Below are 144,179 nucleotides of genomic sequence, written 5' to 3' on the forward strand. Positions count from 1 at the left end.
AATCATGCCCACTGTTGTGTGTTTGTTGTGTCCAGTTTTATTATTTTAACTAATGCTTCAGAGGTTATCTTATTCATAAAATTCTTACTCTGTTTAGTATTATTTCCCTACTACAACAGCACAGAAATGAAATTATTGGGTCAAAGAGTATGAACATATTTAAAGCCCTTAATATTTATCACTATATTGCTTTTCAAAGAGATAGCAATTTAGATGACCACTACCAATATATAAATGTTATATTGCATACTTATTAATATTATCTTTCTAGGTTTCTTGTGATCCTCCCTTACCAAAAGAAGAAAGTAAAAGTGGCCAAAACCGGGTACCTGAAGAGGAGCCAACCACAGTCTCTGAATATTTCTTTAGTGATATCTTTATCGAAGTAGATGAAACAGAATAAAAGTCTTTTTTTTTTAATTTTTTTTTAAGTCTAGGATTTCCAGAGTCAAATATCAACTAAGCAGTATTTAGAAAAAAGCATCACAGGCTATTTTTCTTTAGATTGATTTTGAATATCTAATGAGCTTGATTTGAAGTTCTTATAATCAGTGGAAAACATTGCTGAGGTTCCTTTCATTCTGATTGATTCAGCATTTTGGAAAATACAAAGCAATTAAGACTGCTTCTGAGACAGAAATAGCTTCTCTTGTTTACATTTTGACTCTCCTGTGCTGAACACACCATGGACATTTTGGAATGTTGTGGATAAATGTCTCTGCATAAATCACAATGCTGACATATTTGGAGGTGGATTGTATTTAGCATTTAGCGAACTTCTTTCGTAAAGGTTTTTTTCTGGGTTTTTTTGGGTTTTGTTTTTTGTTTTTTATTTGTTTTGCTGAAGGCCTTTACAGTTGCCTCTAAGTATATGAAAGCATATTGTGAAACTCCACTTTAGTATGGTAAATGTTAAAACCTTTTCTATTATGAGCTATTTGACTGGAAAATATGTATTTTTCTAATTTCATGTTGATGTTAACATTAGTCCTAATTGAACAAGTAGTATTTAAACTTATTTATAAAGATGAAACATCAAAAAGTTTATTTATTTTTTAATTTTTTATTTAAAAGAATATTCAGTTTTAATTATTTTCACCACTCAGATTATGGGTAAAGAAGACATTGACAAATTTATGTTTGTCCCGTTTCCCTCTTTAATTTTAAAGATATTTAAAGTTATATCACTAAAAGTATTTGGATAGTAGATATGTTTTGAATACATTTTTTTCTCATAGTTTAGTATATTGAATTTGTACTGTGAAGTTTTTGTTTTTATTTTTTGGATAATCTCAGGATTTGTATGGGAAAAAAACCCCTAATTTATGAGGGAGATTTACATTCAAAACTTAGTCCCTTTTACACACACACACACACTCCTTTTTTTAAAAACTAATTTCTTGATAGTTTTTGCCCCCCATTAAATTTTGCTTAAGGGACACTTAGGCCTTTAAGCACAGAACATAATTGTGATGTTAAAACAGGAAATAAGATAATAAGACTTTATTTAGTCAGTGATTATCATCAGTATTAATTTAAGGGTTTTTAATTTTGAAATTTTGTTATTTACATATGTAATTCCATTATCCACCCACACAGATCTTTGGTGGTTCAAATCAAACTTCTCAAAAACAGATTTATTCTTTTATTTGAAAAGCCTCAGAGCAGGAGTCAGAAACATTTTCTGCAAAATATCCTTCAATTTGCGGGCCACATGGCCTCTGTGGCAACTGTTCAATTCTGCTGGTTCAGTGCTGCTGAAAACAGCCACAAACAATACTGAAGGGATTGACATGGCTGGAATGGACTTTTAGTTTGACCCCTACATTAGACAGTCATTTTCTTACCTTCAGGTGCTGACGTTTTATCTACGACATACATATATGTCATTCAAGTTATAAGTTGTGCATCACAATTAAAACTGTTGATTGCATTACAAAATGATCAGTATTTCAACTGGGAAGATATTTTAATGTCTAGATAATTGTTTATATATTGAAAAAAACAGTGGCCAAATTTCAAGTTCATTAGTAAAATAGGATATGGCTCAGCAAGTGTAACAATAATCCTAAAATTGCTATTAGAGCATTTCTTATTCATTGCTTTATAGTGAAATTTACAATTTAACTTTTTTGTCATAAAGGAGGATCTATAAATCTGAGTGAAAATTCTCAATAGGTATGCATTAATTTATTTCATGGCATTAATATGTAACAGAAACCATGGTAGTAAATCACATTGCTATTTTAATGCCCTGTTTTTATAAAATTTTTAAAGTCTCACATTCTGAAACAGTTTTTTTCATTTAATGTTAGTTTGGATGTTAGTGCCACAGTTAAACTATTATTTTATCCCTTGTGTAATATTTTTTAACTTTGTTAACATCTGTCTTTTGTTCATCTATAATGAATTCATTTTATGGAAGATGTAACTTCTTACTATATAAGAAATAATTTTATCCTTGGGCATTCATTGTGTAAGAGAATCAAGTCAGCCAAGCTAAATTATCCTACTATTATATCCTTAAAACTAATCTGGGAAAATAAGAAACTTAATCATTGTATTTACCTTACAAGGTGGAAAGAATTAGTCACACCCTTTGTTTATAATCATGTAAAGATGATGTTGTGAAGAATTATTTTGTAAATCTTAAAGGTGGTATGAATAATGGTCTTTGTTTTCTTGACTTTTCCTCCTGAATACTTATGTCTTAGCAAGTGGTCAACATGATGGTTTTAAAAGCCTAATTGTTAGTAAATGATTGAGGCACAGTTAAAAATATGAATATCCACTGTTTACCACCATGTTATTCGAAATAGAAGTGACCATGTATACTCTCTTGCTTGAAGGAGTTTTTGACAAAAAAGCAATATCTGTCATTTGTAAATTTTCTTGTTCTAAAGAAAGCAGTTATGTTCTATAGATATAAATTATGTAAATAAAAGTTATTTTATACTATTTCTGTTGTTTTTTTCTTTTCAAATGACTTAAAGATATTATTAACCAAAACTTGTCAGTTTTTCACCTACAGTGTATACTTCCTTCCTTCTATAAAAATATAACTGGAAGAATTAATCTTTTGTCATATGCATGCTGTGAAGGATATTTTTTTGATCTTGTAAGAATAAAGAATAGACTTCCCCCTCCCTCCCATTCAGGACATGTGAAGAGTTGCTTTCTTGTTCATTTATTCCTGATAAAATGAATTTTTAGATATAAGAACTCAATCTCTTACTCTTTTTTCTTCCTACTTTGTTTTCTCTGTAGAGAAAGACAAATGGGAAACTTTAGTCCTGTGCATAATATAATCCTGGACTTCTGAAGTCCAGGATAGAATTTTTATCTTGAATTTGGTCATATCATCAAAGAGCTATATATATGAGCTGCCTACATTGTTTGTCTGCTTGTGGTTAGAGACATTATCTGAAATAGAATGAAAGCCTAAAGAAATTGATATTTTTACTGTAATGATATTACAGAGTTTTAAGAAATCATATCACCCAATATTCTATCTATGAGAATCCTACCTATGAGAATTTCTCCTTTGGCTTCAGTGCCAGGAATAATTGGGCTTCTGTTCAACTGGTCTGATTTTTTTTTTTTTTTTTAATATGGGCTGTGTGAATCCTTGTAATATTTTCTTTTTCAATGCAAAGCTAAATTTAGGATCAACCTATAGCAAGATAAAATACTTCACATCACATGAGTTATGTACTAAACTCATTCTATTTTTTTACCCTCATTTCTACTCCCCCTTCCCCGATTTGTAAAAACTCTCACTTTTTTGAAACAATAGGCTACTATTTCTTATGCTAGACACAGTACTAACCTTTTAGTATGCATTATTTCATATTTTTAAAAATTATACATGGCTTAAAAAGTCAAGTAGTGCTATATTTCAGACAAGCTGTTTCTTCTGTTACTACCTATTTCTAAATATGGTTATTCTGTTATTTACAGAATTTACAATGTTAGACATTGTTAATTGACTTTCTGTCATGGTACTTAAGAATTTTAGCTTTCTTGGGGTACCTGAGTGGTTGAGTCAGTTAAGCATTTGCCTTGGGCTCAGGTCATGATCCCAGGGTCCTGGGATCAAGCCCCTCTTTGGGCTTCCCGCTCAGTGAGGAGCCTGCCTCTCCTCCCTCTGCCTGCTGCTCCCCCTACTTGTCTCTCTCTCTCTGTCAGGTAAATAAATAAAATCTTAAAAAAAAAAAAAATTTAGCTTTCTTAACACTCCCTCCTTGCTTCCCTCTTAATACGTTAATCATAAGGTTTAGTCCATATTTAGTATTGTTATTGCATTAATTGTAATCAGTGCTGTACCACTTTATGTACTAAGGTGACATGGTAGAAGCTTTTGTTTTTCTTGGAGTTAATTGCTTCACTTTTTCATTTGCTTTGGGTTTTAACTTTCCACACCCTCCAGCAAGTGTGTAAAATACCTCTGCATATAATTTTCCACATGGCCAGACCATCAGATAAAGTGTTTTCTTCTTTTTTCTCATGGAAAACTTTCTGTAGCTCTTTCTTCCTGTTGTAAACTGGACTAGGGCCTTTACAGATCTCTACGTGCAGTACAGCTGTCCACATGAGACTTCCCTTGGCCATTACTCTGTGACTTCCTACCTCTCTTTCCTGGTTTAGATTCTGTTTCTTGAGCCCATGCCATTGTCTTTCTTGGTTTGTTTTGGAAGCCACATCTTCCACTGTTTACTGCAAAAGGGTACATGGGTGATAACATTATTTAAAACTTTGTGTCTGAAATTTCTTTATTCTACTCTCAGTTGGGCTATGAATAGAATTCCTCAATAATCTGGAAAATAATTTTTACATCATTTTGAAGGCATGCTCCATTGTCTTCCAGTTTTCAGTGTTTTTAAGTTTGGTGCCATTCTGATTCCCTATCCTCTGAATGTGGCTTGCCTATTTACAGTTTTTTGACCTGGTATTCTGTACAATAATGAGCTTTGGTGTAAGCCTGCCCTCCTTTCCTGCCCCTACATTCATGCTGCTGGACACTTAATGGACCTTTTTAATAGGGAAATTCATTTATGAGTTTCACAACCCCAAGATCAAGAGTTGCATTGCTCTATCACCTGAGCCACCAAGGCTCCCTAGTACTTGGTGTTCTTTGATACCATTATAAATGGATTTTAAAATGTTTTTTTCTAATTGTTTATTGCTGAAAGATTCAAAAACAATTGATTTTTGTATTACAATTAAGATTTTAACAATGGCATTTTCTATAACAACCATTCGTAGTCTAGTCTTTTTTTTTTTTTAAGACTTTATTTGAGACAGCATGGGAGAGAGCATGAGCAGGGGGGAGGGGTAGAGGGAGAGGGAGAAGCAGACTCCCCACTGAGCAGGGAGCCCGACACAGGATCCGAGGACCCTGAGATCATGACCTGAGCAGAAGGCAGATGCCCAACTGACTGAGCCACCCAAGCGCCCCAAGTTTGAACTTAAATTTAATGCCAACCAGGAAACAATTGCTAACCTCTCATTTATCTAATAAATTTAACGGCTAGCAGAGTATCTAGTCTCCTTATAACATCTGTTTTCCCATCCTAATAATTTCTCATTCAATGGCTACAAAGTTTATAATCTCTAGCTTTGATTACATTTTCTAGCCAAGGTTTAAATTGGAAATGCTTAAAATTTTATTTCCACATTTCCTTCCCTTCTACAAATTTTTAAGATTCTTGATCTCATATTTTTATTTCCAAAATCTTAAAAAAATTTTTTCATAATCCTGTTCTTGTTTCATGAATGCAATGTTTTTTCATTTCTCTAAGGAAGTTACAGTTTCTTCTGTTCCTTGTACTACTGGTTTCTTCTGAGGTTTTCTTGGTTGCGGTGGGGGTCTTTTTGTCATTTTGAAAACTTTCCTCAAATGCCTGTTGATCCTTGGCTATCCGTGCATCTGTTAGAGAAAGTTTCTAAAAAGTTGATTGGGAACTTTTACAAGCTTACTAAAGTGTAGATAGGATATGTCAATTTGTAGGTTACACCGTAGGTGCATTATTTTCCAAGGAGCTCTTCCATTGGGAAACCTCAAATACCACTCTACCCTTTCTGTGAAGTGGTAAGGTCTCTCTAGATTCCTTCCTATAATAAACCTGGTAGCCAGCATTTTAGAACTTGGAGGAAAAAGGGAGTTGGGGAACGGAATTTCTTGAATTGGCCTCCAGACTTTGTTAATCTTGTTGGTTTCAATCTGGCACTTCACTCTTGCCTAGTGTCCCTATATTTGGAACATCTGTGATTCAGTTTCTTCAGATAATATATGTCTCCTATCTCCTGGGCAAAGTGGGAGTGGAAACCTAGGGTTCTAACTACTGCTTATACAGATTTTCAAGTAGTTGCACTGTCTCTTGGTCTCTACCACCTCTCCCCACACCTATCCACACCTTCCTCTGTTCTCAGTACCACCAATTCCTGAGCCTTCCAGGGATTTCTGGGAGGCAAATCGACTTACTTGTTTTTCTCTTTCACTGCAAACACTTAGATTTCAGCTTCCTTTTTTCCTGCTAAATTATTCCTATTTTTGCCTACTGTCTTCATGTCTCTTACTTTATTTTGGTTTTTAGAGAGGCAGAGTGCACATGCAATGGGAGGGGTGCAAGGAGAGAAGGAGGGAGAATCCCAAGCAGGCTCCACATCCAGTGCAGAGCCTGACGTGGGACTCGATCTTACCACCCTGAGGTCGTGACTCGAGCTGAAATCTAGAGTCGGTTGGTGGCTTAACTGACTGAGCCATCCAGGTGCCCCATATCTCCTACTTTAATTGAAGGTGGGATATGAATTCTTTTTTGGTGTTCCTTTGTTGCCATGGGATCATTTATGAGAGAAAGAAGTAAAAACATCTTTATTTCCATCATGAAAGTTGAAATATTGTATTCCCTAAAGTAAAAAGTAAACTGAACACTATGAACAAATGTACATCAACAAACTGGATAACTAGATGAAATGGACAAATACCTACCAAGACTACATCACAAAGAAACAGAAAACTTGAATAGATCTATAGTGAGAAGATTGAATCAGTAATTAAAAAAAACAAACAAAAAACCCAAACTAAAACAAAACAAAAACCTCCAGACAAAGAAAAGCACTGGACTTCATGGCTTCACTGGTAAATTCTACCAAACATTTAAAGAACTAAATCTCAAACTTTTACAAAAAATTGATAACACTTCCTGACCCGTTCTGAGGCCATCATAATCCTGATACCAAAGCCAGACAAAGATATAAGAACCTTATAGACCAATATCCCTAATGCATGTTGATGCAAAAATCCTCAATAAAATACTGGTGAAATGAATTCAGCAGCATATTAAATGCTGAATGATAACTGAAATATACCACATTAACAGAATAAAGAGGAAAAAAGGCACACATGATCGTCTCAATTGATGCAGAAAAAGCATTTGACAAAATCCAACACTCTTTCGTGATAAAAATACCAACTAGAGAAGAAAACTACCTTAGCATCATAAAGGCCACATATGAAAAATGCACAGCAAACATCATACTCAGTGGTGAAAGACTGAAAGCCTTCCCTTTGAAGATCAGGAACAAGGAAAGAATGTTCACTTTTGTCACTGCTAGTCAACATAGTACTGGAAGTCCTAGCCAGAGAAATTCGGCAAGAAATTAGGGAAGTCCTAGCCAGAGAAATAAAAGGCATTCAAACTGGAAGGAAAGAAGTAAAATTATATTTTGCAGATAATGAATATGTAGAAAACCCTAAAGATCCCCCCCACACACATGAAAAAATTGTTAGAATAAATGAATTCAACAAAGTAACAGGATACAAAGTCAACACACAAAAGTCAGGTGCACTTTTAATACACTAACAATGAACAAGTTGAAAAGGAAGTTACAAAGACAATTCCATTTATAATAGTATTAAAAAGAATAAAATACAAAAAGAATAAAATAGGAATTAAGGTGTAAGACTTGCACAATGAAGGGCGCCTGGGTGGCTCAGTCGGTTGGGCGACTGCCTTCTGCTCAGGTCATTGTCCTGGAGTCTCAGGATAGAGTCCCACATTGGGCTCCCTGCTCCTTCTGCTTCTCCCTCTGACCCTCCCCCCTCGCATGCTCTCTAGGTCTCTCTCATTCTTTCTCTCAAATAAATAAATAAAATCTTAAAAAAAAAAGACTTGCACAATGAAAACTACAAAACATTGCCAAAAGAAATTAAGGAAGACACAAATACATGGGAACACATCCATGTCCATGGATTGTAAAACTTAATACTGTTAAAATGTCAACACTATGGAAAGGTGAGCAACAGATTCAATATAATTCCTACCAAAACCCCAATGACATTTTTTTTTTTTTTGCAGAAACAGAAAAACCCATACTAAAAATAATACAGAATCTCAAGAAACTGGCCCTAAATAGCCAAAAACAAAAATAAAACGAAACGAGAAAACATGAAAAAGAAGACAAAGTTGGAAGACTCATGAAGTTGTAAGACCCAGCGCCAGAAAAGCAATGGACGCAGGAGACACCGAAGAAATATTTGTTGAATGAATAAATATGTATCTCTAAAGAGTTTTGTTTCTTAGGGCAGCTTAATGCCTGTTCAGTTTCCAGCTCTCATATAAGGATACGATTTTTCATGTCCCAGTCCCGTTCTATTAACAGGGGAAGAAGAAAACAGCACGTAAAAAGTGAACTGAGACGGATGCCAGAGAAACCGAACCTTACCGGGCCAGCTCAGCCCCGAGAGGGGAGGTGTGGTATCCCAGGTAGCTCCGCCTCCGGACCGCGGAGTTCCCGAGCTCGCGAGGTGACAGGACCTCGCGGGGCTGCGCCTCTGCCCTGATTGGCTGAGTTCAGGGGGCGTGGTGCGCAGCGACGACCGGTTATGGCCGGCGCGCGCGGACACGTGCCTCGGCCGGCCTGAGAATCTGGGAGTTTCGGGCGGTTTTGGGGCTGCGAGGAGAGCGGAGCGGTAGCCCGAATCCGGGCATCCGGAGGGGAAAGAACCGACTCTCAGCGTGCCCGGGACCCTTTCTGGAGCTGGTCCCTCGCTCCCTGCCGGCTGTCATGTGGGCTGCCCTGAAGTCAGCCCTGCGGCCCTGCGCCCGCGTCTTTGTCCTCGGGTCGCGCGCTTATCACGGGGACTTGGTGGCCACGCTGGGCACCCAGCCAGACTCGGGCTCTGCCATCTACCAGGTAGGCTGGGTGAGCGCCCCGGCAGCCCGGGCCTGGAATCCCCTGAGTGAGCCTCTGAGTCCTCTTCCACCTGTCCGCCAGTGCCGGCCCGACTAGGAAGCAGGTGGAGGGTGGGCACACTTTAACAGCTCTTTTGTTTTCTCTGGAACCCCCAGTCCTGATTCTGGGACGCAGCGTAGGTCGTGAAGTTTGCAAAAGAAGATAATTCCAAATCAAATACATCTTAGTTCACTTTTAGCCCTGGCACTGTGCATTGTATCTTTGAAATCAGTGGTTCTCAAAACCTGACAATGCTGAGCATTGTCAGCTGAGGAACTTGTTCGGTGTACAGCTGCTTTAAGCCCCACGCTGGACCTTTGGGGTCTGTGGGGTGGGGTCTTGGTGTTTGCATTCCTAATGAAATCCTCAGGACTTGGCGGCGGCCAGCTTTGGGAACCACTGGCCTAGCACAGATAACCCTGGGTTGTGCTTCAAAGACTTTAGTTGAATAGTTGTTAATAGAACGTACTTATCGCACACTATCTTGAATGGCCTTTTTTGGAATCGGGAGGTATAGCAAGGTCAAAGAAACAGCTTGTGAAGTATCAGGGCTGGAGAATTTCACCCTGTTCCATGGTTTCTGAGCTTATACAGATAACGTTTAAATTGTACAGATAACTTTCAGAAAAGACATTTTAAACAGTTTCTTGAAATTGAAAGAAAATAAGCAGGCTGAGTCAGAAACAATAGCCAATTAGAGTCTTCCAAGAGTCTAGATTTTTCTGGGGTCAGGAAAGAATGTTTAAATCAGTAATATTAAGTGGCTTCTGTGGTCTAGGTAGAATTTTAGGTATTTGGTATAGGTGTGTAGGAATGGAATCATAATTTTGTGGGGAAGATGGACAAGAAAGCGTGTAACTGTAGTGCATTATGATAAGTGGTGTCTAAAGCTTGAAAAGGTAGTTACAGAAAGCTGCAGATAGGAAGCGATGAGTGAGTTGGATCTTGATCTTTGGGTGAGAGCTGGCCAGGTTCAGGGCTGAGGAGGAAAGGCAAGACTATACAAACTAAGGGAGTTATGAGAACATAGATAAGCAAGTTACGAAAGAGTATAGTGGGTATGAGGACTTCGAAGTCATGACTAGGGTATGGAATTCATGGAGTAGATGAGAATAGTGGAGGGCCTTGCATGCAGAAGTCACATTCACGTTTCATTTTGCAGGCTGTCTGCTAAGAAACTTAACGTGGAGAAGCCGCAAAATCCTATGGACGTGGTAGAATCATCAGTGCGGTGGCAGTACGGAGGATAGATTTCCTCCCATTTGGAATATGGCTTCTTGGCTGGGTGTTGTGGTTGCTGTAGGCCTTTGACTATTTTCTGGAGCTTCTAAAAGGTTATTTTAGCCAGTTTTGGGTCATTTTGGGGTGTGTCTGTGGAGAATGAAGGCCTGGAGCTTCCTGGTCTACTATCTTTTTCGGCTTTAGGTTCAGTCTGTTTTTGATGGTGGCTGTTAGCTAGGGGTTAGGGAGTGTGGGCCTGAGCATATAACTCCTTTCTCTGTGTCAGGTATTTAATGTTCTGGTCTCGGCTGTGCACTAGTAATTAGGGAGGTAGTTGTGGTAGGATGCAAAAGGCACTGGTCCAGTCTTTCATGTGTGTTAAAAACTAACAACATATTTCCACGGAGAAAAAAAACCCCTGAAGGGAAATAGGCGAAAGTGTTAACAGGAGTCCTTATGAGTGGGCATATACAGTGTAACATATTGGTGTAAGAGCAAGGGTCTGGAGCTAGTGTGCCTTGGTTTAAATTCCAGCTCTACTACTTGTTAGCTGAGTGATTTGGGGCTACTTAACCTCTGTGTGCCTCAGTTACCTCAGGTGTACGGTAGCATTAATAATTGCATATGTCATAGAGTCATCAGGACAGTTAGTGACACTTACAACATGGTCTGGGATATAATAAGCCCTCAAGAAATATCAGCTCTTGCAACTTTTTCTTCTTTCCACATCGTCATCTCAGGATCTGTTTAGCCAGCTTTATGCTGAATAGCAGACAGTCCCAAGATCTCTGTGTCCAAAAGAACAAATATTTACCTTTTGCTCTGGGATCTATGGGTTCGTTGTGGCAGTTCTTGCCTGGGCAGTGCGTCCGATGCAGGTCTGCTCTATTTGTTTTTGATTCCAGAACCCAGGCAGAAGGGACAGTGGCTGCTGAGAGATGCTCCTCTCCTAATGGAAGGCCGGGGCACAGGAGGAGAGTATGGAAACACTGTCCCTCTTAGAGCCTCTGCTTGCAGTTGATACACTTCACTTTTGCCCACATTCCACTGGTCCAAGCAGGTAAAATGGACAGATTCATGGAGTGTGGGTGGGGAACTATAATCTCACACTGAACCTTGCTATTATTAACAGATTATTGATATTCAGTAATGGTCCAGAGGGACAGAAGAATTTTGGACACGTAGTACAATCTGCCTTATGCTCTAGAGGTGGCTGCTTAAGTGCCACCTATTATGTATGAGTTCAGGTAAAGGAGGAGGAAGGGTGAGTAGGCAAAAGGACACCCTCACCTGCCTGTTCTCTTTTTAAGAGGCCTTTCTAGAAGTCATGCCTAACAACTTCTTGCCTATATTTCCTTGGTTAGAATTAAGTCCCATGGCCACACCTGTCTACAAAAGGAGGCTAGGGTGTTAGTTTCTCAGCGGGGGCATGTTGTCACCTTGAATAAAAGTGGGATTTCATCATCAAGAAAGATGGGAAGAATGGATATGGCTAAGCAGTTCTCAGTGCCTGCCGCAGATAATAAGTAGTATGGAGAGATTGGATGTGTTCTTCATATGTTGGATGTTAAAAGATTTCACTTAGGTGTACCCTTGTCTTCTGGGACCTCTCCCTACAAGTGGTAAACTTTTTTTTTTTTAAGATTTTATTTATTCATTTGAGACAGAGAGGTACAGAGAGAGAGAGAGCCCGAGCAGGGGGAGAGGCAGAGGCAGAGGCAGAAGCAGGCTTCCCGCTGAGCCAGGAGCCTGATGTGGGGCTCGATCCTAGGACCCTGGGTTTATTACCTGAGCCGAAGGCAGACGCTTAACCATCTGAGCCACCTAGCCACCCCTACAAGTAGTAAACTTTGATGCAAACAACCCACAAGAGGGAAATGAAAGATAGAGCCATGCCTTGGATGGGAGATGGCACATGGGAGCCCTGGCCATGGTTCGGTTTCTCTGCACAGTTTTCTTAGTAGCTAGGAATATGTACTGTTCACTGTCACTTCTTATGGCCATGTGCTTCAGAAAGCCTTGGCAATTAGAGACAGTTTCCTTTATTTCTTAACTGGGAGGCTGGCTTAGCTAGGGTAAAGAGCCCTCATATAACTAGCTTTAGTTTTGATTGACTTTGTTCTAAATTGGGTGATGTCAGAGCCTGTAGTGATTGTACCTTGGGTTTAAGTACACTTTAGTAGAGAGTTACTTGTTTTCTCTGTGCACGTGGGAACTATTTTTCATCACTTCTAAACTTTGATGCTTGTGTTTTGCAAAGTTGACAGGAGACTGGGAGGTAGAGTGCAGGTGGAGGGAGGTCAGCTAATTCTTGATGAGCTGGGTGGGGGAAGAAACTAAGGGCGCAGCAGAATTCCATCAGCCTCTCAATCTTCAAGGGAATGAGAACTTGTTAAGGGACACTGGGAGGATACACTTAGCATTGCGGGGAAAAGTCTATGGGACAAACAGAACATATCAAGACAAAAAAAAAAGATGGGAGAACTTAAATTTCAGAAAAGACTTAAGAAACATCAGCCAATTGTGGCTATACAGACCTTCCATAGAGTCCTATTTAAATAAGCAAACTTTAAAAAACATCTATTTGCCAGTTGAGGAAATGTCTTCACTAATTGGTATTTGCTGTTTTTTTTAAAAGATTTTATTTATTTATTTGACAGAGAGAGAGAAAAGAATCATAGGAAGGCAGAGTGGCAGGCAGAGGGAGAGGGAAAAGCAGGCTTCCCGCTGAGCAGGGAGCCCGATGCGGGGCTCGATCCCAGGACCCTGGGACCATGACCTGAGCTGAAGGCAGACACTTAACCGACTGAGCCACCCAGGCGCCCCTGGGTATTTGCTGTTTTTAACAGATTATTGATACTCAGTAATGGTCCTCATCTTTTGGAGATTTGGAAACACTGGCTACAAAAGGAGTGCTATGTCTAGGATTTTCTTCAAAATAATTCAGGGTGGGAGTGCGGGGCAAGAAGGAAACAACTTTGGCCACATATGGATAATTAATTGTTGAAGGACATTGGCTACATTTCATTATGCTAGTCTTCTTGTTTTTGTATGTGTTTGAAAATTTCCATGGAAGAAAGTTAACTTTCTTTTTCTATTTATTTATTTGAGAGAGAGAGAGCTCGCAAGCATGAGTGGGAGTTCGGGGTGGGGGAGGGGCAGAGGGAGAAGCAGATGCCTCAGTAAGCAGGGAGCCTGATTCGGGACTCGATCCCAGGACCCTGAGATCATGACCTGAGCTGAAGGCAGATGCTTAACCGACTGAGCCATCCAGGTGCCCCAGCTTTCTTCCATTAACAACAATGACAAACCCCATTTAAGGGGAGCTGAAAATGTTGCTGAAACCCCTACCTTTTCACTTTGTCATGCTCTAACCTGTCTGTTCGTATCCTAGTGCTGTTGAGCTAAGCAAGACTGAGCAGAAGATAGTATGTCATAATGAGTGGATGGACTTGCTTGAGAATTAGCCCCATATAATGTCACTGGAAAAAAACATTTTTTCTTCATCTTATCAATTTTATTTCTTTATTTATTTTTAAAGATTTTATTTATTTATTTGTGAGAGAGAGGGAGAGAGCTCAAGCAGGGGGAGCGGCAGGCAGAGGGAGAAGCTTACTCCCCGCTGAGCAGGGAGCCCGATGTGGGACTCCATCCCAGGACCCTGGGATCATGACCTGAGCTGAAGGCAGAGACTTAACCGACTGAACCACCCAGGCATCCCATCATTTTATCAATTTTAAACTAACAAAATAGGATTATTCCTAGGTAAATGTATTAACCTTTCACATACCTTGCTGCGATAATAGGTATTCAGGTTTTTTCTGCATTGGCACTAAATTCCTTTCCTTCCTTCCTTCCTTCCTTCCTTCCTTCATTTACTTATTTATGTTAGAGAGAGAGAGTGAATGCAGGGGGGTGGGAGAGGGAGAGAGAGAATCTTTTTTAAAATTTATATTTTTAAAATTTAAAATCAGTTATTAAGATATAGTATATTATTAGTTTCAGTGGTAGAGTTTAGTGAATCATCAGTTGCATATAACACCCAGTGCTCATTACATCAAGTGCCCTCCTTATTGCCCATCACCCAGTTACCCCATCTCTCCACTCCCTCCCCTCCAGCAACCCTCAGGTTGTTCCCTATAGTTAAGAGTCTCTTATGGTTTGTCTCCCTCTCTGATTTCACCTTATTTTATTTTTCCCTCCCTTCCCCTAGGTTCATCTGTTTTCTTTCTTAAATGGAGAGAGAGAATCTTAAGCAGGCTCCATGCCCAGCATGCCCAATGCGGGGCTTAATCTTACAATCCTGAGATCATGACCGGAGCAGAAATTGAGTTGGATGCTTAACCGACTGAGCCACCCAGGCGCCTCATTAAATTCCTTTTATTGACCTTGGAGTCACATGTGGAACAATATACATGGCCTCTCTTTTCCTACAGTGCATTTTTCAGATTATCTTTTAATGATTACTAAAAAGTGAAGAGATACAAGGGTTAACAGGATGAGGTTCCTTTCGAGAAATGCCATAAACTCAAAATGAGCAAGTCTTTTGTTAAAAACCACAGAATCAGTCAGTTTGTGAATTGGAGAAATTGCTGAGCTGTGAGTGGCAGAGATTGGAAGTGGAATTCCAAATAGTGGCGCATTTGGGAAGGCTGCCTGCCCTGATGAAGGCACTTCGCCATCCACGGGGATTCTTAAGATCAGGGTTTCTGAGGTGTGCCCTGCTGGCTCAGTCAGTACAGCACGCGACTCTTGCTCTCTGGGGTCCTGAGTTTGAGCCCCACGTTAGGCCTAGAGCTTACTTAAAAAAAGGGGGGGGGGAAGGTCTCTGAAACACTAAGCCACCTATGTGGTGGATTTTTAACCTTAGAATAAAGGTAGCAGTTGACAAGATAGACCTGAAGCAGAAAACAAGCAAAAAATAATAACTTTGCCTGTGCAGTGAAATAATCTGCTTTCCTTTCTATTTAGCAACATAGTAATCCAATCCTTTCCTCACCCTGTGGGGTGAGCAGCAGGTAGAGGGACCCCAGGGCCTGAGGCCAGAATAGCACCCATCTCTGAGCCCCAGGGTGGCAGCTGCAGCCCAGGGTCAGATGAGAGAGCCTCACAGAGAAGATGGCCTTTGGCTCCAGATGGGAGTTGGCCACCAACTCCGTCTCCCAGAGCTCTTCTCTGCCTCCCGGTTTTGTTTATCCAAGGAGGCCTTTTCCTTACAAACTCCCTCTGCTGGATCTCTCGCAGATGACGAAGGAGTTCAGGACACAGCCCCTGCTTACTAGGACTCGTTCTCAGCCCAGGAGGCTCTTGGGACAGAGGTAGCTCCCTTTATGCTTGGGATGTTGGGTTTTGAAAGGCTGCTGAAAATCTCTTCATGCCCTTCAAGTGGCGTTATACACGTTGCTGCAGTACCACCCCTGGGTGACGGGCGGGACAGACGTGCCCTGGTGCAGAGCTCTGTTTCAGTCTGAGGCAGTTCATAAAGTTAGGAGTTTCTGAATTGGCTAAATGTGAGTAAACAGGATCTGTAACCTAGGCTTAAGAGCAAAAGTCTTGGCTTTCACTGCCTCATGCTATTAATATCAACAAACACTATGGAAATCTGAAAAAGTTCTGTTGATTAAAGAACTGTGCCTTTTACTAAATCCCCTTTTTTGGTAGGTTTCCAGTTTGCCTGGAGCAGAGCTCAGAAATGGAGACTGTGGACCAGCGTTGCTCTGCTTTTGGTTGGACATTTGAATCCTTGGGGAACTTAAAGTGATTAATGCCCAGGCCATACCTGCAACCAATGACATCAGAATCTCTGGGGTTTATTTTTGTTTTTATTTTTCAAAGCTTCCCAGTGATTCCAGTGTCCAGCCCAGGTTGGGAAACAATGTTCTAGGCAGATTCTGGAGTTCGTTGTTGGCAGGTTGTCTGCCCTTGGACAGACAGGACTTGGTGGGCCTTGAAGGGAGGTAGTCACAGGGCTAGTAGACTGTGATTGGGACCTCCCTACTCCAGGGCAAAGGTTCTTTCCCTAACAGTAGCTTGCTTCTCTCTTTTTTGTCTTCTGGATCTTGCAGAGCAAGAGAATGTAGCAGAAACCTTGACCTTGGGAGCTCTTAGAGCTGTAGAAAATAAGAAATACTAGAGTTCTATAAAGACTGTAAATTCATCTAATTTTGAACAGCTGGAAAGCTGTGTAGTACTGTGTCATGGAAAAGGAATTAAATCAGAGATGTTAAAGACATTGTGGGGAGCAAAATGTGTTAGTGGTTCAACTTGGAATTTTCAAAAATAACTTGCGACTTATTGGTCTAAAGTAATGAGCTGATCAGACAAAATTTACAGAACAGCAAAAAGTTAGGCCCTCTACCCTTTATCCACCTCTCACAGTGTATATTCTCCTGTATATTCTCTACAGAATTTCTAAAGACGTGCAAACATAGAGTTTTGTTCCCTTTTAAAACAAAATAGGACCTGTTTTTTTCCCCTGGGCTCTGCTTTTAAGAGTAATTTATCAGTAAGCAAGTATTTCTGCATTGGTTAGAAACTCCTTGGGGCAGGTATTGAAGGGACATGAAAAGTAAGATGGCATTCTAACTCTCAAAGGGCTTATGTTCCTTAAAATAGGGAAACAAATAGAAATCAATGAAGTTCAGTTGATGCTTATGGAAGAAAGATGCTAAAATGAGTAGAAATGACCAGAAATGGGGTTAGAGAGGAGAGGCAACATGATCTATGCTTTAAAGAAGGGTAAGATTTGGATACGTGGACCAGAGAGGGATGGCGGGAAGAGGAGCTTGGACAAAGATGGACAGGCAGGAATTCATCTTTTCCATCCAATGGAGTGACACAACACAGAGGCCACATGGGTGGGGGGTGGCCCTGTGTGAAGCCACATGAGGTTGGCATGTGGTGTTCTCATCAACTTACTGTGGCTAAAAAGAAAAAAATAATAATAATTGCTTTCTAATATTACTCTTCCTTTCTTTTTTTCTGTTTTAGGAAAACTATGAACAGATGAAAGCACTAGTAAATCAACTCCGTGAACGAGCGGAGGAAATAAGATTAGGTAAACATTCATTTATTCTTCATTTTATGCTGTTAATGAAGATGATCCTTGATAGTTATTGTTCTAGGAAAAACTAGTAGCAGCGAGCTTTGACTCTTTAAGACTGTGTATTTGTTGGTGTGCTGACATTTTATTTTTTCCTCTTACTTGGCCAGTTTTTCTGCTCCTATAGCACTGCCAACTGTCTGGGCAACAGTTAAATTTCAGATTCATCAATTTTAAAGCATTGCTTATGGTTTATTTTAGCCACGGCATCCACTGAAATTTTTGTTTTGCCTGAAGCAACTGAAACATTTTCTGTTCGTTACATTCATCCTAGGTACTTATTTTGCATAATTATGCATTTTGTTATATAACTTGGAAGTAATTTCTGTGTGGGTTTATTGCTAATTAAGTGAGATTTCCTAAGAAATTTGCAGATTGTCATTATTTTCTGTTAAGTTGTGGACATAATAGACATCCTTTTGCTTGGAAGAAATTGCATCATGTGGGGAATGTAAAATATTAATGTATAAACAAATACCACGTTGAATTTGACTGTGCCATTATTGGTCAGTGTCACAGTTTACTTTAGAAGGCTATGTGACTTGAAACTGAAAGCCATTTCCAAAATAAGATTCTTTTTTTTTTTTTTTAAGATTTTATTTATTTATTTGACAGAGAGAGAGCGCGCGCAAGCGGGAGAGCGGCAGGCAGAGGGAGAAGCGGGGAGCCCAATGCAGGGCTTGATCCCAAAACCCTGGGACCATGACCTGAGCCGAAGGCAGATGCTTACCCGCCTGAGCCACCCAGGCGCCCCTTGATGCACATAGTTCGAGCAATGCATGTAGTACAGTTGAAGTGACATTTGTGCTGTGCAGGCACTGGTGGACAGATGTGTTGTGATGTCCCCAGCTGACAGCGATTAAAAGATCCTGTAAACTGTAAAATGCTTCCTGATTTCAGGAATGTTAAAATGTGAACAAAATGTGTATATTAGAATCAGTGCCATATGGTATACGAGACTGAAGGAAACAGGCTTTTTTATCCCAGAGTTTGTGGAAACGGAGATAGCACAGAATCTTTAAGAATAATCTTCGGAAAACTGATGTGCGGTGTCACATTGTTTCTGTGGCTATCTACATATCCTAGGCTAGCTTATTTATTTTTTTATGTTTAAAAATTTTTATTTATTTATTTGTCAGAGAGTGAGACAGAGAGAGCACAAGTGGGGGGACGGCCAGCAGGCAGAGGGGGAGGGAGAAGCAGACTCCCCGCCAAGCAAGGAGCCCAATGTGGGACTTGATCCCAGGACCCTGAGATCATGACCTGAGCCAAAGGCAGACACTTAACCCACCGAGCCATCCAGATGTCCTGTCACAGGCTAGTTTAAATGCCCGAGGAGCTTAATTCTGTGATCTGAGAATCTGCATCAAGGATAGCCCTGTTTCTGGGTTTTCCTAACAAAACCAGAATTCAGTAGCTGTTCCACATTGCAAATTCAGACTCTAGGCAGAATTAAGAAAGAGCAGTTTTGTCTTAAGTCCTTGTGAAAGAATATGCGTATATCTTACCACCTCTGTGACATTCCAGACCCTCTGGCCACCCCTTTGCAGGCACTTATGTCCCCTGACTCTCTAAAGACCCTCAGCAAGGCCTGGCTTTTCTTTCAGTGCCTTAGGCTCATTTTTCTTTTAGTATTTATTTTTAAACACTATTATTAAGGTATAATTGACATACAATAAACTGCATTATTTAAAATGTACAATTTGAGTTTTGACATATGGACATACCTGTGAAATGATCACCACAATAAAGATAATGTGCCTCTTCCAGAAGTTTCCTCTGTCCCTTGGTAACCTGTATCTCCCCTCCTTTCATATATCCTCACCTCCTACACCCAAACCCACCTCAGTAGAGGAGCTCATTTCCTCTGAGTGGTTGGGAGAAAGAGAACAGTGATTTGACCTAATTACACTGTTTTGGAACTAAATCTTTGCCTCCCAGAATTATTTTCATTTTAAAAGAAGGTTAGATATGTGATAAAATTTTCTTGGTAAGCTTAAGGCAGATATAATCTTAGAGATATGCCATCCGTCCCTTCAGAAAAAAAAAAATCCCCTTAGAGTAAAGAGGCCTGGTTTGAAAAATAATACTTGGAAGCTTGAAGTAGATAAGAACTTGTTTTCTCACCTAAAAAAAAAAACAAAAAACAAACCCAAAGAAATAGCTTTCTTAAATAGCTGAACACTTCATTAGCTTGAGAGCAAATTAAGATGAAATTCGTGGGCAGCAGTGAAACTAAACATTAAGGTACTGTGTGATCCTTCTGTTTCTGATCTGATACCTTGACTTTCTGAGAAGTGGCTTGTCGATATTCCTAAGACACTGAGCCCGGCCGCTGTCAGTCTGGGGGAGGTTTGGTGTGCTGTGCACCTCAAGCAGCCTCATCTGGTGACCTCATGGACTCTTCAACAACTGTAATTTTCTTGGTCTAGAACAACATCAGGAAACATCGAAGACAATCTCTGAAGATGCTAACAAAACTGGACTTTTTAACTGATGTATTTGGTGTGCAACTCTCTCCTCTTTGGAGACAGTGTAAAAAGTTAGGGGTCACTTACCTTTAGGTAAGTCCTGCTGTGCTCATCATGGAGGTCATTTCTAAAATAGTGCTTTTTACCTGGAACAAATGAAGGTAGGAATTTTTCAAATTTCATATAGTATGTAGCAGAGTGCTAGGTATTTGTGGCAGGTATTTAATAAATGTGGTGTAGGTGAGGCAGTATTTATAGTGTATGAGTTGCAGAGAAGATACTAGGTTATTTAAGTAATTACCATCGAATTCAGAAAATGTATGATATGCTATGAAATCAGGGATCAATTTTTTTTTTTTAATTCTAGTTTATTTACTTCAGAAACTAAAGCTTGTAAGTTGAGTGAATGATCTGAAAATTAGCTGTTTCTCAGAAGATATATTGAACTTTTAAAAGCACTATATTTTGCACTGTTTTATGTTTTTCTAGCCTTAAATTAATTGGAGACCTTACATGATGTCAGTCTGATCTAATCATGTTTTTATCTTAGGAGGTAATGAGAAAGCCCGAGAACTCCACAAATCAAGAGGAAAACTTTTAGCCAGAGAAAGAGTGGACAGTCTTATAGACCCAGGGTTCGTATATCCCAAGTGCTAACTCAGTGTTCTCTAGTCTGTGGTACTCTCTTAGACAGTTTTATAAATAAATGATTTTAAATTCTGGTTCTTACCCTAAGATTCAACAACAAATTTTTTTTTTACATATACATATTTTATTATATACAAAGAACAAAGTTTCATCAGGTAAGCAAAAGGATATAAATTATAGTCATAATTAGTTTCAAAAAGCCCTTAAATCACTGGGACCTTCTGTACAACATATAGGCCACATAGCCATTAATCAGAAATCTTGGTAGTTCTCCCATAAGAGTAATCTATAGTCTAGAGAAGTTGGCTTTTTACGAACTCTGTCGGGGCTAATGTGTTAGGCCTTGTAAAGGAATGCTGTTACAACTGGGGGAAACTAAAAATATTGAAGGGAGGACTACTTCTAGGATTATGTTTATTGTTGACAGTAATTTTAGAACCACAGAAAGTGTTAAAGACTTCTAGGTAAAATTCACACTATCTCATAATAAGAATGGGTACCATTTTATAGTTCTATAAATGTTTTGGTCACAAATGAAAAAGGAGAAAGTGAGCTGAGAATGCAGAATGGAAAAGTCTAGAGAAGGAGGCAAGCAGATACAGACATAATTCAATCATAGCAAGAAAAGTACAGAGATGGTCCTTCCCAAGACTGAGTTGGCAATATTTACCTACATAAGTTAAAGCCTAGAAGAACAGTGCAACTTCTGTATATTCAACAGCAAATCTTTATTGAGAGGCTACTGTCGGGCACTGTCCTAGGAGATAGTGATACATCAGTGAACAAAACAGACAAAGATCCTTACTCAACTGGAGTTTACATTGTAGGAGCATGAGATGGAAAATAAATGATAAATGTGCTAAGTTATATAGTATATTAGAAGGTGATAAATGTTATGGGAAAAAAGGAATTAGATCAGAGTAAGGGAGAAGATGAGGGTCAAGTTGTAGTTTTAAATAAGGTGGTTAGGGTAGGCCTCTTTGAGAAGGTGATATCTTAGCGAAGATTTGAAGGAGTGAAGAGAGAGAGCCCTGAAGATACTGGTGAAAGAGTGTTACAGACAGAAGGAATGGCCAGTGCAAAGGCCCTGAGGTGGGAATGTGCGGGATGTATTGATATGCCCAAGAACCCCAGATGCTAGTGTGTTAGGGGTAAGAAGGCATGAAGGGGAGAGTAGTAGAGATGGGGTTCAACTCCATAAGACCTTGTAGATCAGTGTAAGAATTTTGGCTTTTATCTGGGTGAAGTGAGGGGACTTTGTAGGGTTTTGAACAGGAGACTTATGATCTATCTGACTTAGATTTGAAAAGAGTCATTCTAGCTGCTGTTTTGTGAGTAGCCTGGGGGCAGCAAGGGTAGAAGCACAAGAGGAGTTAGAGGAATGTGGCAGTGATTCAAGGGAGGTATGGTGGTGACTTGGACTAGGAGAGTGTAGTGGAGGTGATGAGGATGTCAGGTTCTAGGCATGTTGTCAAGACAGCTAACCCATCAGGATTTCCTGAAGGATTGGCACGGGAGGCCGGGAGTGCATGTGGAGAGAAGGGAACGAGGACTCCAAAAGTATTTCTTATGACATGCACCTGTACCTCCAACCTGGAGACAAACACTGTTAACACCAAGTGTATATCCTTCTGGAATGTTCTTGTGCATATGCATATTAGACACATTTTTTTTAAAGATTTATATATTGAGGGAGCAAGCATGAGCAGGGGGAGGGGCAGAGGTAGAGGGAGAGAGAGGGTAGGCAGCAGACTCCCTGCTGAGTGGGGAGCCTGCCTTGGGGCTCGACCTCATGCTTATGACCCTGAGATCATGACCTGAGCCGAAACCAAGAGTTGGATGCTTAACTGACTGAGCCACCCAGGTGCCCCTTAGCCACTGTTTTTTTTTTTTTACAAGAGAAACGGAATCATACTAAATGTGTTTTTTTTTTTTTAAGATTATTTATTTATTTATTTGACAGAGACAGTGAGAGAGGGAACACAAGCAGGGGGAGTGGGAGAGGGAGAAGCAGGCTTCCCGCTGAGCTGGGAGCCTGATGCGGGGCTCGATCCCAGGACCCTGGGATCATGACCTGAGCCGAAGGCAGATGCCTAATGACTGAGCCACCCAGGCGCCCTAAATGTGGTGTTTTATTCCACCCTTTCCCCACCACTTACTGGATCCTGAACGTTTAAGTAAGTGAAAGGTAGAGTAATAAATACAGTGGTGAAGAGCCTGGTCCCTGGGATTAGTTTGCTTATTAAAACCCAGCTCTGCCCCTTACTAGTTGTGTGACCTTAAACACGTGACCTAATTTCTGTGTTTTAGTTTCATCATCAGTCAATGGGGATCATAATAGGATCCACCTCAGGAGGTGGTTCTGAGGAACAAATGAGTTAGGTTTCTGGAGCTCCTAAAAGAGAGCCTGGTGCAGGGTGGGGGCTTACATTAGTGTTAGGTGCTAGTCTCTTTCTCTACTAATAAACGTATTTGTACAACATCTCTTAAAATAGGTACCTAGTATTCTATTGTATGGCTATAATGTGTAATTCCTCAAAATATCCACCCCAGATTTTGGTTAAATATTTTTTTTTTAGTAGGTTTTATATATATATATATATATATATATATATATATATATATATATATACAGCATGCATACTTGAAACATTGGCTCATTAATCTTTTCCATATTTAACTTTTTAAATATGCTTTTTTTAAAAAAAATGACTATAATTCAAGCGATATCCTTTCTTCCCTTCAGGTCTCCATTTCTGGAATTATCTCAGTTTGCAGGTTACCAGTTATATATGAATGAGGAGGTCCCGGCCGGTGGCATTATTACAGGCATTGGAAGAGTATCAGGGTGAGTATTCTAGTTACACTCGATAATATGGGTCAGGAAGAAGACTGACAGGCACGGGCCATCACCCACTGCTTTGCGGGGCGAATGTGCAAGTTTTATGCTATTTGCATTATTTAGGACTGAGGCTTCCTACCCCGACATGTATTAGATTTATCTGTGGAGCTTTAGAGACAAAAATCAAAGGGGGGGAAGGGGAAACCATAGCACAAATCCTGGGGCTTGAATCCAAACATTCCTGCTTAATCAGACTCTGCGGGTGTGGGCTTGGCTTATGTCATTTTCCAAGGCTCTATAGGTGGGCTCTTGCACATATAGGGTGAAGACCAGTGTCCTAGAGGAGTCGTTCTCCAAGTGCTCCCCAGGTAGCCTCAGCATCACCTGAGAACTTGTTAGAAACATAGATCACTAGATCTTCCTACAAAGTAACCAAATCAGGGGCACCTGGGTGGCACAGTTGGTTAAGCGCCCTACTCTTGATCTCAGTTCAGGTCTTGATCTCAGGGTCTTGAGTTCAAGCCCCACATTGAGCTCCATGCTGGGCATGGAGCTTGCTTAAAAAAAAAAAAAAAAGTAACTAAATCAAATTTTGAGGGTGGGGCCCAGCAGTCAGTGTTTTTTTAAAAAGCCCTTCAAGATTCTCGAATGCTAACATTTGAGAACCACTCCGGACTTAGGAAATCCTAGATTGGTAGAAGTTAAATTTACTTGTGTATATTTATGTATGGCCTCACATTTGCCATGTCAGGTTAGCTTGCCAGGCATTGTAGTAAACGCTTCCCACTGATTAGTTGTTTTAATCGTCACCACAGCTCTGTGAGAATGGGTATTATTGTCATCATCACCATTAAGGCTTTGGTAAATTACTTAATAAATTAAGTTATTTACCTGCTTAGCCAGGTAAATAACTCGCCTAAGATCAAGCCACTGGCAAAGCTGTGCTTGGACCTTAGGTGGTTGGACTCTGAGCCTGATACAATTGCATTTGACTCACATAATGGTTTATGGTGTGTTTTCCTCCACCTTCTCCCCATGATTCGTGCCTTCGGTGCACCTATAGCCATTAGCCATTGTTGCTTCTTCCCTCCTGTACCCCCAGCACTTCTCCACAGCTCTTTGCCAGCTATGATTTGCTTAATATTCACCCAGTGTGAAGACATTTTTTTCTTGGAGTCTTAGGGGACGCTTAAAAATAAACCTTTAAAAAAATGAGAAACTTCATGCAGAGCTAAACTGAATTCATAATCACGAAATAACCTAATTAAGTAGGACGGTTACTATTAACTCTATCTCCAGTGATAATGATGGTCACCACGTTGGAGCATTCCTTTCCACCTTTCCTGTGCATATACTAATATTTTATTCTTATTTATGCTTTTGTATTTTTCGTTTTCATTTTCTTTATTTGTTCCTTGTTCTTAGTTTATAAAGTTCTCAGCTTGGAAGGAAATTGAATTGCACGTAGGAATTGTATGGGTTCAGTTGTCAGCCTCAATTAGAATCCTGACTTCAGCATTTTATAGCTGTTTGACCTTTAGCAAATTGCTTGACCACTCAGTACCTTGGTTTTTTTAATCGGGAAAATACAATTCATGATCAAATGGAATAATCCTAGTAGCTACCAGAGAGGGGTGTCATGAAACAAGAGGAAGAAACAAGAAAAGGAAGAGAAATACTCCCTTCCTTAAGAGTTACACAATACAATTGATACTCTTGCCACTGAGAGTAGCAGTTGTGGGTGGCAGAGTTGAAGGTCTGGAATCTTCTCAGAGCCACGGTCATTCGCGAAGTCATTAAAAGCTTTTATACCTTTATTACTTTTGTATATTTTTGAGTAGTGCTGGGTATATTGAGAGAGGCTCCATGGTAAGTTCGGGATAGACCCCAAGAAATTTCGTGAGAAAACTTTTTGTATTGAATTTATAAACCAGCTTAGAATCAAGGGCTCTTTGTCTGAAATAGTAACTGGCTGAAGAATGACTGAGCTGCAGTCTTTCTCTCTGGCAAATTTGCGGTTTTTTTTAATCATGTCCTATATGGGATGGTCCCTGCCTGCTCTCCTCACCTTACCTTTGTACTTAACACTTTAGCCATCCTGGTCTTGCTGTTCTGTGAACGCACTAAACTCATTTTTGCTTTAGGGCCTATACTTGAGCCGTTTGCTCTGCATCAAGTGTTCTTCACCTGGTTTCTTTGAATGGCTGGCTCCTTCTCATCTTTCAGGTCTCCAATCATAACTTCCCCCGGTGCAGTGTTTAGGAGCATGCACTCAAGAGCCAGGCTGCCTAGACTCAAATGTTGGCTTTACCACTTGTTGGTTGGTATTCTTGGGCTAGTTACTTAACTTTACTGTGCCTGTTTTCCCATCTGTAAAATGGGATACCTCATTATCTAAAGCCTTATAATGACACCTAGTGCATTGTAAGTGCCATGTTAGGATGGGCTGTTACTGTTATTTTTATCATCCCTTGACCATTGTATCTTAACATAGGACCATCACAATTACTTTTTTTTAATTATATATTTTACCTTGTCTTAGTAACTAATAATACATAATAAATATATATTGTATTACTATAACACTGTGATTTGTAAGATAGTTGTATTTGGTCATTCAGATGACCAAAATTTATTCCTCATAGATTTTTGGTCTTGGTCCACAGTTTCTGGCTCACAGCTCCCCAAACCCTTGGAAGTGTTGAGCATGGTCACGGTGTCTTTTGTTATATCAACGAAGGTGGCTTTTGGTCCCCAACCAAGGCCAGGGGCTGGTTGTCAGGAGAACTGACCATGTTATTAGAGGGTTGGAACTTTTCTATCCTGCTGACTTCCCCAGTCCCCACCTTTGGGGAGGGGAGAGGGGTTGGCGGGTGAATCAGCCCGTGAATTCGTTAGTCGTGGCTGTGCAGTGAAGCCTACATAAAACCCAAGAGGACTGGGTTCTGAGAGCTTCCTAGTTGGTGGACACATGGGGATGTGGGCGGAGTAGTACACCTAGAGAGGGCATGGAGCTCCTATGGGGTGTTAGGCTTGGGGTCCAAGCCCATTACTGAGCCACGGTATGGACTCCAGGTAGAAAGTCCTGCTTCCTGTTGTACACCTTTGAAGATAGGTTTTGGGGGTCAGTCCCACTTAAACCACATGGATTAGTAAGAGGCATTTTCTGAAAGAAAGTTGAATTCCATTGCCAAAATAATAGATTCTGGGTAGGCAGAACCAGTAGATGTACAATGCAGTCTTTTTGTGGACTAATTTTATTTTTCATTCTGTATCATGTCTCTGACCTTTTATTTATTTATTTTAAAAAAAATTTTTAATTTTTTTAAATTTTTTTTAAGATTTTATTTATTTATTTGACAGAGAGACACAGTGAGAGCAGGAACACAAGCAGGGGGAGTGGGAGAGGGAGAAGCAGGCTTCCCGCGGAGCAGGGATCCCGATGTGGGACTCGATCCCAGGACTCTGGGATCATGACCTGAGCTGAAGGCAGACGCTTAACGACTGAGCCATCCAGGTGCCCATGTCTCTGCCTTTTTTTTTTTTTTTTAAGATTTTGTTTATTTTTATTTTATTTGAGAGAGAGAGAATGAGAGAGATAGAGAGCATGAGAGGCAAGAGGGTCAGAGGGATAAGCAGACTCTGCTGAGCAGGGAGCCCGATGCGGGACTCGATCCCGGGACTCCAGGATCATGACCTGAGCTGAAGGCAGTTGCTTAACCAACTGAGCCACCCAGGCGCCCCCATGTCTCTGACCTTTTAAAAGGCAAGTGGCTCTGTCTCTTGTGGAAGGTCTAGCAAGTGGCAGAGCCAGAATTTCACCATAGCTTGTCTGACTCCATAGCCCCTTTCCTGTATTGGAGCTTCTTCAGCTTTTCTAGGGCAGCACCCCCAGGGCAGGGGAGGATGAATAGACTCTGGGGGTGTGAGATCATAGCCCCACCATCCTGCCAGAAGCTGAAATTCCCTTTGAAGTCTGGTTTATTTACTAAAGTCATGAAGAATTGGCATCCCACTTTAAAATGCTAACTGTAATATGGAAAAGTGCTTTCTAGCAGTAAGATCGATGCTCTAAGGAGACGAGCCCTTTTATCTTGTGAGCACTGCTGGTCACATCCCTTAATGTGAGCAGCACAGCACTACCTGAGGCCACTGATCCGGGGCTATTCCCTACTTTATTTTCAACAGGGACTCAGTGACTTACTTTTTAGAATTATAAGGAATATAAAGTGCGCGTTTTTTTTTAAAGATTTTTTTATTTATTTTTTGACAGAGAGAGATGCTTAACGAACTGAGCCACTCAGGTGCCCACAGGACTGATGACTAAAAATTAAGAATGAGTTTGTAAAGTTGTTCATAGTGATCATTATATAAGTATGTGAACTGTGATTAAAGCTTGTTTTTGTATCATGAGATTGTCTGCTAATGACTGTCAGTGGTGAAATGTACTAGAAGTCGAAGGTTGCTTTGGAGTGTCTTGTAATGAGATGTAATTGGCCTTTTAACTTTGAAGAAGTCTCTCAAATTCTCTTTGTAATGAAATCTCTCCCTTTCAGAGTGGAATGCATTATTGTTGCCAATGATGCCACCATCAAAGGAGGTTCCTACTACCCAGTGACTGTGAAGAAACACTTACGGGCGCAAGAAATTGCAATGCAAAACAGACTCCCCTGCATCTACTTGGGCAAGTCACAAGAGTCATAAAATGAACTATTTTTAGCTGGTAAAATACAGTACTGTTTAGAAGGCTATATATGACATTATCAATGGGTATTTTTAAAAACTGTTGGTTTTTCCTATAATTACAAAATAAATGCGTGTTCTTTGCTAAAAACTCTGGAAGAAAAAGTAAATAAGAACTACCTATAATAACATCACTGAGGAATAACCTCTGACAGTATTTTCATGTATGCCAGTTTTTTTCCTCTGCATGTGTGTGGATTTTTTCCTTCTGTGTATTTTCTTTTTGTCTTAACCTTAATGATCGTTGTTCAAACTATGAAAAAATAATAGCTGATATTTATGGATCTCTTGAGTGCTAGGTACTTTGTTAAATGCTTGTGAATAATTTCAGCAAATGCAATTTTAAGAAATTGAATTCTTAAAGTAAATTTATATTTGAAATTAAAATACGTTTAAATCTAAGGATATTTCAAAAGAAACATGAAAGCAAGGCAGTTTAAAATTGGCACTGCCTGGATTTTGGTTTAGTTTGGTGAAGTGCCAGCATATGTATATTGTTTATTTATGTGGGTATTTGAACAGGTACTAATGTAGAGATTTTTTTTTTTTCCTGCAAAAGTGAACTTACCTGTTTGACTCACAGTATGAACTTTTTTTGCATATATAGAAAACAGCAAATGAGGCCTAAATGCTTCCAGGTGCTATGCCAAACACCATAGGGGTTGGAGTGAAGAGTATTATGTTGTCCCTGTCTTGGGCAAGCTTGAATGAATTGGAGACAGGATGTCATGTATTAAAGAACAATGAAGGAACCTAGTGTAACACTGCTATATGCACTCACACTGTGCTGAACTAATACCTTACCTACCTTTTATACCTTATTTCATGTCATCCCAGGAACAGCTCCTTAGGAGAGCTACTGTTGTCCCCTTCATTTCATAGGTGTGGAGAGCGAGACATAGAATGGCTAGGAAACACACCAGGAATCACACAATCTGAAGTCATCAAACTCTGTTCCAAATTCAGTGGACATTCTTAGCCCCCACTCTGCTCTGCAGTAAAAACAGTCCCCCAAGCAGTCTGTGATGAATTGTCACATGAATTCTCTAGATGGTTTTGTATTGGTTTAAAAGAGGGAAAGACACTTTTTTTTTTTTTAGCTGAACTGGTTAAGAATTTACAGTGTTTCTGGGGCTTTAGCTTGTCCTCAAAGGAGAGAATGTCCTAAACGTTTCAAGTGGAATTTTGCACAGGGAGGAGATCCTAATGGATTTGAGGAAAACAGTGAATTTTTTTGGCTATGTTGGGGGACTGGAGAAAGATGCTGTAGAATAGTTGAGAACGGTAGGGCAAGTTTTTTGTGAATGTGATTAAGAACTGTTGTTGTCATTGATACAAGTCTCTCTGTGTGCAGGGTATTTTGTTCATTCAAATGTACTTACTTCTGTTATTTCCCTTGTCTTCAGTTGATTCAGGAGGGGCAAACTTACCTCGACAAGCAGACATATTTCCAGATCGAGATCACTTTGGCCGTATATTCTATAACCAGGCAATTATGTCTTCTCAAAATATTGCACAGGTAATTTCTCATTAATGAAATGTACTCCTCTTTGCTCCAAATGCCATTGCCAACTAGGTATTCTGAGATGACTTAAAACGCAACTTAATACAGAATTTAGGTTTTTCCCCACAGAAAGTGCCTTAAGGTTATCTCCATTCAGATTATTCTCTTAATTATCGGCATAGTTTTATACTGTCATAAAGGCTGTTCACCAAAGGAAAAGAGTTTTTGAAAAGAAAGGGCACTGAGTAATTGCGTTTTTAGGACTATGTTCTGAGGCACTTTGGTGTCTAAATGAGGAGACAGGTGCGAGGAAGATTGTTGTAGCATCAACACAGCAAAAGTTAACAAACAACCTAAGTGACCATTACTGGGAGATGAGTAATATGATTTTTAGCTGTTCAGATGAATGAACTAGAATTGCATGCATCAACGTAAGTTAAGTCTCAGGAAATAAGTTGAGTAAAAATAGTAGAATAAATGCATAGTCACTTGCTTTGTTTGTAAATGTTAAATACATGAAACAATCTGTTACTTAGGTCTTAAACATGTACATGGAAATAATACACTCAGCTTTAGAACAGTGGTTACCTTCGAGGTGGGAGGCAGGAGGAAGGGGTCAGGCAGAAGGCTTCACCCCTACCTGAAATATTATATTTCTTTAAAAAAAGAAAAACTGAAGTGGGGACGCCTGGGTGGCTCAGTCGGTTGAGCGGCTGCCTTCAGCTCGCTCAGTCATGATCCCAGGGTCCTTGGATCAAGTCCCACATTGGGCTCCTTGCTCGGTGGGGAGCCTGCTTCTCCCTCTGTCTGCCGTTCCCCCTGCTTGTGCTCTCTCTGTCTCTCTGACAAATAAATAAAATCTTTAAAAAAAAAAAAAAGCTGAAGTGAATTTGGCCAAAGGTCAAGATTGTTAAGACTGGATGTTAGGTTAAAGGATATTTATTTTGTTATTCTGTAATCTTTTTTTGGCATGTTTGAAATATTTCATAATACTAATGCTTCTCCTTTGTTTATGTTTTGTTACTGGATTTCTTAAGTTTGTAGTGTTTTTGGTAATAGTCTAATGAATTAGCCTTCACTTGCAATTATTGTATCTTATCTTTATTTTCTATCAATATAGTTGTTATTATTTATTTTGTATCTTATTGTTATGTAGTGACTTTGCCCATCTGTGCTTTATTTATCTAAATAGAAACTTCAGCTTTGCTCACTTTTGCACACAGAGTCCTTCTATTACCTAATTCTTACTATGATCTTTTTTTTAAAGATTTTATTTATTTGAGAGAGAGAGAGCACATGAGAGGGGGGAGGGTCGGAGGGAGAACCAGACTCCCTGCTGAAGAGGGAGCCTGATGCGGGACTCAGTCCTCGGACTCCAGAATCATAACCTGAGCCGAAGGTTAAGGTTAACCAACTGAGCTAGCCAGGCACTCTATGATCTTTTGTTTTATAGGGGAAGCCAGCCCATTTAATCTGGTATTATAATTTGTATAGTTGTACTAACCTTGTATTAGTTGTATTAGTTTCCTAGGGCTACTGTAACAAATTACCACAAACTGAGGGGCTAAAAATAACAGAAATTTATTCTCTCAAGTTCTGGAGGCTAGAAGTCTGAAATCGAGGTAGCAACTGCGCCAGGTTCTCTCAAAAGGCTTTAAGGCAGACTCTGTTCCTTGCCTCTGCAAGCTTCTCATGGCTCCAGGTGCTCATTTGGTTTGTGGTTCTGTGACTCTGATCTCTGCCTTGTCAGCCTTCTCCCCTGTGTGTCTGTGTCTTTTCTTCTCTCTCTCACAAGGACACTTGTCATTGGATTTCGGGCCTGCCCATATAATCCAGAATGATCTTATCTGAAGATCCTTACTTTCATTACATCTGCAGAGACTTTTTTTCCAAATAATGTCATAATCAAAGGTTCTAGGGATTCAGGTGTGGGCATATTTTGGGGCGGGCCTTCATTCAACCCACTATAGACCTGTCACCTTGCATGCTTATTTTGTTGTTGTTGTTGTTAAATTTTTTTTTTTAAGATTTTTTTATTTATTTGATAGAGACACAGCGAGAGAGGGAACACAAGCAGGGAGAGTAGGAGAGGAAGAAGCAGGCTTCCCACTGAGTGGGGAGCCTGATGCAGGGCTCGATCCCAGGACCCTGGGATCATGACCTGAGCCGAAGGCAGATGCTTAACGACTGAGCCACCCAGGCGCCCCTGTTGTTGTTAAACTTTATTTATTTTTTATTTTTTAAAGATTTTATTTATTTATTTGACAGAGAGAGACACAGCGAGAGAGGGAACACAAGCAGGGGGAGTGGGAGAGGGAGAAACAGGCTTCCCACCGAGCAGGGAGCCCGATGCGGGGCTAGATCCCAGGACCCTGGGATCATGACCTGAGCTGAAGGCAGACGCTTAACAGCTGAGCTACCCAGGCACCCCTTGCATGCTTATTCTTTGCCCTTTCTTTCTGTTTGTGTAGCTTTTAACAATCAACATGTAACAAATATTTATGGAGGACCTACTGTAAACCAAGCACTGTATTGGTAAATAAAACGAGGTAGGGTCTCTGCTCCGGTGGAACCTAAAGCTTAAAGTGCTTTAAAAAACAGGTCTTTTTAAAATTAAAAGTGTCCATATTTTTGAATAAGTACCTGCCTGTGATTAAAAAAAAAATCTCAAATGTCTGAAGGGCATTTGAATGCTTTCCCTTTTCTTATTTTATTTTGTTCTTAAAAGTTTTAACATCAATATTTCTTTAACTTAGCCACTTCTTTTAGCATATCTGTTTTCCATTTCACTCCAGTAGGAAGTTTAGGGGAAAGGTTAACCTTCCTCTATTCTTATGAATCTCTTGGAATTGGAGAAAAATTTCTAACTGCTTTTGTGTACCAGTCTCCATAGGGCCTATTCTGATCTTTTCCCCAGTAAGTGAACTCTAAACCCCACATCTGCACTGAAGCTGTTGCTTCATACTTCACTGAAGAAATCAGGCTGTTTGTGAGCACTGTTGTACTAAACACACTGCGACTTCGCCTTCTTTTATCCCAGAAACAACTGTCCCTCTTCCTCTCCAAAGCTAAACTTGCCATTTATAATCCTCACGCCAACCCCTCCTTTGTGCCTCATCATCTATCCCTTTTCTGTCTCTTACTTTAATATTTTCTCATCTACTTTTTTTTTTTCTCACAGCCAATAACCATGTTGACTTCTGTTTTTAAAGGAAAAAGAAAAAGCACCAAAAGCAATGGCAAAAGAAAAGGACCTTTTCTAGCTTCTCCTGTTCCCTGAAGCTTCTCTCCTTCCCCTGATCAGACTCCTTAAGAACTGGCTCAGGACCTTCGTTCCCGACTGCTCACTCTCCATTAAACCCCCTGCACTCGGAGGTCCCGCTAGCCTCTGAGAGACCAGATTCTCACTCTCTACGACCCCTTGGTCTTATCATTTGTTCCCTTCCCTGAAATCCTCTTTAGGCTTCTTGCCTCTGGGTTTTCCTTGTTCCCCCACTCCCTCCATGTAATCCTCCCAACCCCACCCAGGAACTTGTCTTTAATGGTTTCATAAACGCTCATAACATACCTTTCATATCCATGATCTTTCCTGACCTCCCGCTGCACCTCTGCTTACCCTTTGGTGTTCCGCCGTCTGCGTGGATTTCCCATTAGTACTTACAGGCTCAAATTGGACATCTTTCCTAGGAAGACTTCCCAGAATCCCTTCCTGGAAGTAACCTTTTCCTCCCGACTCCCATAATTTTTTTTATTATTTTTTAAAGATTTTATTTATTTATTTGACAGAGAGAGACACAGAGAGAGGGAACACAAGCAGGGGGAGTGGGAGAGGGAGAAGCAGGCTTCCCGCTGAGCCAGGAGCCCGATGCGGGGCTCAATCCCAGGACCTTGGGATCATGACCTGAGCCGAAGGCAGACACTTAACCACTGAGCCACCCAGGCCCCCCAATTCCCATAATTTTTGAGCTATACCTTAGTAATGGTGTTTATTCCTTTTATCTAGGTATATCCTGACTAATTTCCCTCACTAGACTTTAAGCCACTTGAGATTAGAGACAATATCAGATTAATGTTTATATCCTCATACATTTCCCTGAGAAGGTACTTACCTCAATATTTATTAAAAAAGTGAAATTCTTTGTAACTATTTAAGTGATATCTGACATACTGAGTACTGGTTCTTAAATTTTAATGTATGCTTTATTATTTACTTAAAACTTTGGCTTAGATGGACTGATGAAAACAAGTTTTTATACTTTATTTTCATTTTTTAAGTTTTTGTTTATATACTTTATTATTATAAAGCAATCACTTGTAACTCTGTTATGTGTGCATTTTGGGTTTTTTTGTTTTTTTGTTTGTTTGTTTTGGAAAAGCACTTGTTAGCATTTAATGACCCGCCCTCCATTTGGCTTCAAGCTACTAGGACACACACCCTTAATCTTCTCCTCAGCTCTTCTACTGAAGAATTTGGCCTTCATGATGACAGTCTGGAAGAAATGCTTTTCCTAAAACTCTGCAGTAGCCTGATCGCACCACATCAGTGATAGGAGCAGCTCCATTCTTGTATTTGGCGGCATTTCCCTGTGTCTGCTCACTGATAAAGGCCCACAGCTTATCAAGGTTGACAGTTGGGCAGAAGCTCTGGTTCCTCTTTAAGTGGTAATGTCTCATACCAACTGCTCTGGAGTAACCTGGGTGATATGTGTCTCAGTTGTTCCTGTGGTGACACGTGCCACCAGCATGACCCCGGCCTCCTGAATGTTTGCCAGTGTAGCTGTGGCCCACAGCTCACATGTCCCCGAAGTCTCTGGGTCTTCCTCAGTCCCGAGGGCATGTCAGCAGCCCAGACAAAAGAGGGAGGCCCGTTATGTGTACATTTTGATAGGGAGCACTAGCTTCCTTACTCCTTCAGTTCCTGCTTTCTTCCCTAAGGTTGTTCTTTAGTTAATGTTATTAACCTTGCACACTGTAAATCCACTTATCCACTTTTTTCTAAGATACATGTCTCTTGACAGTCATATCTCTGTTGTTTCCTATGTCTTTGCAGTGGTAAAAATGTGGACAGCTTCCTACAGACCTAGAAGGTTTAAAATTTTGTTTTTGCTCTTAAGGAGAAAAGACAGTTACATGAGGTACCTGCCTCTGTACTCTCTTCTGTTTTATCTTTCCTTCCTTTCTGGTATGCTTTAGGACCTGTGTTTTGTTTATGACTTTTAAAGACTAGGCATACTGGTGTCCAGTGGTCTTGCTTAGTTTCATGTCCTGAGGATACCTTTCTTGGGCTTTCTGCAAATCCATGCCTGATGTCTTGATGATCTTGGGAACACGCTTCTTTTATTTTCTGGATTGTGGCTCCATGTTGCTGGTTTTTGAAATGGGAGACTTCTAATTCTCTTCAGAGGTGGGACCTTTGTCTTCTTTAGGTCTCCCATCACCATTAATTTTTAAAATTAGTGGTGGCCTGACCAGGGAAATCCAGATCAAAACCTCAATGAGATACCACCTCACACCCGTCAGAATGGCTAAAATTAACATGTCAGGAAATGAGGGATGTTGGCGGGGATGCGGAGAAAGGCGAACCCTCCTACACTGTTGGTGGGAATGCAAGCTGGTGCAACCACTCTGGAAAACGGTATGGGGGTTCCTCAAAAAGTTGAAAATAGAGCTACCCTATGACCCAGCAATTGCACTAGTGGGTAAATGCCCCAAAGATACAAATGTAGTGATCCGAAGGGGTACATGCACCCCGACGTTTATAGCAGAAGTGTCCACAACAGTCAAACTATGGAAAGAGCCAGGATGTCCATCGACAGATGAATGGATAAAGAAGATGTGGTGTGTACACACACACACACAGGAATATTATGCAGCCATCAAAAGGAATGAAATCTTGCCATTTGCAACGACGTGGATGGAACTGGAGGGTATTATGCTGAGCGAAATAAGTCAATCAGAGAAAGACATATATCATATGGCCTCACTGATATGAGGAATTCTTAATCTCAGGAAACAAACTGAGGGTTGCTGGAGTGGTGGGGGGTGGGAGGGAGGGGTGGCTGGGTGATAGACATTGGGGAGGGTATGTGCTATGGTGAGCGCTGTGAATTGTGCAAGACTGTTGAATCACAGATCTGTACCTCTGAAACAAATAATACATTATACGTTAAAAAAAAGAAAAGAAGAAGAAGAAGATAGCAGGAGGGAAAAATGAAGGGGGGGAAGCCAGAGAGGGAGACGAACCATGAGAGACTGGACTCTGAGAAACAAACTGAGGGGAGGGGGGGTGGGGGGATGGGTTAGCCTGGTGATGGGTATTAAAGAGGGCACATTCTGCGTGGAGCACTGGGTGTTATGCACAAACAATGAGTCATGGAACACTACATCCAAAACTAATGATGTAATGTATGGTGATTAACATAACATAATAAAATTATAAAAATAAAATTAGTGGTGGCCTGGTCTAGATGGATCTTTGCTCTGCTGCATCACCTCTTGTCCTGTTTGACGGTAATCCTTTAGTGCACCAGGAAGAGTGTTTCCGCTGTGACTAACAGTGCATTTCCTTTGAAATAGGCATTATTCATCCAGCTGTGTGGAGGTTCAGCGCCTTGGGCCTCTCCTTTGAGTTTTCTTTGCATCTCTGCCTGTTTGTTCTTCTTTTTGGTGAGGTACTTAAAATTATTTCAGGTGTCCTTGCTTTCTTCTTTCCTTCTCTCCCCTCACTCCCCCCCTCTTGGTTTAGCTCATTATTTTTGAAATTTATTTTCTTTGCTTCAGATCATGTTAATTGTTTTGAGGGGCTTAGTTAGGACAGGTACTGCATATCACTTTTTTTTTTTTTGAAGACTTAATTATTTTAGAGTGAGCGTGCAGGGGCAAGGGGCAGAGGGAGAGAGAGAGAGAGAGAGAAACTCAAGCAGACTCTGCTGAGTATGGAGCTCGAAATGGGGCTCAATCTCACCACCCTGAGATTATACCTAAGCTGAGATCGCGAGTTGGATGCTCAACTGACTGTGCCACCCAGGCACCCCTATTTTTTTTGGTGTGTTTGTGTGCAAAAAAAGTGGTTTTATTAAAGCATGGGGACAGGACCCGTGGGCAGAAAGAGCTGCTCATTATTTTTAAATACACTTCAACCTGTCTATGAAGTCAGATAAGGCCTGGGGGAGATGAAAACACTCTGATGGCTTTGAGGCTGATAAAGATTGAGGAAGAAACAGGGCATTCTGGGTAAGGTGAATGTTTTGTTTTCTCTGCACATTTCAGCCAATTTAGCACAGATAAGCATGAGTACTCCAGAATCAGTGGTGTGATGAGTCAGTATAATTGATAATGTTCTTAAATTTTGGACAGCTATTGAATTGATGTGTGTATTTTGTGGCTTTTATTTTTTAATGGAGGCTCTATAGGTAGAGGAAGGAAACAGTGATACAGACAGTATTTGCTTTCCACATTTACTTTTTTTAAAAAAAGATTTTATTTATTAGAGAGAGCAGGAGTGGGGGAGGGGAAGAGGGAGAGGGAGAAGCAGACTCCCCATTGAGCACAGCGCCTGATGTGGGGCTCAATCCCAGGACCCTGGGATTATGATCAGAGCCAAAGGTAAGACGCTCAACCAACTGAGCCACCCAGGCGCCCCCTACTTTTTTTTAAGATTTATTTATTTATTTTAGAGAGAGAGGGAGAGAGAGTGGGGGGAGGGGCAGAGGGGAAGAGAGAGAAAGGGACTCAATCAGACTCCCCACTGAGTGCCAAGCCCAGTGCGGGGCTCCATCTCACGCATGACCTGAGGTGAAATCAAGAGTTGATGCTTAACCAACTGAGCCACCCAGGTGCCCCTAAAAACATACTATACAAATTTTTTTTTAAAGATTTTATTTATTTTTTTGACAGAGCACAAGCAGGGGGAGTGCAGGGGAGAGGGAGAAGCAGGCTCCCTGCCGGGTGTGGGGCTCCATCCCAGGACCCTGAGATCATGACGTGAGCTGGAGGCAGATGCTTAACCGACTGAGCCACTCAGGCGCCCATGCTATATAAATTTTTTAAAAAGATTTTATTTATTTACTTGAGACAGGGCAAGCAAGTGAGAGAGAGCAAGGGGTGGGGGGCAGAGGGAGAGGGAGAAGCAGACTCTCTGCTGAGCAGGGAGCCTGGTATGGGGCTCGATCCCAGGACCCCATTATCCTGACCTTAGTTGAAAGGCAGACACTTAACCCACTGAGCCACCTAGGTGCCCCAAAACATACTATATTTTTAATGGCTTTTCCATCAGGCAACTGAAACTTTGCCCACCCTCCAAGTTATATTACATTTATCACAGTGTGCCTTTGAACTGGATAGTCTAGTGCAATTTTTCAGTGGAAGGATGGAGGTCAAGAGTTCATACAGCTTTTCAGAATTAGGTATAAAACCTCTTGACTCTCTCTCAGAGACCCTTTCTGTAGGGCAGGCTGCTGACCTACAATACGTAATTTGGTTTTGGTGCAATGAGAGTCAGTCTCTGTTCAGGCAGGACCTAGAGGGTAATGAAATTTTGTCTAAAGTTTTCACAGACTCTTAACTCTGTTTTGTAGCATCTCATTTTCTTTTACTCAAAATTTCTGCTTGTGCCTTCTGTGGCAGTGATGGCAAGCAGTGTAATGGTCAGTTACACATTATTCTTTGCCGTCTTGCTGCTTTTTTGGTTATGATTCAAGTCTTGAATCACCATGGACCTCCTCACCCTGATGGAATTTGGAAGTTTTTGGGTTCGTCAGCCAAGAAAGAATTCTGGAGACTTTTTGGTATAAAAAGGTGATTTTTAAAAATTTTTTAAATTATTTTTATTTTTTTATTAATTTTATTTTATTATGTTCTGTTAATCACCATACATTACATCATTAGTTTTGGATGTAGTGTTCCATGATTCATTGTTTGTGCATAACACCCAGTGCTCCACGCAGAATGTGCCCTCCTTAATACCCATCACCAGGCTAGCCCATCCCCCCACCCCCTCCCCTCTAGAACCCTCAGTTTGTTTCTCAAGAGTCCACAGTCTCTCATGGTTCGTCTCCCCCTCTGATTTCCACCCCCTTCATTTTTCCCCTCCTGCTATCTTCTTCTTCTTCTTTTTTTTTTTTAATATATAATGTATTATTTGTTTCGGAGGTACAGATCTGTGATTCATCAGTCTTACACAATTCACAGCACTCACCATAGCACATACCCTCCCCAATGTCTGTCACCCAGCCACCCCAACCCGCCCACCCCCCACCACTCCAGCAACACTCAGTTTGTTTCCTGAGATTAAGAGTCTCTTATGGTTTGTCTCCCTCTCTGGCTTTGTCTTGTTTCATTAAAAAGGTGGTTTTATGAAAGCACGGGACAGGACCCATGGGCAAAAAGAGCTGCACTGGGATTGGGAGGACTGATTGATTATATACTTTTTAATTAGTAGGGTTTAAGGATAGTGTGAGTCTCTAAGGAATTGGGAAGCAAGGCTTTCAGCACCTTGAGGGCTAGCTGCTACTAAGATAAGGTTCCTTGTAGTCTTTAATAAACACAAACATTAAGGCACTGAGGCGGCCACAGAGTTCCTTGAGGAAGGTCACACTCTGCATGTCTCACGTATCTCTCAGTGGGCTGCAAGCTGTAAGGAGATAAGCTACGTTTCTCTTGCTGTTTCCCTCATCAACCCTGTAAGTGGGATCTCTTGGTTTGTCGGTGTCACAGGAAGCCCTCCTCATGGATGACGGGGTGGACTCTAGCCTCTCAGTGGAGTTCTTGGGAGTTCTTCGTTCTGATGCCGATGAGAGTCACTGTCCCGTCTCCCCTGATTTGGTGCCCTTGTTGGGCCTCAGTGCAGGCCAAATCTGTACCCTGAGTGCGTGCAGAACAGTTCATGCTCCTGCATCTTACTTATGTCCTTTTAGTGTCCTCTTAGTAGAGAAAGCAGAATTTTCTCTCTGGGGTTCCATATCACTTGTCTAGCGTGGCCCAATGTAAGATCTTTGTTGTACCATAGACGAATGCTTGGAGACATGGAAGGTCGTTGGAGGTGTTTGGCCCAGGGGTTCCTGTGCTTTGTGATAAGAAGGAGCAGACACAGTGGCAGGGCTCTTGTTGGTGCATATTCACCTTGTTTTGTGAGTGAATGCATGGCTTAGAAGTAAATGATGAGAAAACAAACTGAGGGTTGCTGGAGTGGTGGGGGGTGGGAGGGATGGGGTGGCTGGGTGATAGACATTGGGGAGGGTATGTGTTATGGTGAGCGCTGTGAATTGTGTAAGACTCATGAATCACAGACCTGTACCTCTGAAACAAATAATAAATTATATGTTAAAAAAGAAGAAGAAGATAGCAGGAAGAGACGAATGAAGGGGGGAAATCAGAGGGGGAAACGAACCACGAGAGACTGTGGACTCTGAGAAACAAACTGAGGGTTCTAGAGGGGAGGGGGTGGGGGGATGGGTTAGCCTGGTGATGGGTATTAAAGAGGGCACGTTCTGCGTGGAGCACTGGGTGTTATGCACAAACAATGAATCATGGAACACTACATCAAAAACTAATGATGTAATGTATGGTGATTAACATAATAATGAAAAAAGAAAAAAAAGAAGTAAATGATGAGAAGAGATTTTGTGACAGTAGTGACTCCACTAATCTCTGTTCTTTTATTTCATTTTTCTATTCGTTTTCTATTTTATTTCATTTTTCTATTCTATTTCTATTCTATTATCAGAATTTGCTTTAGAGATATTGTTTAGTGTCTGTGAGGTACTTGTGACTAGAATAGCCTGTTTCTTCTTGATGAAAAGCTGAGAAGTTTGAATCTTATATACTTAATAATTCCAGCTCTTGTTTCTTAAATTTTATAACAGCCTTATTAAGATACAATTCACATACCATACAGTGTACCCATTTGATATGTACAGTTCAGTGGTTTTTAGGATGTTCACAGAGTTTAGTCAGTCTTAGAACATTTTCATCGCTCCAAAAGGAAATGCCATATCCATTGACATTTACTCTCCGTTTCTATCCAATCTCTCCAGCCCCTGGCAACCACTCATCTACTTTCTATCTCTATGGATTTGCCTATGACACATTTCATTTGAAAGGGATCATATAATAAGTGGTTTCTTTCATTTAGCATGATGGTTTCAAGGTTTACCCGTGTCTTTTGGTTTTTCATTACTGTCTGGGATGGTACAGAATTCTCTTTATGGTCTATCTCCCACCTCTGGAATAGAAGAATGGTTTATAGACAGATAGGTTGCAGACCAGCAACAACAGAGTACTCCAAAACATAGGTTGTCCCAAGGCTTCAGATGTGCCTCCATTGCAGTTACTTAAGGTAGATGGTTTTTGATCTCTGTATTAGTTATTAGCTGCAGAAGAAATTCACCCCAAACTTGGTAGTTTAAAGCACCATTTATTACCCCGCAGTGTCTGTGGGTCAGGACTCAGATCCAGCTGAGCTGGATCCCCCAGTGCTGAGGGGGTGGCTACAGTCCTCTCTAGGCTGGACTGCAAAGGATCTGCCCCAGCTTGCTCATGTGGTCGTGGCATGATTCAGTTCTCTGCAGGCCTCACTTACTTCCTTGGGAGCTGTTGGCAGGAAGCATCTGTAGGTTCCTTCCCAAGTGGGCAGCTGTAGAGAGGAAGTCTCCACATGTTAGCTGGCTGCATCAGAGCGAACAAGCAAATGGGCAAGAGAGGGGGCTGGCGGGGGTGGGGGGAGGGGAAGACATGGTCTCTCAGAACTGGATCACAAGAGTGACACTTGGTGTTAGAAGCATGTTACCAGATCCACCACACAATAAGGGGATGGGATTATACAGGACGTGAATCACAAGAGTCCGGAGTCATCGGGGGCCACTCAGTTCATGTGAGAGAAATGGATTGTCGATTACCTTGGTTTTGGAAGTACTGTGGGGAAAAAAAAACACACACACATCTGAAGTGCCGTTAGGAATATGGTAAAATTCCCTGGTGTAGATGCACTAATAATTTGTTCGCTATTCACTTGTAAAACTTTTCTACTAAATTGGTAAGTGTTTTCTCCCCCTGAGATGGCATGATGGCATTCAGCTTCATTACCCTCATTTTTGTCTTCCTGCCTTTCGATTCCGGAATTCTTCTTTCTTTGTCCCCCGCTCACCTCACCTCCCATCCTTGGTCTCTAAATATTTGCTGTTTTTTTTCTTTTTCTTTCAATTCGCTGTCATGGAACCCTGCTATGCCTGTTTAGTTCTATAGGTCTTTTGAAATTTGTGCCTTTTTAGATTTTTATTTCACTGTGACTCTTCTCTACTTCCTTGCCAATTTTTTTTTTTTTTTTTTTTTGGTACTGAACTAGTTTGAGCTGTATCTGCTGTTCTTGTACACAGAACAGGTTGGTAAGTTGAAATCATGTCCTTTATTCCTAAAGCCTTAAAGAAAATGCCCATAAAATATTTCAAACATGCAGAAAGTACAGAGAATAGTGCAGTAACAATGGAACACTCATGGACCCTCCACTTGGATTTATAAAGTCTTAGCATTTCATTTGTTTCTTTCCCTCAGATTTTTAAAGAGCTTATTTATTCACAATTCATTTATCCATTCAAAATGCGATGTTGATGGATATTTTGATTATTTGCATATCTTCACTATTGTGAACACTGTTACAATGAATGTTTCCTGTCCTCCTTCCCTTGTACAAGAGTTTTTCTAGCCATAGATATTTTGAAAATAAACTTCTGGGTGATTGATAAGCAAAAACAATACGTGATAAACACTTTTGTAAGATGTTGACAGTGAAATGTTGCAGCCATTTTTAATAACACGTGAAATAGGGAAAAATGCTTTTTGTGACGGCCATTTAGATGGGAAAATGTTAACTCACGCTGCCTTGCATCTTTGGATGAATACTAGTATAGCATTTTTATTTCAGAATGGAAATTTGTATGACTCTAAGGAAACTGATGGGATATTGGAATTAGTAGCAAAAAGTGCCTTTGTGTGGTAACTTAAGAAAATGTCCATTACATGTTTTTCTTGTTTTACTCTGATATTATTTATTCCTACCTAGGGGTAATCAGCCAGACCCATATTTATTATTCTTTATGTCTTACTAATCTCTAGGCGGGAGTTTTTTTTTTTTTTTTTAAAGTAGGGAAAATAGCACTGTGGACTCTAAACGTATGCATCACCCCGGTTCCACACAGTTGACTTGCTTTTGAACACGATTTTCAACTGCGATGCTAACATTAGTTTTATATTTAGAACATACCATATTCAGGGTAACAGAGTATTAACACTCATTTGGAGAATTATTTCAGCATTCCCATGAGGTAAGTGGCAGTTGTTGACCTGTGGGTGGATTGTGGAGTTTCTTCTCCATTAGTCGATCAGGCTAATGTTTTAAATGGCCAGTCTTCTCTCCAACAGGGAGAATGTCCATAAATTTTGTAAAAATGTGACCTAAGCCCTTCAAAAGGCTTTGATAGATGTAGTTAAGGAACAATTCCAAACACTTAGAGGACCTTTTTTTTTTTTTAATATTTTTTTATTTATTTGACAGCGAGAGAGGGAACACAAGCAGGGGTAGCGGGAGAGGGAGAAGTAGGCTTCCTGCAGAGCAGGGAGCCCGATGTGGGACTCAATCCCAGGACCCTAAGCCAAAGGCAGACACTTAACGACTGAGCCACCCAGGCACCCTAGAGGACTGTTTTTAAAAGGAAGTTTAGGGACCAGCTAGTAATATCTTCTGGTACTGCGACATTGATGGGTCTATAGGTCCAGAGACTATGACTAACTATTTGAACCTCACGTCATGGGTTTCTTATATGCTTGGATTCCAGATTGCGGTGGTCATGGGCTCTTGTACGGCAGGTGGTGCTTATGTGCCTGCAATGGCTGATGAAAACATCATTGTACGCAAGCAGGGTACCATTTTCTTGGCAGGACCCCCATTGGTAAGAACATAGTCTTGATTGATCCATTGATTGATTGAAGTAAAATATACATAATATAAAATTTATCATTCTAACCATTTTTTTCAAAGATTTATTTATTTATTTTAGAGAGCACGAGCAGGGGGAGAGGCAGAGGGAGAGAATCCTCAAGCGGACTCCAGCTGAGTGCAGAGCCTGATGTGGGGCTTGGTCTCACCACCCTGAGATCATGACTTGAGCCGAAACCAAGAGTCAGATGCTTGAGCCACCCAGGCGCTCCCATTCTAACCATTTTTAAGTGTATAGTTCTGTGGCATTAAATATATTCACATTATTGTGCAACCGTCACCACCAACCATCTCCAGGACTTTCTCATCTGCTCCAACTGAAAATCTGTACCCATTAAACATTAACTTCCTATTCTCCCTGACCTCCACTGCTCCTGGCTACCATGATTCTCCTTTTTCTATGAAGTTGACTACTGTAGGTGCGTTGTATAAGTGGAATCATACAGTATCTATCCTTTTGTGATTGGCATATTTCACTTAGGATGATGTCCTCAAGATTCACCATGTTGTTGGCGTATGTCAGAACTTCTTTTAAAGGCTGAATAATATTCCATTGCATGTTCGTATCACATTTTGTTTATTAACTCATCCATCAATGGACGTTTGAGTTGCTTCTAGTTTGGGGCTATTATGAATGATGCTGCTGTTAATATGAGTGTATGGATATATCTGTTTGAGTCCCTGCTTTCATTTCTTTTGGGCATATGGTCGGACATAGAATTGCTGGATCATGTGATAATTATGTGTTCAATTTTTTGAGAAACCACTTTATTTCTTTTTATTGCTGAATAATATTTCATTGTATGGATAGGCAGCATTTTGTTTATCCATTTATCAGCTCATAGTCATTTGGGTTGTTTCCAGTGTTTGGATATTACGAATAATGCTGCTATGTGCCTTCATATCCAAGTTTTTATATAAACCTTTACAAGGCTTATATGTAGGTTTATATATATATATATAGTAAACCATATTATATAAACCTTTATAAGGTTTATAGACCTGTGAGTACAATTGCTGGGTCACATGGCAATGCTAAGTTTCACATTTTGAGGACCTGCCAAACTGCCCACAGCATATTTTACATTCCTGCCAGCTATGTGTGAGGGTTCTGATTTTCCTATTTCCTTGCTGACAGTTGTTATTGAGCATCTGTATGATGATATCCATCCTAGTGGATGGTACCTCATTCAGGTTTTGACTCGCATTTCCCTAATGGCTGATGATGCTGAGCATCTTCCATGTGCTGGTTGGTCATTTGTGTATCTTCTTTGAAGAGATCTCTATTCAGATCCTTTTGCCCACTTTTTAAATTGGGCTTTTTGTCTTTATTGAGTTGTGAGACTTCTTTATATGTTCTGGATACAAATATTTTCTTTCTATGGATTGTCGTCACTTTCTTGGTGGTATCTTCCTCTGAAGCATGGAAATGTTTGATTTTGATAAAGGTCCGTTTATGCATATTTTTCTCTCTTTGCTGTGCTTTTGGTGTCATATCTGTGAAGGCTTTGCCTGTTGCAGGATCATGAAGATTTAATACTTGGGTTTCTTCTAAGTTTTGTAGTTTGAGCTCTTACTTATAGGTTCGTAATCCATTTTGAGTTAGTTTGGGTAGGATTTATTTATTTTTTTTTTAAACTTATTTATTTATTTATTCATGAGAGATGGAGAGAGAGAGAGAGAGGCAGAGGGAGAAGCAGGCTCCCAAGGAGCAGGGAGCCCGATGCGGGACTCGATCCCAGGACCCCGGGATCATGACCTGAGCGGAAGGCAGACGCTTTAACCATCTGAGCCACCCAGGTGCCCAGTTTGGGTAGGATTTAAAGAAGGAATCCCACATCGTTTTGTATGTGATATGTAGTTGGCCCAGCATCATTTGTTGAATGGCTGATGAAATAAACTTCTACTTATTTTTTCTTCTACCTCAGTTGCATTCTTGTTTGTCTCAGGGTCACTAGAAGTTGATAAACAAGGTGCTTGCACATAATATGTCAACTTTTGTGTAAAACAGGGCAAATTATACATTTGTAAGCTTGTATATGCATAAAGAAACTCTGGGAAAGGTACAGTAAACAGAGTTTTAATGCAGAGGAGATGAAACAGGGCAAGAGAGAGACCTTTGACTTGTGTGTGTGTGTGCTGAACATAAACGTTTTGAGACCTTTGACTTTGTGAGTCTTGTGAAAACATTACCTTTTCAAAAAGGTTAAGTTAAAAAAAAAAGGAACCAAGTTAGAATAGAATATTTATGAGAGGTGCTCTAAATTTCTAATCCTAGCATCGTTATGAATCACTGGTAGGGCCAGCTACATAATTGCAAACCCCAGTGCAAACTGAAGATACGAGACCCCTCGTTCAAAAAGGAGGAACAAGTACTATTAAAGGTACTAAAATATAAAACCTTTTCCTTCTGTGGTACCTTAAACTGTCTTAGTGTTTTTTATTTGCTAAATATTTAAGGGTATGTTCCTTCAAGCATCGAATACTCCCCTTCTCAGGCATCTGTGCTTCCAGTGGGCCCACTCTTCAACTCCTGGTGGACATAATGACCCTCTAGGGGTATGCAGCCTCCATGCCAGGATGTGCTTGGTATCCGGATGGGTGAGGGGCGAAAAGCAATCCTTTAGCCCCCACCTCCACTGCGTCATCTGCTGGTGAATACATCTTAGCACCGCCAGCCCATGATAGTGATGGTGCTGCTGTGCTCCACCCTGAGACACCAGGGGGTGCATGCCTGAGCCCTGATCTTCCCTTTGCCCATGTCAGGCCCCCAGTGGGGACAGGTGTGATAGTCCCTAGGCAGGAGTGGGGAGGAGCAGATAGGGCAGAGCCCAGGGCCTATGTACCAGTTAGCAGGGAAGTAGGGAGCCAAGAACCCTTTCCAGAAAGATGGTGGGAGGCAGACCAGCTAAGAACTGAGGCTCTGGACCCTGACACACATGCCCCATTGTCCCATCAGACTTCATTTACAGAACACATATTCAAAGATAAAATTAGAATTTCAGTAGGGTAACCACTGAGCATCAAACTCCAAGCACAGGGCCCTTCTGAGAGTGGGACCCTGGGCACCCTCACTGGTGAGTTGCCTGTGTTGCAGGACTGAGGAGTGGATTATGTAATCCAGGCTCTTCCCATCTCTTTGCTCAGCTCCATTCCAGTGATATTCAGTAGTGCAGCCTTCACTCTGCTATGCGTGTGTCACAGTCTGGGCCCAGGCTTCAAAAGGATAAAGAGAGCGTAGGGGAAGACACAGGTAATGACTACATCTTACAACAAAATATCCCATTATTTAAGTGAAATCTGAGAATATTATCTAGGTAAGGAGAATGTCAACAATACTATAAAACTGTAATATACATCCAGTGGAATATGATTCAGCCATAAAAAAGAATGAAGTTCTGACACGTGCTACAACACGGATGGAACCTGAAAACATTATGTCACAAAAGGAAAAATACTGTATAATTCTGCTTTTATGAAATATTTAGAATAAACAAATTCCTAGAGGCAGCAAGTAGATTAGTGGTTGCCAGGGACCAAGAGGAAGGTAGAATGGGGAATGACTGTAATGAGTATGGGCTTCCTTTTGGGAATGATGAAACTTCTGGAATTAGGTGGTGTTGATCGTTCCACAACTGTGTGAATATACTGAAACACACTGAATTGTATTCTTTAAATGTGAATTTTATGGTACGTGAATTCTATCTCAAAACGTAAGGTTATTGCTTCCAAAGTCTGTCAAAAAAATCATCTTTGGTTTTGGAATAATAACACGAATTTATTAAAAAGACTACGTTAAAAAGAGCTTATTCTTGCTTTGATGTGAAATATGTGTATTTTGCAAATGATTGTGTTTATTTTTAATAAATTTTATTGAAGATCAGGTAAGCCTGAAGAGCCTGCACTTGAAATGCGATAAAAGTCTGAAGGCATTATTCAAAAGGCTTGTGTTGTCAATTATTCTTTGGCACTTATTTCTAGCTATAAGTGATACTTATCATTGGTAAATGAGAGGAGAATTCATTTAGAATTTATCTCTGTCAAGTGAAGGGTACAAACTTTCAGTAGTTTGTAGGTGTTTTTCCTTAAAGAGTGAGTGAAGATAGGACTAAAATTTGAAAACACCTTTTTGGAACTGTAGGCAGAATCATAATACTGACATAACACTAGCTGTTTCCAAGAGACGAGTTTGTCTGAAGGGTGCAGTTGCAAAATGTCCAGTCGTTGGTGTGGATTTACCTTGTACCTCAGCAAGGAGCAATTTAGCAGCTGAAGTCGACAGTGCTGTTAGAGAACTGAACTTTGCTCTGTTGTCTACCACTGAAAGACCATATTTACAGGTTAAAAAAAAAAAGGAAGCAGCAGCAGTCTCATCTGCTTGAGGGTTCTAAATTTTGACCCTTGTTTTACTGAAAATTGAAAAAAGGTTCCATGTATAATGTGCAGTTGAGTTGCTATAGCTTTCAGTTGCTTAAAGTGGTTGGAAAAATGCCTAATAGTAAGACAGGTTTTTGAAGGAGCTTTTTGTTCTTCTGTCTTCTGAACTTGATATTTGGTAGAATGAGCTGTTTTTAATTTTTATCATCCTTGCACCTGTCACAGTATCAACCATGTTGTGGGTGTTCAGTAAATATTAACCAATGATGAATCCTTATTTTATCAGTTGGTATTTGTCAGATCCCTGGAAATAAATACAGAGGATATCGGTTGTTTATTCCTTTTTACAACTTTAAATATCCAGACACCTCTTATAATTAGTTTTTGTCTGGACTGAATGCTATTTTACACTGAATATTTTGGGAAGAAGAGAACTAAGAATTTAATTCTGTGGGTGGAAAAATTGGAAGTGAAAATTTTAATTACTTTTCTCTGTGCAGTAATATTTTGTTTAAGACAGAACTTTTGATGTAGTGAATAATAAGTTCTTTCTATGCTGCAATTTAGATAAATGTTCATTGCTCTAATTTTTTCCTATTTGAAGAAAAAGAAATCAGTCAACCCAAAGAAGTAGGAATCAGTAAGCAATTCCTAAGGGGTCAGGTTGGCATTTGGCACTAAATGATTTTTCTATTTTCTTATTAGAATTTCTCAGGCAATAGTTAAGTCATTCTTAATTTATTACTTGAGGTTTCTTTCTTTTTGGTCATATTTGGCTGAATCTTAGATGTGGGTAATCTTAGAGATTTTTTTGGCCTCTTGAAGGTATTGCACTTTTAAGAGTTTGTGATAGTTACTGCAGTTTTTTGGGATAGGCCACAAAAGGCATTAATTCATTAAATTTACTGAGCGTTAAAAGATGAATACATCACAGTTGCTGCCATCAAGGCACTCCCAGTATAGAGACAAGAGAGACACATGCAGATCACTGACATGTGCAGTCTGGCAGGTGCCCTGTTGGAGGTATACAAGGACTATTCTTGGACCACAGATGAGCAGGTGTTGTTCTAGTATTGCTCTGGAGTGTCATTAATGATGAAAAGGCCTGCGCAGGTCAGGGCAAACCACATAGAGCAGATGGGGCCTAAAGGATGAGGAGGGATTCCCCAGGTGGGTGACAGAGAGCAGGGAGCCCAGGCAGTGGGAACAGCATGTACAGAGACAAATGCTTTACTATGCAGAAGGTAGGAGAAGGAGAGCGGGCTCGCAGGCTGGAAATACCTCAGTTCAACTCAGGTTCCGTTACTTGCTCAGGGGCTGTGGGGAAATTCCTTTAGTGGCTCTGGGTTCAGATTTTTCATCTGTAGACCAGAGACAGTTTTTTCTAGGTTTGCTGGATGGGTGGAATAAGAAAAAATCTTGGGACAATTGGGTGTCTCAGTTGGTTAAGTGTCCGACTCTTGATCTCAGCTCAGGTCTTGATCTCGGGGTCTTGAGTTTGAGCCCTGCATTGGGCTCCATGCTGGGTGTGAGGTCTACTTAAAAAATGAAAAAAAAAAACAAAAAACAAAAATCTTTAGCTGTGTGGAAGAAAGAGTGGTAGGGATAGTCGGGTTAGAAGACGGGCATGTTAGGTAAGCGTTTTTATTTCTCTGACGGGCAGAACTCACCATTGACTTTCCTCCTTGCTGTAGGTGAAAGCCGCCACTGGAGAGGAAGTGTTGGCTGAAGATCTTGGCGGTGCTGATCTGCACTGCAGGTGAGACAGAAGCACTTGTTGCTTTCCAGGATTCATTGTCGTCTGTCTCTCTGTTGAAGAAAAAGTTTAATTATTTTTTCTAAGAGTTAGATCCAACCACAGTTGATCTGTTCTTGAGCTGCTGTTTCAGGGTTCAGTTCTTTGAACTGTAGGGTTGCATTCCTGAGCTAGAACGTCAGCTTGTTTGTTATTGCCTAGATAGACTGGAGAACAGGTTTCTCATTTCTTTAACAAACATCCATCCAGCACCTGTTGTGTGGCAGACACTGTTATAGGTATTGAAGATTATGAGATAGACATTGTCTTTGACCTCAGGGAGTGTAACATTCTAGTCAGGGAGGTGGGTGATAAGTTATTACCAAAAAATGATTTAATGTGTATGTGTGATAAGGCCTGTAAAGAAGTATAGGGAGAGCATATAGAAGGTTGATCCAACCCACTGATGTGCAGGTGTTATGACTTTGTGGGTTTTTTTTTTTTTAAGATTTTATTTTATTTTTAGAGAGAGAGAGCACGAGTGGGGAGGGGCAGAGAGAGAGAGAGAGAATCCCAAGCAGCCTGCATGCTCAGCACGGAGCCTGACTCAGGGCTCGATCTCACAACCCTGAGATCATGACCTGAGCCGAAATCAAGAAGTCAGATGTTTTACCGACTGAGCCATCCAGGCGCCCCATGACATTGTTAAATTAATATTTGTTAAGTGGAGCACAGAGCGGTGGATGGCGAGCTATGGTTCAACAACAGACCACAGGAGAAATTGAAATGGACAAGTTTATTACTCACAGAACCTGGAGGAAGTACATGGTATGCCTCGAGGGGCCATGCTGGGAGCTCAAGGCAGAGTGCAGATAGAGGCAGAGCCTGAGCACATTTTTTTCTTAGGGTCCATGATTGGAGCACTTGAGGGTTCCTAGGCTAAGGCTAGTTTAGTCAGTTCAAACCAAAAGATTGGCGTTTTGTTCAGTTCCACACTGAGTCTTACGCACGTGGGTCTTGTGCACGCGAGGCATACAGGAAGGAGCTGGGAGGCAGAGGAGACGTTGATCACAAGGCTTGTTGGGGAAGTCCCATCAGGACTTAGGATGTGCTTGTGAGTCTGTGGCTGCTCTCTGGCGCCTGTGCTTGCCCAAGCGGGCTGGAGGCGGTTTCAGGTTCCTGCAGCCCACTCAGCCACACAAAGTTGATGCTGAGGCAGCCAGACCATGGAGTTGAGGCTTAGCTCAACGCTCAAGAGCAGCTGGTTCTCTGGGGAGGGGAAAAGTCCGGCTTTGTGGCATCTGCCAATGCCTCTGGTGTAAAGTATCCCACTGAGGCTGATGACGGTCCCAGCAGGACACCAGGGAATGTGGAATCAGGAAGAGGTGTACACACTTGGCTCTTGTGAGTCAGTCCTGAGCTGGCTCCATCACGTCAATGGTCCAGTCATTTCAGGTTAGAGTTCAGGGGTAAGAAGACTGCCTACCTCCTAGAGTTTTGTGAGAATTAAATGAGAGGATACGTGTAAATTGCTTGAAACAGTACCTGCTTTAAATAAGTACCTGTAAATATTAACTGCCATTATTGTTATTGTTGTTGTTCATCATAACTGGTCATTAAAGAGTGGACTTTTTTTTTTTTAAGAGCAATTAGGAAACCATTGAAGAGTTTTAAGGAGAGAGATGCTGTTATCAAATATTTCGCTAGAAAAAGTCACTCTGGCTGCTAAACAGAACATTTAGGGGTTTGGCCTGAGTCTGCCTGAGGGTCCAGTCAGGGGGTTTTATCAGGAACAGCAGGTGAGAGATGCTGGTGGCTTAGATGGTTCTGGTGGTAGTGCAGGTAGGGGGAGTGCCCAGGTTCAAGCTCTGCTGTAGAGACAGGTTTGAAGGACTTGCTTTTGGATTTCATCCAAGGGGTTTAGAAAAGCGGGGTGACAAAGATGATGAGTGGAAAAGGTATGACTTCCTGAGACTGGGAAGATGGGAGGAGGAGGAGATCTGGGGATGGGGCAGGGGGATTAGGTGTTCCTTTTGGACCCGATAAGTTAGAGGTGCTTGAGACATCCAAGTAGTTATGCTGGCTGAGTAGGCAGGTAATTGATAAGAGTCTGCAGCCCAGATCAATGTTGGGGAATCACCAGCATAGAACTAGAATTTAAACCGATGGGAATAGATGAGCTAGCTCAACTCGAGGTGAGTGTAGATAAAGAGGAGGGCCCTGGACCATACCCAAGGAAGCCAGGCATAGATGGCAAGTCGATCTACTCTTTGAGCTCTGTGGCCTGGCAGGTGCATAAACCTCTCTTTGTGCTGCCAGACCTCACACCCAGGGTGGGTAGGTGGCTATGGGAGCAGTCTAGTAGGTAGGAAAGGAGAGACAGGTGTAACATTTCTACTTTCCTGTCAAACACTGCTGCGCCTTTAGAAAACTTATATGAGGGACCCACATTTGCCTCAATTTTCCCTTCATTCCTTTCTCTCTGAGTGCTTACTGTGGGTAGATTGATGGCGCTAAGTGTTGTAACACAGAACAATTTCAGGCCTGGTTCCTGCCCTCAAGGATTAATAATTTCATTATGTAGGGACACCTGGGTGGCTCAGTTGGTTGAGCGACTGCCTTTGGCTCGGGTCATGATCCTGGAGTCCCGGGATCGAGTCCCGCGTCGGGCTCCCTGCTTGGCAGGGAGTCTGCTTCTCCCTCTGACCCTCCCCTCTCTCATGTGAGCTCTCTCTCACTCATTCTCTCTCAGATAAATAAAATCTTAAAAAAAAAATTTCATTATGTAAAAAGAGAAATAAAAAGAACTAAAAACAATTACAAAATGAATATGCCAGCATGCTTCCAATTTCCAACTAGAGGTGAAGGGAGGAGTGGTTAAGGGAGTGGTGTTGAGGTTGGCGGAGAAAAGCTTAGCATGAGCCTGAGTTTCTGTGTGTGTGGAACAGAACACTTGTTTATTTACGGTGAGCACAAGCGTGTGAGTGGCCATGATCGCATTGATCGTGGCAGGGAGACCGTGGTGTGGCATGTCAGCCTGGAGAGAGGCGGATGCAGGTAGAATAAGGTGAGTGGGGTACAGGACAAAGTGGGCTGCCACTGTTTGTGGATGATTAACAAGGAGATGAAGATAGTATCTGAGGAGCATTAATTAAAAAAATTTTTTTGCCTATTTAAAAAAAGTTATCTGATGCCCATAAAAGCTGTAGGCAGTATATACCAAGTTAGGGGTATAGGTTCTAGAATTCATCTTCTTTTTGCCTTACGTACTACCCTTGTGACTGGACAAACTAGGTAACTTCATTGAGCCTCTTGTCTTCACATGTAAAGTGGAGATAAGAATAGTTCCCACCTCATAGCACAGTGTCTGGTACTTGGTAAGTGCCCTATTACTATGAGTTATGATTATTCATAATAACCTGTTTAAAATCATGGGACAGTGATTAGGTGGTGATGGCTTTTTTTTGAACAGTGTGATAAAATTTACTAGACACAAATTGCTTTGGGTTTCTTCGGTCTTTGTAAATATATATTTTAAACCTCTCTGATTAGCCATCCTGAGGAATTACTTTGATACAAAGTCTTCCATAATATAGTGTCTCATCAAAGGTTTCCCTTTCCTGCTGTTTTGGTAAATATTAGGCAGTTTTTAAAAGAAAGCATTTTATTTTAAGTATTTACTGATTTAGAAGTAGTTCCTTCTGCTTCTCTTTGCTTTCTGAATTACTGCAGTGTAGCTAGAAGTCAGCAGTTATAGCTGGTATGATGTATGAAGCATTTAAAAGATATGGTTAGTTATAAAATGTCATATTAAGTTAAAAAAACTGAAGGGTCTACCATTTGCGAAGTGTTGCGGGGCTATAGCAAGGAGTAAACACGGTCTCTATTCTCATTTAGAAATAGCCAATCCAGAGGTGGAGAGTGCCCTGAAACCACCCTGAGAACCCAGTTCTAAGAAACACCTGTTAAAGGTTTGGCACTTTCCCTAGACAAGACATCACAATTTAGATTGCAGCAGATTAGTCCTTACTCATAAAATGAATGAAAATTCTATTTTCTTCAGGTACATATTTTTGTCTGTCTTTATAGTTATTTTATTTATTTATTTTTTAAAAATCATTTATTTATTTATTTTTACTTTTTTAAAGATTTTATTTATTTATTTGACAGAGAGACACAGCGAGAGCAGGAATACAAGCAGGGGGAATGGTAGAGGGAGAAGCAGGCCTCCCGCGGAGCGGGGAGCCCGATGCGGGGCTCAATCCCAGGACCCTGGGATTATGACCTGAGCTGAAGGCAGACGCTTAACGACTGAGCCACCCAGGCGCCCCTAAAAAATTTTTATTTTTAAGCAATCTTTACACCCATCGTGGGGCTAGAACTTACAACCCTGAGATTAAGAGTTCCACGCTCCACCGACTGAGATAGTCAAGCACCCCTACAGTTATTGATTGATTGATTTTAGAGAGAGAGAGAGAGAGAGTGTGCATGCATGCGCATGCGTGCACAAAGGGGGAAGGGGCAGAGGGAGAGAGAGTCCTAAACAGACTCTGCTGAGCGTGGAGCCCATTGCAGGGCTCAATCCCATGAACACGACCTGAGCTGAAACCAAGAGTCCAAGGCTCAACCAGCTACACCACCCAGCCAGTTTTTTTTAAATAGTATATTCTAGAATGAGTATATCTACATATGAGATAAAAAGCCATCTAATCAGAACAAAGCTAATAAACAGAGCAAGCCCATGCTTCATTCACATTGAACTTGAGATTGAGCAGGAACTTCTGTGGCCCTTATCACAGTTCTGTTTTATCAATACTAATTTTTCCCATTGATCTGAGGGACAGGGTCGTCATGACAGCTTACTCTTAAGGTGTGACTTTGTAAGGTTGGGGCCTCAGCAGTCTCCCTGCAATAGTTGGCATCTTCATTAGGAGCTCAGTGAGTTACAGACACTTCGTTGTTATGGACTACATCTGTGGTTGTTGAACTTTATCATACACAGTTTTGTTCAAAGTGCATGGGATGAGCATTAAATAGAAGTCCTCATCAGCAAGGCTCTCTGGTCCAGTAGAAGAAGGTCAAGATTGAGAAATAGAATGTGTGGATACTCATACAGCCACTGGTGGTCCTAGGGCAGGGTACTTAATTTAGGTAGACCTCAATTTTTCCTGTTTGTAAAATAAGGATAATACTGTTCTGCTAGGGACATTATGAGAATCAAGTTGGATGACATTGATTAAAGTATTTTGGAAGTAAAAATGATGTCATCCTTAGATGAGAGAAGATCTTTAGGATTTAAGATATTTATTTTCCTTTTCCCTGTTCTGATTATTTTAGTGTGCTTTACTCTGTAGAAAGTCTGGAGTATCCGACTACTACGCTTTGGATGATCATCATGCCCTTCACCTAACTAGGATGATTGTGAGGAATTTAAATTATCAGAAGAAATTGGATGTGAGTTGGTTATGTTCTTACATCTTTTATTTTCTTCAAAAGCATTTTGGCTTATGTAACCTTGAATAATATCTTTAAATAGGTTAATATGGTTGTTTTATATTTCTGCAGGTTACTGTAGAACCTTCTGAAGATCCTTTATTTCCTGCTGATGAATTGTATGGAATAGTTGGTACTAACCTTAAGAGGCACTTTGATATTCGAGAGGTGTGTAGAGTGGGGCTGTGAGCTATAAACCATGCTGTCAGTCTCGTTGTATGTGTATCCATTTTTTAAAGTTTATTTTTTAAATTTAAATTCAATTAATATTTATTGGTTTTAGAGGTAGTGGTCAGTGATTCATCTGTCTTATGTAATACTCACTGCTCATTACATCACGTGCCCTCCTTAATGCCCATCACCCAGTTACCCCATCCCCCCACCCCCCTCCCGTCCAGCAATCTCAGTTTGTTTCCTAGAGTTAAGAGTGTATCCATTTTTAAGGTGAAATCTGTTCAGATACCTTCCTGCCTAGAGCCTCTGGTGGATTTCAGTAGGGTGTGACTTACAAGGGAAAGATCTCTTACTAGAAGGGAGAGGGGGATAAAAACCTCTTAATGGTTGGGAAGTTTTCATTGCACAATGATGAAGCTTGCTTTGTTTATAAATAGGACTCCCTATTCCTGTGGACGTTAGGAATGATGTAGGCAACTTCATAAATTTCATCTATTTCTTTTTAGTGCTCTTATTTTGGGAAGTGGAGGAAATGTCAGTAAGTTGTGAAAGGAAAAAACATACCCTTTTGGATCAATATGACCTTAGCAGAGATTAGACTTTTGATTACGTTCGAAGATGTTGCTATGGTTACAGATTGCTGACATGGTTTTCTTTGGTCTAGATTGATAATTTTTAGTGCTTGCATATAGCATGTAGTCTTATTTTGTTCACTATCCATATATGACAGAATACTTTTTTAAATTAAGAAATAACCTTACTGTCAGTTTCTGTGCCTTCATATTTGTTAGTTTTCCCTTTGACTATAAAACTATTATGTGCTAATTGTGAAAAATTATAGAAAATGCAGAAAAACAGAGGATTGCTTATAATTCTGCCATCCAGAGAAAGCAGTGAATATTTTGGTGTTTTGGCTTAATGTGTGTGTGTGTATATATATATATATACATTTTTATGTAGCTGGGATCGTCTATACGTGCAAACATACACATGTATATTTTTTAAAATTCTCCAGTTTAAATTATAAACATTTCTCCAATATTTATAAATTCTTGAAACCATTTCCATGGCTAGGTCATATTTGCTATAATAATACCTGGTGACATGGTAGGCACTCAGTAAATATATATATATATATATATATATATATATATATATATATATATATATATATTAAAGATTTTATTTATTTGTCAGAGAGAGCACACACGCACAGGCGGGGGGAACGGCAGGCAGAGGGAGAAGCAGGCTCCCCGATCCCAGAACGCTGGGATCATGACCTGAGCCGAAGGCTTAACCGAATGTCCCTCAATAAACATTTTTTTGAACGAGTTGATGAATGTACTATCCCACCTGTGGATGTGCACAGTTATTTATTGAGGCAATACCCTATATTGGAGGGTCTTAACATTCTGGATTTTTATGGAGCTCCAACTGGTATTTCACTTTAGCAAGGTGACTTGGTTAACTATAAGTTATAGAATTAGGATTTTAGCTTGCCTTTTTCATTAATTACAGGCATATAAAGTTTGATACTTAACAGTCTGATATGCTTGAGAAATGAGTTGTGGATAGCCAAGTTTTCTAGATGGCTAAGAATTCATCCTGTTAAACATAACCACTTTTTTCATTTATTCAACAGTGTTTATTGAATGCTTGCTCTGTGAAGATGCTGTTTGAGGCACCAAGGGTACAGAAATGAGTGAAACAGATGCACATCCATGCCTTCATGATAGTTTCATTTCATTTAAATGGAGGTCTTTTTATAAAGATAGACTTTTGCCTTCTTAAATAGTTTCCTGGACTTTCTACCTTTTGCTGATTCATATTCATCATTGTGATGATCATGTATTACGTTTTTCTATAATTGCAAGTAAGTCGTATATGGAGGTCTTACTAGTATATGGAGCTGGGGGACAGCACTGGAATGTTGATTGGAAAATCTGGCTTGTAGTTCTTGTTTCCCTTGTCAGTGGTACTGGGATTGGACCTCTCTGAGTATCGCTTTCCACTTCTAGAAATAGCCGTAGTACCAAATGATATGTCTGCTTCCTGAAGTGTGAGTCTTTGTGAAGATGAGTTAATGTCTTATGTGGCTGGGTGGTGGTCATTGTAAAGCAAATAGGAGATAGCTTTATACTAAGTGGCCCTAGTTTGCTGTGCTCTTTGAGGGGCTTTATTTTTGTGTGAAAAATGGTAGTTGTTATGTGTTGATTGTGTTTTAGAAAGTACAGTTTTGGAGCTCCATAGCATTTAGAACAGATAACTTACATTCCCATTACATTATCGGACCTTTCAGGAAAATAAAAAATAATTCCAAGTACACTCTTACTTTTTGGAAAGAATGATACTGGGAAGCATTCACTCATTTTTCAGCCTTTGCATGTTACAAAACAAGGCTTTGATGTGGTAAACAGGGAAAAGGAAGTTTCGACTAGAAAGAAAAATGGTGTGTATCATCTAAAATAGTTTCTGAAGAAATTTGGAATATGTTTGGAATTCTTTGAAATAGTCTTGATGTATATGGTGAATCCCAAGGATAAACTATTTAGTAATTGTTCCTTTTAGATTAAATATGTATATATGTGGGATCAGATTCAGAATCAAGGAACCTTTATTGAAGTCTTAATAGCCACTTTTCAGTGAGGGCTAGGTAGTGTGCTTTAGTTAGTACTTTTTAAGTACTGTCTTTTTTTTTTTAACTTTTTAGGTTTTGATTTAAATTCCAACTAGTTAACACACAGTACAGTATTAGTTTTAGGTATAGAATCCAGTGTTTCATCACTTCCCTACAATACCCAGCTCATCACAAATGCCCTCCTTAATCCCCGTCACCCATCTGGTCCATCCCCCAACCCATCTCCCTCCATCAACCCTCAGTTTGTTCTCTCTATTGTTAAGAGTCTCTTATGGTTTGTTTCCCTCTCTTTTTTCCCCCTTCCCCTATGTTCATCTGTTTTGTTTCTTAAGTTCCTCATTTAAGTGAAGTCATATGATATTTGTCTTTCTCTGACTAATTTACTTAGCATAATACACTGTAGCTCCATCCACATTGTTGCAAATGGCAAGATTTCATTCTTTTGGATGGCTGAATGATATTCCTGTGTGTGTGTGTGTGTGTGTGTGTGTGTGTGTGTGTGTGTGTGTATAACATCTTTATCCATTCATCAGTTGATAGACATTTGGGCTCTCTCCATTAGTTTGGCTATTGTAGATAATGCTGCTATAAACATCAGGGTGCATGTATTCCTTTGAATCAGTGTCCTTGTATCCTTGGGGTAAATACCTAGTAGTGCAACTGCTGGGTTGTAGGGTAGTTCATTTTTTTTTTTTTTAACTTTTTGAGGAGGCTCCATACCATTCTCCAGAGTGGCTGCACCAGTTTGCATTCCCATCAATGGTGCAAGAGGGTTCCCCTTATCTTTTTTTTTTTTTTAATCAGATGAAAAAACTGAGACTTAAGATTTTAGGTAACCAGCCTATGACTCTAGTTTCTCAGCAATAGACCTGGGAGTCATAGCTGGGTCTTCATCTCAGCATTATTTTTTTAGGTTCATCACATCCTCACAAATTTGTCCCAACTTTGCAAAAGTGAGAACTGAGACTTTATCCAGGACACGCAAATCCTGTGAGATCCCTTTGTTTGGAGGCTAAGTCTCCTGACTCTGAGCCTATCTCATGCTTTGTGATTGAATCTCTAACCCTTTGCCAATACTTTGGAGCAGTTCCTGAAGCTCTGAGTCCAGCTTCCAGCCCTCACAGTCTCTCTTCTTTTCTGGTCTATAACATAGTGCTGTGGCTCTTGCAGTGTGGTATGAAACCGGGGTCCAGAGTGACATCAGGGCCTTACCCATGCATAGAAAGTGAAATTCTACTGAGAAGACTCGCTCTGTAGGGTGAAATTCTGTGGAAGTGACAACTTAACGGTGAACTTGTTTTCCTTATGAATAACTTTAATGTAAAAATTCTTTTGTCATATAATCTCTCCGGGATATTGTTATTTTTCTTCTTAGGTCATTGCTAGAATCGTGGATGGAAGCAGATTCAACGAGTTCAAAGCCTTTTATGGAGACACATTAGTTACAGGTATAAAGGCAAAGAATTAAAAATATGAACTTTTTTTTTAAGGTTTTATTTTATTTTATTTAAAGATTTTATTTATTTATTTCATAGAGACACAGTGAGAGAGGGAACACAAGCAGAGGGAGTGGGAGAGGGAGAAGTAGGCTTTCCGCTGATCAGGGAACCCGATGCGGGGCTCGTTCCCAGGACCCTGGGATCATGACCTGAGCCGAAGGCAGACGCTTAATGACTGAGCCACCCAGGCGCCCCTTAAAGATTTTATTTTATTTTTATTATTTTTTAAAGATTTTATTTATTAGAGAGAGAGAATGAGAGATAGAGAGCACGAGAGGGAAGAGGGTCAGAGGGAGAAGCAGACCCCCCGCTGAGCAGGGAGCCCGATGTGGGACTTGATCCCGGGACTCCAGGATCATGACCTGAGCTGAAGGCAGTCACTTAACTAACTGAGCCACCCAGGTGCCCAAAGATTTTATTTTTAAGTAATCTCTGCACCTGATGTTGGGCTTGTCCTCACCACCCTGAGATCAAGAGTCCTATGTTCTCCTGCCTGAGCCATTGAGGCATCCTTGAACATTTTCTATTGCTTTGAAAATAAGTGATCTCTTGTCTTAAGGTATTGATGTACTTGGTGTGAGCTTTGTTATTTAGAGTGGTACAAGTGTGTGGGTCTGTATTCAAAAGTAGTTGTTTTATGAAGGTCATGTGTAGCTGAATGGCTTCATAGGTCCTGAGTTTACGATGATGACAGCTAGGTGCTATTGGATAGGACCTTGTCTGAGACTTGGTGGTCTTCACTGTATAAAAAACTTCTTATTGGGGCACCTGGGTGGCTCAGTCAGTTCAGCATCCAATTCTTGATTTTGGCTCAGGTCATGATCTCAGGGTTGTGGGATCAAGCCCCACGTCAGGCTCTGCACTGGGCATGGAGCCAGCTTAAGATTCTCTCCCTCCCTCTCTATCTGCCCCTCACCCCACTTCTCTCTCCCTCTCTTAAAAAAAAAAAGCTTCTTATCAAAACAAAGTTAGCAGAAATATTTGTAGTACTTTTTGTTTCTCTGGATAATTTGTAATAATTTTGAAAATTTCAGCACTGTTTCCTTGGTTCTTTAGTCTTTAATTCTACTAGCAGGTTTTATATGATGTTGAGCTTCCTAGAAGGACGTTTAAGTAAGTTACACCTTCTCATAGCCTCTGTCTAGGTCTAACATCAAATCATGCAAACTACTAGATTGAGAATACAGGACAGAAAACCAAATCTGAAAAAAAACAAAATAAGGCTGTTTATAGAAGTTCATTCATTCATCTGAAATGTTGAGTTTGTAGGCTTTTGAAGAAAAGTATTTGAAACATAGATGCTAGACCCATAATAATCTATCTTGCACAAATGACAGAAGTAATTCTGTGAATTTTATTTGGTCTTATGAAAGCTAGAAAATGTAGTAAGTAACCTGGAGACAACATATCAGAGTAAAAAAAGATATAACTCACTACAAAAATCCAAATTGCAAATATACGTTGAGGCTTAAGGATAAATCACAACACTTTTCTCCTGGTTTGATTTATGAGCAACAAAAGGGTTCATAGTGGGAGTGGAATTTATGTTTTTGTATTGAGGTGTTTAAGTGATTAAGAGCTTTTTATTTGATATATATTCAGGATTTGTGACCAAGTAGTTCAGGATGTAACCTCTTGTGCAGCAGTTTGAAACAAGTCAGAGCTGTTTCTCCTTCTCTCCCCAAAGATAGATGGGCTGTCTTGGTCATCTGATTTTATGAATTTGCCCCTTAACTTGCTGAAAGACTTGTGGTACCTTTATCCCCTAGAATACTAAGGATATATGTAGTTCCTCTATCTCTTCTTGGCTGTACCAGAATTCAAATAAGACTGGGGAAAGAGAAGGGGTGTGAGAAGAGGAAGAGGGGCGTGGGGAGTGGTGAGATGAGGAAGTATTGGTGGGGGAGGGAGAAGGACGGATTTTTCTGAGGATCAGGTGTCTCTGGCAGCTCTGAGGAGTTTCCTCCTGCCTCTGTACATGCCTTATATAGGCCCTAGTAGTTTCTTGGACATTTTGCTTTCCTGTTTGGCCCGAAGGAATTTGGTGACGACACTTCCTCTGTGTCCCTGCTATACTGGGGCGTGTGCCCTACTTAGCAGGTCCTGTGCCTGGAGACCCCAGGCCGGGCTAAGGTTGAAAGTCTGAATAGCTCATGGGGCGCTATACCTTAGGGGCAGCACGGCACTGCTGAGAGATGTGCAAGATTCCTAGCTGTTTTTGTGGGATGAGGCTGAACTCTGAGTGGATTGCTAGACCTCTGGGGACGGTTACCCCTCTGCATTGCCTCCGCAAGTGGCAGTGCCATTTAAGATGGAAAGTGCAGGCTTTGGGCCGGGGTTTTAGGACTGAAAGGCCAAGAAAACCAAGACAAGGCCAGAGTAAAGAAAGAAAACAAATTCTTAACAGGTCAGTGTCCTGGTGTATCCGTAGGTGGACATTCTCTCTTATCCATTAATTTTTCAAGTACCTGCTTTGTGTCACATAACCAGAGACGTCTCAGCCACGGCCTGTGCGTCTTGAGCTTGAAGACAGCCTGGTTCTGGGTACTTTCTTTGACCCACTTCAACAAGCGCAGTTTGTTGACTCTTGGGTTCCAAGTCTTTGACACCTATTTAGAGTCTGAAGTAGGCTTGTTGAAGTTCACTCTTGGGAAGCTTTCTCTAGCCAAGTTTTTCAGGTTTACAAAAACCTCCTGAAGTCACCTCAGGTGTCTCCCTCACATACTGTTACCCTCCTTTTCCTTCCCCTTCCTTCTCCCTTACTGTGTGTATGGACAGGGGGTGTCTGCAGTAGGAGTGGGAATGGTGGTGAGAGTCCATCTTCTAAGCTTAGCTGTGTTTGTTACTGGAAACTCACGACCCCCGGGCTTGACTGTGTTCTTGCTTTTGAAAGCAAGGCTGCCTTTGCTGAGTTTGTCCCCTTTACCTTGAGGGTCTGTCATTGCCACAGGCATTTTTAGGCAAGCTAGTCACCTGAAACCAGTGGAGAGCTCCAAACATGGGCCTCTAAAGGGTTCTCTCTCAGTGATTCTTTCCATTTCAGAAGATCCTCTGTCTGGTACCTAGTGGGCACTCAGACATACATTACACGAACAAATGGGTAACACCCTAACCCCATCATCTAACCAAACCAACCAGACGAGTGACAACTTTACATGGAGCACTCTCAGGGAAGCAAAACACCCAGACTCCAATACCTTAGAAATAAAACACTGTGACACGAGCTATTCTGTACCCTGGACAAAATCTCTACATTTTAAACTTTGATTTGAAATTAAGGAATGTATAACTATGTCTGTTAGCTGTGACTTAAAAGCCCTCTGAAATACATAAATCTTTTTTCAATTTTCTTTTGAGGATTTGCTAGAATATTTGGATACCCTATAGGTATCGTTGGAAATAATGGAGTTCTCTTTTCTGAATCTGCAAAAAAGGCAAGTGGTGTTAAACATGTTTCAAAATTTTCTGTTTTAATGTAAACATAATTTGCTTTGAAGGTCAAGTAATGAATGAAAGTTTATTACATAAAAACTTTAAAATATTTAAAAGCTTTAAAATATTTAACCAGATGCCTTAGTAGGCAGAACACTATGTGTACGTGCATGTGAACGTGTGTGTGTGTGTGTGTTAGTGCTTGAACAGTTTTTATGGAGGTTTACATTAACCTGTTTTATCTAGAGCACTATTTTTATTTTATTTTTATTTATTTTTTTAAGGTTTTATTTATTTATTTGTCAGAGAGCGTGAGCGCAAGCAAGGGGAGCAGTAGGTAGAGGGAGAAGCAGGCTCCCCGCTGAGCAGGGGGCGCAATGTGGGACTCGATCCCAGGACCCTGGGATCATGACCTGAGCTGAAGGCAGACGCTTAACCCACTGAGCCACCCAGGCATCCCAACTAGAGCACTATTTAAAAAATCCAATGTTTTATTATTTATTTATTTATTTTTAAAGATTTTATTTATTTATTTGAGAGAGAGAGAGAGCACATGAGAGGGGGGAGGGTCAGAGGGAGAAGCCGACTCCCTGCTGAGCAGGGAGCCTGATGCAGGACTCATTCGCGGGACTCCAGGATCATGACCTGAGCTGAAGGCAGTCGCTTAACCAACTGAGCCACCCAGGCACCCCAAAAATCCAATGTTTTAAAAAGTTCTTATACATGAATTGTAAATGCTGTGGATGACATGTACATAGCCTAAGACTCTGAGAATCCTTGTCTTGGGAGTGTTTATATTCTGTTTTCTTTTAAAGTGGAAAACTTAAGGAATTATCATATGGCGGAGGCTCAGGAATTCCTGCCGACAAGCAGATCTTCTCTTCGTTTCTTGAGTTTCACTTGCTGTTCAGAATGTTTGTGATTGACTTCACCCCTACAGCTGTGTGCCAGTGATCACACAGGCGACTGCCTTCGTATGCGGTACCAGCACAGTCACACGTCCTGTTGGCCGTGGGTGCGCACCGTGGTATTGTTACCAGCCAAGCACAGGGCGTTCTTTCTTACCGCTGACCTGAGTACGGTGTTTGCAGGATACAAGAGGGATGCAGATTTCTTAACCCCCTCTTTAAAAATATTATCTTCTTTGCTCTTAGGGGGCTCACTTCATCCAGATATGCTGCCAAAGGAATATTCCTCTGCTGTTCCTTCAAAACATTACTGGTAAGAAAATAGCTTAATCAGTCTTGTTGCATTATGCCAGAGCCTCATTGTCCAGTATGACTCCAGTATTGGACAGTGTAGACCTAGAACACTTCTGTCATAGCAAAAAGTTCTATTGGATACTCTGTGTAGAGTCTCTTTAAGGCTTAACCCTTCATGAATCAAATATATGAGAAGTTTATCCATATTTGGATAAAGCAGTTTCTGAGTTACCCGTATCACCGTCAGATGGCTTCCCTTTCCCCGTCCACACGCATTCCCTACCAGGAACACTCTGAGCTCACTCCGAGGGCATTGTCTGACCCATCATCTCTGAGCTAACACTTTGTTTTCCTTAAAGGACTTCATGCACATGCTGTGGTTCACCCTTTGCCTCATCTTTTCTTGTGTAGGTAATTCTGCCTGAAGCGACATATTATAAAAGGTCTATGCACATCCTGAACAATAGCCTGGGGATTTGAGTTTAGATTCCAAAGAATGGTGTGATCAATATCACCTCTCTGGATTTCATGTTTCACAAATGATCTTAATAGGGTGGATGAAATGATTTGTAAGGTTTTATGGTTGTAGATTTCTTTTTCTTAGAATTCTAGGATTCTATTATTTATATTGTATGTTGCCCTTAGATATGTTGGTTAGCTGAAAGCGCGCCCCCCCCCCATCTTCTAAGTGATCCGTGGTTATCTCAGGGTCAAAGGAAGGAGGGCTCTTAATTAGTTGTTAGAATCAGGCAAGCCTTCACAAAAAAAAAAAAGGAGCTTGGCTCATGGCGGTCAGCAGGGCTTTAAATAGTCCTGGTGCTAAAACATCTTTATCTGGTGCTGCTCTTAAGTTTATGATACTTGGTTAGATGAGTTTTGAGAGGCATTCTATCCACACAGAAGCCTGAGGGGGGTCCTACGTGGCAAACCTGGTAATAGGGCAAATAAAAAGGATTCTGAGACTTCACTAGTCCAGGGACCTTGTTTCTAATAATGGTTCATGGTTTCTTAACCACTAGTAAAGTAAACCTTCTTACTGGAAGATATTTTGTTTTTTTGGTATTTAGTTGGGTTGGGGGCAGAGAGCAGAGGTTGAGTTTGGTTTTGCAACCTTGCATTTGAGATACTTGGGTGACATTCATGGAGATAACATATATGCAGAGGGCAGTTGAATAAATCTTGAGCACAGAAGACATGTGTTAGCTGCAGGTGAAAATGTAGGCATCCTCAGAATATGTAGATGTTCTGTAAAGCTGTGGGAAGAGATGAGAGCACCCCTAGAGAAGAGAAGAGGGCTCAGGGACAGTCTTTGAGTAACTCTGATTTCTTCCACAGAGATGAGAGTAGAGGAAGGAAGGGAGCATGGTGATGTTGTTTTTAATGCTGGGAAGGATTGGAGAAAGACAAGTGAGGCGGCATAATCTTTTTCAAGGCAAAAATCTCTAGGGACTAGAGAGGCGGTGGGGTGCCGGGTGAGGGAGCAGAGCTTGAAGATGGCTGCTACGTGAGATGGCTACTGTGGAATGTTTCTGGGAGTTAAGACAAGGCAGAACGAGGCGCTGTGACCTATAGTGAGGGCCCTGCTCAGAGGGGTCCCAGGGAAGCCCATCGCGCCCGGCGAGGGTGAGGGCTGTCCTGTCAGTACCGCTGTAGCCGCAGCTTGTTCGGGCGTCTCCGAGGAACTGAGTGGAATCGGAGGACTCCATGGCTGGGGACTTGCAAAGCAAAAATAGTGGCAGTCAGGTGAGTGAGTGGATGGGTGGGCAGGGAGCCACATGAAGCCTGACTTGGGTTCTGTGACAGGAGGAGGAACGCGCCTGGAAGGCCCGGAAGGCCCAGAGTGACTGCAGAGCAGTTTCAGCAGAGCTGGGAGCTTGAGGCAGTCGAGGAATCCTGTAACTGTGGAAAATTCTTCTACCTTGCTATTGAGTCACTGGCAGGGGCTCTCAGCATCTAGGAAACATTCATCTTTATTTCCTCAGAGGTGTAAAGCAGCATTTCAGAAGGAGCAGTTTCTGTATTGAAGCAGGTCCGGGAGTACTGGAGGCCTCACAGTGGGGCTTGCCACAGCCCTTTTTCCTTAGCTTGCCGGGTCACGTTCTTTCATCACCAAGCCGCTGTTCTGAGAGAATTTCTTGAAGATAAGTTTCTTGCATCCTTATCTCACTTGAAGATCTTTGTGTGCATCCAGATGAACCATTCTAAGGAAAATTTTAGAAATGATTAAAAAATTATATTTTATCTTTTACAGCACACTTTTTTGGGGGATATATTTCATGTATAAATATTTCATTACAGTGAGAGGCCTTGTAGTAAAATAGAGTTGGTAAGATGTCCTTCAAATACCATGTTGGAATTGACTTCTGCACATAAATCCCATCATCCAGAGGCTTTTTTTCTTTCCTTTCTTGTAGGATTTATGGTTGGTAGAGAATATGAAGCTGAAGGAATTGCCAAGGATGGTGCCAAGATGGTGGCTGCTGTAGCCTGTGCCAAAGTGCCTAAGATAACTGTCATCATTGGGGGATCTTACGGGGCTGGAAACTATGGGATGTGTGGCAGAGCATATAGGTTGGTGGTTGTCGCGGTTTTCTCTGAAACAAAGAATCACACTTCAAGTATAATTATAAATGGTCAGTTCGTTACGGGTTTATTTGAAACACAGAATGACATTCGCAGATCTTGGTCAGTGATACCATAATTTGTATCATCTGGAGGAGTGAAATGAAGTGTAAGGCTAAACGTGCTACTTGGAAGAAATCCACAATGGGAATTAGGAAATATTTTGAAATGGCTGATGATAAAAATACTACATATCATAACTTATGTGATGCAGCTAAAGTCTTGCTTTGAGGAACGTGTGTAGTAGACGTAAATATATATATATGTTGGAAAAGAAGTAAGGCCGAAAATCAATGAGCCAGCTCAGGAAGTTCACAGAACAGCATATTAAACACAAGAAAAATAGAAAACAGGACATTATAAAGATAGAAGAATCAGGGAAGCCCAGAGTTGTTTTTGTTTAAAAAAGGTTAACAAATTTGATAATCTCCTAGTAAAACTAAAAAATAAAGCAGAAAGCCTTATTTTATATCAGGAATGGAAAACAGGACATGACCACAGATAATAAGGGGATATTTTGAATGTTTTTAACCCCAGTAAATTGAGATGAGATGAAAAATAAAATTGATCAGAACAGACATCACAATCACCTGGAGAACTTAGAAATTCTCCATTCAGGCCACACCTCTGGAGATTAGCCTGGGGTGCGTTCCGAGCCTGGTTTTCCCCTTTGTAATGCACAGCTAGAATGAAGAACCACTAATTTAGAAGGTAAACAGGCCTGTGAAGATTGCTGTGTTGTACGGTGAATTAACTTCATCATTTTTTCTTTTTTCTCTCCGCACAGCCCAAGATTCCTCTACCTATGGCCAAATGCTCGCATCTCAGTGATGGGAGGAGAGCAGGCAGCCAATGTGTTGGCCACAGTAGCAAAGGACCAAAGAGCACGTGAAGGGAAACAAGTAAATGCCATTTCTTCTGCCTCTCTGGGTTTGGCTTTTATCACTGAACACTCTGGAGGCAGGGAGCAGCGTGCTCAGAACCTCTCAGTGTTCGTGGGTCAGGGTCTCACCCCAGGGCCTGGCTTCATTTAGAAGATGCTGACTTTAAGAAATATCGACTTACATATGCTCTGTCTCTCTTCTTAGAGCCACTTTATTTGAGGTCCCTTCTTGTAATTTTTCTGAATCTCCAAGAAAACTCTTTAGAAACTGTGCCTGTGAGTGCCTGAGGCATAAAGATGTTTGGCTCTTAGTCATTTGCCATTAGTGAGATTTAAAGAAATGTGATTTACTTCTTTGATTTTATAACTGAAAGCAGCAGAATTTTGTTTTTTCAGTTTCTGTCTTAGATTGTCTTTGAGTGGGAGGGCGCAGTCATCTAATTGAGAAATGAGTAACATTATCCTGTGCATGGATAAATGAAGGAAAATGGAGAGGTCACTGGCAGCTTGATGAAAGGCAAATCAGCAAGGGGCTGCTTTTAGTTTTGCTGCATGTTAATAGGAGGTACTTTAAGGGATTATTATTTAGGTCTCGTCAGCAACATCAAACAAAAGGTACTGAGGACTCCACAGGGTACAGTGTGCTCCCGAGCACCTTAGAAAATTTACATGACTCAGAAAATGTGGTTCTTGCCCCTTGAGCTGACATTCTGGGGGCTGACAACACACAGTCTAAGGGTTGAGTGAACAACAAGGTAATTTATTAAGGCAGGTTCTTCACTGCAGGTTTTTAAAGTGGATTCTTTTGTTTGTGTCTCAGAGATTCTTTTGAAGTTTTGCATTAATTTTTTTTTTTGAGAGAGCACCCACGTGCATGAGTGGGTGGTGGGGAGCAGCGCAGTGGTGGTGATGGGGCAGAGGGAGAGAGAATCTCAGTAGGTTCCATGCTGAGTGTGGAGTCCGATTCAGGGCTCGATTCTATGACCCTGAGATCATGACCTGAGCCGAAATCAGGAGTGGGAGGCTTAACTGACTGAGCCACCCAGATGCCCCTTGACTAATTTTTGTTAGTTAGAACTTACAGCTATTTTGTGTAAGCACCAAGCCTTCAAATGATTGATGCATGTTCTTGGAATTGTTCAAGTGTGCTGTTTTATCATAACAGGGCATAACGTGGAGGAGGCCTTGCCTTGAAGGTTCTCATTCCTGCTATTTAGGGGTCATCTGGTCAACTGTCTAGTGGTGGGATGGGGATAAGATAAGCATGGAGGGTGGGCCCTAGCTCCCTGAATGCATCCCAAACATGCCCCACGTCCTCAGTTGTCTTTTCTAAGCAGCAGGAACTCTGCACACTTAAAATTAGGTTTCATATTCACTTCAGTACTGATTAGTATCGAAGCAAAATGAAAGGTTTATTTGTGTGTGTGTGTGTGTGTGTGATGGTGGGGGTATAAAGTCCATCTGATACATATTTTTTTAAAGATTTTATTTATTTAGAGAGGGAGGGAGTGGGTGTCGGGAGGGGCAGAGGGAGAGAATCCTCAAGCAGACTCCACGCTGAGCATGGGGCCCCACGTGGAGCTTAATCTTACAACCCTGAGACCAGGACCTGAGTCAAAATCAAGAATCAGATGCTTAAGCAGCTGAGCCAGCCAGGCGCCCCTCTACGTGATATTTTGAAGACTTATCTTAAACCGTAGCTCAGTAGTCTCTTATTAGATAGTTGTTGTTTGATTAATTTGACATACAAATCTATAGATCTGTCTCTTTTTATATATGAAAGGAAAGTACAGGATTTTAGTGGTTCTCCCTCCAAATTCTTGACATAAAATTATATTAAACTATGAATGTACATAAAAGAAGGTTGGATTTATTTATCATTTATCATTTGTTTTTGGTGTGAAATACTTTTTAAGTTGAAAATATTTTTCAGGGTTTCAAAATTAGTTTGCATAAAGATTTTTACAACTGAATCAATTATCACTTGTTTCTGGCAATACGGGTGGGCAAGCCACTAAATTTTTAATTAGGGAAAAATCTCTCTCAGCTGTTTGAACTTATTCAAGTTGTGGTTGTTGTTTTACCCCTTTAAGCTTTAAAATTTTTTGAATTTGGCCCTTTTGAATGAAAATTCCCTACTTGTCCACTTTCAACAGAAGCTGCTAAATGTAAGGTTGCCCTCTAACTACACTGTATAAGTCACATCCACTGTTGGAGCCTGCTAGAATATGTGATACCCTTGGTTCTGAAATTTACACTAAACAGCTTCAGGATGTTGTCTCTGATAAGGGAGATGTAATGATGCACTGATGGCTCTCAGGTCTCAGGTGAGATCTTGTGTGTGAAAGCGTCACTTGTAATCTCTATATATCGCTGTGCAGATGTTGGTTGTAACATCATTACTCGTGAAATGCTTGCCCCTTTTTTCTTGAGGTTCTCTTGAGTGGATCTGTTCTCTTATTGCAGTGGACTGACTCGTGGGCCTTTTTCTTTCAGTTCTCCAGTGCTGACGAAGCAGCCTTAAAAGAGCCCATCATTAAGAGGTTTGAAGAGGAAGGAGACCCTTACTACTCCAGTGCAAGGTGGGAGCCAAGGAATAACCACCTCCCTGATGGGTGCATCTGGGCTGTCAGGGCGGCAGCTTTCCAGAGATCTGGACAGTTGGGTTGGTCCAGCCTTCATGGGAACCACAAAGGAACGGTTGGACGCACTTAATTTCGTATTGTTCCGTCTATAATGGGAATGTCTGCTGAAACACCACCCCCTTCTCCCAGGCTGGGCTGTGCACCCACCACCATTGGTCTGATTCTGCAACCCTCCCTCCTCCTTCCTTGTCCCACTTACAGGTGAGGTGTCTGGGCCTACAGGGGCTGAAAAGTTTAAGAGTTAAGAGTTATCCTGGCTGTGTTTTTTTTAGGAATTCGTTCTTTTATAATGTTTTTCTTCAACATGGGGATTCCTGCCCTATCACTCTTTGATTCTTTCGTGTTTACCCATTTTACTCACGAGATTGGCTGGACACTGGTGGGCACTTCCTAACAAGCGTGCTTGTGCATTCAGAAGGTGATTGCTCACAGCCAGGGTCTGGGTGTCAACACCAAGTAATCATCCCACATGCCATTGCAGCTCTTGGTTCTGTTTGTTTCTTACACTGCTTAATGAGGTAATAAATTATCATGGCCTGCCCGGGCTGGAGGCTGGCTGGTGTGTGTGCATTAAGATCTCTGTTTTCAGCAACTTTAATGTCCTTCATTCGGAAGAATAATCTAAGCTTCCTATCTTCATCTTATCCCTTGGGCAGATGGAATAAAGAAAATAGCTATTTGTGTCTTTCAAAATTAGGTTATGCTGTGATTTATGTCATTTACTGGTGAAGGTAAGCTGGAGAGGAAGGAGAAAAGAAAATAAATTAGAATTCATTCAGTCATCTGAACACAACTTTTGTGGCAGGCGCTGCTCCTAGCACTGGGGGTACAAGGGCTGAACAGACTTATTTTCAAGAGCATATTTAATTTCAGAATGAAAATAACACCATTTGGCATCTTTAAAAGGCCCATTTCTCTTCTTGTTCATACGTATTTTCGCCAGCAAATTCGCAGGTATATTTCGTTGTGGGTCATTGATTCATTTAGTAAGACCAACGTATTTTATAGTCTTTGAGACCTAAATATGTTCTTGTTTACCATCACTTAAACAGACTTCTATAGTAGCCAGTAAAAGCAAAGAGGAAATAAAAAACCCTAAAAAAAAGGCTCAAGAGAAGATAATAAATTGTAAGCTCCCCTACAGCTTTTTGTTTCTCCGTAAGATTTTGAGTGAAATTCACAAGGACAGGTGAAATTAAACTTTGAAAAATAGTGTATCTTGTGTGAGCCATGAATAAGTTTTCCAGCCCTGGCTAAGTCATCTTTTGAGAAAGGCTGAATCCCTTATTATTTTCATGCTTACATTAGTAGTAGTATTTTAATGGACTGTACTCAAGGCAGGAGAGCAAATGGCCCAGATAGATTTATCTTTGGAAATAAATATTGTAAGACACCAAGGTTTTTCTGTTAATCTGAGAATGCTTAACCCTCCTGTTGAAACACTTGGTGGCAGGGGGACAGCAATTTTCTTTGAAAGATGAAAGGATTTTCAAGCCAATTTATGGTCCCTTCCTCAGGTTTAGTAAATCTCAGCTTAACAGTAAACTTCTGTGGTCTGTTTCGGCTCTGCCACGGTTGGACCTGTCTTTTCAGAGAGCTCTTTCATTATTCGCTGCTGTAACCTGTGTTTCTCCTAATCCCTCATCTTAGAGGTGCAGCCTGCCTGTTTTCTTCTGCTCACTTCTTTTTACAATCAGAACTTTTTCAGGCATTTGATCAGGGCCTCTTACCTGGAATCGTCATTTTCATGACCATCACAAAGGGGCTCTGGCTTTGCCGTGCTCGCTGGATACAGCTCGCTGCTGTAGGCTTCAGAAGGGAGTGTAATCAATTGACCTGGTTACGCGTGACAAGAGTGGCCTTTCCTTATTGGCTGTTGTTACGTCAGGGTCCCTGTTATGAATGTTTTATGAGCAAAGATTTGATTCATGGCCTGTTGATGTAAGTATGGTTTAATAATTGATGCTATTGTCCAGATACCGAAGGCAGTTTGTTTGAAGAAAGCCAAACTGCCGCCTACTAATGACCTTTAAAAAACAGTATTTCTCATTCGTTTTTCTTTATAAAATTGAGGTTGTCAGTGAAAAGCAAACACATTCCTACTTCAGAGTTTCTTTTGTAGGCAGCTTAAAGCAATTACTTATTTTCCTATTTTAGCAAAAAATAAAGAGCTTATATTGAAGGTATTTTATTAACCAAATGTAGTGAAGTGTCTTCCGTAATTGTCATCGTTTCTTGAAAGTTTGGGAGTTTGGGGGAATACACCTTTTCCGGTAGAGACTTTGGTTTGAGATTATTACCTGGGTTCATGGGCCTCTCTCCATATTAATAACAGGGACACATCAACTTGCACATTTGGATGTGGGCAGAAGAGGAACAGGAAACATTTTCCTGAAATACATAAAAATATGTTGAAATCAAGGATTATTCTGAGGTTTCTTGAAGCAGTTCCCAAAGCCATAAGCTCACTCTGACATTCTGTGAGGGCCTGGGATGAAAGTCCTGTCGTTTTTCTTTCTCTCTTTTCCCCTCCTTTGAATGTGGTTTTGGTTGTGAGAATGTAGCGTGCAGAAGCTCATCAGTCAGTCCCTCTAGGACCTGAGGAAAAACCTCAGCGTTTCTGGACATAAATTGTGTAAATGGTTGTTCGGTGATGGAATCCTAATAACTGATGTTTTGTTCTTTTATCAGGCTGTGGGATGATGGGATTATTGATCCAGTGGACACCAGACTGGTGCTGGGTCTCAGTCTTAGTGCGGCCCTCAACGCACCAATCCAGAAGACTGACTTTGGCATCTTCAGGATGTAACTGGAATATAAGGCGTCTTCCATGGGACATGTACCAAAAATTAATGTACTGGTAGCCTTAAAACTTTAGGCTTTTCCAACATGTGGCTATTACACTAAAATCCTCAACACAGTGCATTGTACTTTTCTACCTTAAAAAAAAATCAGTGAAGATATTTATTTGATGAACTTCAATTCCTTGTCCATCTTCTTAGAGAAATTTTTCTGTGGCTCCACTTTACCGCCCATAAAATGAAGAGAATAACTTACAGTTAGCCTTTCTAACCCACGTGTAGTATGAAAAGTTCCATAACCTATAAATCCCAGGTATGATTGAGATTATTCACAGAAAGTTGTTTTTCCACCGAAATGATTGCTTTGCTGATTATGCACGATGCTATTTTAACACACATAATTTTGAAAAGCATCTATTAACTTTGCCTTTCAGCCACCACCCTGCTCCTTCCTGTAACAGTCAGACTTGTTGCTGTCTGCACTCGGGGCTCTGTTTCCTCCCCATTCTCTCTTCATCCTACTCATCGGCTTCCACTGCCAACAGCCCTCTCCAAGGTTGGCCTCCATGTTGCTGAAGCCAGTGGGTTCTTTCTCGATGTTGCGAGACTGAATTTCCTGCGGCATTAAGAGCAGTCAGACACTTGTTCCTAGCAGTGCTATCCTTAGCTTCCAGACTGTAACTCTAGGTTTTCCACCAACCTCTTTGGCCCCTCTTGTTCCGTCTCCTTTGTCAGGCTCTGTTCCTCTACGCATTTCTCTCCCACTCCCTTCACCATTTGTTCTGATTTCTCATTAGTAAAACATGAATAGATTCTGATTCTGAAAGATACAAAAGTAACATGGAGGTGTCTCCTCATTCTTTTTGAAAAACTGTGGTAAAATATATATAACATAAAATGTACCATTTTAACCATTTTTAGCTGCACAGTTCTGCGGCATGAAGTCCATTCACACGGTCGTGCAACCATGGCCACCACCCAGCTCCAGAACTTTTCATCATTCCAAACTGAAACTCTGTTATGAATAGCCGCTTCCCATTCCCTCTCCCCCAGCCCCTGGCCCTCTCCTCATTCTTAAGTGTAGGCGTTTCTCATGGTTTGGTTTCTTCCCGCTGGGTCATTTCAGGCCTTATGGCTTCGGTGGCCATCTGAATGTGGATGATTCCTGCGTCGAGGCTGTTCTCCCTGAGCTCCAGACCCGTGTATCTAACGGGTCTACTGGACGTCTGCACGGATGGGATTATGGGAACCTCGGACTCAGTCATCAAGGGCTGTTGACTTTCCCTCCTGCCCTTTGGATTCCCCATTATTTCCGTCTTTCACCCCCACGGGCTTTACGAGTGGTCTCCCTGCATCCAGTCGTAGCTAGTACTGCTTCCCCATCACGGTGAGATGAAGGTGGCCATTCTAAGTGTGCATCTGGTCATGCTGCTCCTTTGCTGCCCCGTCTCACTGGTTCCCTGTCGAAGTGCCAGACCCCTCATGCTCTCCAGGACTGTGATCATCACATCCCCTCTTCTGCCTCATCTCCTTGACTCTTCCTCACGCTCGGTGCTCCAGCTGTTACAGATTTCTTGTTCCTTGAGCCTGTAGAGGCCTTCCCACCTTAGGGTCCACCACCCAAGGTTCCCTCTGCCTGTACCATCCTACCTTCCCTTAAACACTGACCTTTTTGTCTCTGTGACTTCCCTGGGCTGGGCTAGACACTAGGTGCTCTCGTAAAGCCCCAGCCACTTTCTTCTCTGTCTTATGTATTTATGAGAAACCTAAACATTTCTTTAATATTGCCCTCCTGCTAGAATGTAAGCTCTCTGAGAGCAAGGATGTCCTGTTTAGCCTGTAGCCGCAGGCCCTAGCACTTGTAGGTGCTTACATATTTGTTGAGTGAATGAGAAATCCATATTTTAATTGATGTCTTCAGACCACATTACAATTAAGTGGCTGATTATGTGATCTAATACAACTAACCAGTGCTTTCCTAATAAAATTAATATTTCAAACTTTGTATGTCATTTTCAACTTAGGCAGCATTTGGGGCACCTGGGTGGCTCAGTCGTTAAGCGTCTGCCTTCGGCTCAGGTCATGGTCCCAGGGTCCTGGGATCGAGCCCTGCATCGGGCTCCCTGCTCCGTGGGAAGCCTGCTTCTCCCTCTCCCACTCCCCCTGCTTGTGTTCCCTCTGTCGCCGTGTGTCTCTCTCTGTCAAGTAAATAAATAAAATCTTAAAAAAAAATTTAGGCAGCGTTTGTGTATCAGAAATCAGTTTAATTTTTTGAGATGTGTACAGATAAATGCTCACAGTTCAGAGGTGGGCTGCATTTTCAGAAGGATGTGGAATGAGGTCACTGAGAGGACATCCCCTCCCCTTGGAAGGTTCCCCCACACACTGTTCCTGTAGGGGGAGCCATTTCAAGAACATAGCCTTGAGAGAGGAAGGTGTTGAGACCATCTGAACCCAGTTAAGGCTTCTTTATAAACAAGATTCTGGGCCATGGGTGTGGAGATGATCTCGTGTTGTGGCGGATGCAGACCACGCTCAGAAGTGCATTCCCTCGCTCACCAACGTGGAGTGGCCGTCTCTCTCCCGTCCCTCCCTTGGCCTCCCTGTTCTGGGGCCAGTTTTTGAACCAACAAAGGGGACATGGTAAGCATTTTAAATGAGTAAATTATATTAAAGTTTCAGTTAAAATTTACATCCATGTCAGAAAACAAAAATTAAAAAAAAATCAAGTGTAGGTAATATTGCTTTGCTATGAATCATCAAGTCAAAGGTTGATGAATTTTTTAGGACTGTTTTTACCTCTCTAAAGAAATTGTTCTCTCTAAAAAGATCACCATCATCACGAGCACCACACTTAAAATAGTTAAATTGTTACATACTTAAGCCAATAAAAAAAAACTTTTATCAAAACGGGCAGCATTTTTTGTCTGCCCCCTCCTAGGTTTACTGACATATCACATGGAAGTTGAAGGTGTACAGTGTGATTTGATACATGTATATTGTGAAATGGTTACCACAGTGTGGTTACTTAACACATTCACCTCGCAGAACTTTTTGTTTGGTAGGGAGAATATTTCTTTTTCCTACATCTCAGTTCTTATAAATGAGAATTGCAGCCAGGATAATAGGAGTAACTTAGAATCTTAAGAAGTATGCAGCAAATTAATCTAAATTAGCCACCCCGGGTACTTCGAGAATAAAAGAGACAAAATTAATTGTATTTTTCAGTTTTCAAGAAAATAATTCAATTTAGAATTTGTTGAAATACTTTCTTTACACTACCAGAAGGCATTGTTGAATGTGCAAGTAAAAAAATTATTTGCCAGATGTGCATGTTTGTGCATAAGGCACAACTAGAGAGGCTGGTATAACCTTTCCAAGGGTAGGTAACGGTAGGTTTTTCCATGATTTAATAAGACTTTTTTGGGAAGAGGCCACATGTCCTTGTTGGTTCTGAAATGTGTTCGTTGGTGTCCTGGAATGATGATTGTTGATTATTCTGGCCAAAGCCAATTTCTTACAAATCTTAATTACTGGTTCTGAAATTCAGTATTTAGAAAAACTGCAAGAGAATGAACTAGATAATCATGGTCTCTGGTTATTTATAACATTTCTTTGCAAATGTTAGAAATTACAATCAGTATCTAATAATGCCAGGTTTTTATTGTTTTAACAGAAAGTACCACCAAACACTTAAAAATACATTTTGAAAAAAATTTAATGTGCCTCAAATTCTCTCGTTATATAGAATCAGAATGCTAAGGATAAAGTTGCTTTTTGAGCTAAATGAAATTTCTATCTACTTTTGACCTTTTCTAGGCAAATGTACATTCCAAGTGAGGTTTGTAATCAAGCTAACTGATGATCCACTCTGGGATACTTGGGTGGGAACAGGCCCTGCTGTGAATTACGCTGGGGAACAGGTGAGAGCAGATTGGGACCTCTGCTCTCTCTCTAGTTGATTATCATGGAGGACCGATGGATGTCAGGTTTTGATACCTCTTAAAAGCCACTCTTCCAGATACCTGCTTTGTAACGTTTTCGTGACTTAAAATAAACAAAACAAAACAAAAAAAAACCAATACAAGTTTATTCTGTTCTAGTTGTGGAGGCCAGAAGTCTAGAATCAAGATATTGGCAGGGCTGTGTTCACTCTGGAGACTTTGAAGGGAAAATCCGTTCCCTTGTCTTTTTCAGCTTCTAGAGGTCGCCTGCCTGCTTTGTAACTTTGTGAATTTCAGCATTATATCAAACACATGATATGTATTAGCATTCTAGAGAGCCATTTAATCGGCTCAGGAGGAGAGTTTACCACAAGGCAGGGGCAATTTTATTTTCTGTAGCACCCAGCATGTCAGTGTGTCTTGCTGCTTTTCCTTTTACAACGGTGACCCAAATCACAGGTTTATGCTACTCCTTAGGTTAAGAGAGAGAAGGGTTGGGGCACCTGGGTGGCTCAGTTGATTAAGCTTCCCACTCTTGATTTCATCCCAAGTCATGATCTCAGGGTCTTCAAATCGAGGCCTGCACGGAGCCTGCTTAAGATCCTCTCTCAATAAACAAATGATAAGTAATAGATAAAATCTTTAAAAATTGAGGGAGAACAAAGTCTTAGAAGGTTGTGATCTAACAGAACTGACTGAAGAGAGAACATGACCAGAACTACTTGTTAGAAGTAAGGTGGAGAAATAAATTTAATGTGTAATTCAGCAAGTTTTAATTATGAGTGAAAAGTTACAGTGTTGGAATGCTAGGGCTACTTTCAAGAGGTTTCTGTAGGAAATGTACATTTTTCAATAGCTTTATCGTACTCCTATGTTGTAAGATAATTAAAAACGACATTTGTTTTAAAATTATAACTTAAAATCCAACAGTGTTTTTTTGAGAAAACTTGGAGTAAAGAAAGTGAAAATTCTCCATAATTTCACCACCCAGAGATAGCTGTTACTATTACCAGTTTCATCTATCGACTGTACTATTCTTTTCTCTATTGTGGGATTTTTTTTTTCCCCACAAAAAAAGTTACTCTATTACCTTCATTTTCACTTAATGTGTAAATGTCTTGGCATGTTTCCATGTCATGTGCTACTTTATTTACAACAATTGTGATGTTGCACAATACTACGTTGTATGGCCGTCCTATTTGATTTAACCACTCCCCTATTTTTGGATACTTAGGTTGTCTCTGGCTTCTCACTATTACAGATAATGCTGCAGTAAATATCTTGTAGTGTCTTTACGTAACTGTGATTATTATAAATTCCTAGAAGCGAGATTGTTGGATCAAAGTGTATGGGCTTTTAAGACCTATTGCTAAATTCTGTTCTATAAACATATGTTTATGATACAAGTATTGCTGCATTTGTAATGCTGACTCTGGTGCTTTCAGATGCAGTAACTTCCAGTAGAATTTAATTCTTTAAGAAACTAGTGTTTTTGTTAATTTTTAAAAGTTGTGTCTAGGGGCTCCTGGGTGGCTTAGTCGTTAAGCGTCTGCCTTCGGCTGGGGTCATGATCCCAGGGTCCTGGGATCGAGCCCCGTATCGGGCTCCCTGCTCCGCGGGAAGCCTGCTTCTCCCTCTCCCACTCCCTCTGCTTGTGTTCCCTCTCTCACTGTGTCTCTCTCTGTCAAAAGAATAAAAAATTTTAAAAATAAATAAAAGTTGTGTCTAGGTAACAATGTCATGTTAGTAACAAGTTGTGAAGACTCAAAAAAATGCGTGGGTGGCATCATGGTTGTGGAGAGACTGGGAAAGATGGGGAGAAGGCCAGTTAACCCCTAGTTCTGCTACCAAAAAGCTATGTGAACTTGAAGATGGGCGGGAACCAAGTTCAGCCTCTCTGACCTAGTAGTTGTTTCCTTCTCTGTCTAGTTAGTCAAGTTTTCTTTCCACTTCCCCAGGTCCCCTTTATTTCTGCTACTTATGGTGGCACAATGAGTGTGGATTGAGTGTTAAAATTGCTACAAGGGAAACTCAACTTATTGCAACCTTTTGATCATTGAAATGTGTCACTGAGCAAGATTTTAGGTTACTTTTAATTGAAATCTGGCTAAAAAATCTGACAGTCTTCCACTGGGGATAATGTAAAAACAGCCGTTCCAAGAGCCAGAAGGCCCAAATGAGGGATTTCTTAGGTACCTTTGTGACCTGTTGGGTAGCTTCCTTCTCATAGGAATGCAAAATATTTTCTATAATCTCATTTGAAATGTTAACAAATTGCATGTATTCTGTGGATGTTTGCAAGTACTTGTGAGGCTTCTGTTTTTATTTTGGAGCAATTGGCATTTTTATTTTTGCTTTGTCTTGATGTTGATGTGGCTTGTCTTCTAACCTCCTCTATCCAACATGAGGGATATAGGAAAGAGAACCAGAGGATCAAGTTCCTAGACCACAGCACCATAAGTAAAGGAAAAATGCAGTTTTTGAACTGAGCCATAATGTAAATCCATACTAGAAGGGATTTAGTATCCAGAGTAAGAGAACTAGAATTGCTTACTGGACATCGAGCTCAATTTGGAATCAAGGAATTTGGGTTCTTGTTCAGATGGTGGTACTAACTAATTGTCTCATCTTGGGCTGGTCTTTCCTTGTCTCAATATAGGGTGGAACTTGACTAGTTTTCTACCCTGTTTTCACATTAGAATCAGCTGAAGAGGTTTAAAAGTTGAATCAGAATCTTTGTGGAGTGATGGGGATATTTTTTTAAAGCTCCCCATCACTGCTCTAGAACAGTGGTTCTCAAAATTCAGCTGCTATCAGAATCTCCTGGAGGGCTTCTTAAAACACAGATTGCCAGAAAAATAAATAAATAAAACACCGATTGCTGGGCTCTACCTCAGATTCTGATTCTACCATCTGGAGTGGGCCCCAGAATCTACATTTCTCACATGTTTCCAGCTGATGCTGACGGTTCAGGGATCATGCTCTGAGAACCACCAATGGCTCTAGATGGTCTTGAAGTTCCTTCTTAGCTCTGAAATGTTAGAGTTCTAAGATCAATTTCTGCTTTGGTGATAGTATCACTCTTGTAAATTTTTGCTTAGGTCATTATATATTTGTCTTTCTCCCTCATTTTCAGGGTGGGGTGAATTTGTCTTAACTTCTTGGTCACTGGTTCACAGCCAAGGCTGAACGTTAGAATCACCTGAGGAACTTCGCTTACAAAAAATCCTGATGCCCGCATGGGACTCCACATAACTAAATCAGACTCTAAGGTTAGGTAGGATGCAGTTCTCAGTAATTTTTAAAGCTCCTTTAAGTGATTCCGGTGTGCAGTCAAAGCTGAGTGTCGCTTTACAGGGTGAGGCTACATCAGGGGATTTCAAAATGGAGCAACCGTTCATTTCAAGACTCTTGCATGGATTTAAAAATCTTAAATTTTAGGTTGTATAAACATTTTTGAAGGTACAGTTCACAGCTCCCTTGAAGATATGCCGTATTTTGACTTCTGTATGTGCCTCATTTTAGGTTAGCTGCTGGGAGTACTTAAACAGGTTTCTAATGAGATTTATCCAAGGTGATGGAAAGAAATGAGATCAGAGCAAAAACATTCACAGAAGCAAAAGCAGGAAAATTATTTTTACGTAATGGGGCATAATAGCACCTGACATTTTGTTTCGACAGAATTGGTTTCTGAATCATCTCTTTATGCCCTGGTGCTTTTGCTGTCACTTTTCAGTGGATTAAACAGAGCATTTAAGTCTCTGAGGACTTGTCAGTTCCTCAGTCCCAACCAAGCTTAACCAGACAGGGGAATAATTATCAACATGGATGGTTGATAACTTGAGATTACATTGAAAACATTCTTGTTATTGTAGCAAAATATAACATAAAAATTTCCATCTTAACCATTCTCAAGTATACAGTTCAATGGCATTAAGTACATTCCCACTGCTGTGCAACCATCACCACCACCCAGCTCCAGAACTTACTATCCCAAACTGAAACTCTGTACTCCTTAAACACTAACTCCCCGTTCTTCCCTTTCCCCAGCGCCTGGCAACACTATTCTACTTTCTGTCTCTATGAATTTGTCTGTTCTAGGTATCTTATGTAAGTGGAATCATAAAATATTCATCCATTTTTGTCTGGCTTATTTCACTTAGCGTAATGTCCTCAAGGTTCATCCAGAGATTATTACTGGTGGGACGATATCTGCGTCACAACTGAGTTAGGTCCATAAAGGTATCGGTCCTGTTTCAGTTAAACACACAGGTGTTGGAGGGCACTCCTATCTCCCTGGAGCCCTCAGGCGTTCCTATGGGTGGGCTGAGGTGGTTTGCACTTGGTCCTGCTCTCAGCAACCACGTCCTCCTACTTGCTCAGCCCGGAGACGTGGGTGTCCTTGTGACTCTTTATTCTTCTTTAACCTGACATGCAATTGCCCAAATACATTTTATTGTTTCTACCTTTCAAAGAGCCCCCTAAATCTTCCTTCTTTATCACTGAATCGGTCTCAGTTCAGAACTCCGTCTGTTCTTACTTGGAGAAGTATCTAGCCAGTCTCCTCGCCAGTATCCCGGCCATCAGGCATTATTTCATTAATTCCTTCAACAGGTATTCTGTTACATGAAAATTTCTTGTCCGCACTGAGCTGGCCTCTTAAGTCTTGGGCATAGCCTTTTGAGCCATTTGTCTCCAGTAAATCTCATGGTACCTAAGCATGTCTGATTCTAGAGTCTAACTTTTCCTAGTCCATTCATTGCTTTCCAATAAAGGATGGACTAAAGATTCAGAACTTTTGGCAGGTGAAATCGGGGGTTCAAAACAACAAGTGGAACTTTAAGAGGAAGAAGTACAGAGTCTTACATCTAAATTCAGGAAAATAGAGCGATTATGTATAGAACTAGGGAAACCTGAATTTGAAACAGCTCATGTGGTGGTGGGGGGGGAAGATGCTGGAATTTTGTTATCAGCAAGCTTGATACAGGCTCACTGTGATGAGACTATCTTATAAGTCTCGCCACATTTTAGGCTGCACTAATTAAAATAGTATGCTCTGACCACAGGCCATAATAATGCATATACTTTGGCCTGATCCTCCTCTTCAGCTCTATGAAGACAAGCTGCACTCCATGAAAAATATTAAGAAACTAGAGGGCATGCGGGGCATTGGTTCTGAGCCCTGAGATCTGGGCCTTGGCTGTACTTGGGGAGTATGTGAAAAATACAGATTCCTGGGATCCACCCTTGGATAATTTCAAGTCACTCTAATGCACGTCTTAGGTTGAGTACCACGAGATGGGAGACACGAACAGCATGATCTAGGAAATAACTGGAAGAAGTGGGTATTTAGCTTTGAGAGGACTATGGGGAGATGAAAATGCAGATGCTAATCTACTAGGTTTAGGGTAAGGCCTGAGATTCTGCATTTCTTTTCTTTTCTTTTTTTTTTTTAGAGATTTTATTAGAATGAGATAGAGAGCATGAGAGGGGGGAGGGTCCGAGGGAGAAGCAGACTCCCCGCCGAGCAGGGAGCCCGATGCGGGACTCGATCCCGGGACTCCAGGATCATGACCTGAGCCAAAGGCAGTCGCTTAACCAACTGAGCCACCCAGGCGCCCGAGATTCTGCATTTCTAATAGGCTTGCACTGACGCTAGTGCTTCTGGTCTGTGGACCACACTTGGGCAGAGGCTGTAGGGGTTGGCCAGATGACCTAGGTGATCTCTCAGGTCCAAGTGGGTATCCAGCAAAGGTTGATCAGTTGATGATGGAGAAAAGAAACTACCAGAACTACACTGGAATCCTTCTGAACTCATGATGTGGAATGTGATTTCATTTCTTTAGTTAATTCTTAGATTTCTCTAGAAACTAGGTATTACAGATGAGTGATCAAGAGCATGAGCTTCAGAATCACATCAACTTAGGTTTATGTCTTGCTTTCTCCATTCGTAGGGTCAGAAATTGGGCAAATAACCTATCCGCACCTCATTTTCCTCATTTCTAATAACCTCTCACTGGGAGTTTATGAGCATTTAATGTATGTAAAGTGCTTAACGGAGAGCACATACTTGATAGGTGCTGTCCATGATTATTTTCATTAATTTACACATTGAAGCATGCACTGGTACCCTTCCTATAACTCCTGTATCTTTGGAGGATTTCTGAGATCTCTGCAAACGTCATACAGCCTGCCTGTGAGCTCTCAGAGTGCCGGCATTCTCTCCAGATTTGGGTGAGATCACTGGAAATACTTCTTGTGTGGGTCTCAGGTCTTTCCTCTTGGCATTTTTTTCCTATCAAGATTTTCTTTAAATTCAAGTTAATTAACATATAGTGTAGTCTTAGTTTCAGGAGTAGAGTTCAGTGATTCATCAGTTGCATTTAACACCAGTGCTCATTACATCACGTGCCCTACTCAATGCCCATCACCAGTTAGCCCATCCCTCCCACCTCACCCCCACCAGCAACCCTCAGTTTGTTCCCTAAAGATAAGAGTCTCTTCCGTTTTGCCTCCCTCTTGGTTTTCATCTTACTTTATTTTTCCTTCCCTTCCCCTGTATTCATCTGTTTCATTTCTTAAATTCCACATATGAGTGAAATCATACGGTATTTGTCCTTCTCTGACTGAGTTCACTTAGCATAATAGATTCTAGTTCCATCCATGTCATTGCAAATGGCAAGTTTTCATTTTTTTGATGGCTGAGTAGTATTCCACTGTATGTATGTATCTTCTTTATCCATTCATCTGTTGATGGACATCTGGGCTCTTTTCATAGTTTGGCTATTGTGAACATTGTTGCTATAAATATTGGGGTGCATGTGCCCCTTCGAATCACTATTTTTGTTTTTAAAGATTTTATTTATTTATTTGACAGAGAGATAGCAAAAGCAGGAACATAAGCAGGGGAAGTGGGAGAGGGAGAAGCAGGCTTCCTGCAGAGCAAGGAGCCTGATGTAGGGCTCGATCCCAGGACTCTGGGATCATGACCTGAGTCCAAGGCAGACATTTAACTGACTGAGCCACCTAGGCGCCCCTCAAATCACTATTTTTGTATCCTTTGGATACAACTGCTGAGTCATAGGATAGTTGTATTTTTAACTTTTTGAGGACTCTTCCATACTGTTTTCTAGAGTGGCTGCGCGAGTTTGCATTCCCACCAAAGTGTAGGAGGCTTCCCCTTTCTCTGCATCCTCACCAACATCTGTCGTTTCCTGACTTGTTGATTTTAGCCATTCTGACTAATGTGAGGTGGTATCTCATTGAGGTTTTGATTTGTATTTTCCTGATGCCAAGTGATGCTGAGCATTTTTTCACGTGTCTGTTGGCCATTTTTATGTCTTCTTTGGAGAAATGTCTGTTCATGTCTTCTGTCCATTTCTTAACTGGATTTTTAATTTTTTTGGTAAGTTTGATAAATTATCAATAGATTTTGGATACTAGCCCTTTATCTGATAAGTCACTTGGAAATATCTCTTTCCATTCTGTAGGTTGTCATTTAGTTTTGTCAACTGTTTCCTTTGCTGTGCAGAAACTTTTTATCCTGAAGAAGTCCCAATAGTTCATTTTTGCTTTTGTTTCCCTTGCCTTTGGAGACGTGTCTAGCAAGAAGCTGCTGTGACCTAGGTCAAAGAGGTTGCTGCCTGTGTTCTCCTCTAGGATTTTGATGGATTCCTGTCTCATATTAAGGACTTTAATCTATTTTGAGTTTATTTTTGTGTATGGTGTAAAACTGGTCCAGTTTCATTTTACTCCATGTGGCTGTCCAATTTTCCCAACACCATTTGTTGAAGAGACTGTCTTTTTTCCATTAGATATTCTTTCCTGCTTTGTCTAAGATTAGTTGACCTGGCTTTTTTCCCTTACCCTCACCTCCCCAAATCAGGAGCTAAATATTTTCTCTACTTCTTTTGACCAAAATTTTAATTTAATATAATTTGATTTCCTGACCCCATAAGTCTGGAAATTGTTCAATTTAGGTATTATAATGGATGCTACTGGGTATCTGCCAGCATCTGTTCCCCTGTTGCCTGTCCTACAGAACTCTAATTTTTTTGTTCTTCAGTTATTCATACTTACAAATGCATCCATGTGCTTCAGGGAAGCCATCAGCCCACAGCTCTGGGTGGGCCTGATTGGTTTAAAGGTTTCTTGTTCTCTTTCCTAGGGATGAGCGCAGGGGTTGGGATGGGAGGAAATCTGTTGAAGGGTGTTTCTAGGAGATACTTCTTTGTCCCAGGGAAAAGCCAGAACATTTGATCTCTTAGTTCTTCTGGATCTTGTCATGTGGGGATGAGACTCTGGGTCTATGGAGCCTTGTTGCTGTCTATCAGAGGATGAAGCTGACATTGAAGGTGCCAGGACACCATGAAATGATCTGGGTCCTTGGTCAGGTCATCGAGACACAGAACTACCATTTTGAAGCTGTTCCTTCCTGTCTTCATTCATACATTCATACATTAAATTTTATGTTTATTTAACAGGGACTATTTTTAAATAGGATTTGCAAATTCAGGATCATTTCAAAGACTATGTTAAACTTTGATTACCTCCCTTGCAAGTCTCACCTGTGCACGTCAGCAGGGCAGTGGGCATGGAGGTGTCTGCAGGGTGCCAGACGAGACATGCGCTGGCCATTCAGACTCTATCACAAGACTGTTAAACCCCAGGTTTCTGACCTGTCTCTCTGGTTCATAGTGGAAGTTTCTCTCCTTTATTCATCCGGATTGGGCCTCAGTGTAGTAGGGGGCCCTCTGCAGGTCTTTATATCCCAAGGTTATAACGATACCTGATGGAATAAGGTATAGGAGACAAGACCTGTGGGGCGCCTGGGTGGCTCAGGTCATGATCCCGGGGTCTTGGGATCGAGCCCCGCATCAGCTCCCTGCTCAGTGGGGAGCCTGCTTCTCCCTCTCCCGCTGCCTACCTCTCTGCCTACCTGTTCTCTCTCTCTATCTCTCTGCCAAATGAATAAATAAAATCTTTAAAAAAAAAAAGGCCTGTATTAGTGTGTTGTCCACTTGGGTGAGGGATTAGCTTACGTAGCCTCACTGCTGGAACTTGAAATTGTGGTGAACTAGATTCTGAACTGTGCTGCTATGGAAACCATGAGTGTGGCAAGTTTCCCTCTGGTCTCCAAACAACCCTGTGCCCCACCCCTCCTGTAGGCCTCTGATATACATTTAAAAAAAATCTTTTTCTTTTTCCAGTTTTATGGGTATGGTTGACAAAAAATTGTATATATTGAAGGTGTACAGCATGTTTTGATAAGTGTGTATACTGTCGAGATGATTACCACTATCAAGCTAATATCCACTACCTCACATAGTTATTATTTCCTTTCTTTTGTAGGTGGTGAGAGCACTTAAGATTTACTCTGTTAGTAACTTTCAGGAATAAAATTCATCATTATTAACTATGATTGCAATGCTATACATGGGATCTCCAGAGTGTCTTTATTTCTCACTGAAAATCTGTGACCTTTGACCAAGGTCTCCCCATCTCCCCACCACCCCTCAGCCCCTGGTAACCACCATTCTCCTTTTTCTACGAGTTCAACTTTTTTAGGTTCCACATAGGATCTAAAGAGTCCTGTACACTCTTGACATAGCCAACCCCCCTGATCTTTTTTTTTTTAAAGATTTTATTTATTTGCTAGAGAGAGAGCACAAAAGCAGGGGAAGTGGCAGGCAGAGGGAGAGGGAGAAGCAGGCTCCCTGCTGAGCAGGGAGCCTGATGCGGGGCTCAATCCCAGGACTGTGGGATCATGACCTGAGCTGAAGGCAGACGCTTAACTGACTGAGTCACCCAGGCGTCCCTCCCCTGACCTTTAAAAAAAAACCAAAACACTTTTTGGGTGCACCTGGGTGGCTCAGTTGGCTTTCTGCCTTCAGCTCAGGTCATGATCCCAGGGTCCTGGGATTGAGTCCCTCATGCTCAGCAGGGAGTCTGCTTCTCCTTCTGCCCCTCTTCCCTGCTCATGTGCATGCTTGCTCGCTCTCTCAAATAAATACAAATATTTAAAACAAAAAACACTTTTTGATCATACCAGTCTTCTAAGTATTGGTTCCCTATCACTTAGGCTTGAAATTTAAATGTCTTTCCTTGGCATCCCTGAGTGTTCTGGGCCTGGCTTAAATTTTTTAGAATTAAAAAAAAATCCAAATAATATTCACAAGTGGTTAAAAAAATAGAATGGGGGCGCCTGGGTGGCTCAGTTGGTTAAGCGACTGCCTTCGGCTCAGGTCATGATCCTGGAGTCCCAGGATTGAGTCCCGCATCGGGCTCCCTGCTCAGTAGGGAGTCTGCTGCTCCCTCTGCCCCTCCCCCCTCTCATTCTCTCTCTGTCATTCTCTCTCAAAAGTAAATAAAATAAAAAAAAAATGAACAAGCTCATCATAGTCCCCTGATTCACATTTGTCATCCATCCCCTATCCACAGAGACAGCCACTTGTAAGCAATTCTGTTTTGTTCTTTTGGTGATATCCCTATATAAGTGCTTGCATTACGATTTCTTTTCAGCCTTAGAAATAGTCTATTTAATTCTTGCTCTAAGAAATCAAAATTTTAGCTCGCTTACACAGCCTCTTCTCAATATAGTTTCTCTCCGCTTCTCCCCACAGGCTCATAATCTTGTATCTACAGTTTAAAAAATCACAACGCTGTGAAATCTGAGGACTTTTTTTGTTTGTTTTTGAAAGTTTGGTGTCAATCCATTTGGTGTCAAATTCTCTAAACTCTCTCACGTATGGTTTATAGTGATGAAGTATCCACTGAAGCCAATACCTCTGGAGAGCGGGTGGCTGCCAAACTTGACCACTGTGGCAACATTGATGACAAAAAAGGACAGTAGCCTGGGATGGATTCTTCTGTGTCCTTTGGATCACGCAGAGAAAGAAAACGACAAGACAGGATGTTTCTGAGCTCTAGTTACAGAGACACAGAGAACTTCTGCAGTAGCCGTAAAATTATTTCTTACAGCTACAGAGCCAATCTTGCTGAAAGTCAAACTCAAACTTTCACTGAATTCGTTGCCTTGCCACGACTCTCTTGTGAGTTAGAATGTTGAGAAAGACTGGGACCACAAGTCTTAGAATGGGGACATCCGATGGGCTTGGATAGAGCTGACAGTGTTGAATCCCCGATTACTCAGAACTTTACTTGGTGGTGGAAGAAGTCTATTTTTCTTCATCTGGGTAGACTAGCCTCTGGCTTGAAGACTAATCATCTTAGTTGGAGAAATTGCCTTAATAAAAGGATGGCTATTGTCCTCAAGACTCATTCCAGTCTCTTCCTGTTGTCCCTAGACCCATAATGAGGGAGAGAAGCACAAAGTGTGGCAGTAAAAAGTGAGGGAGGAAATAGCTAATACTGCAGAGGAATGTAGCCCCTGGTACCTGTACGCAGATCCTGGCTCAGAGAATGTTTTTTACCTTTACCAATTTGTAAGTATTCCCAGAAGCAGTTTGCTTTTATCTAGTGCAACCAACAGTATCCAGAAGCAATTTGCCTTTTTTTTTTTTTTTTAAGTAGGCTCATGGAGCCTAATGCGGACGACGCTGAGATCAAGAGTCAGATGCTTAACTGACTGAGCCACCCAGGAGCACCCAGAAGCAATTTGCTTTTACCTAGCACAACCTACAGTGTATTTTCAGTCTTGCCTCAGGACTATACCACCTGTCCTGCCTTCTGTCATAAGTCCACAAAAGCTTTGGACATTTTCACATACAAGATTACAAGGGATCACTGTTTTTTTTTAAATTATGTTAATCACCATACATTAGTTTTTGATGTAGTGATCCATGATTCATTGTTTGTGTATAATACCCAGTACTCCATGTAGAACGTGCCCTCTTTAATACCCATCACCAGGCTAACCCATCCCCCCACCCCCTCCCCTCTAGAACCCTCAGTTTGTTTCTCGGAGTCCATAGTCTCTCATGGTTCGCCTCCCCCTCCGATTCCCCCCCCTTCATTCTTTGGATCACTATTTTTTTAAAAAAGATTTTATTTGAGAAAGAGTGAGGAGGGGGAGGGGCAAGCAACTCCCCACTGAGCAGGGAGCCCGATCCCAGGACCCCAAGATCATGACCTGAGCTGAAGGCAGATGCTTAACCAACTGAGCCAGCCAGGTGCCCCATTGGATCATTATTTTGATGACTATGTTAGTTAGACCTGATGAGCAGGAAGGAGCAAGGACTTAAGATGCCTTAATCAGACATACGTGAACCGCAGGGTGGGAGATACAGACTGTGAACATTGAATGGTCTGTCTCCTTAGTGACGTTTCAGTGAGGGTGGGAGGTGTCCAGTTGAGGCAGCTCCTGCAAGGTGAAAAATAGATTGCTGTGTCTTTCGTTGTCTACCAATAAAAGGAGGCATAATCCCTGGTAGGCCTTTTTTAATTTTGGAGAGAATTTATCTGAACTTCAGTTTTGGTTAAATAATAGAGCAAGAGAAGTGTAATCCTCTGGCTGCGGAGTCCACCATGCATGGGAGATTGTTTGCTTGGTGAACTGAATTTGAGTTGATTCCCCAATTGATTTTTGCCCCCTTGCTGCTATCCTGCACACATTCTGGGGACTGAGTATGGAGCCTTTTGCAGCAGAAGCTGCTGATGCCTGGCACCACAGCCCCGCAACCCGCCTCAAAGTTTGCCTGCAGTTCCATTTCCTGTAGATACCGACAACTTCCTCCCTCAGGTACCTGTCTGGCTCCTCTTGGCGGAGCTTTGCTCAGCGTGCAGGGCAGCCTGAACGTGCTGGTGACTTAATGCTGCAGGGGCAGCCCTCTACCAGGGAGGGATGGAGTTTTTTGGATAAGTATCTTCAGCTTTGAAGTCTTCCCTTTGTCCCCACCAGGATAGAGCCCCAGTGGCCCACAGCAGGAACTTTTGTATTAACCTGAACTTGATGGGCTTTTCTCCCTTTCTGTCCCATCTCACTTTGCCCGCTCTGTCATTCTGCTATTTTGGGATCACCTCCCAAATAAACTCCCTGCACATGAGTCTTTGCCTCGGGGTCTGCTTTGGGAAACTCCAAGCTAACCCGTCTGTCAAGGGCTCTGTCCTTGGTAGCACTCTATGCAGAGTGTGGCTTCCTCGCTCCACATCATCAGTCAGCATTCTGTCCAGCACTTTCGTCCTCCGTGAGTTCTTTGGCACATCCACTGACGACCTCTGTGGTTGTTGGTTTCTTCCTTTCGTGCTCCTTCCCCTCATCTTATTGGTGTGCGGGGGTGAGGAGGTGCTTATCCTGGCTTCCCTGGCCCCTCTTCAGTAGAAGTCTGCCTGATGTTTGTACCCGGATTTCCTCTTCTGCTGTCACTCACCAGTAACCCTATGGTCTGTCTCCCTCTTTCACTCCTTTGCACATGTTCTCCCACTGCCTGACATTTTATTCTCCTTGTCTGTCTGACAAACTAATTTCTTCCTCCAAACTTTGTTCAAATGTGAGCTCTCCCATTACATTTCCTCTAACTTCCCCTCTCCAAGTAGACACCGTCTGTCTCTACGTGGTTGTATGTTCTGCAAGGGCTAGGGCTATACCTCTTTGTTCCTCACTGTATTCCCATTCTCTGGCACAGTATCTGGCCTGGCACAAAATAGGTGCTTGATAGAAATTTTTGAGTGGACAAATGAATGCATTCCTTAAGGGTAAGGAAGTCAACTTGGCTGGACATGTCAGCACTTCGAATGGGACCTGGCACACAGACGGACCTCTCCAGGGTGGTTGCAGGGGAACTGTCTATCTCCAACCACCCTTGGGTGAAACCCTTGCAAGATGAAGATTTGGGGCAGTCAGGGGGAGTGTGTGAGGGCAGTAGATGGATGGTAGGCTAGGAGCAAGAAGTGAGGTTACTATGTTCTGTGCCAGTGACTTGATATTGTTCCTGGAAGAAAGTTAATGTCGTAAGGTCTTAGTCCCCCACCATTCCTCTCCCAAGAGTAGAGTATGGAGGCAAAGAGCTGGAGCTGTCTTGGGCTCGGTCACTTGTTAGTGTTATAATTTGGGGGCAAGTTATTCAAATTCTGCCTCTGTTTTATTATCTGTTGTTAGTATTAAGTGAATATATTACTGCCTTTGTTTATAACATTATTTGTTATATATCATATATATGTACTTCATATAGTCATTTAGAGCCCATGGAGGGCACATAGTAAGCCTTAAGTGTCAGATAGTTATAGAATAATTACCAGGAGGCTAAGGTAAGATTTTAGGAAAGGTGGCTTACTCAAAGCCACAAAAGAAGTCTGGGGTGGGTCTAAGAGTGATAACTGTATATGTTGAGATTCAAGGACCATTTTAAAAATCCCCGTTGCCAGAGGCTTTCAGCAACTGACTTCATCTCCCCGAGCAAGAGGACTTGCCAGGAGACACTCAGATCTATGCTTGTATCCAGGCAGCAGGATGGGATGATTCAGAAAGTCTGTTTGATTTCTGTCGCTGGAACTCTGATACATATTTGGCATCAACAGCTGGATGTTCCCTAAAGGGCTCATTCAAGCTCAAGTCACTGTGCCTGTATGTCTGTGGACACACGGATGCAAAAAGGAACTGGGTCTTAGAAAGATTGATCCTTTGGTATTGGAAATGCCAATGTAGTTCCACTTTGGTTATTATGCATCAAATCTTTTTTTTTTTTTACATCAAACCTTAATAAAAGTGAACCTGAAAATGTCTCTTTGGTAGCGATAATGTTACAATGGAAATCAGGGTGATTAATGTCAAAGCTTCAGGATCCAAGCTTCTCTGGCTAGGTCTTGTATTTGTGAGGAGAGTACTTGGATTGGATCCTGTACAGTTCTCTCTGTGGACTATTTGTCTATGTCCAGTTTCTTTAGCCGTTGGCTCAGGTGGATTTGGATTCCTCTCTATTTTGAGTTGAAGGTAGGATGAAGGAATTAGACCAGAGTCGAATTGTTTAAGGGTATTTTTATTTCTGGAAGAACAGCAGTTGAAAGTAGTGGAGAAGTCTGCCTGGACCTCTCAGTGATGGGTCCTTCCATCCTCGACACACCAGTTGTTGTTTTGAACTGTGTACTTGCTGTCATTTACTATTTTTTGTTTTAAATTTAGTGGTTCTAGGGTTTACTGTGCACATCTTGTCATATTTTTCTACCAGTAACGTTAAAGCTCTTCACGACTAATGTAAGAAAGCTACTCCAGTTTGCTCCCATTCTCTCCTGCCATCTTTTGTGGTATTAATGTCATACCTTTTAATTTTACATCTGTTACAAAACCCACAGTACATTGTTACTCCTTTTGGCTTTAAATTGTAAGTTTTTTTTTTACATGTCTATAAAAAATAACAGAAAAGTTGTTTACCCACATATTTACCATCTGATGCTCTTCCCTCCTTTGTGTACATCTGAGTTTCCATCTGGAATGATTTTCCTTCAGCCACAGAACTTCCTTAACATTTTTTTTTGGTCATATGGGTCTGCTAGCAACAGAGTGTTCTAGCTTTCATTTTTCTGAAAATGTCTTTAATCTTTTTGGGGGGGCAATAACTGTTGGATAAATATGTGGATTGAGAGAATAAAATATAGGCAACTGTTTAAAATAATGCAGAAAAAATGTAAAGACATTTGATCTGTATTAGTGGAAAATAGTTTATGGAGATGGATATCACATAGTGTCATTTTTGTATCAAAATTCTGTGTGTATTTAATCATAGAAGAACCCTGGAACAATAGACCTGAGAACATAAACAGTGGTATATCAGTGAAGTGTCTTCTTTTTGCATATAGTAGAATTTTCTGAAGTTGCTAAAGTGAACCTGCATCACTTTTACTAGAAGAAAGTAAAATGTGTTTGTTTTAACCTATTTGGCTTTTTCCTTCTAATGGACTCACACCATTAAAATGCACAGCTTCATAAAATTCGTTTAAAAGTAAATGTCATTTAAGCTGTATCTTAATAATGCAAATGCTAGTAGATTAAAGCATGTTTGTGGATTCTGGGTTTTGCAAATATGAATGATGGGGGAAAATAGGTACCTTTTGTTGGACTCCTGGGAAAAGTGAAAGGGCGATGCATTTGACTTCATCTACTCATCGAAATTGAGATCTTTTTAAAGAAATAAAATATTAGTGACTAAGTTCAACCTTTTTCCTCATTTCCACCTCCTCATGACTTGTTTACCCCCTCTTTCCCTAATGAACCACTTTCAGGAGTTAGGTGTATCTTCTTCCAGTCCACTTAAAGATACTTTAACATAGTATATTTGTGTATTAGTAGCCAATAGTAGGTATTATTATATATGTGCTCTTAAAGTTTCCATACATGATGTCTTACATAAAATTTTGTATTCTCCTTCTTTCTCACTCACATTTTATTTTGACATCTGTCCATTTTGATTGCAATAGAGAAACAGACAGCAAAATGGATAGGATCACAGCATCTAGAATCAGACTGGCTGGGTTGAATTCCAGTCCTGCCATGACTAGTTGTGCGACAGCAACTTTCCTGTCTTCTTGGTGCCTTAATTTCTTTATCTGTGAAATGTGGGTTCTAATAGTCTTAACTTTATTGGGTTGTTGGGAGGACACATTGGGCTAAAACACGTAAAGCACTTAGAACAGCGCCTGACGTGGAAAGTGCTGTATAACCGCCATTTGTTGTTGCTGCTCTTATCAAAGATGCCCCCGGCCATCTATTTCTAGGACAAAGGTGTTGAGCTGTTTTTTGGTAATACAGATTTCCACTGAATCCCTCTTGTGTTCTCAAGCAAGCATTACTACCATTGTGGCATGGGAGTTGACTTGAAATTGTTAACTATAGAACAGAAATATTGTGTAATGTTCCACCATACCAATGCATTTCCTTAAGGGTGGATATTTAGGTTATTTCCTATGGTTTTTCTATTAAAAAACTAGTGTAATATTCTTCTGTGTACATGGCTCTTTATGCACATGTGGAAGAATTGCTGGGTTGGGATTGAACTCGTCTGTTTAATGCCAAAGCACTGCATTATGTATGTACATACATAACAAATAAACTTAATAAATTTCAAGAGTAGTGATGACCCATGGCTAATGGAAAAATTCCCTAGAGATGAACATTGTCCCTGAGAGATAGCAGCCATCCGAGGGTCTTTGGGCAGAGGAGACGTTAAAGTCTTCTCACTCTGTAAATGAATCCACATTGGGCATTTAATTGAAAGTGATACATTTGAAGACCAACAGGGGAAAAAATATTTACAGGGATATTGTCCACACGAACAGTTTTTATTGCTCCAGGAATGAGGGTTTATTAGAAAAAACTTTAAAATTTTTATGTTTAATGGACATTTAATTGTAGACATTTGTTGCAGACTTGAAAGAGTGGTGATTTGTGGGGACAAGAAGTTTTGAAGCATTATTTCTTTTTCATTCTGACATAGTAAGTCTTATTACTGAGCCAAGAACCATTTAATTGTCTGTATATCAAAGCACTCAAGGATTACTGGATGGCGTGACTGAGTTTTAGATAAGTGGTGGAGTATTTCAAAGTGTCAAATTAGTGAAGAGTTGTAGAGAAGGGGGAAGAAAGGGGCAGACGGGAGAAAAGAGGGTTTCACTGGTGGTGGGGGTGGGGCAATAGCAGAACATCCTGCTTTGATGGAACCAAGTCCAATACCCAGGAGAGAGGACTGTCTTCTCTTTAAAGTCTGTTTCCAGGGACACAGAGACTCTGCAATCTCCTTCAAGCAGACATTTCTTAGCTTTCAGCAGGCTCAGAAAGATTTGGAAATTCAAGTTTAGCCCCATTTCCTCCTCTTCAGGCCTCTGAGGACCCAGATGGCAGTCTTGAAGTTGGTTCTAGAAGTTTACATTTGCCTTTCAAGGTCCAAGGGCAGAGAGGGTGGCACAGACTGTGAACCTTTTCCTTGGCACTCAGTTCCCTGCTTAGCCTTCCTCTTCTCTTCTCAGGTCCCTTCCTCATTATTCTGCCTCATTATTCTTGCCTCTATACCAAGACACCTGCAGGGGTGCTAGAGTGCTCAGCTGGCAAAATTGTGTCCTTGGTAGTTGGCCCAGGAGCCAGCTTGCCTGGTTGTGTAGTCCCAGCCTGCATCTCCTCTTCTTCTCTGGGCAAAGGTGCAAATGACATCACTCCCTGCATAGAGTTGCCATCAATGTGGGTAAGGCTCAGTGCAGTGCCCAGCAGATCCCACCCCATTATGGTTTCTCGGGATGCCTGAAGAACACTGAAATATGCAGAGGAAGAGGGAAGTAGCTCTAGCTTCGGAAAATTCAGGGCATTGCTTTGGCTCACCCTATTCCTGACCCTAACCCTAACCCTAACCTTAACCTTAGTCTCTAAAGTAGTTTGAGATCGAGACATTCATAGACAGCGACGAATAGAGTGAGCATTCCCACTAAGTGAGTCTCTTATTCTTTCGAGTTGGTGGGGGATGGAGGCGACCCTCCAGGCGGGTCAGTTCTGGGCAGGAGCAACCAAGTCTCTACCCTAACCACCAGTATTCTTTTCTTGGTGTGCCTGACATTTGAGAAGTTAGCTTGATTGACCTCAGGGTTAGCCAGCCAATTGAAACAAAGCAGAGGGCAGAAACTTGTCTGGAAGATATGGTTAAAGGCAAAGAAATGCAGAATGTGTTTTTTAATAAAGCATCTTAAGGGAGACACACAGCTTACAGGCATTTTATTTTGCTTTATGACCCAGTTGCGATGAAGTTTAACAATTTTCCTCCTCCCTCCCTCTTCTGTCTCGCCTGCTTTTTAGACAGTGCTTATCCAGAATGGTCCTGTCCATCACCATTGTGGTAAGGATCATGGTTTCAGAGGCTAACAATAGACAAATTCATAACGATATCCATAGATAGGTTTCCCACAAAACTCCTTGGTTTCTTTTGCTGTATATTTTGGTTTAAAATAAGTCATTTAGAAAAAGGGAGAAGGGAATAGTTTACAGTAAACTAAAAAGAAATAAGGTAAGATATGAATTCCAAACTTCGAGCAAACTTCACAGAATTTTACACTAAAAACAACCAGTTAAATAGATAACCCTTTTAATAATTAGGGTGATAAATGAAAGATCCTAGGAATAGAAAGTTTCTGAAGGATAGAAATGAATCAAAGAATGACAGATAAATTATACTTTAGGGGTCTTAGGTCTGTTTATCCCTTCTTGATGAAATAGCTTTCAACCTAAATTTTAGGTTTTATAGGAAAACATAACTGAAAACCTTTCTCATCCATTCTTTCAGAAAGGCAGGTAGGGGGCAGCAAGCATGTGGGCTTTGGATCAGATCTGCTTCAAATCCTGGCAGTGTTGCTTGCTTAATTGGGACTGCAGACACACTCTGTGTTCTACCTGAGTGTCCTCCCTCCCCTCTGTGTGCGTGTGTGTGTGTTTGTGTGTGTGTGTGTGTGAGAGAGAGAGAGAGAGAGAGAGAGAAAGAGAGGCAGGCAGACACACGCACACACACAATTATGTAGCTATTGTCTGTTTCCCCAAAACTCATCTACATGTGGGTTTTAGCTCATTGGTTACTGCCTGCATAAACATCCATTATACACCATTCCTGTTGATTTATAAATGGCAGCACTATCAAATTACAGGTAAGAATGCTTGTAAGTGTTGTAAACATTTCTAAGTATTTACTTTATCTTAAAAAATTAGTATCTCATTCTGGACTTCCAGCTCTATTACAAAGCTGTCATCATCAAGACAGTATGGTACTGGCACAAAAACAGACACATAGATCAATGGAACAGAATAGAGAGCCCAGAAACGGACCCTCAACTCTATGGTCAACTAATCTTTGACAAAGCAGGAAAGAATATCCAATGGCAAAAAGATAATCTCTTCAAATGGTGTTGGGAAAATTGGACAGCCACATGCAGAAGAATGAAACTGGACCATTTCCTTACACCACACACAAAAATAGACTCCAAATGGTTGAAAGACCTAAATGTGAGACAGGAGTCCATCAAAATCCTAAAGGAGAACACAGGCAGCAACCTCTTTGACCTCAGCCGCAGCAACTTCTTCCTAGAAACATCGCCAAAGGCGAAGCAAGGGCAAAAATGAACTATTGGGATTTCATCAAGATCAAAAGCTTTTGCACAGCAAAAGAAACAGTCCACAAAACCAAAAGACAACTGACAGAATGGGAGAAAATATTTGCAAATGACAGATAAAGGGCTAGTATCCAAAATCTATAAAGAACTTATCAAACTCAACACCCAAAGAATAATCCAATCAAGAAATGGGCAGAAGACATGAACAGACATTTTTCCAAAGAAGACATCCAAATGGTCAACAGACACATGAAAAAGTGCTCAACATCGCTCGGCATCAGGGAAATCCAAATCAAAACCTCAGTGAGATACCACCTCACACCAGTCAGAATGGCTAAAAATAACAAGTCAGGAAACGACAGATGTTGGCGAAGATGCAGAGAAAGGGGAACCCTCCTACACTGTTGGTGGGAATGCAAGCTGGTGCAACCACTCTGGAAAACAGTAGGGAGGTTCCTCAAACAGTTGAAAATAGAACTACCATACGATCCAGCAATTGCACTACTGGGTATTTACCCCAAAGATACAAATGTAGGGATCCAAAGGGGTACGTGCACCCCAATGTTTATAGCAGCAATGTCCACAATAGCCAAACCGTGGAAAGAGCCAAGATGTCCATCAACAGATGAATGGATAAAGAAGATGTGGTATATATACCCAATGGAATATTATGCAGCCATCAAAAGGAATGAGATCTTGCCATCTGCAACGACATGGATAGAACTGGAGGGTGTTATGCTGAGTGAAATAAGTCAATCAGAGAAAGACATGTATCATATGACCTCACTGATATGAGGAATTCTTAATCTCAGGAAACAAACTGAGGGTTGCTGGAGTGGTGGGGGGTGGGAGGGAGGGGTGGCTGGGTGATAGACATTGGGGAGGGTATGTGCTATGGTGAGCGCTGTGAATTGTGCAAGACTGTTGAATCACAGATCTGTACCTCTGAAACAAATAATGCAGTATATGTTAAAAAAAAAAAAAGATAGCAGGAGGGGAAGAATGAAGAGTAAATCGGAGGGGGAGACGAACCATGAGAGATGATGGACTCTGAAAAACAAACTGAGGGTTCTAGAGGGGAGGGGGGTGGGGGGTTGGGTTAGCCTGGTGATGGATATTAAAGAGGGCACGTTCTGCGTGGAGCACTGTGTGTTATGCACAAATAATGAATCATGGAACACTACATCCAAAACTAAGGATGTAATGTATGGTGATTAACATAACAATAAAAATTTAAAGAATAAAAAAATGAGTATCTCTATGATATGTAACATTAAGCACGTATCATTTATTTTGATCTCAACCCAGTGTATGTTTCTATGAATTGTATATGATTTTGACTCTGTCACAAGGGTAGACTCTTCCCTGAATCTGCAAATTCTTTTTTTTTGTAATTACTAGTTTTGTGCAGTTATCATTTTCTCTCTTAAGAGCCACTGGGATTATGGAGGACTTGAAGCAGCAGAGCACAGAGGTCATAAGTTGGGACTCCGAAATCAGATTGCTAGGGTTCACATCTCAGCTCTGCGACCTATTTGCTGTGTGACCTTGACCAAATTACTTAAGCTCTCTGGGCCTCCGTTTCCTCATCTTCAAAAAAATGAGATAATAACATAGCATTGTTAGGAGGACTAAACCAATTAATCTCAGTAGGGCCTGGACCCGTTCTGAAGTATAATTGCTAAAAAGTCAAAGAATTAAATTGTTATTTTTGCTAATAATTTAAAATGGATAAATAAAATACTTGAATGGTGTATTCATAATTAATAACATTAACTATTAAGTTAATAGCTATTAAAATATTGGTATAGTGTACATTATTTGTGATACAACTTTTAAGAGAAATATCTGTGTAAAGCATCTGACACCTAGTAAATAGTAAATGGTAGCCATTCATTATTATTTCTATCACAAAAGAAACCTATGCTAAATTGTATTTAAAGGACACTCATTAGATTCAGTTCTGTGTGTAGAGCTTTGAAAGAGAGCAGCTTTTTAAAAGTATGTTGTTTTCAGTTTCATTGAAAATGTGGTGACTAATGCTGAGTGCTGTTAATGTTTCAAAGCCAAGCCATGGGTGTCCTGTGTAATGGGAGTCACTTGGGGCAGTGTGAGTAGGAGGCAGGTGAGGGTTTTGGGGCTTTTGCCTTTCTGCTCTTTATTTCCCTCACTGCTTCTGCAAATGTTAGTTTGAAGCAGCAATCTTGAGAGCAACCTGAATGGGGGCAGGGGAAAACCACATGGCAGTGGATGGTGATTAGTGGATTTTAAGCTTGTCACCTTCCCTGGATTTCTCACTGATCCCCTAGTTCAAAAGCCTAGTGATGGTGGTAAGAACTGATGGAGCCATGTGGCAAAGCTGTGTGGCTACTTAACCTCTCTGAGCCTTAGTTTCCTTATGTAAAAATGGGCGAATAATTCCTGACCCTCATTTTAAATGAGAAGTGCCTATCAGCTGCTTTGCTCAGTGCCTGGCCCAGAGTAAGGGGCTCTGTTAGTTTCTGTTATTAGTGTCCATAACTGGGTTCTGATGTCCACGTCCATTGAATGCATCCCCTCCAAGAGCACTAATGCATCTTTTCTTCAAGGCTGCTGTTGAATAAGAAGCTCTCAGCTATCCTAAAAATTAATGAGGTTACTATCCCCACACCCCCTCACCTCTTCACTATACAATAGTAAAAGGTTTTTTTCCATTTCTCCAGTGCTATATATCTTAGAACAAAAATTTCCCCAGTGGATGCAGCTATAAAGTAATAAGCTCTCTGACGGCAAGGCCCAGGCTTAGTTTGGGGAAATGATCTTTGAGATGCAATCAGGGGGTATTATCAACACCCATTTCAGCTCAATCTGTCTGATCCCTAGGAAAAGAAATCTTAGCCATTTTGTTCTGGAGGCATGAAGTCTGTATTTTCTGGATCTTATGATTAAGCCTGTGATGTGCCACATTGAAAGTCTGGTGCTGGGTCATGTATGATGTCACCCAGTGGTCCACGGTCATTCACTGACACTGTTGGGAACTCCGGTCACATCTGATGTCCTGGGTGGCAGTGGCAAGGCCATCCCTGGGCCTGACTTGTGCCCCAGAGCAAAGGCCCAGCGTAGATTCCCTTGGGAAACAGCTTGGGCATGAAGGACCAGGAGTTCAAGATCTTAAAATAAAGCCAAATTGTCCCTCACAGGAGATGTTCTTGGGCAGTTTGAGTCTTTCTCTGCGGAACCCTAGGTGTGCTTCGTGTGTGTGTGTGTGTGTGTGTGTGTGTGTGTGTGTGTGTAGGGATGAGGAGGGAGGGGGAGGGACACACTTGTATTTCTACCCAGTAGGCTTCCCACAGGCTTTCCTGGGGAAGGGAGGGGAACCAGGAATGCAGATGCCAAGGGGTTGACCCTGAGACACCACTGGACAAGTCCGGGGTCTGTGGGAGCATGTGCACCTGCTGAGCCATGAGCAGGTGAGGGGTGGCTGGGTGCAGATGGCACAAGCCCAGCATGTCAGATGAAGGGATGGGTGGGGTGGGCCTGCCCAGAAGGTTGACCTCCTGCTCATTTCCTCGCTCACAACTGTTCATTCCCAGGACACTCTGTGCCTGGCATTGTTCTCCTCAGCTTAGATTCTTGCCCTCACTGAATTTCCAGTCTAAGGGGGAAGATAAACAACTAACAAGGAAACAAATGAGTCACTTTCAAGGTAGTGATAAGTGTTGGGACAGAACTGGAATTTTTTTTTTTAATTAACATATACTGTATTGTTTGTTTCAGGGGTACCCGTCTGTGATTCATCAGTCTTACCCAATTCATAGCGCTCACCACAACATATACCCTCCCCAATGTCCATCACCCAGCAACCCCCCGCCACCCCCCACCACTCCAGCAACCCTTAGTTTATTTCCTGAGATTAAGAGTCGCTTATGGTTTGTCTCCCTCTCTGGTTTTGTCTTGTTTCATTTTTCCTTCTCTTCCCCTATGATCCTCTGTCTTGTTTCTCAAATTCCTCATATCAGTGAGATCATATGATAATTGTCTTCCTCTGACTTATTTCACTTAGCATAATACCCTCTAGTTCCATTCACATCATTGCAAGTGGCAAGATTTCATTTTTGATGGCTGCATAATATTCCATTATAGATATATACCACATCTTTATCCATTTATCTGTTGATAGACATTTGGGCTCTTTCCATAGTTTGGCTATTGTGGACATTGCTGCTATAAATATTGGGGTGCAGGTGTTCCTTCGGATTACTACATTTGTATCTTTGGGGTAAATAGCCAGTAGTGCAATTGCTGGGTCATATCTTCAACTTTTTGAGGGCTCTCCATACTGTTTTCCAGAGTGGCTGCACCAGCTTGCATTGCCACTTTCTCACCAACATCTGTCATTTCCTGACTTGTTAATTTTAGCCATTCTGACTGGTGTGAGGTGGTATCTCATGGAGGTTTTGATTTGTATTTCCTTGATGCCGAGCGACGTTGAGCACTTTTTCATGTGTCTGTTGGCCATTTGGATGTCTTCTTTGCTGCAATGTCTGTTCATGTCCAGAACTGGAAATCTGTGATAAAGAATAACAAAGGCAGCTATTTTGAGTGGCTGGAGAAGGACTGGATGAGGTGGCGTTAGAGCAAAAGATCTAGAAGATGAGAAGAAATGTGTGGGAGTAGGTGGGGGTCCGGGGGGGGCAGATGAGATGAGATTAGTGGAGATCTGCGGCCTAGCAGATGCTCATAAAACAAGTGCTGGAAGATGGGGAGGGGTGGCAAGACCAGGTGCATCTTGTGGGTCATGAAGGGAATTAGGAATTGTTCTGAGTGCAGAGTTAAGGCTTCCAGAGATCTAAGTAGGGAACAAGAAGACTCAATTCATGCGTAAAAAAAAGATCTAAGTGGTTGCCATATTGGAGAATGGGATTTGAAGGGGGCTAGAAGCCCAGCTTGTGAGTTCCAATGTGGGGAGTTGTGTGTCTTCCTCCTCTGTAATCTCATCGCACACTGATTGTCATAGTTCGATGTCCCCTCATCCCACTCCCAGCAACATAGTCATTGCTTAAGGGCAAATAAGTGTTGGCAATTCTCAGTCAACAACCCTGCATGCATAGGGTTCAGTCGTTTATGGTTAAACTACAGTGAACCTTTCAGGAAAGGGCTCCAGGCCCTTAGGTTTTAAGTATTAGTATACCATCCCTGAGAATGTCTGCTTTGAAGAGAATCGTGAGGGAGGAAAAACTTTTCCTTTACCCTCTTAGGTTCAGTGAGTGGGGCCCTGCAAATGTGACCATAGACAGATCAACAGGAGAAAAGGCACACAATTTTTATGAATATTTACTTGCATGGGAATTCACAGAAAAGTGAAACTCAAAGAATTCTTTAGACTCAGGAGCTTGTCTACCCTTCTTACTAAAGGAAAGAGGGTGTGGGTTTCAACAGACAATAAACTGTGTGGAAGCAGCTAGGGAGTACACGGGGGAAACTAATGGAAGGTGAGGGCTATGTTATTAAGGTTTGTTTCTGCAAGTTCATGTTGGTGCTGGCTCTCCATCTTTTATGATAAGGGTCACTCTCCTCTTCCTGACACAGGAGGGGGTGGGGGACACTTTCACAAAGGGAAATTTGTGCTTTGCTTTTAAGCAAATATATCCTGTATCTATTGATTCTCAGTTGCTTTCAGCTCAAAGTCTTACCTGAATAATCTTTATGCCAATGGCACATTTTGGGGTAGCATATCCTACTCTCCTTTGAGATCCATGTAGACATAAAAACTCTTTGTATAAAATAATCAGTTAATGAGTTAATAGCCATTTCTGCTCCATTCCTGGGGCAGGGAATCAGAATCACAGGTGGATGTCTTGGTAAAAAGACACAGAACAGAGAAATATTAATAAAAAGCTGCCTAACCATGGATGGGCTGTCATCCCTTCAAGCAAACTTGATATACAACCTTAATACTGTGGGAAGCTCCGGCAAAGGGCTGTGTATTGCTCAGTTCTTCCTCCTCAGGGCCTTAGAGTGGTTGGAGATAGAAGTCCCTGCATGTTTATGGAATTAAATTGAATATAGACAGATGTTGTGGAGGAAGGTAAGCCATGGCTGTAGCTACTTTTTAGAGTGCAAAGCCCACTGAGATGGGAAAGGTGATTTCAGAAATGGCAGCAGATGCTGGAGGCAAGATGAGGCTTGGCAGAAAGAGGCTGGGAGAAAGTGCCTTGAGTGACATTTTGGTCTCCTGGGTGACATTTCTATATTTGAAAAAGATGAAAAGATGCATAACACGTAGCCTCTTCCCCAAGGGTAACTATGTCAGGTGACCATATGCAGACAACTCTGTCATGGTGTTTCTACATTGTGACATGCTGAGTGGCAGGTGATACAGTAGTACTGTGAAATACTTGAAGTATTGTGGAAGGGTGAGCAGAATTCAGAGGGTGACAAGGACCATGTACTGAAATCCTGGAAGGAAGAAAGAGCTCTGATGGAAGGAGGCATTTGTCACCTGTGTTCACACATGTGGAAGGAAAGTGTGCTTGCTGCTGTTGCAGATAAACAAAGGGAATTTAGAAATAAATCATCTATTTGGGAGAACTTTCAACAATAGGAATTCTGAGATGTTTTAATTAGATTATCAAGGCATGAAAACGGATGCTTTTTCTGATTGGGAATTTAGCACAGTGCATGTGTTGGGTGCTTCAGATTCATCCTGTCTCACCATTCCAACTCTATGGGGAAGTTTTTTTTTTTTTTTAACTAAGTTTTAAATTTTAATTCCAGTATACTTAACGTACAGTGTTATACTAGTTTCAGGTGTACAGTATAGTCATTCAACAGTTGTATACAGGGGCGCCTGGGTGGCTCAGTTAGTTAAGCGTTTGCCTTTGGCTCAGGTCATGATCCCAGAGTCCTGGGATTGAGCCCCGTGTCAGCTCCATGCTCACTGGGGAGTTTTCTTCTCTCTCTCCCTCTGCCCTGCCCATGCATGCTCTCTCTCTAGCTCTCTATCTCAAATAAATAGAGTCTTTAAAAAAAAAAAAACCACCACAATTGTATACAATACTCAGTGCTCATCAAGATAAGTGTGCTCTTACTCCCCATCACCTATTTCCCCCATCCCCCACCCACCTCCCCTCTGGTAACCATCAGTTTGTTCTCTAGAGTTGAGTCTGTTTCTTGGTTTGTCTCTCTTTTCCCTTTGTTTTTTGTTTCTTAAATTCCACCTGTGAGTGAAATCATACAGTATTTGTCTTTCTCTGACTGACTTATTTGCTTAGCATTATACTCTTTAGCTCCATCCATGTTTTGTTGCAAATGGCAAGATTTCATTCTTTTTTATGGCTGAATAATATTCCTGTGTGTGTGTGTGTGTGTGTGTGTGTGTGTGTGTGTGTGTGTGTGTGTGTGTACACCACATCTTCTTTATCTCTTCATTTATAGATGGCCCCTTGGGCTGCTTCCATAATTTGGCTATTGTAGATAAGGCTGCAATAAACAGAGGGGTGCATATATCTTTCTGAATTAGTGTTTTTGTATTCTTTGGGTAAATAGCCAGTAGGGCAATTACTAGAGCATAGGGTAGTTTTATTTATTTATTTTTGGAACCTCCATACTGTATTTATGGAGAAGGTATTTTTATGTCCATTTGATGGATGTACCATCTGAGGCTTGGAAGACGGTGTGGTTTGCCAGCACAGGGCGTTGTACCTGTACAGCAGGTAAGTGTCTGGCTTCAGTGCCCTTTGCTCTTTTCCATACACCATACTTTCTGGTTGGTGATCTTAACAAAAAGCCTCAACAATGATCTTTTGAGGGTTCACTTATTCCCCTCCTTATTTTTGTTGAGTTTCCTCCAAAGTCCTGGAATCAGTGGCACACTTAAAAAAAAAAAGACTTTATTTACTTGAGAGAAGGAGAAAGAGAGAGACAGATAGATTGAGAGAGCACAAGGAGGCAGAGGGAGAAGCAGGCTCCCTGCTGAGCAGGGAGTCTGATGCAGGACTTGATCCCAGGACCCTGGGATCATGACCAGAGCCAAAGGCAGATGCCCAACCAACTGAGCCACCCAGGTGCCCCTCCCAGTGGCACATTCTTGTCTAAGGCCTAGTGAAGCCTCTCAGGGTCAGGGTCACCCATCTTATTTATAGGGATTTCCTGTGCCCTCCCTATAACCCAAGTCTGTCAATTAAAGACACATGTATAAATGATGATGAAGGCCAACTGACAGGAGGATGCACTCAAGCTCTGCAGATATGCTTGCTTTTTTCAGTTTTGCTAGTTGATCCCAGAAAGAAAGAGATTCCCCCCCTGCCCCAGGTGACCTGAGGACACAGTGTAGGAAATGCTGTGGTTGGAAACCAAGGCTCCTGCCTTACACACCTTCAAAGAGTTCCCTTTTAAATCAGTTGTCAACATTTTAAAATCAGGAAGTTTCATGTAAAAATCCAAATTTTTATCTCCTCTTGAAAAGCTAGATGCTCTACCACTGTCTGTTGTCTTGTATCTGGGCCTTAACTTACTTGCTAGATAGATAGCTGGATTTACAACCACTAGGCTAGAACAAAGGAAACAGATCCAAATGCTCAGTTCAGTGCATTTAGGCCCCTAGGAGGGCCTTTCTGCTCAGGGAGAGTGAGAGCCTTCCATCTTCCACCTGGGGAGCTTTGAAAGGACATTGCCTGGGCACCACCCCAGACAACTGAATCAGAATCGCTGATGCTGGGTATTGTTTGAAAAGCTCCCAAGGTGGTTCTCATTTGCAGCCCAGTTAAGAAACTTTATTTAGGGTTTCCACATAAATAACACTAGAACCTTGGGTCTCTGTCAGAGAAATGGGCTTATGAAGTCTTGAATGCAAAATTGGTTTCTACCTTTCTCCCAGCCTGTTTGGGCAGCCCCTTCACTTACCCTTATTTACTCCCATGTAACTGGGCTTTTAGGACTTCTATGTCCACACCTCTGGACTAAGATATGTTTTTGCAGAATCCTGGAGAAAGAATAGACAAGAAAGGAACAAAGCATTACTTCAAAGTTTCCCTTTGAAATGCTTGGACCTCTGACTATCATACGGCAAATATTAAGATCCCTACAAAACAAGTGATGGCATCTGGAGGCTACTTGCTCTTTTTTGTACACCCTTGCTCTAGAGAGAAAACATAATGATAAAAAAAATAAAACGAACTTGACAGGTTCATTTGAAGACTTTTTCATCTCCTGAGGAGAAATTTCATTAGCAAGCACTGGGAGAGATTGGTCTCTCTGGGTATCTGACCGCTGCCATGGGCAAAGCTACAGTTACAGTCCATTCCAACCCCCCTGCAGGGCACTGGGTAAAGGCTGTGTCCATCAGCAATGCCTTCTTCCAGGGCCACCCTGGTCAGCAGTGCAAATGGCAGAAAATGACATTTGCATCTGGGCAAGAAGCATTATAAATGCTAATAGCTATGCCTTGTCAGGGTCTCTTCTTGTCAGTGAAGCATGGTAGGTTTGTGTCTGCACAGGGTGAGATCTTTGTTCTTCCATTAGCCAAAGCGCCCTTACAGGCCTCTTCGATTTCCTGGGAGAGCTTTGGCGGGGCATACAGGAGGACCTCAGTGCAAAGTTGATGGTCTGCCTCATAAAACAGAGTTCCATTCACATTGGGAAGGTCAAAGCTTGCACTTGGAGACTCAGCCTGACATTTTTGCAGTTTCCAATAAAAATTGACATGGTTTGTCAGGGAACCATAGGGATTTTGACATCATGTTATGTCTTTTTATGATATTTGAAAATTTTTTTAGATTTTGTCTTATTTTCTATTTCTCTTTTGCTTTGTCTTTTCACACCTTCTTTTCTCAAACAATGATAAACTTGATAAAGTAAACAGTTTGGCCCAACTTCCTTCCCACTGGCCTGTAGACCTGGATCCAGTTACTTAAATTATCAGTTTTATCACCTATAGAATGGGAAATATAATATCTGTCCAAGGTGGGTAAAAATGAGTCTTTCACCAAGGCTTAATTACTATTAAGGTTACTGTTTGGGGGGCTTATCTTTGTACATCAAGCACTCTTGGAAAGCCCTTAATTGAGGGGACATCAATCCATCCTGGTTTAGCTATCGAGCTGTTCATATTTTATGAGGGAGGGTATTAGCATCCTGAAAAGACCTGGCCTTGGAGTTCTTTTGTAGGGCAAAGTGTACACCCTGAGAACTCACCAGATGATGCAAAAAGCCCCACAGCTGTACTCTCTAACCAGGGGGTTATATCAGAATCACTTGGGATGACTTTCTTAAGCTACCTGAGCTCCACTGCCCCCCTCCACAGACATTCTGGTGCCTCAGGTTTTGGGGGGGGCTATAAGCATACGTAGTTTCCCAAGCAAAAATTTCTAGTTGATTCTGATCCTTTTTCCTGAGGTTGGGTACCACTTACCTAAGAAGGGTAAATTGAAGGTTCTCTCTATGTGGCTTCACCTCTGACGCACAATGTTCCAGAGATAGTCTGTTTGGAAAATATCTGTGTCACCTGATGAGTTAAGACTGAAGACAGAAAGAGTAGAGATATCAGCATTTCTGTGTGATGCCCGAGGGTTCCCCTGAAGAACTCCCAGCTTGGCCATTTACTTGCCAAGAACACTTTTCCCTTCTTTTCTGCTCAAACAATTCTACCCTTCAAAGTCTAGCTCATATTACGACCTACTTTTGATTGCCCCTAGCCTAAAGAGCTTGTCTTTCTGCACTTTTAATTCACTCATTGTCTGGATGATTTATGTGACAATTCAATTAGCAACTGATGGCCTAGCTTCTGTTTCAGTTGAATGCAATTTGTCTTGTATTGCTATTTAATTTTTCACTTATGACTGTCTAGTGGAAAGAGCGCTGATCTGAATTTTCATTCTGGCTTTACTGCTAACTACATATCCTAGGCAAGATAGTTAACATTCCTGGGCTTCAGAGCCGCAGTGATAGAATTCCGCAGTTCTCTTTCTTGTCTCACCACTCAAGCTTAGGTTCTTGCTCAATGCTTGTTCATTTCATTTTACTTTTTTTTGGCAATCATTGTGATACAGTTTCTAATACATTCCCATTAATCCCTGCCTCCTGATATTCATGCCTTATGTCATTGCCTGCCCTTTAGTGAGGGCAGGACCCAGTGAATAGAATATGGCAAAAGTGATGAGAGGTTACTTCTCTGACACCTTGCCAATACCCACTGAGTTATCTTGGAGGTGGATCCTGCTTCAGTTGGTCCTTGAGTTGACTGCAGCCCCAGTCATCTTACACCTTATGATCACACCTTCTGATTACAGTCTTGTGCTGATGCTGAAAGAGATGATCTAGCTAAGCCATGCCTGGATTCTTGACCCACAGAAATGGTGAGATGATAAAGACATGTTGTCTTCAGCCACTAAATGTTGGGGTAATGTGTTATGCAGCATAGATAACTAGCACTATATATGAGATGGGTTGGTGGGTATGGTAATCTGTATATCTGGGTTGGCCTGATAAAGCTAAATTACGCTGTAGTAACAAATGACCCCAAAAGCTCAGTGGCTTAAATCCACAAAGTTTATTCCTCATTCATATGGTATGTCCATACAGGCTGGTTGTAGCTCTGCTCAACATTTTCTTCCTTCCAGAACTTTCCATAACACAGGCTCACAGAGCTGCCTCTATCTGGAACATTGCCAATCAGCATGGGAGAGGGAAAAAGAAAGCAGGGCAAAGTATGAACTGGTTTTTAAAGCTTCACCATGAAAACAGTGCCTCCTACTTTTGCTTGTATTTCATTGGTCAAAGTGAGTCAAAGGGCCACACAGAAGTCGAAAAGCATATACTTTTGTGGGAGTCCAAAGTATAATCCTCCTCTAGGGAGGGCCACCAAATGCTTGTGAACAATAACACATTATAACATAAACCATCGCACAGTGGTTCAGGGGTGGAGGAGACCCAAACTGCCATGATGTACACCACAGCCTCAGGTGAACAGAGGCCCTGGAACCTGAGAGCAGAGTATGATTGAAGAGCTGTGTTTCCCAGAGAAGGGTAGAAAAGGGAGTGTTAGGCCCTGAGGAAAATTGAGGATTTTTAAAACGTATTCCCATAATCTCCATTGTTTTCTTCCTAAGATCCCCATAAATCAGTGAACTCTCTATGGTAAATGCAGCTTTAAGACATCCCCCACTCTGTACCCTTCTTCTGATGAGATTGCCTTCCCTAAGATCTTTAAGCTTCTCTGTATAGAAATATAAGAGCTTCACTTGTCTATACTCCCATTCATAAAGTTAAACTGGGTTTCCAAACACCTGTTTTCCTGTAGTCCCTTAATAGGAGAGGAAAGCTTGACACATGACCTTGGGCAAACCTGCCATTCTCTGGGCTTCATTCTTCTCAAAGTTGCACTCTAATCTCACCTTCCTGAGTAATAACCATAGTCCCTATGGCTTTCCAAAATATTAGGGGAGCTTAAGGAATGATTGCTGGCTCATCCATCTCAGAGGCCTTACCAGGCTGGCTTTATAGAGGCAGTTTGATGGGAGGTACACAGATCTGAATGTCAATACATCTAGCTTGCAGAGCAGGAAAAATTGGGCCTGACTTAGCTGGTAAGTCAGGCCAACATGATGGATCTTTTGTTAAAAACAGAACCAGATTAAACTTCTGCTGATGCACAGTACAGAGATGTCAGGGCTGCAGGTTACCTAAAGAATAAAGGAGGGACATGTTCAGGATCCATTTTCCTATAGAATATACTTTTGCCCTTAGGCCCTGCCTCTTTGGATCATGCCAGATGATATTCTTTTCCTCCTTAGGTTATAGTTTATGTCAAAATAAATAGATTTCACTTCAATGAGTTTTCAAGGAGGCATAGAAGAGTCCCAGAATCATTATTGTAAAAGTGACCTTAGATGCCATCAAAGCCAAACACTGCCCAGCATAGGAGTCATGTCCATGTCCAGAGACTGCTGATCAGAAACAGATTTTATACTTCCCAAGATTCTTTAGGATTTGATCTTATCCCAGTTTTCTTTCTATATTGCTCCATAGGGAGTATGTGGGAAAAAGACTGAAGAAGTCCACGACAAGGTTATGGAGACAATACCCTTCTTCCTAGTGACAGACCATGTTTTGTACTTGGCATAAATTTTCCTTTTTGCAACTGAAATGCCCTTATTGTTAGAGGAAATGTTGAGAGAGGCCAGAGTCTGTACCCCAGAAATCCTACTTCTGAAATTGACTACCTGTGAAAAAAATTTATCCCTCTCTGGCATACATTTTTTTCTGATAAGAGGGTAATAATGGTGCTTATAAATAGTAAATTGGCAGTGCTTTTAAATTGCTCAATAAATGTCTTCTGTAATAAATTGTGTAAATGATTGCATGGTCACCGAATTAGTGTCTGAGTATTATCTTTCATTTTCATAGCACCTAACTTTCTCTTCCTCATCTGTGTATCAGGTACCATGTTAAATACTGGGAGTACCAAGGTGATTAGATGTATTCTTTGCTATCGAGGGTTTCTTTGTCTAGCTAGTGAGATAGACATATGATAATATATAATGCATGTTGGGTGTTTTAATGAATACATGTATAAAGGTTTATGGAAACAAAGGCAAGGTAAACCTGGTGGTATGATGACCAGTGGATGAAGAAGGTGTCAGATAAGATAGGTCTTGAAACATGAGCTTTTTAGATGTTCAAGGCATGGGAGGATGTTCCAGGCATAGAGAAGGGCATGGACAAAGGCAGAGGTATGAACATGCAGAGTGCACGTGGTAGTCAGTGCATTCTAGGCATGGTAACACACTCCTTTTTACTTTGGTTGAGCCATTTGACTAGTTCTTCAGGCTAATGAGTTGGAAACCAGTGAAATATGACTCCCAGGCCAAAGCTTTTAATAGCTTGTTCAAGACTTTCTAGAGCTCTTCCCAGAACACAACCAGCAATGTCAGACCTGGTGATTATTCTGTCATTCTTGGTCCCTGAGTGACCATGATGAACACAGTACTTCATTAACCCTGATACACATGTAAGATGAGTGAGAAATCTGTTTTTTTCTCAGGTCACTAAGATTTTGGAGTTGTTTGTTATGGTAGCATAACCTAGTCTATTCCTCTCATTCAGTGCAAAAGTGAGAAATAAGTATGGTGTACCTGCCAAATATAATAGAAGATATCTGCTAGAACTGGTTGAGAGTGGAGGAAAAGGAGATTGGAAATACGGGCCAAGATCAAACAGAAACTTTGACACCATGCTGAGAAGTTAACTTGAAATTGTAGGCAATGAGCAGTCATTGAAGGATTCACGTTTTTCTCTGTTAAGTCATATAGTTCATCTCTTAGGGCATCCTAGTCTGCTGCTTCAGTACTAATTCTACACTTCCTACAAGCTTAGGAGCTCTGGATCTAGAAAAGTTAGAGAAGATGGGACACCTGTGGCATAGGAAGTGTGGGCTAGGTGTGCCATTCCTTCTGCTGCACTCCAGGTGTGCTGTGCAAAAGAAACAAGACAAAGATTTCTTGGTCCTGGGGCAAGTATATTTTCATTACTGATACTTCCCTGTATCTGACATGGGCTACTTTTATTAGGCTACACCTTTAGATAAAACTTGCTTTTAGCATTACTACTTTAAAGATGGAATCCTTTGCGTTCACTTATGCTTCTACTTCTTGTTCATTGGAGCCAAATTTGGAATGATCTGTTGCTGCTCTGAATTTCCCTTTTATGCTCTACTACTCCCTCTTCCAGTCTTGTTTTCCCACATTTTACATGGTCTATGTACCATACCCTCCAGCATCCCAGGCCACTCAATCTCCCCAGATGTCCTTGTCTCCATGACTTTGCATACATCCAGAGTGGGATGTTTACTGTTGAAATTCTTCCCACCCTCTAAGACCCAGCACCTCAAATACCATTTTTTTCATGAAGTTTCCTCTCACTAGTTAATTTCGGACTTCTTGGGGCTTCCCTATCTCTATTAGGACGATTACCTCACTGAGATGTTATATTATAGGTATTTATGGGTACGATCAGACTCAAAAATCAAGGGCAAGAACTGTGTCTTTTTTTTAAATCTCCACAGTACTTAGCAGTGCTGTGAACATATTGAACATTGAGATTTTTAAAAAATTGAAAGCCTTGAAATTTTAAGTTGTTTTTTGTTAAGTAAGCTCCAACCCAGCATGGAGCCCAACATGAGGTTTGAACTCATGACCCCAAGATCAAGACCTGGGCTGAGATCAAGAGTTAGATGCTTAACTGGCTGACCCACCCAGGCACCCTGAAATTGAAAGTTTTTAAATCGAAATCTAAAAAATTAGTGGAAAGCTTTGTCTAATTTCTCTGCTTTGTTCCTTCAAGGGCTGTCTGTAAAGCACATTGTCTTTCCTACATATCCAGCACCTCCCAGTTGAGCATCAGCTCCAAGTGTCCTTTATTTGCAGATTATTTTCTTCCAAATAGTGATAAAGATGTTTGGTTAGAACAGAAGGAGCATCAGTTACTTTGAAAGACTATGGATTGAAAGTCAGTAAATAGAAGATGAATGTCAATCATTTCTCTTCTGGAGACAGGGCAGGTGGAATGTAGAAATGAAAAGTGTGCCACCTAAGAGATTATTAATGTGTACCAAAGAAAATAATGTTTAACCTGGAGGAAAGTGCAATGAACACAAGTAAAGAGGAACACTTTAAAATAAGAAATCAATGGGAACTGAGGAAGTTTAAAAAAAAGTTTAATTCCAGTATGGTTAATATACAGCATTATATTAGTTTCATGTGTGTAATGTAGTGATTCAACAGTTCCATACATTACTCAGTGCTTACCATGGTAAGTATACTTTCAATCCCCTTCACCTATTTTAGGCACCCCACCCAAGCACCTCCCCTCTGGTAACTGTCATTTTGTTCTCTATAGTTAAGAGTCTGTCTCTTTTAAGGGGAACCCTCCTACACTGTTGGTGGGAATGCAAGCTGGTGCAACGCCTCTGGAAAACAGTATGGAGGTTCCTCAAACAGTTGAAATTAGAGCTACCATTCGATCCAGCAATTGCACTACTGGGTATTTACCACAAAGATACAAATGTAGGGATCCGAAGGGGTACGTGCACCCCAATGTTTATAGCAGCAATGTCCACAATAGCCAAACTGTGGAAAGAGCCAAGATGTCCATCGACAGATGAGTGGATAAAAAAGATGTGGTATATATACACAATGGAATAGTATGCAGCCAATAAAAGGAATGAGATCTTGCCATTTGCAACGATGTGGATGGAACTGGAGGGTGTTATGCTGAGTGAAATAAGTCAATCAGAGACATGTATCATATGACCTCACTGATATGAGGAATTCTTAATCTCAGGAAACAAACTGAGTGTTGCTGGAGTGGTTGGGGTGGTAGGGATGGGGTGGCTGGGTGATAGACATTGGGGAGGGTATGTGCTACGGTGAGCGCTGTGAATTGTGCAAGACTGTTGAATCACAGATCTGTACTTCTGAAACAAAAAAGAAAAAGAGGAAGATGGCAGGAGAGGAAGAATGAAGGGGGGTGGGTTAGAGAGGGAGACGAACCATGAGGGATGATAGATTCTGAAGAGCAAACTGAGGGTTCTGGAGGGGAGGAGCGTGGGAGGATGGGTTAGCCTGGTGATGGGTATTGGGGAGGGCACGTTCTGCGTGGAGCACTGGGTGTTATGAACAAACAATGAATCATGGAACACTACATCAAAAACTAATGATGTAATATATGGTGATTAACATAACAAAAAAAAGTCTGTCTCTTTTTTCTTTTGCTTGTTTTTTCTTTTTGTCTCTTTTTTTCTTTTGCTTGCTTGTTTTGTTTCTTAAATTCCACATATAAGTGAAATCATAAGGTATTTGACTTTCTCTGACTGACCTATTTCACTTAGCTTTATACTCTCCAGATCCATCCATGTTGTTGCAAATGGCAAGATTTCATTCTTTTTTTATGGCTGAGTGATATTCTACTGTGTGTGTGTATCACATCTTCTTTATCCATTCATCTAGGAATAGACACTTGGGCTCCTTCCATATTTTGGCAATTGTAAATAATGCTGCAATAAACATAGGGTCACATATAGCTTTTCAAATTAGTGTTTTTTGTGTAAATACCCAGTAGTGAAATTACTGGATCATATGGTAATTTTATCTTTATTTTATTTATTTATTTTTAAGATTTTATTTATTTATTTGACACACGGAGAGAGAGAGCAAGAGCAGGAACACAAGCAGGGAGAGTAGGAGAGGGAGAAGCAGGCTTCTCGCTGAGCAGGGAGCCCGACGCAGGGCTCGATCCCAGGACCCCGTTATCATGACCTGAGCTGAAGGCAGACACTTAAGTAACTGAGCCACCCAGGCACCCTATTTTTAATTTTTTTGAGGCAGATAAAGGTTTGCTTTATTGAATAACTGATCTGTGTAATTGCTGAGGCCACTGTGTATAGACAAAAGAGTGGTCTCTTCCTCCTTGGGTAGAGTCTTGATGATTTCCTCCTCCTTGGCCTGGAGCAGTTCTTCACGGTGCTTGTATGCTTCCTTGGTCTTAGATCTGTGGGCCAGAAGCTTCTTGTGCACCTTGTCTGCCTCAGTTCGTGGATGTGTTTGATGAAAGTATGCTTGTTTTTCAACAGGTTACCCTTCACTTTCAGGTACAGGCTGTGATACATGGGGCAGTAAATCTTAGATTCTCAAGGTATTAACTGAGCAGCCGCACAGAATTCTCATCCTCCTCATCCAGGTCATCTTCTCAGGCATTTGAACCTTGGCAGTTCCTTTTCTCTTACCGATGCCCATATGCCTACCCTTGTGGCAGGCCAAGGTAATTTTCTGGTACTTGAGCCTGGGAATGAATAGTCACAGTTTTCTGGATGATCAGCCCATCCTTGATCAGTTTCTGGATCTACTGATGGGAGTTGGCATTGGTGATTTCATTGGGATCCAAACAGACCTTCTTTTTGCCACAGTGGAGGACACTGGAAGCAAGCCTCTTCTGAAGCCTGAGCATTGTTATGGTTGCCACCGCACTGATAAAAGTATTTTTAACTTTTTGAGGAGCCTCCATACTGTTTTCCACAATGGCTGTACCAGTTTGCATTCCTACCAACAGTGCAAGAGGGTTCCTTTTTCTCCACATCCTTGCCCCATACTTGTTGTTTCCTGTGTTTTTTATTTTAGCTACTCTGATAGGTATGAGGTGATATCTCATTGTGGTTTTGATTTGTAATTCCCTGATGATGAGTGATGCTGAACATCTTTTCATGTATCTGTTGGCCATCTGTATTTCTGTTCATGTCTTCATATTTTTAAATTGAGTTATTTGTTTTTTGGGTGTTGAGTTGTATCACTTCTTTTTATATTTTGGATCCTAACCCTTTATCAAATATATCATTTGCAAATATCTTCTCACATTCTGTAGGTTGTCTTTTAGTTTTGTTGATTGTTTCTTTCGCTGTGCAGAAGCTTTTTATTTTGATGCAGTCCCAATTGTTTATTTTTGCTTTTGTTTTCCTGGCCACAACTGAGGAAGTTTTACTGTTGAACAAGACTTGGTTGGCAGAAGGATGTAAAGGGGGTTAATGGATAACAAAGTAGTTTGGTATTTGAGCAATATGACAATCCAAAAGATCAGGTGTTATTTTGGGCCATACAGGAAAAGGAATGACTCAAAATTTGAAGAAGAGAGGGAGAGAAAAGTACTAGAATCCTAGTTTATCTTAGGGGGAGTGGTTGAGAGGTTTGTCTGCAGTAAATCTCCGTGGATACAAGCTGGTCACTGCTTCTATTTTGTGAGATGATCTGCTTCCTTTTTCTATATCTGATATGAGAAATAGTAACTAAATCCAATTACAAATTTTTCTTTACTTGCTTGGGGGCATCAAAGGTGGACTTTTTTCTTTTCTAGTGGAGTCATTATAAATTAGCAAGAATGTATAAATTCTCCTGACAGTGCATGATGTAAGAACTGTAGGACATCTCACACTTACAAAAGTTGTCTCAAGAAGAAAATGGCCTATGTCTTACTGTACCACATGCTTCCTAAAGACAGGTTATCAAATAATTCTGTTCAGAGACGAAAAAAGCATTGTGATATCTAAATGACCAAAATACCCCTGGTTTGCTTCACAGGATTGTCTAAGGGTCCCTTTCCAAACCTATCAACTAAATGTAATATCCTGCTTACATGAACATGAGCACCAACCTTACATCAGTAGGATTTGAACCTTTGAGTATTTTTCAATAGAAGTAGCACAAAAGAAAAGTTATTATTTGTGTCTGGGTAGAACACACTATGAGAGAAATTATTGCATTGGCAGTATCCCCATCTTTGTGGAAGGATGAACTAAAACCTTATTTAGGGCTATTTTCCTTCTGCAGTTTAGAATGCTTTTATCACTGGAAATCAATTTTACAATGAGTGCCAATATGTCTCTGTAAGTTTTAAAAAGTAAAATGTGCTGCCACTAAAGTTTTGTTGTATAGAATCTAAAGGTATGTGTAAAAGGCAGACCTGAGGGAGGTATTAGATTAATTTTCAAGTTAGATTGATCTTAAGGAAAAATATTTTGATGCTGTTAATTTGTGTGCTACTCATTAGGAGAGAGATTACTTCTTGAATTGCTTTCCAGTGTGCATTTGAGTAACAGTTAAATACTTGATAAATGAAATAAGCAGACACATATTATGTATTAACTATTCCAGTTACCCATATCACCTGCCAAGCAATAAATCTGTGGGATAATAAATTGGTGGATACTTTAGATTGGGTGGTCAAGGACATTTGAACTGAAATTTAAATGATAAGGAGCAGCCAACTATTTAGAAATGCAGGGTGACCTTTCCAGGTAAGCTAAGAAGCAAAAGCCTCAAAATGGGAATGAGCTTGACCTGTTAGAGGACCAAGAAGAAGGCTGCTGAGGCTGGAGTGGAGGGGCCTGGGGCAGAATGGTAGGACTCGAAAGTGGAAGGAGGTGCCAATCATGTAGTACTTTGTAAGTCAGGATGAAGAATTTAGATTTAGTGCTTAGTAAGATGGGAAGCCATCAGTGTATTTTAAGGGTAAAAATGCTCTGGCTGTTTTTCTTGAGTTATGGATTAGAGGAAGGCAAGAGAAGATGGGATGGACCTGGAGGTAGGCAAAATGTAGGTTGGGGCAATTGTCCAGAACTGGGGTAGTAGTAATAGGGATGGAGAAAAGTGAATGGGGCTAGAAGGGGTTGAAAGAAAGGTGTGGTGAAAGAAGCCAGGTGGGCAGGCAATTAAGATAAGCCTCTAGGTCTAAGTAGGGAAAACCAACACCTCACCTACAGGAACTTTGGTTTGCATTCAGGCTGTAAGGACCCCTACCTTTTAAAAACCAGTCTTCCCAAGTCACTGAGGACCTGGCTCATTAGTGACTTCTCATCTCTGGAGATATTTCTATAATCAGGGACTTGGACTTTTCACTCCCTTTGCTTTCTTTATAGACAGGCTTCTTGGATATCAGGAGTGGGTGGTGGGTAGCAGGGATCCTGAGGATGGCGAATTTGCCCTAAAGAAAAACTGGGATACTGCACATAGCCACTTACCTAGGCAGCCTCACAGTTCAAAAAAGAGAGGCAGGGAGGGTTAGTGCTTATTGTGCTCTGGGTCAGAAATTTTACATACCAAATCTCATTCCCTCCTTTTGATAACTTGCGAGGCTCATTTTTAAATGCCAGTTTTATAAAAGAGAGACAGAGACAGAGATACTCAGGTTATTTATTTTGCCCAAAGTCACACAGCTTATAAGTAGTGGAGCCAGGACTGGAATCAGAATGGGGCTGTCTGTGCCCCCCACACTGCCTCTGAATTGGAGTTAGTCTGTTTGTCTTCTTTTCTCATTACCGCATAGATTCCATGAAGAGCTCATCCTGGGGAAGGTCATGATTTCTCTTTGTTATGTTTACTATATTGGCCTTCCCCTACCCCCCAGAGTGCCTAGTAAAATGCTTAGCAAACATGCCTGCCTGGAGGCAACACCTCCTACTTGCTGCCACATGTGGGGCTGGAGTGAGAGGCAAGGCAGGGTTGGTGAGGTGGATTACTTTGCTGCTGCTGCTGCTGCTGCTAGGGGATGGGGAGGGACTTTGCTGCCTGAGCCTTGGCTCGAAGGCATTTTCCATTTCCTAGCCCCCTCCTCCTCCTCCATCCCTCAGCTGTCGCCCCTCCGTTTCAGCTCTGGCCCCTAGGGGAGCGTCCCTTGCCGCGGGGCTGACAGCACTTGGGGAGCAGGGTCCCTGTTCTCTGCGCTCTAGCTCTGTGCGCAGAGCTTCGTTCGTGGGCGCCTGGTGTCCAGCGGGCACTGATGTCAAGCGGTGGCGGAGCGCTGCCTACAGACGGTTGACCTGGACCCTCCTCCACACTCACTTCCTTCGTCGCCCCCTCCCTCTTGCCTGTACTCGGGCTCTGGCTCTCTATAAAAGGCGGGAGCGTTGCGCGCCACAGCAGCTCCGAGTTTCAGCACCATGGAGAGCCCCCGTCTTCGGCCGCTGGCCCTGTTGGGTGCCGCCCTGCTTTTGCTGCTACCTCTTCTGGGCGCCCGGGCCCAGGAGGACGCTGAGCTCCAGCCCCGAGCCCTGGACATCTACTCTGCCGTGGAGGATGCCTCTCATGAGAAGGAGCTGGTGGGTATCTCCCGGATCCCCCTTGGCTGCCGCCCGGTCATTTCCTTTGTATTCGTCCGTCTTCTTTCCCTCCTTCCCCACCCCCACTGCCAGAGTCGGGGTGCAGGAAGATGAACGTAAAGCCCAGGCTTACATCTGTAAATCGTCTGGAGCCCACTGCTTCAGGCAGTTTGTAGAGTGAATCCCTTGTCCGGGGCCCTCGGAGCAACAGGAGCCTCAGCGTCTAAGGGACTTGCGGTCAGTACGTGAGACAGTGCTCGCTAAGTTAATACCCCTCGAACATCCCTTTCTGTCCTTGGAGTCCCAGGGTGGAGTGCGTGTGGTTCCGGGGCTCTTTGTAACTAGGGCTGGGAGTGAGCACCTGGGTTGGGCTCGCAGCCAGTGCAGCAACTTCGGGCTCCGGGGCGATGTGTTGCAGATCGAAGCGCTACAGGAAGTCCTGAAGAAGCTCAAGACTAAAAGTATTCCGATCTATGAGAAGAAGTATGGCCAAGTCCCCATGGTAAGGCTCTGGGATCACCCCCTCCCCATGTTTTTCTGAGAGGAAATAGACCACCTTGAGTCTTATACATTGACCTCCCTAGGACGGGGTTAAATCAGGTAATGGGTTTGCAGAATTCTGTGGGCTCTTCTGTATTCCACCGCCAAATCATGCCCCTTGGTTTCTAAGGGCAAAGAGTAGAATGGCCATTTCAGAGGATCCAAGAGCTGGTGCCAGGAACCAGCTCTTGGGTCTGTGTGGAAAAGAGCATTTCTTGAAGATGAGCTTTTTTCCTCTCAAGAAAAATTCTCTGAATTGGAAGAGCCCTTAAATCCACTCAGTTCTTATTCCTCTAATTTTCTTCTTGCCATCTGGAGCACTGCCAGTTTTTCTGATCTATGTTTTAAGGTCAAAATTCTTGATTCCCCGCTTGTCACTTTCCTTGGGGAATTACACATGCACACGCTCATGTTCTCTCTCTCTTTCACACACACACACACACACACACACACACACACACACACACACACACACACACCTCTTCCTTGGGATGAGGAGTCTGAAAGCCGGGAGCAGAGGTTATGAGAAAATACAGGTCTATTGTTTATTTCTTAGAAAAATGTCTGGTTGATTATTTTTCTTCTTGATAAACAACTAAGGGAGCTAGAAAATGTACCCCCTCCCCCCAAAATAAAAGGTGGAATAAACTAAGAGGAGCTCAATAATCTAATTTTTTTTTCTTTTTATATTCTCTCACTGGAATTTTAAGGTTGTGTTTCAGGTCTGACCATACTTAGACCTCCGGTGATAGTGATAGGTTCCATCTATCTCTCCTAAGAGGCAGACATTGTGTTGATGGGGAGATGTGCCTGTTGGGAGCCTGGGTTTGCTTTTGTGGGAAGACCACACATTGTGTTGTTTTCAGTGCCACGCTGGGGAGCGGTGCGCAGTGCGAAAAGGAGCGAGGATTGGGAAGCTGTGCGACTGTCCCCGAGGAACCACCTGCAATTCTTTCCTTTTGAAGTGCTTGTGAGGCATCCACCCGCCTCCATAAATCCCCACTGCCCCTACTTCCCTCCCTGCCACCCCAGAGGACCACACCTTCATCTCTGGAGTTCGCCTTTAGCAACAAAGTTTGCATTTCCCTCTGAGGGTTAAGGGGCTCTTTTCCTGCTGTTCCCAAATAACACATTAGTTGTTACTGTGTGAAGGATAATGCCTTGTATGGTGTTGATACATGTGCAAAGTATTCTTTTCTTATTCATCTGACACACTCTTATGTATCTTTGTGTAAAGAAGGGGAACTTCTGCTTTGAAAATTGTATTTTTGTATGTGGTGTGGCCGGATGAAAATTAGATTTAGTTAATCTTAGTAGATGACATCACAACCTGGAAGATGACCCCAAATGACACAAATTGCAGCATGTACAAATTATACATAATAAAGTGTTTTTAATAATTGCTCATACTGTATCATTGTTTCTATGTCATAAGTAATTTAAGTAAGAATGTTGGAATTAATCATGCTATTGTTTTCAAAGAGAAATATTTAAAAAATAGCAGCCTATTGGGAGAACAATACCTTGGCTCCAAGGAGTTTTCACCATTAATTGGGAGTTTGCCACACAAGCTTTGGTGCACTGTTTTTCTTTGATTGCTGTAGTGTGTGTGTGTGTGTGTGTGTGTGTGTGTTGGAGATGGCTGGAGCTGAGCTGATGTGATAACATTTATTAAAACCTTTAGTAGACTCCTTAATTTTCACAGTGAGAACAATAAAAGATAAATTGTTTCAGACTTTAGCTCCATTAAAAGCAGTTCGAAAATTTGGGATTTTTGTTTTGGCTACTCCTTTATTAGAAAATATTCATTGATAAAAAATGGATTCTTTGGGGGCTTGTTTGTCCAAAGGAAGGGAAATAGCTGTATTAGGAGTTTTAAGGGTGGGAGACCCACTTATTCCCGCTACTTAATATATAATCTTGCATGGGGCAACTGGGTGGCTCCGTCTGTTCAGTGTCTGCCTTCAGCTCAGGTCATGATCCCAGGATCCTGGGATTGAGTCCCACAGCAGACTCCCTGCTCGGCGGGAGCTTGCTTCTCCCTCTCCCTCTGCCTCTCCTCCTACTTGCGTTCTCTCCCTCTCTGTCAAATAAATAAATAGTTTTTCCAAGATTATATATATATTTTTAAGATTTTATCTGTTCAAAGGAAAAATGTCATTTTAGTAAATAGTTTCGAGGGGAACAAATGAAAATTGATAGGTGGTAGATTCAACTCAAGAAATATAAAAATCTTAGATGTAAAGGTTAGTAGCCTTTAAATGTTTCTGAGCGTTTACCCGAGGTCATATTTCTAAAGGCTTAAACCAGAGTAAATAACATGTAAGAAGCAGCATCAGGAGACAAACAGGGGCTTATGGTTTCCCAGTGCAAACTCAAGAGGCACCTGCATAATATTAGTATTAAGAGAGAAAATCCCTCCCCTGCTTCCTGGGGAGTTAGAGTATGCTGATAGAAAATATGCTCATACATAATTGCTATCTGCAGTATTTTCATTGTTACTATTAGCATGGCTCATTCCCTTAATAATCTTCCAAGATAGATGCTATTACCATTTTTCAGAGAAGGAAGCAGAGGTCAAGAGAGATGATGGAAATCATCTTGGTCAGGTCACATAATCCTAAATCCTGATTTCAGCTCTAATCCCTCTGACTCCCAAGATTTATTTGCCTTTTGCTTCCATATCACTCTGGGCAATTGAACAGGTTATTTGGACTCCCAAATTCCCCAGAAAGCACTTCTTTCTTTAATAGAAATTAGCTCACTTGAGTGCCCGATGTATTTTTGGGAGTCACATTTCCATTTGAATTCCTCTTTGACAGGCCTAGTTGTGATTGAAATGTGTTACATTTTAATCCTGAAAAACTGCGAGGAGTTCTTTAATGGTTTCATTGTCTGCTACTTTTCCAGAAAATATTTAAGTTAAAATTCTGATCTTGAGTCCCTTAACTGTTTTCATTCGTGTCAGTCCTAAATAAATAAGATTAGGAAATTGCTTTAATCATTGATTACTGCACAGGCGGGACCCTGAAGGAGAACACTGAGAAGTGCTTCCTAACGCAGCCTGGAATGTTTTCCCAAAAGGAAGATCCTGGAGGACTTCGTGGTTCAAAGACAGGAATAAGAATTCTACTCTGAACCCCTTTAACTCTGTCACCCCTACTTCTATGTCACCCCATTCTTTCTTGTTTCATTTGACTAAAGGATATGGACTTAGGGGTAATTGGTAATGAGGAATCTGTGGGCTGGTTATGAAAGGCTTTTTCCAAAAGTTTGGTCTGGGGATCCAGGTTTTAAGTTCATGGTGGTAACATTCTATACTAACGATGGCAACATTTAATCTGAAGTGGCGTGGTAGAAGTAACCTTGCCTACTCATTTTGTCAGTATTAGACCTCTTCATTTTTTTTTCTTAAAGATTTTATTTATTTGAGAGAGAGGGAGAGACAGCACAGAGGGAGCAGGAGAAGGAGAAACACACTCCCTGCTGAGCAAGGGGCCTGATGCAGGGCTCGATCCCAGGTCCCTGGGACCACAACCTGAGCCGAAAGCAGATCCTCAACCCACTGAGCCACCCAGTTGCCCCTAGACCTCCTCTTCAAATAGAATGCCTTACTCTGTTTAATGACTGAAGGTCTCTGTGGTAGAGGATAAGAATGTTAAATATTTTTAAAATTTTAATAAGAGAAGTAGTTATCCATGTGCAGTCACCGTGTATGAGCCCCAGAGATCTTCTGAGATTGGCTGAAGGATCAGGGGTCTGAGAGTTGACAAGTATCTACATCTAAAGATCTGAAGAACGTTACAGGCACAGGGATGGTCTTTCTAGAATAGTAGTTCTCCCATGGTCTAGAGGTGATAGGTGAAAGTTACTAGAGGACTTTTCTCAACTACACATAACCACTGCCCTTCCTACAGTAATTGCTGATGTTTCACCCCTCCCTCTTTGCTAGAATCTGGAGGCCTGTGAGATGACACATGCTATACCTAGGTACCCACACACCTTCCCAAACCTGATAATGGTACATTGGATTCTGGTTATTGACAAAGATTCTTTCTTGACCAGATGTGAGTCAGGCTCTTGAACCTCCTTCTGGGCCTATCTATGCACTCCCTTATAAAATCCAATTTTAGCAAGAATCCTGATAAATCAGTTTATCAGGAGTCCCACATCCTTCTCATCTTCCACCACCCCTCAGGGGATGTCTGGGCACTCTGACCTGTCTTTAGCAAAGATCCTGTGAGGCTGGTTTATCTTGAATTTCCCTGACCCCTAATGTTTCCCATTAGTAATTTCCCATCCACTTCTTGGCTATAAATTCTTACTTGCCCATGCTATATTAGGAACTGAGCCCTGTTCTGTGCTGAAGTCTCTTTTCCCCTATTGCAGTAGTCTTGAACAAAATCTATTTCTATGGCTATAATGACCATCCAATTCTGGTTTTTCTTTGACAGGGGAGACTATTTAGGATTGTGTAGTTTAAATAAGACCCTCAGATTGTTCTGCGAAGCTTCCTACCCTAGAACCACTGCAATATTGAGCTTGTTTTTGGTATAGTCCCATTCATGCTACACTTTTTTGAGTGCCTTCCATGTGCTGGGTATTGAGAACATAATGATAAAGAAGAGAGACATAATCCTTGTTCTTGAGTTTACAATCAAGTGATTTAGTCTTTTGGTGAGAATAGATAATAAGCAAAAAATTATAAGCCGTAATAAACTTCATGAATTTATCTATCAATTCTATGAATTTATGTTGACATATTGAGGCTGTGGACTCTTAGAAAATGAATACCAGATGAGGTCCAAGTGGCTTTCCCAGGAAATAAGTCTTTGGGCCCCTCAGGTGTACACTTTTGCCTTGACCAGGTGGAATTTGCAGATGTTCGTAGATCAGCAATATCTCAAGGGAAAGCAAGGCTGAGAGTAAGGAGGGTGGTGTTTCTGGCATCAGCTTTCAGTGTTCTTTATTTCACTGACGGTGGGTGGCCAAATATAATTCTCTCTTGCCTGGCTAATGTGTGTTTATAACTTGTTTCCTTTGCCTTTGTAGATGTAGGTGCTCTGTTCAGGGTCTCCAGTCTAGAGGGTCTCTCAGCACAACAGTTTTGCTTTAAGAATAGTTTACGCAAATATTTCTTTTTTAAAAAAAGATTTTATTTATTTGACAGAACAAGCAGGGGGGAGCAGCAGGCAGAGGGAGAGGGAGAAGCAGGCTCCCTACCGAGCAAGGAGCCCAATGTGGGTGGGGCTCGATCCCGGGACCCTGAGATCATGACCTGAGCCGAAGGCAGATGCTTAACCAACTGAGCCACCCAGGCGTCCCTATGCAAATATTTCCAACTGGTGTTCCCTGAACTACTGAGAAGAGGAAGAGCAACAAGGAAGAGGTTAAACATTTAGAAGAAAGAGGAGGTAATTGATGAAGTGAAGCTCTTGTCAGGAATGGGAGGATGGGATTCAGAGCCAGGAAAAAGATAGCTTTGGGAAGGAAGGAGAGCACATGACATGTGAAGATGTAGGGGATTTTAATATGTGTGTTGGCAGAAGTTGGGGGTAGTTATTTCATGGCTTCTGATTTCCAAGGGAAGTAGGATATAAACTGATCTGTTGAGAAGAAATTTTCTATTTAATAATTATATGTACACAGTATAGAAACTGATGATAGCCTAACCTCTACTATAATATGACAAATTCATCATAAGACATGATATGTTAGGTACTAGGCAGAGAGGAAGATGAATTTAGAGGGCATAGAGGTGAATTATCAAGTCTTGTAAACATAAGTGGCATTTGAGTATTCTTTGAAGAATGTGTAAAATTTCAAAATGTGAAGATTGGGGAAATTTTGTTTAAGATGTGGGAAATAGTGTGAATGGAAGTGTGAAATAGTGTGAATGAAGAATGTGTAATATTTCAAAATGTGAAGAATGTGTAATATTTCAAAATGTGAAGATTGGGGAAATTTTGTTTAAGATGTGGGAAATAGTGTGAATGGAATACCTGGCTGGCTAGTCAGTGGAGCATGCAACTCTTGTTCTCGGGGTTATGAGTTAGAGTCCCATGTTGGGTGTAGAGATTACTTAAAAATAAAATTAAAAAAAAGTGTGTAAGGAAAAGAATGCAGTTAGAAATAGCCTGAGTGCTGAGAACATGGGGTACAAAATGGTGAACAAGGAGATAAGGGTGGGTATGATTGTGGGTGAAGGGGCCAAGGCTTTATTCCTGACAGCTGTAGGGCATGATCAGGGCTGTGCTTTAGGAAGCTCACTCTGATACCATACGAAAGGAGGAGACCAGAGAGGAGGACATGGCCCAGAAAGAGTAGGCAGGAATATACTGCAGTAGTCCAGAAAAGAAGTGATGAAAGCCTGGATGGATAAGGGTAGTGTGGATGGACAGGAAGGATGCAGGAGGCATTGTCCAGGAAGAGTCTGAAGCAGTAGTTTTCCCAAACTTTTCTTGTCTGTGATGGTGTTTTCCCTCATCTATGGCAAAATGCCACGGGGGCAGGGAGATCAAAGCTAAATATATTCAATTTCTAATTTTTTAAAAGATTTTGTTTATTTATTAGAGAACGAGCGAGAGCATGAGTGGCAGGGAGGGGCAGAAGGACAGGGAGCCCAATGTGGGGCTCGATCCTAGGACCCCAGGATCATGTCCTGAGCCGAAGTCAGTTGCTTAACAAACTGAGCCACCCAGGCGCCCCTCTAATTGTTTTAATTCCCAGTTCAGCAAACCTACATTTTAAGAGCATACCTATCTCTGTTGAGGTACACTTTATATGGAATAAATTTCATTTCTTTCAGGTGTACACACCTTACGTTTTCAGTGTTAAAATAACTTTTATGAAACAGTGGAAATAGATGGCAGTTGTTTTCCTAATGTTTCTATTAGCAAAATAAAATTGGGCATTTCTGTTTTGGGATGTCAGAACTTTGGGGGAATTTTGACTGGTTTGGAAAATCTAGAGGTGTGGAAACTGTTGGACTTGTGGAGATTTATGAAAAGAGGAGTGTGCTAGGCTGGGAGGATGGTATATGCCAGAGAAAGGGAACAGCATGGATGCTTACAGGGGAGGAGAGTGAAGGTGTGAATATAGAAGGGACCTGGAGCTTCTCTAGGTTGTTCTAGATTCCAGTGCAGGTGTGGCTTTAGCAGAGGGAGGCAAGCCCAGGTTAGCACCGCAGTGGAAGCAGGAAGCCTGGTTTCTGGTCATGGTTCTGCCACTCGTTAGCTGTGTAACCTTAAGCAAGTCACGGAATTGTGCAGGACCTCAGATGTGCACACATTGAAGAGTCCCTTTCCAGTTCAAATATTTCAAGGCTTCATTCTATATTATTTGATTACATCTAATATTCTGTGTTTGAGCAACTGTGAAATAAAGCAAATATGCTCCAGCCCAAACTGATTTTGGCTTTACTTGAACTGCAGGCCTTAACAAGAAAGAATAAATCTAAAATCACCTCAATTTTGGAATTCTTAATCTCAGGAAACAAACTGAGGGTTGCTGGAGTGGTGGGGGGTGGGAGGGATGGGGTGGCTGGGTGATAGACATTGGGGAGTGTATGCGCTATGGTGAGCGCTGTGAATTGTGCAAGACTGTTGAATCACAGATCTGTACCTCTGAAACAAATAATGCAATATATGTTGAGAAAAAAAAAAGATAGCAGGAGGGGAAGAATGAAGGGGAGTAAATCGGAGGGGGAGACGAACCATGAGAGACAATGGACTCTGAGAAACAAACTGAGGGTTCTAGAGGGGAGGGGGTGGGGGGATGGGTTAGCCTGGTGATGGGTATTAAAGAGGGCACGTTCTGCGTGGAGCACTGGGTGTTATGCACAAACAATGAATCATGGAACACTACATCCAAAACAAATGATGTAATGTATGGTGATTAACATAACAATAAAAAATTTAAAGAAAAAAATCACCTCAATTTTTTTTAAGTTTGGATTTCTTAAATGCTAAACAATCTTGTGACGAGCCCTAAGCATTTGGAATTTGAAGATTAATTGCTTTAAAATTATATATATACATATATGTTACATTTATATATTATAGTTCTATTTAAATTATAAATGTATATTGATATCAAACAAGTACATAAGTTATATCTAGCTACATATTTTTATGTAACTATATAATTATTAAATTTATATATGTAAATATATAATTAGATATAATACATATGTAGTATATAGCATATATAATTAATATAATTGAAAATATGAATTATAATTATAACTTATAATTTAAAAATTATTTGTATATTTTAAATTTCAACCATTATATAATTATAAAAGATAAATATAATTACATATTATAAATTACATGTATATAATTTATATACATTAGTTGCTTCCCCACACAGTATGATTTGTTTCCTTTTGTATTCTCATTTCCCAATTTTTATTGGTGGTTAGGACCCAGCTGGGGCTCTCTAAGGAGGCACACATATGCAGTCTTCATAAAGACTGAAAACCTCTGTAAACATATAGCTGGAGAACATTTTTAACTTGAGAACTTTATTTTTTTTAATTTATTTTTATTTTTTAGAGAGTGAAAGAGTGTGAGTGGTGGGAGGGGCAGAGGGAGAAGGAGAGAGAGAATCCCAAGCAGACTCCCTGCTGAGTGCAGAGCCTGAGGCGGGGCTGCATCTCATGACCTTAGATCATGACCTGAGCCAAAATCAAGAGTCCAATGCTTAACCGACTGAGCCACCCAGGTACCCCTTAACTCGGGAACTTTATACTAGCAAATACTTTTAAGGCTCTAAAGTCTTAAAGCCACACTTCTGATGGATTGAGCTCCCATGTCTCAGCTGAGCTTCTACTTTATACATTCCATTCGTTGTCTTTCATGATTTATAGTGTCAACCTCAAGGTTCCAGAGCAGTTGGGTTTTGTGGGTTTATTAGGAGTTTGTTGTGATTCTCACTGTATAGCTTACAAACCTACTTCATACATGGTCTTAATTTTGGGCTTGGTCACAGAATTTCAGAATTGAAAGGAAACTTTGAGGTCATCTAATTAAATCTCATTTTAGAAATGAAAAGATGGAAGCCTTAATGGTTAAGTGACTTGTCTATTCCTTTGGTGACCAAGTAAAAATTCAGTGAAGCAATCAATCTGTATTTGGTAAGTTGTAGGACATTTTATCCAAAAGAATCCCTCTTAGGACAAGCTGTCTTCATTTGGGAGACTGCCTTGAAAAGTGTTTAGGGTGGAAGTAAATCCTCCATGATTATGTTTTATCTTTCAATCTCCTTTTACTCTATTTTAAAATTTGATTTCCTTTTTGACTCAAGTTATCTAGGAGATGTCATTTGGTGACAAAAATATATATATAAGCCCATCCTAATGAACTTATGTCTAGAGGGGGAATTTATTATAAGGTGATCAGAAGACAGGAAATATAGGTGTGCAGTAAGGAAGCGGATGCCCAAAGCCAGTGGGAGTCATTTCCTCTCTCAGTCTCTCTTTTACTTCCTTACCCACACATTTCTCTGTCTCTCCATCTTGCTTTGTATAGGTTTACCTAGGTTCTAGTAGTGGAATTGCTGGGTAGGTTTACCTAGGGTCCAGTGGTGGAATTGCTGGGTAGGTTGTACGATATGCTTATTTTCAACTTTACTAGATAATGCCAGATTGCTCTCTAAAATGGCTGTACCTGTTTATGTTCCTACCAGTGGTGTACTCCACAGCCTCACCCATGCTTGGAATGGTTATCTTTAAAATTTTTGCCAACCTGGTGCACCTGGCTGGCTCAGTTAGATGAGCATGACTCTTGATCTCGGGGTTATGAGTTTGAGCCTCACACTGCGTGTAGAGATTACTTAAAAAAAAAAAAGAAATTTTTTTGGCCAATCAGATACAATATTTTCCCAATGATATCTCATTGTTATTTGAATTTGCATTCCTTTGACTACTTAGGATGAGCATATTTTTATATTTATGTATATCTTGTCTTTTGTGAATTGTCTCTTCATGTACTTTGCCTATTTTTCAGTTGGGCTATTTGTCTTTTTCTCATCAATTTGTAGAAGTTCTGCATATATGTCCTGAATACTCCTTCCTTACTGTACTGCTTGGTCGTTCACCTTGTCTGCTTGACATGGTAAATTTATTGACAGATTTTCTAATGGTGTTTTCCCTATTATGGGATTAACTCTACTTAGTTATGACATTTTATAATACATTTTAACTTTGATTTGCTAATATATAAACTAAAACCTTTATGTTTGTATTTCTAAGAAAGACTGGTTTGTAATTTTATTTTCTTGTCATCTGATTTTGGTAGTAGGCTAGCCTCAAAAAATACATTAAAGAATTTGTTTCCCCTCTGCTTTCCTGGTCCTTTGAAACAGTTTGTAAAGAAGGATTATCTGTGGAGGTTTGGTCAACTTTTTTGTCAGTGGGAAATTTTGATTACTAACTCAGTTTCTTGATTTTTGAATGACCTCAAAACTATAACTGGAGAAAGATGAGACATGAAAGATTCCAGTTGGACTTAATTAAAGATGATTTATTTATTTTAGGGAGAGAGTACACAAGAGGGAGGGGCAGAGGGAGAGAGAATTTCAGAATCTCATGCAGACTCCGCACTGCGGGTCCCTGACGGCGGGGAGTGGGGTTGGGGGAACGAGGGGGAGCTCGGTCTCACGACCCTGAGATCACCACCTGAGCCAAAACCTAGAGTTGGATGCTTAACTGACTGTACCACCCAGGCACTCCCAGTTGGGCTTACTTTAAATCTAGGTAGGAAGGGTATAAAAAGATCTAAGAACAGGACAAAGAAGGGCTAAACTTTTGAATTTGTAATTTTAATTAATTAAAGGCTAAATTTCAAAATCAAAGTAGCACTTGAGTAATCTTTTGTGTTGCCTCTCCTAAGTGCCTTGGGCTTCTGGTCCAGAGCCTTGCAGTGTTGGTTTGGGTCTCCTGGCCTGTGGTGATCAGAGAGAGTCAGATGGTTGGGCGATTTTCCTGCTAGCTCTTTTCCAAGCAACAACTCAGGGATTCAGCCAGTGGGCTGTTTAGTTGCTGTTTCCAAGGCCATAGAGCTGTCCTCCTTCCCTGGGCTTATGACTTCCTATAAGCTATAGACCCAGGCAGTCATCTGCAGCAATTAAAACAAATTTAGTTTGTTTTCAAACAATTTAGGTTGTTTCACTTCAACCCCTGTTTTGGAGCAGTTTTAGTCCTTTTACCGCATAGGAGCCAAACTTGTAGCTGCCACTGCCAGCTTCTCAACCCCGAGTCGAGCAACTTCTCAGCCTCGGTCTGTTCATGACATTGCATTTTGGCCCACTGGGACATTTAGCTTCCTTTTTGAGGCTGGCTATATTGTTTAAGTTTTTACTTTTTATATTTCCTCTGTCCTTGTGGGATTACTTCATGGTATGAACTTAAGGCACCAGTTATCCTGAAAGTATACATCCCATTCATTCTTTTTTTAAAAAATAGATTTGTTTATTTATTAGAGAGCGAGCACACAGAGGGAGAGGGAGAAGCAGACTCCCCACTGAGCAGGGAGCCTGATGCTGCCTGGATCCCAGGACCCTGGGATCATGACCTGAGCTGAAGGCAGATGCTTAACCAACTGAGTCACCCAGGCATCCCCAGTTTGACTTATATTCTTAACCCTCTATTAAAACTACTTTTTATCATGACCACCAACCAAATTCACATTTATAAATCCAATGTATGTTTTTCTACTCTCTTTCTGATCTCCAATGAATTGTTCAGTAAATTCTTTGTTACTCAAAGTAATAGTTGATGTGGTTTTTTTTGAAAAATGTTTATCAGTACTTTTTTTATGCCATAAGTTTATTTACAAACATATTGAGTATGTTGAATTCAAGAGTTCAATCCATTTTTCAAAGAGATTGTACCTCTTTCAATGTTCCTTTTCACATCTATTCAATGGATTAATTAAAACATCTTTATTTCTCAAGCATTTGGTGTCAAGCAAAAGGTACAGCAAATCCAGATCCAAAGTGCACAGTCATCATAATTAGTAACTGCCACTTGTTTTCCACTAAAAATGGCAAATTCTTCCTTGGGCCTCCTCACAGTGGCTCCTATGGACCACCGAGGTTGCGAACCTCCAGATGCTCAGTCCCAACATAGTGTTGTTGGAAGTTCTGTGAAAGGCACAGAGACCCAAGATGAAGGAAATGGCCTCAATACTTCTTTTTTATCTAATACCTAACATGGTAAGATAGCTGTATCCACTTATTCATCCCTTTATTCATTACACAACAAATATTTTTGAGGACTTACCCTGTGTCTGGCACTGTGCTAGGCTCTAGGGATACATCAGAGAAGAAAACAGTCAAAATTGCCACCCTCAAGGAGTTTATGATCTTAGGTAACAAGAAGACTCTGTTTAAGTGGGGCCCATACAAATAAACTTACAGAAAGAGAAAGATTCCTACAGTGGTTTTGAATTTCCCTTTCCTGGAAATTTGTGAAGAGCATCATCACTCATTTTTTCAGGTTGCCTATGATTCCTTTTGTCTGTATATCTTAGCCTCTGACATTTGTTTCCAACACTTTGGCTCCAGTAACGTATTTTGGCATATACTCTCCAACTACACTTTGTCATTGATTTCCTGAGTTCTCAATTTTACCCTCTCACCCCCAAACTCTGGTGGGTATAAAAGACCCACTACCTTCTCCCCCTCAACTTTTCAACAGCTCCTTGGAACCAGACCTAATTTCTGTTTAGCCATGGTATAAGGAGAATCTGATAATATTCGCCATATGCCAGAGGGACTTTTTCTCAGTTTTGGTCTATGAATACTGCTGCATGAAAACGTGTTCCATTTGGATGAGAAAGTCTGAACCTGTGTGTGCATGCAGAGCTACACCCACACCGGCTCTGGTTTTCTGTCCATTGTCCCTGTTTCCCCAGAGCACTCTCACGCTGTCACCAAGGGCAACTGCACACAGGGCCTCTCTGCTCTCTGGATGATTGAAACCATTAATAATTTACCAAACTCTGGCTGCTGCCTTTCATTAATTATCACTATGCTAATGATGTCCCTCAGGAAAAGGGAAAAGTAATTCCTCCTCCATTGCAGTCTCAGTGGAGACAGACCATATTTCATAAATACAACAGGGGTGGGTGTTTTGTCTTGAATGTTTTTGAACTCTTCTTTTGTGGAGATAGAGGCAGTAGAAGTAGGCATAATCAGATAAAATTAAGGCAGGTAAAGATTCTGTTTAAATATCAACGTCAGTGTGCTGCTAATGTGGCTCTAATTTAGCCTGTCTGTTCTTTCAGCTAGGATATAGTGTCACTTTTACTGAGATGTGTTCTTAGTACAGGTGGAGACTTCCTTAAAATGTGGCACCAAGAACTGGACATAATCCTCTAAAATGAGGTTGTCTCATATAGCCATGGATTACCTGTTCAGATCACGACTCTTGGTAACCATGAAGGCAGTTTTTTCCCATTTGATCTGTCTTGTTGACCCAAGGAGGACTAAAGGAGCCAAAATGTATGAACAGTACCTGAACGCAAGTATTCAATACAGGTTAGCTATGACAAAGGATAAAGGAAAGTCTGCGTAATTTCCTAGGCTCTGTGTGTTTGTGACTGGTCTCTGTAGGATTTGTTTCCAGGCGTTGTGGGAAATAACAGAGGAGCTTCCTTATTGCATCTGAACAACTGGCAGATTAGCCAAAAGGATCAGTTAGGCATCTGGAAGTAGACTCTCAAACAGGGTGCCTCATATTAAAACGAAGAGGGTGTTTAATGCTAACTGCACCAAAAGTTTTACTAGCTTGTTCTGATCCAGTGTAGGTATAGGATTCAGAATCTATTCTGGAAGACTGGCAGTTTTTCTTGTGTGGGGAGAAGGGAGCATGCATTCAACCAACAAATTGTTGCATGGGCACTGTCCTGGGTGCTGAAGTTTTCTTTCTTTTTAAAAGATTTTCGTTTCTAACTTTATTAGTATTTTTCACAAAAATTGAGTAAAGGAGAAAATGGGAAGAAATTTACCACTTGTATTTATTGTTCAAGTCTTTGGTTTTTTTTTTTTTCCCTTTTTCCTTCCTGAACTGTACGCAAGAGGCTGTCCCCTGTGTGTGTTCCAGCTGGAACTATCTCCTTTGGAATGCTCCCTTTTCTAATACAGAAGGTTGGAGCCTTCTGTCTCTTAAGAGGCTTCCTCTTCCTCTCTGCTCTAGGAAGACCTTAGTGTAGGTAGCTTTAGGCTTATACTGAGGACCTTAGGGGAAAGACTCTCCTTTGGGACGTGTTTTTTTTTTTTTTTTTTTTTTTTGCACATTTATCTTTCCTTGTCTCTTCTCACCCCAGATGAGATCTTTAAGACTTAGAGAGCATATGGGCCTAAAGGCAATGGAACAAGGAAGCCACTTGGAAGGTTTTTGACTCTGGCTGCTTAGGCCAATCTAGATCAGCCAAAGCAAGACCCTCTGAAATATGCCCAGTCTACCCATTCAGGGTTCCTCAGAGAAGGTTGGGGACAAAACTCTGTCTGGCAATCCTGTTTTTACTTTATCTTCTATGTTCATTTCTCTTACAGGGAACTAGTAGGAAGTCTCTTGGGCCTCGGAAGGCAGATGCTGGAGAACTTAGGGGTCTCATACACTTTTTTTCTATACTTTCCTTCTGAGACACACTGGTGTATTCTACAGACTGAGCTGAGTATGTTCTCAAGGGAAAAGTCCTCCACAGAGTAGGGCTTCTACACTGGAAGAGCCCTCTTGCAGTGATACTTAAGACCTCACCTGCAGTTGATACTCCTGGACACTACCCGCCATAGCGCTGGTCATATTTGGGTTTTGAGAGGAGAGGAAATGGTCTTTGGCTGAGGGCAGGTTTCTTACTGATCTCATACTGTAAATGCAGTTGCATTTCCTTGTGAGTTAGGTGTGTAGCAGAAATCCAGCTCTTGCACTAGGAGAGAATGTATATATGGAATCTGGTCAGGGATCCTTTTTGGGGCCAGAGCAAACATATCCAGCATTGTAACCTGAAAGTATTCACATTTCTCTGGGGCAAGGTCATTGCAAATGGTACAGAATTTTGATATCTGATTACTGGGATCCAACACTGGTATTCATTTATAGTACAACAGATTCTCCTGAAACTAGACTGGGCTTCTGGGTTTGCTGTCAAATATTTGATCCTGGTTATTTTTTTTTCTTTGTCCTATTCTTTAGTAATCTTATTTCTGTTCTATCACTCTAGATAAAATGGATCTTACTGTAAAAAAATGGATAGTACAGGCAATGTTTGTATTCTTGGAATCATGAAGAGGTAATACACTGAAAAGCCTGAGAACACAAAATCTAGATACTGATGGCCTGGGTTTGTATCCTAGCTGCATTTCTACTTAGATAGATAATCTTGGCCAAGATGGTTAACCCTTGTGAACTTCATTTTTATCATCTTTAAATAGAACATAATAACCTCCAGGATTGTTGGAAAATTAAAATGTTAGTGTGTGTTAAGTACTTAAAACAGTGCCTACGTATTTTGTCTTTTTTATGTGATAATTTACTATTTCTTTCAATAGCTTCCCAAGGACAAGAACAATGTCTACTTTGCTCATAATTGCATGCCCAGAGGTAGGCACAATGTCCAGAACATAATAGAAATTCAATTGATTTGTTGTAAGAACCACTTTCAAATGGTTCTTCAAAGACAGAGGAATAAGGTCGCTGAGGAAATATAGCATTTAGAGTTAAGCACATGGCCAAGGATATGTTGTGCTTCTCTTGGTCCCTGAGGGACAGGCTTAACATGTACCAACAGCTAGACCAAGACCTTTTTGCTCTGCTTTATTTGGAGAAATAGAAAAACAAAGAAAAGACCAGGAAATGGGATTGTGGGAAATGCTTGTTATAAGGGGCTATGTACATGACTCACAAGAGAGTGTGGATAATGTTTGTAGGCAGAGTCTAATGCTGAATTCAGAAAATCCATTTTGTTACCCTTTCAGCTTCTAGAGACTGCTTACTTTCCTTGACTTATAGCTCCTTTCCTCCATCTGTAAGGCGAATATCATGCTGCCATCTCTTGTGGTCCCTCTCCCAATTTCACCTTCCACTTTTTTTTAAAGATTTATTTATTTGAGAGAGAGCGAGTAGGGGGAGGGGCTGCGGGAGAGGGAGAGAGAATTCCAAGCAGACTCCAGGCTGAGCACAGAGCCTGACCTGGGCTCAATCTCATGACCCTGAAATCATGACCTGAGCTGAAACCAAGAGTTGGTTGTTTAACTGACTGCATCACCCAGGTGCTCCTCGTCTTCCACTTTTAAGGACCCTTGTGATAACATTGGACCCATTGGGTGTTGTTTTCTCTGTCTAGGCTATCCTCTGTCCTCAGCTGCTGGACTGAAGTGTGGCTCTGTCCTTCCTGGAAGCTGGCCCAAGCTGTCAGCTTCCATGGTCACTTTGGGCCTGGTCAGACCCAAGTTTGGGCTGCCCAGTCTGCCTTCTACTAATATACCTACCTTTTGCTACCATCATGGATTTGAGATCTTGGGTTTTCCAGTAAGGTGTTTACTTTCTTAAAATGAAACGGAATGGACATTTTTTGTCTATTTAGGACAGAAGTTGGGGCTTTTAAAGATTCTAAATTATCATTGAGGTACGAGGAAGGTGGAAACCGGGAAAAGAAGACAGAAATAGAAAGCTCCCAAGAGGCCTTCATAGTGGGTTTGGTAGAGGAGGTGATGTATCGGGGATTTTCATTAGAATAAAATTAAATAAGCTGTTTGGTGATGACTCAGGATACTTTTGGTCAAAAGCAATGTTTGTGGACTGATATGGTCTCAGTATCCCAGCATGATGTTGTCAAGAGAAATCAATAGCATCTATTTTCCATTGTATTTGGCAAGTATGATGATTGATTATCTCAGCATGAAAGACGAAATACACATGACATGGAGAATGAGGGAAATAGTCCCTGAGACTTTCTCTAGCACTAATACCATGGCAAATGCATTTTAAGCTCTTTTCTTTGGAAGGTGAGCCCAATGGCAGGAGTCCCAAGGCCTCAATGAGGCTGAGGGCTCTTTTGACTTGGACCACTGCTGATGTCATCCAGGTTTCTGCTTGTCTTGATTATACTGAAAATAGCCAAGCTCTGCTCATTGAGACAGTGATTTTGGCCAGGAAGTTCTGTCGTCAGCAGTAATTACAATTGCTTTCTTGAATTTATTAGATCAGGAAATCTAATACACTTTCCATGAGTCCTCTCCCCACTTTTTGTTGACATGTAGAATAATCTCACCAAGTTATTTCTGAGAAAATGAACCCTAAAACAGAACTTAGTTATGAAATGCAAACTTTTGCTTTCCTTTTTGCTGGTATTGATGGAAAACCACCTTCTAAGCTATGTGGACTTGGGCGATTTATCCAAGCTACTTAAGAAAGTACTTTATCTCCTTTTGTACATTTGTAAAATGGAGAAAAGCAATGGCACCTAGGTTTTGAGTTTTTGTAAGCTTAACCAAAATTATTTACTTAATACATAGAACATAAGAACACATGGTAGGTGCTTTATCTATGTCAGCTATCATTGTTACTATTATTAATAAGAACACATAAAGACATCTGAGATATTTATTGTGGCAAACAGAAATGGGTCCTTCTTAAGGTTTGTACTGTGGTGGTACAGAAATGAACAGAGGGTTTGAAGAATAACTGAGTACAGCAAGTTTAATCCCATATGTGTTGAAGATAAAAAGAAACAAACTTGTTTAATTATAAAGCATTGCATATTTATTATAGAGAACATACAGTTATACAAAAAGAAAAAACATATCCAAACTCTACAACCCAGAAATAACCGTTATTAACATTCTGACATTTTTTTCTTTTTTTTTAAAGATTTTATTTATTTATTTGAGAGAGAGAATGATAGAGAGAGAGCACGAGAGGGAAGAGGGTCAGAGGGACAAGCAGACTCCCCGCTGAGCAGGGAGCTCGACACGGGACTCGATCCCGGGACTCCGGGATCATGACCTGAGCCAAAGGCAGTCGCTTAACCAACCGAGCCACCCAGGCGCCCAAACGTTCTGACATTTTTTCCTTCCAGACTTTTTCCCCTTGCATCTATAAATACATGTATTTTTAATATTTTTGGGATTATGTGCTATACAGTGTTATTTAAATTTTTATCTTTTATTTTCTTTATAATGTTTTTAATATACAATATATGAAAATGATCTAATAGGACATATATTTAATTTATAAGGCATAATAATAGGAACACCTGTGAATATACTCTAATTCTTATGCTTCCTCTCTAGCTCCTGAGGTAACCACTATCTCAGATTTTGCTTTTCATTTCCTTGCTTTTAAAATAAGAATGGTTTTATTAATTATGTCCTAATAATATATTGTTTGTTTTTGAGTTTTATAAAAACAGTATTATGTTGTCTATAGTCTTCTGGGAACTGCTTTATTAAAAAGATCATTCTCTTTCTATAAATGGATAAATTGGATCCCTATTGTTTCACTACACAACACATCATTTTCAGTTTTGTATAGTATTCTATTATGGGCTTATACATACTTTACAGAAATCCATTCTTCTGTTGATGGCTATGTAGGTTGTTTCCAGTTTTTGCTAAGATAGAGTTGCAGAGGACTTCCTATGTATATCACACAGGATGGTGTCAGTTATCACCTGGGAAATGGTTAGAAATGCAAATTCTTGAACCTCATCCCAGACTATTGAATCAGAAACTCTGGGATAGGCCCCAGAAATCTGTGTTTTGACCAGCCCTTCAAGTATTCTGATGCTTGCAGTTTGAGAACCACTACTGTAGGGGATTTATTTAGGAGTGGGCTTACTGAGTCAAAGACTATTCTTGTTCAATACTGTAGCCACACGTAGCTACTGTGCCCTTGAAATGCAGCTAGCACGAATGAGGAACTAAAATATTCAATTTAATGTTAATGTAAACACTGAAAATCGATGCAGTTCTTGGATAACTTTTTAATATGATTGGAACAATTTTGGTCTGTGAATCTCCTTTTTCAACTATTAACTTTATGAAATATAAATAGAGATCAAGTATTTCCAAGTTTAGCTTCCGGATTGAAATATGCTGTGTGTACAATACATAATGGATTTTGAAGACATTATAGGGGAGGAAAAATACTTTACCTCTTATGGTATGAATTAAATTCACAAAAGAGAGATTAAAAAGAGAAAAGACATACAGATTTTTTGATGTTAATATTTTTTACATGCACGGGCATTTCATAGGAAAGAAGCAAAAGCCCAAAGTGATGGTTAGACCCAGGGGCTGGTATAACTTTGTAACAAAGGGGGATAAATTATGGTGAAATGACTAGACCAAGGCAAAAGGAGTTTGGGCTATGAGGGGTGTTAAATTGTGGGATGATGACTAGAAAATACATCCTAGAGAAGTGTTGTTGAGTCATATTTGTTTGTTTTTTTTTAAGATTTTATTTATTTATTCGACAGAGAGAAACATTGCGAGAGAGGGAACACAAGCAGGGGGAGCGGGAGAGGGAGAAGCAGGCTTCCCGCCTCCAAGCAGGGAGCCCGATGTGGGGCTCGATCCCAGGACTCTGGGATCATGACCTGAGCCGAAGGCAGACGCTTAACGACTGAGCCACCCAGGTGCCCTGAGTCATATTTGTTAAGCAGTCTCAAGTTGTCTCCTGAGATAAGAATGGCTCTCCTTTTTGTGGTGCAGGACATGGGGAGGTAGGCTGCTTTACAAATAGAAATTTATGTAACCTTTACACAGGGAAATTTATGCTCTACTTTTAAGCAGAAAAGGGGAGGGAGGAGAGCTCTCTCTTAGTCTACTGTTTCTGACTTGTCTTTAGCTCAAAAATAACTCTTATGCTCAAGTGGCATGTTTTAGAGTGGTTTATATATTCTTTTAAGATTTAAAAAAATTTTTAAAGTAATCTCTACACCCAATGTGGGGCTCGAACTCATAAACCCAAGGTCAAGAGTTGCATGCTTCACTGACTAAGCCAGCCAGGTGCCCCTAGAGTGGTATATTCTGATCTCCTTCATTATGAAAAAAGAGTATAAGATATCTCATTAATAATTCTTTTTACACTGATTCCATGTTGAAATGATAACATTTTGGATAGTGTGAGTAAAATACAATATGTTATTAAAATTAATTTCATTTGTTTCTTTTTCCCTTTTTTTTTTTTTTAAGTAGGTTCTGGGTGCCTGGGTGACTCAGTTGGTTAAGTGTCTGACTTCAGTTTAGGGTCTGACTTCAGCTTAGGTCATAATCCCAGGGTCCTGGGATCAAGTCCCGCATCCCGCTCATTGCTCAGCGGGGAGCCTGCTTCTCACTCTCCCTCTGCTGCTCCCCCTGCTTGTGATCTGTCTCTGGCTCTCTCTCAAATAAATAGAATCTTCAAAAAAAAAAATAAAATAAAGGTAGGCTCTATGTCCAAGATGGGGCTTGAATTTAGAACCTTGAGATCAAGAGTTACATGTTCTACTGACTGAGCCAGCCAGGCCCCATTTCTTTTTACCCTTTAAACATGACTACTAGGAAATTTAATACTGATGTATAAGATAACACCAAAATGTTTTTCAAAATGGTTACATCCATCTACTCTTCCACTATCAGTGTAGGAGAGCTCTCATACATTTACACTTCTAACACTGAAAGTTGTTAAACTTCATACTTTTTGCTAATCCACTAGGTATAAAATGCTTTTATATAAATGGTTTTAATCTGCATTTCTTTAGTTATTAGAATGTTTTTCATATGTCCAGTCCTATGTCCATTTGTGTTTTCTCTTTTGTGAAATTCCTATTTGTGCTATTTGTCCATTTTTTATTGGATTTTTTTATTGATTTGAAGAAATTAAAAACATATTCTGAATACTAATTGTTGCCTCATGATATGTGTTGAAAATACCCTCTTCTAGTTTGTGGCCTGTCTTTTCACTTTTTAATGTTTCTTTCGATGAAAAGAAGCTCTTAAGTTTAATGTAGCCAAATCTATTACTCTTCTTTGTTACTGCTTTTTATGTCTTGTTTGAGAAAGATTTTTTATCTCAAGGTCAGAGAGATATATTCCTGACTTTTTTTCTAATAGTTTTGAAGTTTGACCTTTCAGATGGAAGTCCTTAATCTATCTGGAATTGATGGATTCCAGAGGTAGAAATCCTGTTTCACCCCCACCCCCGACTAAGCCCTCCTGCCATGACTAAGCAAGTGTTTTCAGTCTAATTTAGACAACAGGAATCTATTTCTCATGACCTACAATGCCATCTTTGTAACATACTCAAGATTCCATATATGCACAGATCTTTTTCTAGGGTCTCTGTTTTATTTTATTGGTTATGTTTCTGTGCTGATGCCAAACTGGTCTTAATAACTAAAGTTTTATAGTAAATCCTGGTATCTGCTAGGTCAGTTCGCCCCAACCTTATTGTCTTCAGGAATGTCTTGGTTACTCTTGAATCTTTGTTTTTCTATGTAAATTTTAGCATTGGTGGGGCCCCTAGGTGGCTTAGTGGGTTGAGCATCCAACTCTTGATTTCCACTCAGGCCATCATCTCAGGGTCCTGAGATCAAGTTCTGCCTAAGGCTCTTTGCTGGATGTGGAGCCTGCTTAAGATTTTCTCCCTCCCTTTCCCTCTGCACCTCCCCGCCACCCAGCTTGTGCACGCACATGTGCACATGTGCACATGCTCTCGCTCTCAATAAATAAATAAATAAATAAATAGATTTTAAATACATATAGAATTTTGTCAAATGCTTTTCCTGAACCTACTGAAATGATTTCTTTCTAATTTAGTCTGTTAATATGATTAAGTAGAAGAAAGAGAAATTAAGGAAACAATCCCATTTACAACTGTACCAGAAAAATAAAATACCTAGAAAGAAACTTAACCAAGGAGATGAAAGACCTGTACACCGAAAACACTGATGAAAGAAATTGAAGATGGCACGAACAAATGGAAAGATATTTCATGTTCATGGATTGGAAGAACAGATATTGTTAAAGTGTCTATACTACCCAAAGCAATCTACAGATTTAATGTAATTCCTATCAAAATAGCAATTGCATTTTTCACAGAACTAGAACAAATAACCTTAAAATTTGTATGGAACCACAGAAGACCCCATATAGCCAAAGCACTCTTGAAAAAGGACAAAATTGAAGGTATCACAATCCCATACGTCAAGATATCCTACAAAGCTATAGTAATCAAAACAGTATGATACTGGTACAAAAATAGACACAGATTACAGTCCAGAAATAAACCCATGAGTATGTGGTCAGTTAACCTAGGACAAAGGAGGCAAGAATGTCCACTGGGAAAAAGACAATCTCTTCAAAAAATGGTGTTGGGAAAAACGGACAGCCACGTGCATAAGAATGAAATGGGACCTCTTTCTTATACCATACACAAAAATAGACTCAAAATGGGTTAAAGACCTAAATGTGAGATCTGAACCCATAAAATTCCTAAAAGAAAACAGGCAGTAATCTCTTTGACATCTGCTGTAGAAACATTTTTCTAGATATGAACCCTTTGGCAAGGGAAAAAAAAGCAAAATGAAACTATTGAGACTACATCAAAATAAAAAGCTTTTACACAGCAAAGGTAACCATCAACAAACTAAAAGACAGCTTACTGAATGGGAAAAGATATTTGCAAATGCTATGTCTGATATGGAGTTGATATATTGAAAATGTGTAAGGAACTTAAATAAGTCAACACCAAAAAACCAAATAATTCAATTAAAAAATAGGCAGGATAGACATTTTCCCAAAGAAGACATCCAGATGGCCAACAGACACATGAAAAGATGCTTCACTTTACTGATCATCATGGAAATGCATGTCAAACCTGCAACGTGATATCACCTCACACCTGTCAGAATGGCTAAAATCAAAAACACAAGAAAAAAGTGTTGGCGAGGATGTGGAGAAAAAGGAACTGTCGTGCACTGTTGGTGGGAATGCAAACTGGGGCATCCACTCTGGAAAACAGTGTGAACATTCCGTAAAAAATTGAAAATAGAAATACCATATGTAATTCCAGTATACCATATGGGATCGCCAGTAATTCCACTACTGGGTGTTTACCCAAGAAAACAAAAACACTAATCCAAAAAGACATATACACCCCTAAGTTTGTTTCAGCATTATTTACAATAGCCAAGATATGGAAGCAACCCAAATGTCCGTCCATAGATCAATGGGCTTGGAATATTACTCAGCCATAAAAAAGAACGAAATCTTACCCTTTGCAACAACATGGATGGAGCTAGAGAGTATTATGCGAAGTGAAATAAGTCATAGGAAGACGAATACCACATGATTGTACTCATATGTGGAATTTAAGAAACAAATAAAGAAAAGACAAAAAACCCAGCTTCTTAAATATAGAAAACAAGCTGTTTGTTGTCAAAGGGGAGGTGGGTGGGGCATGGATGAAATAAGTGAAGGGGTCTATGAATACGCTTATCATGATGAGCACTGGGTAATATATAGACTTGTTGGATGGGTGGGGTAACTTGGTGATGGACATGGGGGAGGGTATGTGTTGTAATAAGCACTGGGTATTATATAAGACTGATGAATTGTGTCTAAGTAAGTCTAAAGATACTTTTTTCCTTCTAACTGGTATGTGAAACAAAAATGCATACATCGGTGGCATCTTAAATTAAGTGAAATATATTATGTCCTTCGTTCTATTTGGATTCATTTTGCTGTTCTTTTCTACTTTTTTTTTTTTTTTAATGTTAAATGCTTAGCTTATATGGTGCTGGTTCCTCAAGTCCAGATCCCCATGGAGTGAAATGGTAAGGATCTGGTCATACATGTCCACGCTTCCCCTGAGGGCTGGAACGAGAAAGAATGGAAAAAAGACAAAAAGACCATGGTTCCCCCTACTCTCTCTGACTTGTGGTATACCCCATTCCCACTCCTCAGACCAGAAAGAGAGGGCTTCTCTTTGTGCTTTCTCTCTCCCCAACCAGCTTTGGGCTGCTGGTGAGTCCAGGCCAGGTGCTGTTGGAAAGGAGAAAAATGGAAAACTCATTACCATTCAGTCCTTAAAGTTTTGACCTCCTTCCCCAGTGTTCCTGTTAGCTATCAACTACTTTTTAGATTTCTCAGATAGCTGCACTGTGTGTTCTTACATGGTTGATTGTTGCATTTGGTGAGAGAGATGAGTCAAGTGTGTTTATTTTCCATCTTGTGTAGAACCTTCACCCCACTCTCATTCTGGAAGGATGGCTTTGTTGGGAGTACAGCTCTAAGTTGATAGTTACTTTTCTTTCTCCTCTAACTACTCATTGTTGCTATTGAGAAATTTGCTCTCAGGCTGCCGTTACTTTGAAAGTAATTTATCAGTTCTCTGACTACTTTTCAGTGTCTTGCCCTGTCTTTCTGCTTCTTTTTCACCACAGCATATCTAGGTGTGGATTTCTTTTTCTTTGTCCTTTTTGGGATATGTTCTATTGTCTGGATTTGTGGGTTCATAATTACCATTAGTTCAGGAAAGTTTTCAGTCATCTCTTCAAATACTATCTCTTTTTAATCTCTCTCTCTCTTTTTTAAGATCTATTTATTTGAGAGAGAGAGAGACATGCAGGGAGAGGTAGAAGGAGAGGGAGAGAAGCAGACTTTGCTTAGTGTGGAGCCCAACTCGGGGCCCGATCTCACGACCCTGAGATTACAACCTGAGTCAAGAGTCAGACACTTAACAGACTGAGCCACCCAGGCACCCCTCAATCTTCTCTATTCCTTTTCTTCAGACTCACATTA

The 144,179-nt window shown here is 41.0% G+C and overlaps 3 protein-coding genes and 2 pseudogenes across 5 annotated transcripts in view; 3 read left to right on the forward strand and 2 right to left on the reverse strand.

Annotated features, from left to right (window-relative positions):
* BDP1 (BDP1 general transcription factor IIIB subunit) overlaps nt 1-2,917 on the forward strand; it is an 87,179-nt gene extending 84,262 nt beyond the window's left edge. Inside the window, exon 39 of the mRNA XM_028089637.2 lies at nt 272-2,917. Coding sequence (XP_027945438.1) covers nt 272-403 — 132 coding nt within the window. The 3' untranslated portion in view covers nt 404-2,917. The remainder of the gene's footprint in view (nt 1-271) is intronic.
* A 5,964-nt stretch (nt 2,918-8,881) lies between these two features.
* MCCC2 (methylcrotonyl-CoA carboxylase subunit 2) lies at nt 8,882-75,256 on the forward strand. Of its 3 annotated transcripts, none has more exons than XR_003607074.2 (17): nt 8,882-9,198; nt 17,449-17,515; nt 20,582-20,666; nt 23,426-23,527; nt 28,078-28,205; nt 29,671-29,783; nt 43,595-43,708; nt 49,827-49,891; nt 55,222-55,321; nt 55,433-55,528; nt 59,548-59,620; nt 63,029-63,105; nt 64,258-64,324; nt 66,720-66,876; nt 67,715-67,829; nt 69,967-70,137; nt 70,307-70,390. XR_003607074.2 is itself a non-coding variant. In XM_028089648.2 (17 exons), exons 1-17 carry the CDS (start codon nt 9,070-9,072, stop codon nt 73,262-73,264), a joined length of 1,692 nt encoding a protein of 563 aa, XP_027945449.1. In that variant the 5' UTR covers nt 8,882-9,069; the 3' UTR covers nt 73,265-75,256. The 3 variants fall into 3 exon arrangements, 2 of the variants coding, with proteins under 2 accessions (XP_027945449.1, XP_087879470.1); XM_028089648.2 differs by lacking the exon at nt 69,967-70,137 and adding an exon at nt 73,147-75,256 and having other exon boundaries at nt 70,307-70,392; XM_088023344.1 differs by lacking the exons at nt 8,882-9,198; nt 69,967-70,137 and adding exons at nt 11,381-11,518; nt 73,147-75,256 and having other exon boundaries at nt 70,307-70,392.
* A 39,314-nt stretch (nt 75,257-114,570) lies between these two features.
* Nucleotides 114,571-115,207, reverse strand: LOC114198274 (large ribosomal subunit protein eL19 pseudogene; annotated as a pseudogene).
* Nucleotides 115,208-118,685: 3,478 nt separating this feature from the next.
* On the forward strand, nt 118,686-120,358 carry CARTPT (CART prepropeptide). Its single transcript, XM_028089603.1, has 3 exons — nt 118,686-118,844; nt 119,263-119,346; nt 120,251-120,358. The coding sequence occupies exons 1-3, from the start codon at nt 118,686-118,688 to the stop codon at nt 120,356-120,358; spliced, it is 351 nt and encodes a 116-aa protein (XP_027945404.1).
* Nucleotides 120,359-131,330: 10,972 nt separating this feature from the next.
* LOC114198238 (cytochrome c oxidase subunit 7C, mitochondrial pseudogene) lies at nt 131,331-131,515 on the reverse strand (annotated as a pseudogene).
* Nucleotides 131,516-144,179: the final 12,664 nt, after the last annotated feature.

This window comes from Eumetopias jubatus, unplaced genomic scaffold (genome assembly GCF_037043125.1).
Source record: "Eumetopias jubatus isolate StellerSeaLion01/CBP00866 unplaced genomic scaffold, mEumJub1_p1.0 scaffold_5, whole genome shotgun sequence".
Taxonomy (NCBI): domain Eukaryota; kingdom Metazoa; phylum Chordata; class Mammalia; order Carnivora; family Otariidae; genus Eumetopias; species Eumetopias jubatus.

Bases quoted from the DNA above. Each gene is read 5' to 3' on its own strand.
- CARTPT (XM_028089603.1), top strand. From the start codon at position 118,686: ATGGAGAGCCCCCGTCTTCGGCCGCTGGCCCTGTTGGGTGCCGCCCTG. The intron at 118,845-119,262 runs GTGGGTATCTCC...GATGTGTTGCAG, and splicing joins CCTCTCATGAGAAGGAGCTG to ATCGAAGCGCTACAGGAAGT. The intron at 119,347-120,250 runs GTAAGGCTCTGG...TGTTGTTTTCAG, and splicing joins AGTATGGCCAAGTCCCCATG to TGCCACGCTGGGGAGCGGTG.
- MCCC2 (XM_028089648.2), top strand. From the start codon at position 9,070: ATGTGGGCTGCCCTGAAGTCAGCCCTGCGGCCCTGCGCCCGCGTCTTT. The intron at 63,106-64,257 runs GCAAGTGGTGTT...CTTTGCTCTTAG, and splicing joins TTTCTGAATCTGCAAAAAAG to GGGGCTCACTTCATCCAGAT. The intron at 70,393-73,146 runs GTGGGAGCCAAG...TTCTTTTATCAG, and splicing joins CCTTACTACTCCAGTGCAAG to GCTGTGGGATGATGGGATTA.